The sequence below is a fragment of the Manis javanica genome, chromosome 4 (assembly GCF_040802235.1).
Source record: "Manis javanica isolate MJ-LG chromosome 4, MJ_LKY, whole genome shotgun sequence".
Taxonomy (NCBI): domain Eukaryota; kingdom Metazoa; phylum Chordata; class Mammalia; order Pholidota; family Manidae; genus Manis; species Manis javanica.
Window position 1 is genome coordinate 124721649 of NC_133159.1, and position 144179 is coordinate 124865827.

Sequence of the window (144179 nt, forward strand, 5' to 3'; positions counted from 1 at the left end):
GCAGCTTGGAGCAGAGAAGTGGCCCTAGTATCTCCAGCCCAGGGACGCCCTACCCATCACACAAGTCACACTCTGAATCTGGAGCTGGGGACAGCCCACAAAGGCACATCCAGCCACCCTGGGGAGCACCCTGTCTCTCCCACTTCTCCTGCAGCACCTCCGCCTGTGCCGCTTGGCTCAGGCTCAGCCCACACGGGCCCACCTCACAGCAGTGGCTTTCCGATCCTTCTCCTTTGAGGGCTCTGAGTGGTTAACATCTACTGAACCAATTGGACCCCACTGAATCTCTTCTTCATAGGCCAGATGTGTCTGTTAATGGTCAGCTGCCATCTCTGCCAGCTCCCTCCGTTCTGCACAAAGGCTGAAGAGAGGGCCTCGCATCTCCCTAGGCTCTCAGCAACCACCAGGCAAGCCAACAAGTAACTTGTCCAAAGGCTTAAACAAACTTCCTGGAAGGGGTCGTCTGCCAGCACAGATGGGATATCAGGAGCCCTGCTTTGGGGGCTTGGGTTCAAGGTGTGGACTTACATATGAGTTAGCAATGCTAGTGGTCCCTAATACCCACTTCCCAGGGCTACAACCTGGCACCATTCTGTTGTGTGTGTACTGTGACCCCTGCCTTAAACACTCAAATGGGGGACATTAGATAAAGCTCCACCACATGCCTCCTCCATCAGCGCTGTGTCCCCAGTGCCTGACACAGAGCTGACACAGGGGAGATGCCCAGGAAACATCTGCTACATGAACAATGACTTTACCTGGCACCACTGAGAAATGAGGGCTTCCTTATGTGCAAATGCCACAGAACTGAGGCTTATGCCTTGGAAACACCAAGCCCTGCCCCCTAACCATCATCAAACATTTCCCTGTCTTCAAACATCACTGCTTCCTGCTCTGACCTCAGTATCACTGATACCTTGAGAGGTCCCCTGCCATGAAGCTGTGTCAGGGCCAGTCAGTCGCTTCCCCAGGGCTGTCAGTCAAACAGCTGTCAATCAAGGTTTCTCTTTTGTATCTCTGTAACACTTTCAACATCAATTCACAAGCTGAAAATATACAGACATCAGAGAACATATCACTCTCACAAATAAAGGATGCAGGAAACCGTACCCAAGGTGTCACCTTACCCAAAGTTGCTTCCTTATCCATGTTTTACTCTGTAACATTAAAAAACACTTTTAATGTTTCCCTACTCATGATGGCAAAGCAGTCAAAGTGAGACTTCCCTCATTGCTGGGTGGCCTGTAGTTGGGGCAGGGATGTGAACGAATGACCTAACCAGAAGTCCCTGGGGTCACCCTAGGGCCCCAGGGAAAATAAGGGTCACCACAGGGCCAGCATGAGCCATGAGGGATGGAAGGGCCGGATCAGAAAACCTTTCATGCCTAGAAGATTCCATCCAGGACTGAGAGCATTTCAAGGATTCTTATACCTTGAAACCAAGGTAACATTTTTAAAAAACCAGGTTTTTTAAATCACCAAAATGTGTAGAAAGTTATCAACTGCAACTTCCCTGGGAAGGAAGCACAGTGTTTAGAACCAGCCTTGCCTCTTACCGTTGTATGACCGTGACGCTGAGAACCCATCAGCATTGTCATTGGCAGATGGGAAGTGATTCCTACCGCATGGGTTTTTTGCGGACCCAATGGGATGGCGCCCCAAGACCGTGCATGCGAGCAGGGCCTGGCATGTCAAAGGTGCCAACAGCACTACAGCAACTCCCCGGCAGGAACAGGAAGAATCGGGGCAAGGAGGCAGGTAGAACTGTGAAATGACAGTTCCTAAGCAGATTTCACATCCTGGAGTCAGGAGAGACTCAGTCTGAGAGTGAAGAAAATGGAAAACAGAAGGAAGCACAGGTCACTCTTCCGTGGAAATGCTTAGCCCTGAGCTCTGCAAAGGCAGCTTCTCTGCAAGGTTCTGCTCCAGCTGATGGGGCACGAAATTTAGCAGGAGCACGCGCGTTCCTGGAGGATGAAAGGTCTGCCCCAGCGGTGCCTGATGATGAAAGGCTTAGAACTGAGCCCTTTGGGGCCTTGAGAAGAGAAAGGGAAGGACACTATACATTCCTTCTAGAAAGCTTATAAATGCAGTTGAGGCAGTTAGAAATTGGCATTAAGCAAACAGAAGAGTAAATAACCTAGCTAAGTATACACGACTATACATATTAAACATGAAACTATTTACATGTGTGTGTGTGTGTGTGTGTGTGTGTGTGTGTGTAAACCAACTGTGAATACCAAGGAGGTTAGGGTCTCTCAGAGAGAAAGCAAAAAACAATAGAAATAAGTTAGAGTATTTGAATGCAGTACCTGAATGCAGGTAGCTTTGGAAATAAGATTGTTTTTCCTACTGTAAAAGTGTAGAAAGTCAGGTTTTATGATTTCTCAATGAAGAAATAAGAAACATTCAAGTTAGCTTAAGACTATCCCTTTGATACATAGTCCTCCTCCCACACATCTTTGCTTTGTTTTAGGAAGTTGTGAACAATTGCGTGTGCTGATTTCCTTTCCGCATTTTAAAAGCTAAGCTTTTCCCCTGCATTACTAATCTTTAGAACCAACATAGTTTTTAGATTTTACATGCCATAAAATTTATCTGTTAAACTGTGCAACTTATAATTTTTAGTACATTCACAACACTATGTAACCATGGCCACTATCTAAATCCAGAATATTTCATCACCCCCCAAAAAAACCTATTCCATGAGCAATCACTCCCCATTTCCCCAGCTTCCAGCCCCTTGGCAACCACCAAGATATTATCTGCCTCTATATATTTGCATATCCTAAATCTTTTGTATACTGTGACATGCAGACTTTTTTATTTGGCTTCTTTCCCTCAGCACAGTGTTCTCAACATTAATCCACATTGTAGCACATGTCAGGACTTCATTCCTTTTCATGGCTGAATAATATTTCACTGTATGGACAGAACATGTTTTGTTTATCTGTTTATCAAGAGCCAGCATTTTAGACTGCTGTGTAGCATCCCCTGTTTTATGGGTGGTTTTCAAGTGGGGTTCACTGGCTGGACCTGCTGCCCATCCGTGTTTTCTTGTCTTTCATTGTCTGTATCTTCTTTTCCATCCCTCCCATATGTGTCCCTCATACACAGTGTGAGGACAGAGCCAGGGTCACCAGAAGGCCCTGCTTTTAATACTGAAGGCTAGTCATCCACAGAACTTTGTGCTTCATAAAAAATAACTTGTATTGCCCTTTTTTTCTAAAGAGATTTGTATACCTGGTAGATGATACAAAAAAGAAAGGAGAGGAAAGCAAAGAAAAATCAGTCACTACAACCCTGCCACCCAGGGACACATGCTGTTTGCATTTTGATTAACTTTTCTAGCAGTTTTTAATTCAAACATATTTTGACATAAGCAGGGCCACACTGTTGATGCTGCTTTATATCCTGCTTTTTGTTTTTTTTGTTTTTTAAATTTTTTATTAAGGTATTATTAATATACATTCTTATGAAGGTTTCACATGAAAAAACAATGTGGTTGCTACATTTACCCATATTATCAATTCCCCACCCATACCCCAATGCAGTCACTGTCCATCAGTGTAGTAAGATGCCACAGATTCACTATTTGCCTTCTCTGTGCTACACCATTTTCCCCTTGAATGCCCCCCACACCATGTGCACTAAACAATACCCCTCAATCCCCTTCTCCGTCCCACCCGCCCTCCCAGACCCCTCCCCTTTGGTAACCACTAGTCCCTTCTTGGAGTCTCTGAGTCTGCTGCTGTTTTGTTCCTTCAGTTTTGCTTTGGTGTTATAATCCACAAATGAGGGAAATCATTTGGCACTTGTCTTTCTCCACCTAGTTGATTTCACTGAGCATAATATCCTCCAGCTCCATCCATGTTCATGCAAATAATAGGATTTCTTTCTTTCTTATGGCTGAGTAGTATTCCATTGTGTACACATACCTCATCTTCTTTATCCATTCATCTACTGATGGACACTTAGGTTGCTTCCATATCTTGGCTGTTGTAAATAGTGCTGCTATAAACATAGGGGTACATATGTCTTTTTTAATCTGAGAACTTGTATTCTTTGGGTAAATTCAAAGGAGTGGGATTCTGGGTCAAATGGTATTTCTATTTTTAGTTTTTTGAGGAACCTCCATATTGCTTTCCACAATGGTTGAATTAGCTTACATTCCACCAGCAGTGTAGGAGGGTTCCCCTTTCTCTGCATTCTAGCCAGCATTTGTTGTTAGTCGTTTCAATGCTGGCCATCCTTACTGGTGTGAGGTGATATCTCACTGTGGTTTTAATTTGCATTTCCCTGATGATTAGTGATGTGGAGCATCTTTTCATCTGCCTGTTGGCCATCTGATTTCTTCTTTGAAGAAGTGTCTCTTCATATCCTCCGCCCATTTTTTAATCGGGTTATTTGCTTTTTGGGTGTTGAGGTGCGTGAGTTCTTTATATATTTTGGATGTTAACCCCTTGTTGGATATGTCATTTACAAATATATTCTCCCATTCCATAGGATGCCTTTTTGTTCTGTTGATGGTGTTCTTTGCTGTACACAGCTTTTCAATTTGATGTAGTCCCACGTTTTCATTTTTGCTTTTGTTTCCCTTGCCTGAGGAGATGCGTTCAGGAAGAAGTTGCTAATGTTTATATTCACCAATGACCACCAATGAGCAGAAGTAATATGTGCAACTACCAGCTTACCTGCTTAAAAAGAATTCACTTGTCCTGGACTTTCTCCCTTCCCACACTCACATAGGCTGCATTGTGAAAGTGGTGACCAGCTGCAACTATGCACATGAGGACCACACCCTGGGAGAATACAAAACCACAAGATAGAAGGAAGGTGGGTCTCAAAGAAGGAAGGTGATCTCAAAGGAACAGAATCATCTACTCACCTAAGACATCTACTTACCTTCAAGCTGTTACATGAGAAAAAAATTTCTATCTAGCATGACCCATTGTATTTTGGGTCTCTGTATGCTCACTGTTCCATCCAGTGGCATCCATAATTATTCTTGACTGAGGCATATAATTTATGCTTGTGATACAATGCACCCATCTGGAGTGTCCAGTTTGGTGAGTTTTTAGTAGTGTTTATGCCCTGTAACCACCACCTTCCCCCCAAGATTCAGAGCATTTCCATCATCCCAAACACTCCCTGGTGCCCCCTGTATGGTCCACATTCTCCTTCCCGTCCCGAGACACCCCCTGATCTGTTTTCTGTCACTGTAGCTCAAACTCACCTCTTCTGTAATTATATATAAATGGACTCATGCAGTGTCCAACTGCTTTCACTCAATGTAATGCTGTGGAGATCCACCCATGCTGGTGAGTTTATCAGCATCTGTTCTTTTTTTATTATATTCTGTTGTATGCATGCATCACAGTTGTCTCAGGCATGTGTTGATAGATATTCAACTTTTTGCTGGTGTTTGGCTATTACAAATAAAGCTGCTATGAATGGTCACATAAAAGCCTTTGTGTGGACTTGTGTTTTCATTTTTCCTGGGTAAATACCCAAGAGTGGAATTGCTGGGTCATTGGGTGAGTGTACATTTAACTCCATAAGAAGCTGCCAGGCTGGGCATGTCACACTCCAGCCTCGCCAGCCCTTGATACCTTCTTTCTGATGATACCCATTCTATTGGGGCGTGGTGATGTCTCCCTGGTGTTTTCATTTGCCTTTCCCTGATGGTAATGATGTCATACAATGTACAGGGATGAGTGAGTGCTAAAGAAATAAAAGGCTGCCCAGAGAAGAAATAGCCAAGAGTCAGGATGTAGACAGGCAACATGGCACTACAGCAGCTCAGAGAGCATAAGGGTGTGACTGCATGTCTTTGGGGAATAGATGCTGAATAGGAATTGACATTCCTTATATAGAGTCGGACCCCTTATCTAGGACCACACCCTGGGGAATGGATATCAGGGAAACTTTGTCTACCAGCCCAGGAAGGTCACAGGGAAGCTTGTCTTGTTTCTGTACATTAAAAAAAAATTTCTTTTATAATATCCTGTGTGGGCTAGGATGTAGGCATATACATTGTTGTAATCTGTTGGAAGGGCAAAGTTGTATTAATCATGTTTGTATTCATATTATGAAAATATTTTGAAATCTAAATATGCATGCTTATGTTTATTTGAAAAGTTTTTGGAAATGTGGAGCAGGAACTAAAAGTAATCTGAGCAAAATGATGATGATGATAAATGGGAAATAATGCAAAATAATGCAAGATCAAGCATCAAATGAGTCTCTCACAGAACCCAGGGTCAGTCTTCACGAAGCCGTCAGAGCCCCATAGATCCTTACTGGCTACGCACTGACTTCATCCTTCTACCTCTGCATCCATCCATTTACTCATGTTCACATGATCACTAAGCATCTACCACGTGATGGCAGAGTGCATAGCGCCAGGCTTGGCTATGTGAGACCTGGCTCTGCTTCTTGCTGACTGCATGCTCTTGGGCAAGGTATTTAATCCCTCTGAGTCTCTCCATTTTCTCATCTGTAAAATGGGAAAAATCAGGGACCTTGAATACAGGGTCGGTGTGAGGAAACGAGATAATACACATGTAGTGCCTGGCACACAGTAAGCATGCAATAAGTGTTATTTATTATTGTTCTTATAACCACTCCCATATTCATTGCAGCGTTATTCACAATAGTCACAATACGGAAACCGTCCAAGCGTCCATCGGTAGATGAATGGACCGAAAAAAATGTGAAGGCAAATAAGTGGCCAGAAACTTAGTTACAGTAGCACTGAGCTGTAAATTTGTCCTGGAAACTTTAAAAAAAACGATCCCCTGTAATGTCATTTTTGGAGGCTGCAAAATCAATGGATGGGTATTACTCTGGAAATCCAGGTAAATGGGGAGTAGGCATGTGACGTAAAACAGACTCGGAAGCCATGAGTATAGAAGTGACGGTGCAAAGGGCTGGATGAGCTCCCTCAGGGAGCATGGAGAGAAAGAGAAGAGGCAGGACAGGCAAATGGGGACGGACGGGATAGAGAAGCAACCGAGGACAGCCACAGGCCTAGCGCGACAGAGCAGAATCGCCAAAGCCACGGACCAGAGGAGTTCCGCGGTGGCAGCACCTCCAAGGCCACATGGTAAAGACGGTCAAGGAAATTAAGGCTGAAAACTAGCCATGGGCTTGAGCAAACCTGAGGTCACTAGTGGCCTTGGCAGGAACAATTTGAGAGGCAATTTGAGTGGTGGGGTTTCCAGGCAAGCAGCAAGGGATTCAGAGTGAACGAAGAGATACCGGAAGTGGAACTGCAAAGTGCAGACACCTCTCACCACAGTTGGCTGGAAAAATGGAATAATTGTGCCTGATTCCTGCAGGGTTGTTATGACAATGAAAATGCTCTTTTTCTAAAGGACTTTTTTAAAATTGAGGCATCATTTATCTCCAGTCGAATTCACCCTTTATTATGTGCCATTCTACAAGGTTTGAGAAATGCACACAATCATGGGACTGTCACAAAACCAAAAACCCAACAGCTCCATTTCCCCAAGCAGTGTCCTCCTGACCCTTTGTAATGAACCCCTTCCCAAACCTTCAGCCCAAGGCCGTCATGATCTATTTCCTGTCCCTGTTCTCATCAGTTACAAAATATACAGAGTAATAAAAGTACCCATTGTGGTAGACAGATAACTGGTTTTTTTTATTATCATTTCAGTTTGGTTTTTTTTTTGTATCATTAATATACACTTACATGAGCAACATTGTGGTTACTAGATTCCCCCCATTATCAAGTCCCCACCACATACCCCATTACAGTCACTGTCCATCAGCATAGTAAGATGCTAGAGTCACTGCTTGTCTTTAGATAGATACTGTTTTTAACTGTGCAACACTCATGACCCTCTTTCTTTCTGGTAACAACAGCCTGATTTTCCTTTGGAAAACCACCCACCCCACTTACATTGCTCATTCCATGTAGCTAAACAAGGCTGATCACATCTGTAGCTCCTGGACAAGCTCACCCCTCAGGAGGGCCCCATCCCCTAGCTTCTGAGATTGGTTCAAGGGTAGGAACCTGACCCAAGCTGAGCCAATCTGATAATGCCAGGATTTGGGCTGGAGCCAGGAGAAAAGAGATGAGCATTTTCCATCAGTATAGTTAAACTTAAAAAAAAAAAAAAAGGCAGCCCGGAATGATCAGGGTCCATGATGCCCTCCATGAGCAGTTAGCCTGCCTGAGAATGAAATTTCAGTGGCAAGAGAGAGATGGTATTCTGACAACATACATCAAGCACCTGAATCCAACTGTGCCTGAAGCTAAACTACTCCCTGAACTTTTCAGAAATACAAGCCTATTAATCCCATGGTCATTGCTGCTGTTGTTGAAGGTGAAATGATTGATTCTCTGACTTCGGCAGCTCACCCATCCATCTTCCAAGGCCAACCACTGTTAACATTTGGCATTTTTCTCTTTTTCTAGCTTGCACCAGTATTTGAGCTTTTATATATTTGCACCCACACTATATCCCTATCTATGCCGAGCTATAGGTTGTATTCGTTGGTTTTTGCAGCAATAATGCCGCCTAACACACAGCCTCAAAATTCTTTTCCTTGTTTACAGGTCTGGAAGAGAGCAAGCAGGTCTTGTGACAGATTCAGATTTTCTCTTAGTACTACCATGCAAGGAAGTCTGGGAAATGTAGTCCTTGGCTGGGGAGCCAGATGATTAGGAAAAGGAAGGATGAATTTTGTAGGACCCCCTTCCAACTTCAGTCAACAATATAAATTTTATCAGGAAAGAAAATGGAAGTGAAGAGAAATGATTCCAATTCCAGCTAATACAACTCAGCCAGCAATACTGTTTCAGTTATGCCATAGCTGGCTTCCGGCTTCCCTGTCCATGCAGATATGTTTGGTCATGTCAAGATGTGCACAATTTTTCATTTTTTAGGACCCAAGTTTCTTATTTTCCTTTATTGTTTAATACTTTCGTCCTAAGGTCATATGACTGTTTTCTTTAAGATTCCCTCCTTCCTCCCTCTGCCCAGGGTCCTAAGAAACTACATTTCCCAATGTCCCTTGTCCAAGAAGGTTGGCCAATGGGAAGCAGAGGTAGAAGACTGGGGGGCGGGACAAGAAAGAAGATGGGGTACATCTCTTCTTTCCCTCTGGTCTCGTGGCTTCTGCAAAGCAGCAGTGGTGTCTCCTCCATGCTTCCAGATCATCCCCCTGCTTTGTCCGAGCTCCAGCTGGGTGATCCACGTGGCTCTAGCTCAGAACAGCCTTGTTTCTGGGTTCAGGTAACGCAGATAAGCATGTTTCCAGCTGAGGCTGAAACAAGGTGATGTTCTGCCTTTTTGCTTCAGCTCTCATACAGAGATGCCCAGAGCATGGAGACTAAAGTGGACAGTGCCACATGCAAGAAGCTCTGGCTCTGGGCTCCGTTGGATGGAGTTGGACTGGAATGGCCTCAGGGAGGTCAAACTTAACACTTGTGAGCCTCATTTTCTCTTTTTTAAAATAAACAAAATCGAATCTACCAGGATGAGTTGATTTTAGAATTTAAGATTATAATCTATGGGATAAATAGGTGGATGGATGGATGATGGATGGATGAATGGGTGAATGGATGGATGGAAATGCCCTATGAGCAATGATTCAAAATCCACTAAGTGAGTGAATTCCTAGATCATAACTACCATATATAACAAAATCATTTATACTTCACAGTATTATGATGACTGAGTTAATGTACATAACTTCTTAGAAGTAAATGCAGCATAGTCATTGTTGTAAGCATTAAGTGAGGCATATTAAGTTGTATCTCCTAGAAGCAGAAACCTGCATTGATCACATGGGATTGGCCAGATGTGTAGGGGAATTAACATCCCCTTGAGCAACCTTCATCCAGTGATAAGGACGGGAAATGCCCACGTGCCCTCACCTCTTGGTGCAATAACTCTGACTGTTCTACACTGTTTCCCAAAGTTTCCAGTGGAATCAGCCCTCAGTGGCAAGTTGCTCATTTGCACACCTGTATGGGTCTCCTTTCTTTCCTTACTAATGCATCCCAGGTCCACTTCTCAAATAAACTACTTTCCCTTGAAACCAGGTCTCAGGCTCTGATTCTAGAATATTTATTTAATTATTTATTATCGTGCTAAAGCCTAAAGTTTTGAGTTTTGAGCATCCTAATTTGTTATTCCACCCAGAAGTCTGGCTGCCAAAAAAAGTGGCTCAGGTGAGAAACTTGACTTATTTTTCCTCATAAAGACTCCAAAAGAAGAAATAGTGTTGAATTTCAGCAGCAATAGCAAATATAATAAAATTCCTCCTGGGGTTTACTTTTGCCAACATAGAATCTCAATGATAAAAGGTGACTTTAAACTGGCACGTGTAGGTTAAATATTTCCAGAGTATGGTCTTGAGGGGCTGTAAAAGTGCAAATTCCTTCTTTGGTTCTTAAGGGAGATGGTAACACACTGGCTTCAGGCTTGGCTGGATCCAGGTGTTCAAACTGTTTTAGGAATATGACTCCATTCTCAGCCCTGCTTTCCTCTGTGTTGTCTTCTTTAGCTGTCAGGCTTTCCCTGCAGAAGGCTTATCAATGAAGACAAAACTCCTGGGATTAAGTTTCATTGGCTTGTCATGAGATATGTGCTCATCACTGAACTATGGACAAAGAGATAAAATATACTGATTGACCAGTCTTGGTCATATGCTCAATTCCAAAGTTGGCCCTTCTCAAATCACATGGATGAGAATGGCACAATGATTCCCCAGAGGAAAGCTAGAAGATGTTGACAGAATCTTCTAAATGGGTCTTGGAGAGCAAATACCCACCCAACAGATATCCACTATGGCTACACTAAGAAGTCATGAAGGCTTACTAAAACATAGTGTTTATAAATTAAAAATAGAAATTTACTATAATTTGCTGAGCACCCTAATTTGCTATTCCACCGTGGCTGCCAAGGATCATACACATACATGTCCACCTATAGTAGGAATTTCCATAATTTCCTGAAGGAATATTTTGTCTCAGTGTCACCTTGAGAAGACCATGGTTTTCAAATCTTTTTTTTTTTTTTTTTGCTTAGCCAGTGATAAATTACTCTGGGTTTCACTCATTACTATCAATTTAGTTTGTTGTGGGTTGTTTTGCAAATCCTACAGTATTTAATAACACTCATTTGCATCAGCAGTATTTTTGGCCTATAATTTTTCAATAAGCATGTATGCATTGAGGGGAAACAGGAATCACCTATATTTGTATTGCTAAAGAGATATATCTCCAATTCCACTTTTAGGATGCTTTTAGGGGATGACATTCCATTTTTATTACTCAATTGTTTTCCACTGAAAAGTGGAACTCATGAGGTCTTGATTCCCTCCTAATTGTATTGGGAACACACAAAAAAACTTAGAGCTGATGGCTCAGAAGACTTTTTTATACCAGTTTTAATACACCAGAAAGTTTATGTAGTAGAGTATATATTTGAAAAACTGTCTTAAATTATACAGCTTGATCTAGAAAAGGGCTGGCAAACTCCTGTAAAGGACCAGATAATGAATCATTTGGTTTTTCAGGATAGCTAGTCTGTGTCCCAACTCTGGCCTTGTAGCACAAAAACAGCCCTAGATGGTATGTACATGAATTGGTGCGGCTGTGTGCCAATAAAACTTTAACTACAAAAGCAGGCAGCCAGCAAATCTTGCTAGTGGGCTATAGTTTGCCAATCCCTGGTCTAGGAATTTGGGCTTCTTTCTGTTGAACCCTTGAGGGTGTTGCAGGTGCGAATGTCATCCCAGTTTAGATACCTAAGAGATGTAACTATTTTTGTAACAATTATATTGCTAGTTCCAAACCCCCATTTGTGAGGTGGTGGAAACTTCATGTCAGCCTATTTGGGGTGTTCTTCTCCATGGTGGGGTGCTTTCCTTGGGGCCCTACTGCTACATCTTAAAGTTTCCTGAGGTTTGGATGGTGCCTAGGATAGGTGGGGGGAGAAAGGAGGATCAGACAAGCTGCCAAGTCATTGTCTCTCCACGATGGTCCAGCTGAGGGATTCCTCCTCATCGTGGTTTTTTATTTCTGGCTGCTGTAGGTTGAACTGTATCCTCCAAAAAAGATACATTTAAGTCCTCACCTCAGGACCTCATAATATGACAGTACTGTCATTGCAGATATGATGAATCAAGAAGAGGCCATACTGGAGTAGGATGGGCTCTACTTTCACAGCTGCAAGTCAAGGAGCAAAGGAGCACGTAGATTAAGAACCATCCTTTCCCAAATCCATTAGAGATATCCTTTAATGCCCAGATGGTAAGAGAGGGTTTTATTGAACATTTGAAAAAGATACTCAGCAGAAAGACCCAGGAAAACAATGGCTCAAGTAAGAAATAAGTTTAATTATTTCTCACCTCAGAATCCAGAAGTGGGAGGTGGTCCGACACAGCCAAATGGTTCCACTGTACATGATAATCAAATGATAATCAAGGGGCACAGTCCCTCTGACTCACTGTCCCACCATCTTGGTAGTATGTGTTCATCTACATGCCCAGCCAGGCTTCTCACCGTGTCTTTATTCCAGCCATCATGAAGGGGGAAAGAGAGAAAGCAGAGTAAGCATTTCCTCTTAAGAAAGCAGCATATATATATTTTTGTTGTTGCTGTTGATTCCTTCAAAAACCTTATTCTTCCCTTTGATCCGGTTTCTGAGGAGCCATTCAAAAGGTCATAATATCACACTCTGAAGAAACAGCTAAGTGATCGAGAAAATGCCACCTCTTGAAACGGACGTAGCAGTAGGAACAGATGAGAGACTAAGGATTGAGTATCATATGACAGAGATTAAAGGGCTGTGCTCAGCGATAAAGAGAATAATATCAGAACATGTGAAAAATAGCAGGCATTTGAGAGAGATAACAGAAATGTGCCAGCCTGATGGGGCACAAAATCGAGTGGCTGAAGTAAATGAGAAACAAGGGAAATCCTCACAGCAAGCCAAAGAAATGGAAAAGAAATAAAGATAGAAGAGAGACCTAGTGAGTGGTCCAGTAGATACAATCTATGCCTGATAAGAATATCTGAAACAGGCAAAACAAATGTAGCTGAAATGGTAAAGAACTAATTAAAGAAAATTGTCCAGAGTTGAAAAGCAAACTAGATCTGCAAGTAGAAAAAGCTCAAAGATACTTTTTTTTAAGTTCAATGAAAAGAAAGCAACACCTAGACATTCCTGGTGACATATTTTAATTGGAAGAATGAAAAAAAATTCTGCAAGTATCCAGATAAAGCAAGTTTATCTATAAAGGGGCAAAAGTCAGGCTGACTTCAGATTTCTCTCCTGCAACTCTAAATGCCAGAAGACAGTGTAATAAGATCTTCAGTTTTAAGGGAAAATAATTTTGAACCAATATTTATATATCTTGCCAAGTTATGTCTGTATGAAGGCAACTGGAAGACATTCACAGATATGCCCATCCTTGAAAGCTTTACTAAATATTTACTGCAGCCAAGAAAGAATGTGAATTAAAGTAACTAAATAGTAGGGAAGTGAGTGTATGAAAAAATTAGTGGTAAGCATTAAAACTAGTTAAACAGTATTCAGATTAAATTGTTATAGGTAGTTGCAAAACTAAATGCAAAAACAGATTTTTAAGATGGGTCTACAATTTCGTTTGTTCTAAACTGAAAAGACATGCAAAATGTTCAATATATAGAGCAATGAATACTGGGGTTTTTTGGGCATGTAATGTAGATATGCATGTTCTTAGCTAAACATAAATAAAAGGGCTTTGTCACTCAACATGACACATTCCAAATGTTAATCTGACAAAATGGGAAACCAGCTGGTACAGTTTTATTACTCCTCTTTTTAATTGTAAAGGAGAAAAAAGTTACTGGTTCGTAATGTAATACTAGCACCGTAAAAAGAAAATTTCCAAATCACTGGTTGGGGAAACAGTAGATTAAAACCTTGTTTTATGTATACATCTTGCCTAAGGAAAATCAATAGTTACTGCTGGTGTAATAGTTCATTATAAGTAAATTTGATATTTAGGTTACAGATGAAAACAGAATAAATATTCCAATTGGATTGTAGCTGAAGTGGTAAAAAACCAATAAAAACAGCAAGGAGGTATTAAAACTAGCACAGGATAAATTGACAGAGGTTGAGATTAGTTACCACACTTATAAACAGGTTAAATAGTACTATTAAAAATAATTCAGATTGGATCAAAAATCGCTCTGTAACCATGGATACTCTCATTTGTATTACACAAGTATAAGAGTTTAAAGATAATGGAAACTCTTTTATCTTTTAAGAGTTTAAAGATAAGTCATAGAAACAGAAGGCAGAAACATTTTTATTAGAACTCAGGCTACAACAAATTATAAAACACACAGTACAGGATGTTTAAGAGGTTTTATGTGGTGAATAACATGGCATTCAGAATGTAAAATGCTTGATAATCTTGATGTGAGTGGTGGTTTTACTGATGTATGCATATGTTTAAAAAATTGGAATTTAAAATTAGTCTGTTTTATATACTTAAAATGAATAGAGTAGTTCTTCAATTAAAAAGAATACATATTTCAAATACTGTGCTAGATTCTGAATTAAATACTTGGTCTTTAGTAAATCAAGTAAGTGAAAAGTTGAAATAAAGATAGCTAAATAGTTAATGAAAAAAAAAGAAAGCAGCATATGTTTCATGTATTGTTTCCACTTGTATTCTATTGCCCTAGACCTTGGTCACATGGCCTTATGTAGCTGCAAGGGAAGCTGGGTAGTGACCTGTCCTGCCAAAACTCAAGGAAGTTCTATTACCAAAAGTAGGAAAGGGAGAGAGACTCCTGGGACAGATGACAATGTCTGCCACAGAGGGCAGGGGATAACAAAGAGCATGCTGCAATTTACTCACACTTGTTTTTACTAAGAGTAAAATAATACTAGCTAATATTTACAGATGACAAGCCAGGCACTATGCTAAGTACTTTACTTGTATGAACTCATTTAGTCCTCAACTCTGTGAGGTAGTTACTATCATTAATCTCATTTATAAATGGAAAAATAAAGACACAAGTGACAAAACAATGTGATCAGTGACACACAAGTACTAAGCAGTCCAGCTGGAGTTTTAAAACTATTTAAGTTTTATTGGAATATAGTTAATATGCAATATTATACTGGTTTCAGATGTACTAGTTGATATGCAATATTACACTGGTTTCAGATGTACAGCATAGTGGTTCAACAATTACAAACATGACTAAATGCTCACCATGGTAAGTGTAGTCAACCCTTATTACCATACAGATATATTGTAATATTAGTGGTTATATTATATGCTTACTTCCATTTCTGTGATTAATTTTTTGTATAATTTGAAGTTTGTATCTCTTTATCCCCTTCACCTATTTCACCCACACCCCTATGGTAAACAGACAAAAGTCTTAAGGAAATCCATTTCCAAAAGGTGACTTCACATTACTTAGGGGAATGCTAAGGACATTCCTAGGACTGTGAACAAGAAAGCTGGCAAGACAACTGATTTCCAATTTAGCACAAAGAAGGAAAACTGCTACTGAATATTGAACAAAAACCTCTCTGTTTCATCTCTAAAGGCAAACACTTTGAGAGAACATAATCCATTCACCCTGGGATAGTTATAGCAATTTCAATCTATGGGTTTAATCTTTCTGCCAGATATGGGCTCTGTTGCTAACCCCTTTGGCTAAAAATCTTCAGGATCCAGAGAAGATTCCTTTCTGGTCCCTAACATACAGATGCTGAGAGCTAATATTTGTCCCCTGGGAGCTTTGGCAGGGAATAATCTGGGAATGGCTCTTTTTGCCACCAAACTAATCTGGGAAATAAGATCATTAAAGGCTAATAGCAGCTGTTAGGTACTTAGCAAATGTAGCCAATCAGCCTCCCACACATGAGGAAGTCTTCTAAATAAACCACTACTGCTAAGTCCCATGGTGACTACAGTACTAACCTTTCTCTCCTGACCAGGTCATTAGAAGATCCTGGGTAATAGCCTTGGCCGAGCAGGGGCAGTGATATATCCCAGCCTGTGGTATGTTCACAAGCTGTGTGGCAGGACCAAAAGTTGAAGGAGCTTCTGGTCTGAGAAATATCACAGTAAAAATGAAGCAAAACTCATATTTTCAAAGTTGGCACAGCTAATATGCTATTAGAGGTCAGTGTTAAGCCAAGATAGTGGTTACTCTCAGGAGTGTAGTGGTCAGAAGGGGCTTCTGGATACTGGTATGTTCTGTTTCTTGATCTGAGTACTGGTTATGCATACTAAATACACACTGTGCTGTAATTCACATTCTGAATTCTCACTGAGCCTTATTCCTGTGATTTGTACACTGTTCTGTATGTTGTACTTTCACCAAAATTTTATGTTCTGCAGAAGTCAATACTAGCCTTCCTCATCTGCCCCCTCAGACCATAAAAAAAAGTGTGGTACTCCACTGTGGTACTGACACATTATTAGATAGACTGACCAATGAAACAGAACAGAGGTCTATAAACAGACCCCAATACACATGTAGCAGTTTACACAATGTCAAGGTGGCTTTTCAAGTTAATGGAAAATACATTGATTATTTAATAGATGGTGTTGGGATAACTGGGTAGCCAGTGGAACAAAAATGAGTTCAGCTCTACTTTGTATCTTACACCAGAACACATTCCAAATAGGTGAAGATTTAAATTTTTAACACAAAATGACAATTAGTAAAAGAAACCCTGAAAGGACTTCTCATAATTAAAGTGGAGAAAGGTCTTTTTAAGCACAATATAAAAATAATCCCCAAAAACATAAAAGACCGATCGATGAAACCACATGGACTTAAAAAATATATGGTACAATCCAACATATATAAAGTAACAGAAATCACAGGAAAATATTTCTATTTCATAATACATACAGATGGCTGGTATACACACACACACACACACACACACACACACACTGGTATAAAGCTACTTTTTCATAAGGTACAAACTGCCACTTTTAACATGAGTGAGTCGAGGATGTAATCTACAGCATGGTGACTATAGTTGACAATATTGTACATTTGGAAGTTGCTTAGAGAGTGGATCTTAAAAGTTGTCACCACAAGGGAAAAGTTTGTAACTATTTGTGGTGATGGATGTTAACTAAACTTATTGTGGCTATCATTTTGCAATATATGCATACATCAAGTCTTTATGTGGTATACCTAAAATTAATGCAATGTTGTACGTCAATTAGATCTCAATTTTTTAATAAAGCTCCTTCAGATCAGTAAAAATACCAATGTCATGGAAATCTAGACATAAATGTATACTAATAGTTCACTGAAAAGGAATAAAAGCAACTCAAACAGATGAAAAGATTCTCAACCTTACTCATCATGGGTGAAATAAAAGTAATGCTACAAAGGTATTATTCCTATAGTATCGACAGACATAAAAATGTCTTAAAATACACTGTGCTGTCAAGAGCATGGGGAAGCAGGTACTCTTCAAATTGCTAGAGAGAAACTCTTAAACTTGGTGAAATCATACAGATAAGTGTACTTGACAGGCACTATCAGCATTAGAGACGTACATACCATTTGCTCCAGTTACTTTACCTATACAGATATATCTTACAAGTATATTAGAACATCAGTAAAATTATACATACACGGTTATAAATTTCAATCTTATTTGAAATAAAAAATGAAAAAAACCCCAAACATTTATTAATAGAAATTTTGTCAATAAAATTCAGCCATAAAAAAAATGAGAAAAAAATTTTTTTTACAGATATGGAACAAGTTTAAGTGAAAAAAGCAAGGTATGTATTGTATATAGTATCATTATTTGTACTTTTAAGGTTAAAAAGTAATATAGATTTATATTTATAGAATCAGGAATAAATAAAATTTAAAAGTAGGATTCTAAATCTAACTCTTAAAATGTGAGTAAAAATGGGCTAACTCAGCAGGTGAAGGATATTTAAATCTTGTATATGCAAAGCAGTCTCCTGGGAGGTAACCTGTCAGCGTTTAGACTATTCTGCCAGGTACGAGTGTGTGTACACCTGGGCCCTTGGGCTGTGCCAAGAAGGTTAGGCTAATAACGTGAGGTACGGTGAACACCTGCTTCTACTCATTTGGGAACCTCAGTTTGACCTCAAGGAGGGACTGGAGACTGAAGTAACATTCTGACATCCTTCACTTAAGACCTCAACCTCCAGTCCCTCCAGCCTATGTCCTCAACATGCCAATTCTTCAACCCTGTCAGGATCTACTCCTTGACCATCTGCAACCCCTGTCTTCATGTCCTCCCCCTGTGGTAGACTTTGAGGCTCAGCACTAAACTGACACCCTGAACACCTCCACCGTATGCCCCTTTCATCATTCCCACTCGGCCAAACCACAGCTCGGCCTCTTCCAGACCTGCCCGCTAGACACGCTTCGGCCTTATTTGATAAAATCACACACATGACGATGCCCGTGCCACCATAAACTCACGGACACAAGACACCGAGAAGCTCGTCCCCTCGCTCAGACCCCGCACAGCCCGAGCGCACCGACTGCCGACCACGCGCTGGGCCCTCGTGAGCCCCACAGCGCGCCTCCCGCCCCTGAGCTGCCCGCACGGGCTCCCCGACCAGCCGCCCCTCCAGCCTGCCCACGGCGCCTTCAGAGTTCTCCGCGTTCCCCACACCTTGGCTGCCTCGCAGACGCGCCGGGGCCCCCACTTCACGGAGGAGCCCGAAGCCACCAGCCGGGAGCTTCAACTCTACAGCTCTGGGCGGGGACGTGCGCCCCGCGCCTCCCTCCCTCCCCCACCTCGGGCCGCGCCGGGCCGGGGCCTCCGGCCGCGTTTCTGTCTTTTCGGAGCGCGTCCTGCCGGCGGCTCACTGCCCGGGCCCCCGGCCCGCCCCCAGGGCCGCTCCCACAGGTCGCGCCGCCGGCGCCGAGCTCATCCTCCCGCGCGTCCGGAGGCGAGCGCGCCTGGCCTCCCTCAGCGCCGCCAGAGGGCCTGTGCCCTCGGCCAGGAGTGCGCACGCGCAAGGCCGCCGGCGTCCCGCGGGGCTCGACGGCGGGGCCGCCTTCCCCCGCAGTGCGCGGGGACTCCGGCTGCCGCCTCAGACGGGGCGAGAGCCTCCCGCCCCCCAGAGGCGCGGACCCGCCGGCCGTGGCCGCCTTGTGCTGCAGCTCTGCGGACAAAGCAGCAACGTAGCAGCCGTGCTGCCTGCTGTGCACTGAGACCCCGGTGGGACCTGCCGGCGGCGCTGGGTGAGCGGCGGCCTGAGTCCGCGAGGCCGCGCGTACCTCTGAGTTGTTGTGAGGCCCGCGGTGGAAGGCGCCGCAAGCGGCCCCGAGCTGAGCGGCCTGTGGCCGCCGCGGCCTCGGCAGACAACCCCTCTGGCCTGGAGAGGAGGCCCCGGGCGGCCCGCAGGCCGAGGCGGGGCGCTGGGTGTGCGCGGCCCCCTGGGCCTCGCTTCCAGAGGAGCGCCTGGCGCGCGCTCCCTGCGGAGGCACAGGGCGGAGGTCGGGCACTGGTGCCCCTCCGAGGGGCTCCCACTCCCCGCGCTGAGTGTGCACTTTCTCTGTCAATAAAACTTTTACTCTTCACCACTGTGTCTCTGCCCTTCAGTTCTTTGCTGCGGCGGGGACAGGAACCGAGGGGAATACACACGCCCTCCTGACCGGAGTCCCAGGCCAGGGAGGGATGGGGGACGGAGACGGCTGGGAGGGCAGGGAGAGAGGGGGTGCGCGCATGGGGACAGAGAGCTTGGGGAGGGCAGAAGGGAAGCCTGGAGGAGGAGCTAGGAGAGAATGGCAGCTGGGGAGGGAAGCCATGGAGCCTCTGTGCTAGTGAGGCAGGGACCGTGGGTGCAGACCCAGCAGGGTGAGGGCCTCCGGAATAAAACCCCTCCTGAAACTCCGTATTAAACAATTAAGCAAAGTCAGTCACATTAATTCTCTAAAGTAATATAAGCATTCTTGTGTCAGATTAATTAAAACTAAAAAGCCAAGAGTAACTTGGCCTGAAATGTTTGAATATCCCCCACATAAGAAAAGACCGCAGCATAGCCCATGTCTTCATTGTGTCAATTACAAGAGGCAATTGTAAAATGTACCGTAGCCTGCTAAAAGGCCCGGCTTATTTTCTTTAACTTTACCCAAATGCTGCTTTTCTTCCTCTAGCCCTAATCTAACGATTTGCATCCTAGGCAAGTAATAATGGCAAGCAAACCCAGTCACAAACAACATACTAAAAACAGGAAAGATTCCATCTTAAAAGATAGGATTGCATTTTTAAACCCAAGAAGTCAAAAAATAGGTTTCTTAACACAGCAGACAATAAGTCAGCTCATCTTGGGAACAGGACAGGAGGTCCTGACTGATACGCTCCCAAACCAAGAAGCTGTTATTCTGGAAAAGAATCAGACCAGTAAATTTCTTGTGTTAACTCTACAAAATAATCTGGAAGACTGATAAGAAATTGTGTCTCTTCAAAGATAAGCATTTGGGGACTATTTAGCAGGTCTGCATCCCTGGCCCTTCATCTCTCACCTGCCTATAAATCCCCTAGACAGTGCATCACCCCGGGGCTATCTTGTCCCCTCTGGGCAGGTACAAGCCAGGAGCTCTGTCCTCTGCTTTTTCTCTAAATAAAAGCCTCGCACATGCTCTCCTACCTTGAGTGTTTGCAAAGTTCATTCTCTGAGCCTGTGAACAAGAACACCAGCATCAGCTTCTCTGAGGAGCCCAAAGACGGGGAGCCCCCAGAGCCCATGCCTGGGCACAGAGTAGCACACCCAGGGCCAGAGGGCCCTACACCTCCCCAGCACATGCCGGGTGGGGAAGGTGCACTGCAGCCACAGTCAGGGTGGCCATGCAGCCATGTGAGCCTGGTGTCCCAGTACCAGTGGTCCAGGCCGCGGTGCGCTTGGGGCACCTGCACACACCAGGACAGGACGGACCGCTGGCCCAGTGACCACCCAGAAGGTTGAGGCTGGTGGACCGTGCAGGATGACAGGTCTGACCTGGGCCACCGCCCTGCCAGAGGCCTGCCTGTCCTCCTTCTGCCCAAACCTCCCTCCCTATGTGGCCGGGGAACCTGAGGTCATCCCTGGGATCACCATGCAGGCAGATGGCTCTGAGGGTGCTGTGGGCAGGGCGAGGGGAAGGAGGGTGGCCTGGATGTCCCAATTTTACCTCCTGTCACCTGGTCACCTGAGGCTGTCAGGAGGGCCCACGTCTACTTCCCCAGTCCCAATCTGGGGCCCCACCTGCAGTATAAGCCCTGGAGACTTGTCTCCAGCCTGGAGCCCCCAAAGGGGGTATTTGTGCTGATCCTGGAACTCCCCTCCAGGCCAGGCCTCCCCTCCTGGGAGGGTGAACACATCCTGAGAGCCTTGGCAGAGCGTTATGAGGAGAATCAGAGCCAAGCGCCTCCACTCAGGTCACAGACGTCAGGCCGCTCAGCCAGGACCCAGGAGTGGGACACCAGTGGCCTCACACCAGCCTGGCCTGGGGCTGGATGGCTGAGATGCACCATGGAGGAGGACTGGGGACCTGGGAGCTTTGGTGGATGCTCTTGAGTTGTGAAGCGTAGAGAAATTGGGCTCAGAGAAAGGCCCCCAACAGAAGGCGTGCACCTCTTGGAGGTGTTTTGGGAGACCAAGTTCAACATTTTTTGAAAAGGAATTTCTTGGAATGGTTGGGGCACTGTATGTCATTAAATGGGACAGTGCTAGACTGGTGCCCTGCAGCCCTGGGATCTACTTGGGTTAGGACATCTGCAGTGGCATTCAAGGTGTGAAGAGTCACCCCGGGGCATCTATTCAGTAGATTTTGGTGTCTGATCATCACCTATAGGTGTCAGGAAGAAAGACCCAGTTTCTGTTTGAACAGCCCTCCCCAGTGTTGCCAAGGTGTGCCAGTCTTCCTGAGTGCCTTATGGGGGGAGGACAGAGGATGAAGGACAACCTGGCATAGGTCAGGGCCCCCCTGCGTCAGAGTTGGAGGGCTGGGGGTGGGGTGGGCTGGGGTACACGATGTCTGCAGGAGGGGCAGAGCTTTGAGAAGAAAGAGCAGTGTGGTGGCAATCGTTCATCATTTATTACATTCTGCACAGGGATGACCCCAACCCCCAGGAACCATAAACCTCTGACACAACACCAAGACCACACTGTGCCTGGGGAGGCTATTTCTCAGGGATGAGGGGAGGGAGTTGCACAGGGGCTCTGCTAGGAGCATGTCCTGGGACCCTGCGACAGCCGGCTACCCCTGCAGCCTTGGATGCCTCCACTGGGTACCCAGGGGGCGCTGGTCCCATGCAGCACTGTGCCATCTCTGTGTCCATCCTGGGAAAGGCTGGCCATGGTGAGGACAGGCCCCAGCTCTTCCTGGACCATTGTGGCTATGACTCGGTGGCTGATGGCACCGAGGCAGCAGATAGCGTCATGGCGGGAGGCCACCTACTCGAAGGGGAAAACCCTCCACACGGTGGGGTGGCTCGCCTTTGTCCAGTGGGCCACGAACAGAGGGTAGGACACAGCACGAAGGTGGCCAGGTTGGCAGTGGCTACGTACAGGCCCTTGAGGATGCAGCGGCAGCATGGGAAGATGCCGAAGTCTGTGGACGGAGGAGGTGCCAGAGCACCTGCCCAGCAGAGGTTCAGGATGAGCAGCGGGAGGAAGAGGAGCAGCAAGCAGTCTGGGGACCTGGGGCAGCAGGTGCCTCATGCCCTAAGGGGAAGAAGCTTTCTCCACATGCAGCCAGGACACCAGCAGGGCCGAGGGCCCGATGACAGCAGCTACAGGGCCACGTGGGTGAGAAGAGGCAGGTTATCCCGGGTTCCCCCATTACCCTGCTTCCACCCCGTCCCCACTGCCCTCTGGGCTCTGGGCCCTGTGCCTAGAGTCCTGTCAATCACCAGCACCTGGGGGGGGGTCCCCTGTCACAGGAAGGCTCCTGAGTGCCACTTACTTAAAGAGGAGGTGGCTGTGTCCCAGAGGGGGAGGGGAACCACCCTTCAGTCTGACAGGCCTGGTCGGCCATGGAGCTGGGACCCCAGCCCCACCGGTCTTTAGGATGCCCCCACACCCAACATGGCCTGAAGCTTCCCTGAGGCTGAGGAGCAGCCCACCCCCTGCCAATCGCCCCAGCCCAGAAACTCACCTGGCCCTGGCCAGTAAGTTTAAATCTTGTGGGACCTGAAGGACTGTCCCTTTCTGCTGGCCCTCTGGCATGGGGGCTCCAGCTGGCAGGACAGGCTGTAGCTACAGGACAGAGGGACACCTGTGAGCCCCTGGAGCCACATGTCAGGGGGCCCTTCTCCCAGAGCCTGCTGGCAGCTGCAGTCCACACCTGACTCTGGCCAGCCTCACCTCTCCTCCTCATCCAGGGGCTCCATGGCCTTGGCAAAGGACAGGAAGCACTCATTGGGCTCCAGGTCATACACCTTGGCCAGCTTCCTCTGCATGGTGATCTCACTTTGGATGACAGCGAACTGGGGCAGAGCAAGAACAGGGTACAGAGAAGGAGGTGTGTGAGGAGTGGGGCGCTATGATGGTCCCGGATCTTTGCTCATGGGAACCCGCCTTCCCTCCAATGCCATCCAGCCCTGCCTGTTCTGACAGTTGGGTCTCCAGCTCTTCCTCCAGGAAGGTGGCCTTCATGCCACACCCCATCCCCCACCTGACAAAGCCTTGAGTGTCCTGAGATCTGGGTGTCTTAACTTTGTCAAGACACATTAGGCCCAGGGGATGGGCTGGACAGGGTCCTGCCCAGGGGGTCTTGACGGCAGTAAAGAAATCAAAGTGCATCAGAAACAGCCCCCTGAGCCCAAAGCAAGGCCCGAACGTCCCCACCCTTTCTCGAGTTGGAGGCCTGCCAGGGCCTCCAAGGCTGACCTGCCCAGAAACAGCACCTGGACCTGGCCCAGGCTCGGGGCTACCGAGAAGTGGGGACTGCACCCGGGGAGATGAGTCTGGGGAGCTGAGGCCTCTGGCAGGAAGGCACTGCCAGCCCCCTGATGTGCTTCCTGCCCTGAAGGAGCAATATCCCTCCCTGGGCAGAGCCTGAGGGGGAGGCCAGTCCTGCCCAGATGCTGACCCCTGGAGTCCTCAGCCCCACCTGCCCTGGGGCCAGGCCCGGGGCTTAAGCCGGTCCTTCTGGCAGTCCTCTCCAAGAAGCCCAGCTCCTGGGGTAGAGGGGGGAATCAGGAGGGTGGGGGGAGCCTGGTGCTGAGAGGTCTGGGCTCACTGGGGGCTCTCTCCTCTCTAAAGCTCACCATCCTGCCCCCCTGTGCCCCTCGGGGCTCACTCACATCCTCATATTCCAGGTGTTTGTCTATGGAATCATCCAGGATCAGTCCAAGGTAGGGGATCAAGTCCTGTGCCACCGGGGTGGGGAGGTGATGAGTCCCCGCCTGCCTCAGGGGCACCCACAGAACCTCCCCTCAACCCTACACCCACAGCCCCCAGCTCCCTTGGACCACCCTGTGCTGCCTCCCCCATCCCTTCGCCCTGCTCTCCCCTCCCGGTCCCTCCCAGGGCTGGCTTTTGGCCAATCCCAGGACCTGTGGCCCCTGCACCTGTCCTCCAACTTCCCCCTGTACCCAGCTGCTCTCGCCCTCCTCCCGGTCACCCCAGTGCTGGCAGCTCAGGTCTGGTGGCACCAGGAGCAGGTACAGGATCGCCCCCACTGCCCCGAACCTGGCCACGCCTCTCTCACCTTTGTCATCCTCTCCTCGGGTCCCATGCGGCCCCACTGCCTTGCCCTCAATATGGACTCCATCTCCTGCAAGGTTCAGGACACTCAGGTGCTCATGCACCCCTCCCACGTGGCCTCCCACAACCAGACCGTGGTTGATGGATGCCAGGCCCCCAGTCAAGTGGAGCCAGGGAGGGAGATAGATGAGGCCCTTGGGGGCCTGGGGGACCCTACTTCCATCAGCTCCCCCCTCTCACCCCGCACACATCGAGTCTTCCCCAAAGCTGTGCCACAGCACGGCAGAGGACTTGCCCCGAGGACCCTTCCCTTCCAGACCTTCAGCCCCCATTTACCTTGAACAGCCGCTTCCTGTGAACCCAGTTGTCCTGCGTTTTCAGGTCTTCATACACCATCAGGCAGATGCTAAGGGGAGGGGCGAGGAGGAGGGAGACATGAGGCCAGCAGGTGGAGAGTCTCGGGGCAAACCCCATTTCCTGGAGATCCTAGAAGGTCCACTAGCCTGTAGGAGGCTTTCCACCATGGCCCTGAGCCCTGGGGAATCTGTGGCCTGTGGAGGGGGCTCCATGTTTCCACCCAGGGGCGAATTTGCTTTGGGCCAGGTCTCTGTCCTTGGGGCAGAGACCTCCTGCTGCAGAACACAAGCTCAAGATCTCCAATGGGCTTCAACCCACACCTGACATTGGAGGAAACTGATTCCTGCAGGGGTACCCCTGGCCTAACCCACAGGGGGCCCCAAGAGCCCACCATCCCTGTCATTAAGCTTCACTGCCTCCCAGGAAGTCCCAGCCAACTGAGGGGACACTACCAGATGTAGGTGTGTCCCTGTCCACTCAGGTGCCCTGGTTCCAGGGACAGGAGTACCCACCAGGAAACATGTCCCCAGGTGCTTTCCAAACGACGAATAGCAGGGCTCTGCAGGGCAGAGACAATGGCATGGAGGGCAGTGTAGTTCCTGAGGTTCAGACTCCCCTGGGAGGGAAGACAGAGCTGAGAGCATGGCCTGCTTCTCTGCTCTGTCCCCCCATGAACTCCTGTCCTTAAGGAGACAGACACCCAGGGAGCCCAGCACACCTGGTACCTGCTGAGCAGCCCTCCTGGGTGGAGGACTGTAGCTCAACCCAAGGAAGGGCCCAGGGATGGCTGTCCCACCCCCGGGACCTGTGAATACAGGTCCACACACCCCTGGCAGGAGGGGCCCAGGGACTGTGCAGGGCAGACCACAGGCACCCATCCTGAGAGCTGGCCAAGGAGGGGACTCCGGGGGTGTCCCATGACATACCATGGCCACCCAGATCCAGAACCTAACCACTTCGGCCCTGTCGCAGGCCATCATGCTCGGGGTCCCAAGGCAGGTGGTGGTGACCAACTTAACCAAGGCATCATCAAATTCCTTGAGGACCCTATATGTGTCTCCCATCTGTGGCTGGTTCTGTAAGTAATTGTTACATTCTGCAAAGTCCATCCTGTTGTACAGCCCCTGGGGATCACAAGGGAGGGTCATCCAGCTGTGCCCCTGGTGCCCCTGTTCCCAGGCAGGGTCACTGGTCAGAGCTGGAGCCCAGGCAGCTGAGGACATGCTGTGAGCCTTGTGGTCATCCAGGCTTCAGACCCTGTCCACTGAGGCACCCAGTGGTGGGGAACAGAGGGAACAGTGGTGGCAGTACCTCCCTGAGCACCCTCCCCTGCCCTGCCCCTCCCAGCATGGCCAGGCCCTGCCCACTTTCCCTCCGCTCCTCCTCATTGGTCTGCAAGTATCTCTAAGGGCCAGCCCTACTGTCCCATGTGTGGTTAGGGAGGGCTTGGGGGTGAGGAGAGTCTCTCAGGGCACATGGTGAGTCCGTGGGGAAGCTGGAACATGGGCCCAGATCACAGGAGTCCATGTCAGGGGACGCCAGGTCTGGGGCAGCCGGTGACAAAGGGCAGGTGCACCCCTGACCCTGAGAGCCCGCTCCGCTCACCGCACAGATCAGGGTTAGCTGCTCAGCCACCAGGCCATGGGGAAATGCCAGAATGGTCCACTCCTCCTTCCTCCACACGTCCCGGGTGATTGCGACACAGGCACTGGTGGGCTCTGGGTCCGCCTCTGGCTCTGCCAGGCCCGGTGCCATTCCTGCAGATGTCATGGGACCCAGGCCCAAGGGCTCATGGGGCTTCAGCTTGGGGCCTGGCACCAGGGCTGAGACCACTCCTGGGATGTCCCAGGGGCTCACGGGGTCTGGACATGGCTCTGGCTCTGTAAGGCCTGGTACCATTACGGCAGTTGCTCCAGGCCCCATGCCTGAGGACTCATGGGGCTCCAGCTTGGGGCCTTGCCTCAGAGCTGAGGCCTCTGCTGGGATGTCCTCCAGCTCTTCAGGGGCTGAAGCAGGTGACACCAGCCGTAGCTTCAGCACAGGGGTCTGAAAGAGCTCCTGGACTCGCTGTAGCCATGAAGCCAGCCCTCCCTTTGTCTCTGGGGCCAGCTGCATCTGCTGTGGGTCTGGAGCAGGACACAGAGAAAGAATCACTGCGGGGCTGATTCCCCATGTCTTACCAATGACAGAAGAGCCCTCACTGCCTTGAAGGGAACCCCAGTCCAGGAAGCCCACCCTAGACGGTCCCCTGGCTGTAGCCCCTCACCTTCCAGCTCTGCCACCGTGGGCCCCAGGTGCTCCTCCTGGACCAAGTGGTGGAGGACTTGGCCCTCCAGGGTAGATGAAGGCTGGCCATGGAGGTCACTAGGCACATGCTCGGGCTCCCAGGCAAGGCGACTAGCCTGTCCCATCCTGGGGCTGGGGGAAGGCGGGGGGGGGGGGTGGCAGAGTGAGAAGCCTGGTCTTTCCAGCCACACTGGCCTCCTGGTCCACCCTTGTGTGGGCCTTGCTGCTGTGCACTCCCCTGCCTGTCCAGGCACCTGCCCCTCCCCCTTCCTGACCCTGCGTGTCTGTCGTGGGACCCCATCCTTTCCCATTCTCCCAAATAGGAAGTCCCCAGTCATCAGCCCACCCATGGGAATCCGAAGATGAGTGACCTACTGGGTTCTGCTGTGCTCCCCCTGCCCCAAGCCCCAAACTCCTCCTCCCCCCATTCTGTGAGACAGGCAGTGCTCCCTCTGGACCCAGTGAATGCTCACATTTTCAGTTCCTTCTCTGGCCCCTTGTAATGCCCCCTGTAACTTGAGGAGGCCGTGAGGGCATTGCCCGTGAAGCTCCCCGGCCATGACCTGTGGATGACGCCTGAAGTGACTACCTGACTCCACCTGGGACAGGGTCCCAGTATTGTGTCTGCTTCCTTCACTCAGTTATGCTAAGTGTCCCCAAAGGGTCTGCATGAAGTGGGAGCTGCATACCTATTGTTGCTAAAGGAAGTCCTGCCAAAACCTTCCCAGGTATCCCTCTGCTGCCCCCAGAGGTCTCTCATGTGGCCACGGTGAGGTTAAGGACCAGGCCCAGCCACAGGGAATCGTGAGCCTCTGTTCCAAAGGCTGCTTTCCGTGTGCTTTTCCAAATGAGCCAGGCTCCAGGCCACTGATGGGTGAGACCAAAGGCTTTCATCGGGTACAGAGACGTAAGCCCTGAAGTGGCCCAGCTTGGCTGCCAGTCCTTTCTGCGCTGCCGGACACCAGAGGAGCCCCTCTAAGGCTCCTCCCGTGTTCCCCATGGGCACCCTAACAGGCTGATCGCCAGCCACCCTGTCTGTCAGAGGAGCACACTGCGGCTCAGACACATGTGGAGACATGCAAGACACACAGCAGGCTGTGGGCAGAGGCCTGAGTGTGCCGAGGAGGGGGTGGGTGCTCACCGGGGGAGCTGCTGGCTCATGGTTGGCTGGTCAGCATCCTCAGGAGGGAGTGTGGACTCGGGAGTGCTCCGGCTGGTGTTTGGAGCTGGTTCCACTCGTGTTGTGCGCTTTCTCTGCTTCCCCCTCACGCCTGTCCGGGGAGCCCTGTGCCTGGGGACCTCAGTCCCATGGACAGATGGCTCAGGTGTAGGCTGAGGGGGACAGCAGTGATAGAATCAGTGGGAAACCCAGGAACCACCAGGAAGAGGGAGGTTTGTAGCTCACCCGAGAGTCCCCAGCCCCCTGGGATGCAAGCAAGGAGAGGCACGGGGTGCCCCTGGGAATGAGGTTCCAGGCCCTCTGGAGTGGTCCTGTCAGCCACTCTCATGGGGAAGCCCTGGGAAGGCCCTGGCAAGTTGCCAGGTTTGGAATGGGGTCCTGGGATGTAGACAACCTGCCCCAGGTCCAGGGAGATGGAGTAGGTGAATCCATCCACCAACTCCTCCACGCTCCCCAGGGTGGAGCTCTGCAAAGCCGGCACCTGGTAGCTGGACGGGAGGCACCCATGGTTGCATGGACCTCCCCGCAGGGGGCAATGTGGGTCCCAAACTGTGCCCCCGAGATCAGGCCCACAGGGCCATCTGTGTAGACATCCAGTCCCTCAGGGAAGGAGAGGACATACCTGGGCTCAGGACTAACATGTGGGTGGAAGTACCTGGTCCCAACACTCACCTCCAAATTCTGAATGATGAGACCAGAGCTGTGACACTGACTGCCCCTTGCTCCCTAGCCTTCAGTCCCACCCATGCCCCACACCCACCACACACACACAAGGGGCCTGGGGAAAGGTCAGCCAGTATGGGTCACACTTGTGGCCTGGCCCTGGAGTGGCCCACTTCGGGCTGCCCTGTGTTACCTCGGGGCTCCTCGGGAGACATGGACAGAGGCGTTGGAGGAGGTTACTGAGCCAATGCCCACAGCGAGCAGGAAGACTCTCCCTCTCAGCTTCCCTGACTCCCACGCCTTCAGCAGGCTCTGCACAACAAGACCGCATGTTGCTCTATTGAGCGCCACTGGTCAAGTGAGCAGGACTGGGTTCTGCGACCAGGAGCTGGGTTCCGTCCGTCCGGGTCACAATTGAGGTTCTACTTGGCATGTCATCAGTGACATCACTTCTTCAAGGGCCCCTCCCTGCATTCAGACACACCCACATGCCCCTCTGGGATGCTGACTGCCCACCCTCCTGGCCCTTGCCATGCATGACTACACAGATCTCCACCAGAGCTCTCCCCTCACTCTTGGCAATGTCACCGGGGTCCCAGCTCTGAGGAGACAAGAGCTGAACTCAGGCTGCTTTTTCTCACCAGTTCCCTGTCCTGCTGAGGCCACAGCACCTCCCAGGACCTGCCCAACATCCCGACCTGAACAGGGAGGGTCATGCCAGACATTCCTCCCTAGGGACATCCCCAGGGATATATGGATGACACCTCCAGTTCCTGGGGGCTGGTGTCACGTGTGTCTGACACACAGACTCAGAGATGGAAGAATGCCAACCAGGCTTGGCATGGAGAGTGGAACACCACGCAGGTCAGGCCGGGGTCCGGGCCTTGTGATCTTGGGCAAGTCCATCTCAAGCTAGGCCATTTTCAGGTGTGCACCTCGAAGGGGCAGCAATGAGAGGAGATCCAGGTGTTGCCATCTACTGCCTTCCATCTTCCAAAGGTCCAGGCTGCTCTCAAACTAGGTGCTTTTCAGATCAATCAGTAAATGGGTCAGAGTGGCACACCAGAAATGAAGCCTATGGTGCCTCCGAAATCTGAGGTGGTCCACCAGGCTGCTGTGCTCTTTTGTGTGTGTGTTGGGGTGGTGGGTGCAGATACAGCATCTTATTCTTCACCATAGAAGGGATAGCTTGGCATGCCTACAAGATAGGCTTCTAGTAGCTTCTCTCTAAGATGAAAGGTCCCTGAATTTTTGTCGGATTTATTTCCCACCTTCTGACACGTGACTGTGCTATCAATATGCCTAGATGAGCTGTACTTCCTGATCACTGGGTCCAATCAGCCTAGTACCATCAATGGGATGGGCCAGTGTGATGGCTTCTGGAAGGAAAAGGAGATGAAGCTTCCTTCTGTCTAAATGACAACCTAAGTGTGGAGGTCTGATATACCTCTGAGATAGTTTTCTCTCCTTGTCGGCTGAAAGCTAACTGCCCTGCTGGTCTTTACTCACAGGAAGAGAACAAAGAGCATTTTTCTGACCAATAGTTACACACTGGGTGCTTGGGGATCAAGTAATGAAGCCCCATGTGCAGCAAGAACTGCAATTTGAGACATTCTGATTACATTGACAATCATGCGCTGTCATCTCCAAGATTCATCCATTTTCTAAGTAGGCTAAATGAGTGACTTCAATAAGGGTATGTGGAAATCACCACCCCTACTTCTTTCAAATCCTTGGTGTCACCAGGCATTACTGCTTTCAATGTATACTTTAGAGGGATTTCTACAGGCTTGTACTTGACCTGCCACACAGTATGAATTCCTTGCTAGGCACAGAGGACTGTGGAAGCTGGGAGCTCTGCGTCCCTGACAACTCAGCCCTGTGGGCTCTGACACTGAAGGAGCGGCACTGCGGGCACTTGGTCAGCGTGGGGGTTGCTGCTCCTGATACCAAGACCCAGTCCTTGTCCCTGAGGTCAAACCACAAAACACAATGACAAGGTTTTGAGGAAAGGAAAGAATCATTTATTGACTTGCTAGCAAATGAGGGAGTGGTAGGCTCCTGCCTTGAAGAACCACCATCCTCCTGACACACAAGTGGTCAGAGCTTTTCAAGGGAAATGGTAGGAGAGAGGCTGGGGTGCCAACACATGAAGTAGCAGCTTGCAAGGGTCCAGGCAGACATTCCTGCACCAGTTCACTAGCTTTTTGTTTTTCCTTTCTGCTCCTCCTCAGTCCCCTGGGACAGGATGCTTGGGGTTGAACAAAATCAGCTTTCAGCTTTAACTCTGACCCTCAGACTAAGAAAATCTGGAGAACAAGAAGAAATTGCCACCCCATCCACCTCTGCCCATTAGTGGACAAAGTTTCTGGGGCTGCTTGAGTTCACTTTCCAGTGAATGTTAGTGTTCTGTTTTAAACAAAGATTTCATTCCTCTTTTCCTCTACTACACATTCATTTATTACTGTTACATTCCCTCCTCCACGGTCTTAACAGGTGTCACAAAACAGATCATGAAATGCCTTGAGGGAGGGTTTCTGACTTTATTTCCCAAAGATAGCCACAAGTTGAAAAACACAGCTCTAAGCATTTCTTGGAATATCAGTGCTGGCTGACAAGGCAGGAACTGCCATCTGCGGTTCAGATTTCCAGTGGACTTGGCTTATGTGTTCAAATTCTGCAAATGTTGCTGTTGGAATCAGCAAGGGAGTGTCTCCTTGCAACTGCCTGGAGCTGATAGCCTTGCATTTAATACTCTCATGCAGAATTTTCTCAAGAGCCCCTCCCCCACTTCTAGCACATGAACAAGTTGGGGAAATGAAAAGAGGGGACCCACAGAGGCCTTTATGTCCAGAACTACTGCCCCACTCCCTCCACAGAGGCCTCAGGAGCCGAGGGTGCAGTGCTTGCAAGCCCAGGGCCTCCACTTTGCCTTCCAGGCTGCTCCCCTGCTGCTGCTACCCTTGTTACCACTTTTGGAAACCTACAAGAACACAAGCGCAACTTGGGCCTCACTAAGGTTTCGGTTCAGTGAACAGGTGAGGCTACAGCTCCTAGGAGTCAGCCTCATTCTCGACCCCTTCTTCCCTCCACCCTCCACTGCCGGTCTGGCCTGCGCCTGCACCTCATTGCGAGCCGGGGTGGGGCTGCGGGCGAACGGTGGGCTCCCCAGGTCAGGTTGGAGCATAGGGGCCGCATCTCCCACTGGCTCCCAGCCCACGCGGGTGCTGCGCATCCTCCCCACTTGCGCCACGATCTCCTGCTGGCCTCCTTCCTCCCTTCAGTGGGTTAGTCTGGTAGGGCTGCCATAATGAAGGATGACAAACAGCACGGTGAGGGCGCCCTAATCAACAGAAATGGAAGGTCTCCCAGTCCTGGAGGCTAGAAGCTCAGAATAAGGTGTCAGCAGGATTAGTTCTGAGGGCCAAAGGGGTATCTGTGCCAGTCGCTTTGACTTGTAGAATCCTGGGGTTTTTAATGCGGGTCTGCACGTCATTTCACCAGTCACGTTGCATTAGAGGCCAACCCTAAACCAGTGTGACTTCATCTTAATCACATCAGCAAGGACCTTATTTCCCAATAAGGTCCTGGTGGTTAAAACTCCAATATATCTTTTCAGGGTGACATAATTCAATCCATAACAATCAGCAAGCCTAGGCTGGGGGGGAGAGCATGGAGAGCAGATCTGTTCCTTGTCTCTGCAGTTGTTGCCAAGCCGTGATCCTAGCCAGGGGAGCTTCTCACCTGGGCAGTGATTGGAAATGGTAAAATGCTATTTGTATAGATACATACACGTTACTAGGGGCTAGGCACTGTTTTAGGTAACAAGTAATACATATAGAGCAATTTGAATAGGACTAGATAAGTGTTCTCTGTTAACACATTTAAACTGCAAAACAACCCTAGAAGTAGGTACAAGTATTTTCTCTGGTGCACAGACAGGGCAGGTTATTTACCTCAGGTCCCACAGCTAATAAGTGGTAGAACTGGAATTAGAACCCAGGCAGCATGGCTCCGGAGCCTGACTCATAACCACCACATTCCAATGATGTGAGAGGTGCTGCCGTGGGCAATCATGTCAAAGGCTGGTGGAGTTACAGAGTCTGAAGAGGGCCCATTGGATTTATCAACAGGAGGTCATGGGTGTTGGAAAGAAACTAGCTTCAGTGACATGCATGGCTGTTAAACACCTGCAAAGTGGTCAGTGTGCATAGCAAATGTGCCATAACTAAAATACAAGGAATAATACCTTAATAAATAAATAAACTACATGGGATTTCAAAGAATTTGTACAAAAAAAATGTAAAATGTTCCATCAATTATTTTGTATATTCACGCTGAATTGACATTTTGAATATATTGGGTAAATGAAATACATTATGAAAATTAAGTGCAATTGTATAGTCACTCTTTTAAACCGTAGCTACTAGAATAGTTTAAATTACATATGCAGCTTGCAATATATTTCTGTTTCTAGTGCTGGCCTAGAAGGTCACATTGGAGGAAAAGGGAATAGTGGATAAAACTAGAGAGAGGTCTAGGTGACATCAAAGAACAAAGAGGGAGCAAGGGAGAAAGCATGCTGGTGGAGAGTAGTTGTAATGAGAATCGGACTCTAAGGCCATAGAATTTCAGGAGGGGGGCAGTTCTTGGCAATGACAAAGTCCACGTGTGGCCTAGGAATCAGTCCTGGAAGTAGGGGGCAGAGATAATGCAATGAGAGGTGAGGGGGCACCTGAGAGATCATTAGGTGTCATTAACAGGGTCAGAGGAGACACTAATCTAGTTCAGGGCCTCTCAACCTCAGCCCTGTTGACAGTTAAACGGGCTGGGGAATGCCTTGTGATGGGGGCAGGGCTTGTCAGGGGCTTTGTAGGTTGTTTAGCATCTCTGGGCTCTGAGCACTAGATGCCGGCAGTACACCCCTGCCCCCAATTGTAACTAAAACTGTCTCCAGACTTAAATGTCCTGGGGGGGTGGGGCCTGGGTGAGGGTACTGGCAGTGGGGAAAGGTGGGAGCTGTACAAAATTGCCCCTGGTTGAGAACCACCAGTAGCTGGATGCTCTGAGCTTCAAAATAAGGTAGAAAAAGAATAGTCCTTAGGTGAGGGTAACAGGGTAGGAATTGCAGACATCACTGCTCAGTGTGGCCTATGTGGTGTGCAGTGAGCAGGTAGGAACTGAGCCAGGTTTCTGTCTTGGGGAGCCATGTAGAGACAATAAGTATTTCAAAATATTAAACTAATATGACGCCAGTGACCTTTGAATCTTGAGGTTAATTTTCCTAAATTGCCAATGAGATAATAGTTTCCATTATTTCAATAGTTTTAATTCTAGGACTTGATAGAGAAAAAGGATTGTCTTGATTTTCTAAGTTCTTCCTTATGTATCAAGTGAGTTAGGTCTTAACGTAGTTTGACTAGAAGCTGTGTATACAGAAATGAAGGACTTTATTTGGGCAGGTTCACCCAGGCGCAAAACCGCTCTGCTTCTGAAACATTGATGAAAAGGCCAAGTGAGTCAGGCCTGAGAGTCTGTTCCACTCAGCGTCAGCTGGGGACACCCGAAGCCTGGGCGCCAGGATCCCCCAGGGGGGCTCTCTCCTGAGTATCTGGCACTTGTGCTGGGAAGACACAACAGTTGGAGCTGGAACTGGTGGGGCTCTGCAGGCAGCCATCTCAATGTGGGTGACTGCTTTGAAAACCCCATCCTACTCCCCACTTCCCTACAGTGGTTGGAGCTACTCTATTTTTATACTTTTAGTGGGTAACATTGTTTTTAAAGGTATGTAGTTTTGAGATATGTATTAATAAAATTCACCCATTTTTAAGTGTACTCTTCAAACTTCAATGAGTTTTGGCAAATTTATAGCTGTTTAACAATGATTAAAATATAGAATATTTCCATTACTCCAAAGAATTCCCTCATGTCCTTTTCAGTCAGGTGACCACCAATGTGCTTTGTCACTATAGTTTTATCTTTTCTAGAATTTCACATAAATGGAATTATACAGTATGTCATTTGTTGTGTCTGGTTTCTTTCACTTAGTATGGTTTTGAAATTCTGTATCATGTTTATCAATAGTTGGTTCCTTTTTCTTAATTTCCATGTCCTTTTGCTCAATCTCCATATCCATAGTTTGCTTCCGTATGAATATCACATACAATGTTTTCCCATTCACCAGCTGATGGAGCTTTGGGTTTCCAGTTTTTGACTAACATGACTAAGACCATAATGAGTGTCTTTGTATATAATCTGTGGGGCAGATTTTCTCTTCTCCTGGATACTTAGGAATGGCACTGCTGGGTCTTACCTTGGCATTTTGTATTTTTTAACACGTAAACCCCTAGTACTTACTAGACAATGAGAGTGAGCCCAAATTTCTGTTTCCTGCTCCCACACACAAGCTCACCAGCAAGAGAATTAGCTGTAACTCTCCACATAAGCCTTGGTGCCTCTCCTGCTGAAATCGTTGGAGTGTTTTCATTTAGCAAAATTCACATTGTAACGTACAATTACACAGATTTCCCTGTTTTTTTTATTTTGAATTGGCAGACCTGACAATTCTTTTAGTCTTAAATTCACTTTCTATTTCACTGGAATAAAACCTTTAGGAACTCTTTTAGATAAATTTATAAGTGTTAATCTGAATCTTTGCAAGCTTGAAAACATAATTTTGCCCTTAAACTTGAATATCTTGGGGTGTAGAAATCTAGCTTTACAATCCATTTTCTCACAGAATTGTGAAGATCTCTGGTGTGGCAGCTGGTCTGGCTCCTGGATGTCTCCTGCTTGTACCCACTGGGGTGGCACAGCCCTGCTGCTCCGTGCCTGAGTGCCCTACCACCCCCTGCAGTGTTAAACATTCCTTTACAAAAGTTACCTTATCATAAAAACCTTAAGAAAGCCCTCCCTCTTCTAAGGAAAAATCTATTTACATTTCCTTCTAATATACTTCAGTTTAACTATTTATTCTACCTGGAATTTGTTTTTGCAAATGGTGTAGATGGAAATTTGTTCTCCGAATGGGTGGCTGACTCACAGCCATTCTTTACTATTTTTTTTTTTTTTTTTTTTAATTCTTTACTATTTTGAAATGTAAAGTTGATCATTTACTAAGCTCCCATGTAGTCTTAATGTTACATTGATCTGTGTCAATGAAAAGCTTATTACTTAGTAAATTAGAAACACAAGTTACAGAACCATACTGAAGTATGGCACCATTTTATCCAATGAAGCAAAAAGAAATCTACAAAGTACAGATATGTGTGTTTGTGTGTGTGTATTTTTGTTAAATATACAGAAAGGAATTTGGAAGGTTACCATACTAATAAATTACATTTAAGAAGGGTAATGGGATTTTTCTCAAGATGGTGGTGTGAGTAGGGTGTCAGAAATCTCCTCCCAAAACCATATACATTTCGGAAAATACAGCAAATATAACCATCCCTAAAAGAGAGACCAGAAGATACAGTGCATGAGCCAGACTACATCTACATCTGTGAGAACTCAGCATCTCATGGAAAGGGTAAGATACAAAGCTGTGACCTGGTGGGACCTGAGCACACCCCCCACCCCAGCTCACTGGCAGGAGGAAAAGAATCACAGTGGGGAGGGAGTGGAAGCACAGGACTGCTAAATAACCAGCCCTAGTAACCTGCGCTGGGAGCACGGACACACATTGCATGATGTACTGGATATTAGAAACGGAAAAGTAAAATCTGAGACTGCAAACAGGTTCCCACAGCCCGCTGCCCTGGGACAAAAGAAAAGTGGGCACTTTAAAAGTCTTAAAGGGACAAGGGTTTAACAGGTGGACAAAATTGTCCTGGAACACTCAGCCCAGCAGGCTGGGAATTTTAAGGAACTTCCGGCACCCTAACCCCATGGTGGCAATGCAGCACAGCTCTGAAGCCCCTCATGGTGATAAGCAGCCTGCCATTCACTCCTTCCCCCTACCCCCACTGGCACTGCAAGCAAACCAGCTGACCTGCCATTGCTGCAGACCACCCGGGGAGCAGCCCTGCCCACAGCAACCATACAGAGTCTTCTCCCAGCATGCAGCTAACTGGGCTGGCCCAGAGGCTGTCCCCAGTGTTCAGCCACCCGGCACAGCCAGAGGAAGCTGGCACAAAGTCTGGAAGGCACAAAGAGGTGCTGTTCTCACAGGAGAACACACACCGCACACCTGTGACCCACATAGTACCCTCGGCTATCCTGAGGGCCGCCCTGCCCATGGCAGCTCAGGGCATCAACCCAGAGACTGCTCCCTGTGTCCGGGTAACTGGCACAGGCAGTGGAGAGGGCAAGGAGATCAGCAAGCAGGAAGGGACTTTGTTCTCCCAGCTGACACACATGCCACTCGCCCGCAATAACTTCTACCGCCATGAAAAGGCAGAAGAACCTGGTCCAGTCCAAAATCACTCAAACAATGCCAGAAAGAGGGCCTGGCGAGATAGATATAACCAATCTTCCCGGGAAAGAATTCAAAATAAAAGTCATAATCCAAAGGGGAACCCTCCTACACTGCTGGTGGGAATGGAAATTAGTTCAACCATTGTGGAAAGCAGTATGGAGGTTCCTCAGAATGCTCAAAATAGAAATACCATTTGACCCAGAAATTTCACTCCTAGGAATTTACCCTAAGAATGCAGTTTGAAAAAGACAGATGCACTCCTATGTTTATTGCAGCACTACTTAACAATAGCCAAGAAATGGAAGCAACCTAAGTATCCACCAGTAGATGAATGGATAAAGATGTGGTGCATATAAGACACAATGGAATATTATTCAGCTATAAGAAGAAAAGACAAATTCTACCATTTCCAACAACATGGATGGAGCTAGAGGGTATTATGCTCAGTGAAATAAGCCAGGCGGAGAAAGACAAGTATCAAATGATTTTATTCATCTAAGAACAAAGAAAAAACTGAAGGAACAAAACAGCATCAGACTCACAGAACCCAAGGATGGACTAACAGTTACCAAAGAGAAAGGGACTGGGGAGGGTGGGTGGGAAGGGAGGGTGAAGGGGGGAAAAGGGGCATTACGAGATTAGCACACATAATGTAGTGGGGGGACACAGGAAAGGCAGTACAACACAGAAAAGACAAGCAGTGATTCAATAGCATCTCAGCACGCTGATGGACAGTGACTATAATGGGGTGTGTGAGGTGGACTTGATGATGGGGGGAGTCTAGTAACCATAATGTTGCTCATGTACTTGTACCTTAATGATACAAAAATTTTTTAAAAAAAGATGCTTGAATGTGAGCAGAGCTAGCCTCAGAAGGGAGGGAGGAGCACTCTAGGAAGGACTGGTGAGCAGGACCCAGCCAGGGGGAGCAGGCATGATTCCGAGACCTTGGCACATGTCCCTCTCTGCTGGTATACCCACGGGATGCGTTTCAGACAACAACATGCCTCCACCTGGGGACGGCCACCCCTGGCGCTCCTGTAGGAGGCCGTGGTCAGGTCCTGGCCCAGGCCGCCACACCAACCACAGGCTCTCCGACCCCCCAGAACCCAAGCGTGCGCCATCACCCGCCCGCTCATCCTATAGACATTCACAGAGCCTTGGTTGCTGAAGGAGGATGCAGAGCTGAAGAGAAAGCCCAAGCCTCCTTGCGCAGCGGGAGAACAGTGTATGCGGGGGTGGCACCTGCAGCTGGGTTTTGAAGGGTGAAGGTGTGGGAAGGGGGGCAGTGTCCCCAGGGAAATGGAGAGTAGGAGGTACTCCAGGCAGAGAAGAGCCCATGAGCAGGGCAGAGGGCCAGGGAGCTGAGGCTGGAAGGCTCGATGGGTCTCCATGACACTTGGGGGGCAGCAGCGACTCAGGGTCAGGAGGCCCCATATTACCCCTGCACTCTGTCCCACTCAGACGCACAAAAGTACCCAATCAGATACAGAGGCAGCAAAAAGAACAGGGAGGGGGTTGGGAGTGGGGAAGCCAGAGGCTGAAGGCCTGAGGGGCTGCTGGGGAGGGGCTGGGAGGCCTGGTGGGGTGCAGCCTTGGGGCTGGAGTCGCCTCCGGGGTAAGAGTGCATGGTGGCCTAGAAAATCATAAATGAGGTGGGAAAGGGTTAGAGCTGCCTGAGACCAGCTGCCTGCAAGACACAGGGGGTCCAGGAGGGGGAGCTGTGGGAGAGGGAGACACAGAGAGACAGCTCCCGGCGCCGCCTCCTGACTCCTGTGGGCGCCACGCCCCCAGCCCCCCAACCACATTGTTGCCAGGTAAAGGCATGCTGCAGTCAGCCCCAGGCGCTCAGGGTCTCCAGAGGGCCAGGGCCTGCCACCAGGAGTGTGGCCCCAGGGGCAAGGTTCTGCAGGATGCCATCTGTGGGGATAGGGGGACAGGCCCAGCTCTGGCCACACACGTGTCAGTGGAGCTGCTAAAAACGGACGTCAGGGTATACTTTCTACAAAAGCCACTCTTCCCCACGGGGTAGGGAAGTCAGGCAAGAGAAACTCCTGAGGCCACCCCTGGGAAAAGAGAGGGAGCACAGGTAGCAAAAACCGTGTGACTGGAGACGTGGTTGGGCGAGAGACATGCTAAGATGCAGCCCAACCCCAAGGTTCCACATGCAAGACCCACCCAGGCGAGGCCTCCCTGCTCCAGAGGAGACCACTAGAGAGCACAGGGCGGACACAGTGGGCACTGTGTAAATCTGCCTGTAAAATCCTAAACTGGTTCTGGGAGGAGACACACAACTGGTTGTGGTGCTGGCTTCTGGGAGTGGTACTGGGAGGGTCAGGGAACAGAGGCTGGAGGAGACAGACTTTTCACTCCAGCTATCCTTTTGTAGTTTTTGGAAGTTTCTTTACCAAGTGTATGAATTACCTATGCAAACATAAGATGAACCAACTCTACAAAATAAAGGATTAAAAGACCTTTTTAAATTGCAAAGCGAACGGAGTTTTAAACACACATCCTCAGTCACTCTTGCAGGGATGGAATACACAATGAAATGTAAATGTTCATTAACACCTCACAAAAATATCCACATATTATACATCACATACACAAAAAAAAGGCACCCCCATCTTTACCACAGCATTCTGAGTCCTCTGCCTTGGCTCTGGCCTTGCTTTGATGACAAACTCACATTCAGTAATAATAATAATAACAACAACAACAACAACAACAATGCTACTTGGTAAGTTTTCACCTTGTGCTATACCATGCTTTGCTTCCATCGTTGCCTCGAAGCCTTCTGACTTCCTCATTTTCCAGATGAGGAAAACAGTTAACTCCGAGACCATGTTTGCTGGGCCCCCAAGCTCGGTCGAGGTGAGTAGGCCTGGCCCGGCAGGGAAGGCTGCTATGGATTCGTGGCGTCCCCTGGAGGTCCTGCGGGAGGTGTGGCAAAGAACCTAATGAGCCTTTGGATTTCTTTTGAGGATAGGCAACGAGGGAGGCAATCCAGGATCTGTGGACTCCCATTTTGCTCCCCACTATTCTCGGAGAGCCCTGGCAGGGGACAGGACCCTGGCTTAGGAGGTGGCGGTGGGGGTAACACAGACCTAACCCGAAAGGTCAGAGGGGAACACAGACCTGCCCGGAGGATCTACGAGGAGAGGCACCGTCCGACAAGCGCATTCCTGAGGCTTTCTCTGGGAGCTAAGGCCCTATAGTTAAGCAAACAAGCAAATAGGCAAAAACACGCTGACGGGCACAGAAAAACCAACGCCAAAACGTCTCGGAGGCCAGGAGGGGGCGGAGCCTGGAGGGCGAGACCGCCAGCCACAGAGCGACAGTTACTGGTCACATTCCCTTAGGTGCCCGCCCCAGAACCTCCCAGCCATGGGTGGGCCACTCCTCCAGACGTAGCACGCTCATCGGCTGAACGAGGGCAGGAGAGCTCTCATTGGCTGAATTCCCTCACCAGCTCTTTGGGGCGGTACTCAGGAGGACAAGACCTGCGGAGGGGGGTGGGCTTCTTGCGGAGGGGGGTGGGCTTCTTGCTGTGCGTTTGCGTTGCTGAGTGGTTGCGCCGGGCCCTTCAGGCCAAGCGTGAAAACTGTGGTCTGGCCGGGTAGTGTTGGGGCGGAGGTGGGGGCACACTGGGCCCGGCCCCAACACCCTCGCTCTTGCATGCCCCGCTTTCCAACATCGAATCCAAGCGGGGCGGGCGGCGTCGCGAGCGTCTGGAGGGAGCTCTGACCTCTCGGCGTGGGAAGCTGCGCGGAGATGCTGCAGCTAGTTCGGGCAGGGGCGCGGGGCTGGCTGCGGCCGCCTGGCTGCCGGGTGAGGCCGGGGTTCGGGGCGGGGTCGGAGGACAAAGGCCGGAGGGACCGGGGATTGTCTCTTACTCCCGCCCACCGTTTACAGAGCCTGAACGCACTGGCGGAAGAGGCCATGCAGCCGGCGGAGAAGCCAGAGCCGGTGGCGAGCGCGGGTGAGGTTGCCAGGGTCGCCCAGGAGGGCCAGCGACAGGGAATTCTGACCCTTGGCCCTGCCCCTTGACCTCCCAATCGCCTGAGTGCCCCCAGGAGCCTGTGCTGGGCAGGTGCGAGCTCCCGGTATCCCCGCACCGGCGTCAGGTAAAGTCCTGGATAGAGTCCCTGCGGGGCTACGAGCAAGAGCGCGTGGGTCTAGCCGAGCTGCACCCCGAAGTTTTCTCTACAGCGCCCAGGTGAGAGGAAGCTGAAAAGAGGAACTGGGTGGCCGAGGAACGGAGGGGTGGGTGGTAGGAATCAGGATGATCTGGGCTCCAGCCTCAGTTTCTCCACCTGTCAAAAGAGGATGATGGTCTTTGCGGAGTTCTGTGAGGTTGAGAGCTGAGAGGTAACATCCTGTAGGTGTTAAGCAAGCAGAACTGTGGAGCCAGAGTAGCTGGATTCAAATCCTGCCGTCCTCCGTTTGCCCTACGGTGTCTCCATTCTTGTCAAAACTTAAGAGATTAAATCAGTTAATTCTGGCACATAGGAAGTTCTATAGAAATGTTGATTATCGTTACTGTTAATGGTTTTTGCAAAAATGACCACTAACGATGAAGTCCTTACTATATGCCTGGCACAGCCTATTTTATTTGCCTTTGAGTTAACTAGATCCTCGTAGCAACCCTAGGAAGGGGTTCTGCTATCCTTACTTTGTGTATAAGGAAACTGAGCACAGACAGCTTAAGAAATTTGCCCAAGGTCACACAGCTTGCATGGTTTAGAGCCAGGATCTCAAACTTCTGTGGGCTAACTCCCAGGACCGGGTTATCACTTGCCAACCATGTATAGCACTTTGATACTTAGTTTAGCACTATTACTATTATTTGTATGGTTTTCCCCCTGCCTTTGCAGAGTCCCAGTCTAGTAGAGGGTGCCAAAAAAGTTCCAAACACAGTGTATTTTGTTTATTCTGTAAATACTTACAAGGCACCTGTCATGTGCCAGGTTCCATTCGAGGTGTTGGGCATACAGCATTGAGGTCACTGATGTTGCTTACAGTCTAGAGCAGGAGTCAGCAAACTCTATAAAGGGCTAGAAAGAAAGTATTTTAGGTTTTGCAGGCTACATCTCCATGGCAATTACTCACGTCTGCCCGTGTAGTGCAAAAGCAGCCACAGACAATTTGTAAGTGAATGAGCATGGCTGTGTTCCAGTAAAATATGTTTACAAAAACAGGCAGCTGGCCAGATTTGGCCTGCTAGACCGCTTGCCAACGCCTGGCAGCCGTGTCCAGTGTAGCCACATAATGTGAGCCACATGTGTTCATTTACATTTTTCTCTAAGCCACGTGTTTTTTTTTTTAAGTAGAAAGAAACAAATGAGATTGATTTCAGTAGTATATTTTGTTTAACCTGATGTATCTGAAATGCTGTAACTTTAACATGTGGCCAGTGTCTGCTGTAGGGGACAGCACAGGGATAGGGAGGTAAAACCAGGAGGAAGTTTGCAACCAGCGAGTTGTAATGCTAGGGAAGAAGTAAGGTACTGTGGAAAGGAGGAAGGGGCCTCTCTCTGAGATATTTGGCCTGAGACCTGCAGGCTGAGAAGGAACAAGCGAGGGGAACAGTGTTTCAGGCAGAGGGAATAGTGAGCACATATGTATGGAGGCTGGAGCCCGTTTCACAGAATGGAAATGGAGTGGGGCTGGAGGTGGTATGAGATGGGGTCAGAGAGGGGCAGGGGCAGGGCACACAGGGCCCTGGAAGTGGATGGAAGGAGCACGAGTTTAGATCTTTTGGAGTGTGGAGAGCTTAAGTGGATGTGGGCCTCATGTTGCCTTCTTCCTCCACAGGCTGGATATCCTGCACCAGGTTGCTGTCTGGCAGTAGAACTTCAAGAGAATTGTTAGTGCCCTAGGGGGGTGAGGTGGGAGTACAGAGGCCAAGCAAGCCCCTCAGTGTGTCTTCTCCAGATGACTGGGTGCATTCTCCTGAACCGTTGGCTAACGAGTCACTTGCCAGGCATTTCCTGAACAACCCTCCTGCACTGGGCATTGTGCTAGCAGACAAGATTCCTGCCCTTACCAAGTTCACCATCTAGTTGGAGTGGTGAAGGTGAATCAAGTAGTCACTCGTGGAGATGTATAATCAGGGAAGCTTCCCAGAGAAAGGGGCATTTAACCACAGGTGTGCAATAGGAACTAATTAGGTAAAGGGGGCAGAGGGCCTGGGGTGGAGGTAGTGAGAACAGCACATGCAGAGGACTGGGGCAGGGACCAGGAGGAGCCCAGTGTGGCCATAGAGGTCAGCAGTGGTGAGGAGTTTGGATTTTAGGCCAAGAGCATGGAAGAGGCCATTACTGATCAGGGCTTCTCTGCCTTCCCTCTGCCCCCTTCAGAAGTCCATCCAGTTATTTGTATGGTTTGCCCCCTGGCTTTGCGGAGTCCCAGTCTAGTAGAGGGTGCCAAAAAAAGTTACAAACACAATGTATTTTGTTTATTCTGTAAATACTTACAAGGCACCTATCATGTGCCAGGTTCCATTCGAGGTGTTGGGCATACAGCACTGAGGTCACTATCCCTGCTTACATACTCCCTGGCTCCCCATCACCCGAGGAATGAAGTAGGAGTGAAACCAACCTGCCATCAGAAGCCCCCAGCCCCACACCTCTTCCTGATTCTAGCCACAACTCTCCCCACAACTCCCCTTCCTCTCAGATGCAGCCACACTCAAATCATTTGAAAAATAGCCCTCACTGCATGCCAGGTACACAGCCCCTGCCTTTAAGGCCAGCTTTGGGAGGGGAGGAAGAAATACTTGATTTATTTCTCCTTCCCTCTCTCCCCCCCAGAACCCTCTGGCTTGTCCAGCAGAGCCCCCATCTCTGTGCCCCTCATCGGGCCCCGTAGCGGCAGGCCCAGTCTGCCCAGCTCACTGCTGTATTCCTGAGCCTGGCACCTTTGGGCCACAGTGCCATCGGCCTTATGCACCTGACCCTCTCCTCACTTTGTGTCCACAGAGCTATGCCAAGACCAAGACTAGGGCCGAGGTGCAGGGTGGTGGCTGGAAGCCCTGGCTACAGAAAGATAGTGGGCGTGCGAGACATGGCAGCATCCGCTCCCCGATCTGGCGAGGAGGTAAGTGAGGCAGTGCAGGCAGGGGGCTCTGCGTTAATGGAGGTCTTGGTGTCTGTTCACACACACCCAGTGAGAAGTCTCATGAGCCCCATTCCCTCCACCTTGGCAGGGGTGGTAGGACTCAGGCCCACACACCTCCCCACCCATGTGGGTCGGATCTGGGAGCCTCCACTTCCCCACCCCCGCTCTAGTCTTGGCCTCTGCCATCAGACTGTGGACACAGCCCCTGTGGCCCTCCCTCCCATCTCACCTCTCCTGGCCCCCACTTCCTATAGCACCTGGAGGGATTTTCCTAAACTTCTCCATTCCTGTCATCTTTGCATGAAGTCTGAGCTATTTACTTGGCATTCCAGGCTGCAGATCCTCTCTCCTTTGTCCCCTCCACACCCTCTCTGACCAGACAGAGCTTGCCCAGTCATCTGCCATTTGCCTGACCAACTCCCATTGCCTCTCTGATGTGTTTGGGCCATGCCTCCTCCTCGACCTCCCTTGGGTCCCCCTGCCCCTGTACCCCCTTGTGCTGCCCCACATAGCCGTGATTACCTCAGCAGTCAAGCCTCTGAATACGAATGGTTTGAGGGCCGGGATCCTGTCCATCTTGTTCCCTGCTGTACTCCCAGGGCCCCACAGAGAGTGGACACATGGGTAGATGGCCCTCACACAGGGTTCAATGGCTGAAGAAACAGGCCCAGTGAGTGAAGTCACCTGTCCCAGGTGATGTCTGATCCAGCCTTCCCTCTCCATCCGTACCAAGGCCCTGCCCTCTTTGCTGGAATTTAGTCTGTCTGCTGGCAGCCTGTGCACACAATCACTGGAGCAAATTTCTGACCTCCCAGCCCAGCCCCTCACCTGTACACACCTCTGTCCCCTCAGGAGGCATTGCCCACAGCCCCCGGGGCCCCACGAGCTACTACTACATGCTGCCCATGAAAGTGCGGGTGCAGGAGCTCAAGGTGGCACTGACCGTCAAGCTGGCCCAGGTACAGCCCCCATCATGCCTGGCGCTGCTGGAGTCCTTGGGGAGGAGGCTGGGGAGCAATCGGGCTCACACCGTCCTCCTCCCCGCCCCCCAGGACGACCTGCACATCGTGGACTCCCTGGAGCTGCCGACCGCAGACCCCCAGTACCTGACAGAACTGGCCCACTACCACCGTTGGGGGAACTCCATGCTCCTCGTGGACCTGTGAGGGTGCAGGGTAGAGCTGGGTGGGGGCCGAGCTCCATCCGCCACAGGACTCACCTCCTGGCCTCCTTTTCAGAGCACATGAGGACATGCCTCAGAATGTTGTGGCCACCACCTCCAAACTCAAGACCTTCACCCTGGTCCCAGCTGTGGGTGAGCAGAGGGCCCCCAGGTCCCCAGAGAGCACACAGGCCTGTTCACATCCTTTGCCATGCCAGCTCCTGCTCAGGGTGCTCTTTCTTCCTCACTGCATGTCTCTAGACACACGGGGGTCACACAGGCACGAGATTGCCGGCCTTGCAGTGGCTCAGGCCCCAGACGCCCTCCGCTCTGTTAACTCACCCTTCTTTAGGTCCAGTGTTTAAACACATCCAGAACCGGCCATTTCTCACCACCTGGCCCCATAGTCTCCTACCAGGGCTAGCACAGTGGCTGTTGTCCTGGGTGCTGCACCTGCTCTTACGCAGGGTGCTCACCACCACCACCACTAGTGGCAGGTCCCATCCTTGCCCTCCAGTCTGTCCTCCCCTCAGCAGCCACCAGGGGGCGCCTGTGAGCGCCTGCATCTCGGCCCAGTCTGCCCACAGGCCCTGCAGGACCTGCCCCTGGCTCACTGACCAGACACATAGCCGCCTCAGCACATTGTGCTCATTCACCTGCTCTGCTGATGCTCTGTAGGTGGGAGGTGGCAGTGACTGTGGGAGGCTTTGGGTGGCGAGTTGGGAGCTGTGGTCTCTCTCATCCAGGGTCTTGCTGGCAGGGAGTGGCTGAGCTGGCATTTGAACCCAGTCTGCAGGGCTCATGACCCACCCCCGACCACAGTCTCTGTGTAAGGGGGGAGTGCTTCCCAAGGAGGGACAGGGGCTCCAGACACAGGACCGCCTTACCCTCCCTGACTGCACCCGAATGCCCACCTGCAAGGCCTGAATGTGCACAGCATGCTGAAACACCAGACGCTGGTCCTGACCCTGCAGACCGTGGCCTTCCTGGAGGAGAAGCTGCTCTGGCAACACTCGCATTACACCCCCCTCTACCCCTTCCACCTGCCCTACCGCGACCTCCCCTGAGCCCTCACCCTCGCACCCCAGGGCCCATTGGCCGCCCGCCTTCCTGCACTGTTCATGCCAGTTGCCTGCTGCAAGCCAGGCCAAGCCCCTGGCAGGCTCGGGCCTCAGTGGTTTTTAGAAGAGTCCCAGACTCACCTTTTGTGGGCAAGTCAGACCCCGGGTACGTGCAGAGGAATGCCTGTGTACACCACTGTCTCTGGGGCCTCACTCCTGGGCCTCCCCACTCCTGGGCATTCACCCCCTGGGCAGGATTTGTGGTCCTGTTGGTTGTGGTCCTTCGGTCCAGGAGTGCGGGCTTGATTCCACAAGTAGGTATGAGGTGCAAAACTGAGCTCGTCACGGTAATCACCCCTAAGTAGAGAGTCAGGATCCACGTGGCCAATAAGTGAGCAAATAAACACATTCTTAAAAACACCCAACCACTATCCTGATTCTTGCGTCAGCCAATGTCATTTTCCCCCCCACGTTAATGTTTGTTAACAGTTGTCACACAGACTATGCAACAGTGTGGTCAGTTTCCTTCATCAGCCAGAGCCATTGCCCCACTGACCCCCCATCAGCAGGGCTGTCCCTCACTGGAAACATGTGGAATGCCTCTCTGGGGAGTGCCTTCACAGCTTGCAACATATTCTTCAGAAATCCTCGGTGAACAAAAACTTCAATCCTTAAGGCAGCAGATTTGACTAAAAAAAGCTCGGCCACTTGGAGCCAGTAAGGAGGGGTGAAGTGGCAGGTGGGAAAATGCTGCTTGGGCTGAAGCCAAGCCATTCTCTGCCTCTCCCTGCACCTCTTACCAGCCCCTTGGGGACACCAAGGCCTAGAGGACCACCCCCCTGGTGTCCTGACAGCACCCAAACTAGTCTACACAGTTGTAACTAGGAGGAACAGGGCTCAGCGGTCCACATCAGAGCAGTCAGGAAACGGTGGGGCTGACCCCTGCTCTTGCAGATTTTCAAAAGAAATGCACCCAGAAAAGTCTGATGTCCAGAGTATGCTTTCAAATAATCAGGGTTGGGTGGGGGTAGCATGTGTGCCGTCTGCTCAAGATGCCTTGACTGCCACAGGCTGGGTGGTTTAGCTCCAGAAACGCTTGGTTCTAGAAGCCAGAAATCGAAGGTCAAGGTGGCAGGGCTGGCCCTCCTGAGGCTGAGGAAGGTCTGTCCCAGGCCTCTCCCTGGACTCCTGGTGGTTTGCTGGCAGCCCTCAGCCCTCCTGGGCTTACACCCAGATCACCCTCATCTCTGCCTCCACCTTCATGGGGTATCTGTGTATCCAAATTCCCTCTTTTTATAAAGATGCCAGTCATGTTGGGTCAGGGCCACCTTAATGACCTCACCCTAACTTGACCCTATTTCCAAATTGGGTCACATTTGCAGGTACCAGGGGTTAGGTTTTTAGGGGTGTGTGTGTGTGTTGGGGGAGGAGAAGAAACAGGTGTGTGTGGGGGGGGCGGCGAGGAGGAGGAGAAAGGTGGGGGGGGGGAGGAGAAGAAACGTGTGTGTGTGTGTGTGTGTGTTGGGGGAGGAGGAGGAGAAACAGGTGAACCCAACACAGGGTGTAAGGAGAGGGAGAAGATCAGTGCTGAGAACTGGAAGCCACACCTGTGCAGATCCACCCTCTGCTGTTGTCCTGGTTAAATTCTCTCAAAAAGTCTTTTTCAAAAAAGAGATGAGTGAAGACATTTCTTCAGCGGAGCCATTGCTACTTGTAAGTCCCCATCCAGCCTCTTGGAACATGGGAGCCCAGAAAGGGAGGGGACTTCACAGCCTTTCAGAAGTGTCCCTGAAGGCAGGCCATCCAGGACTCAAGCTGGCTCTGGTTTAAGAGAGCTAGTGTGAGCCGAGAGGGCTCAGATCTGACTCCCAGGACACCCAGAGGGTGAGAGGCAGGCAGCTGGGATGGTGCATCCAGGGTGTGTGCTTCTTGATAGTTGGCTTGGAGGCCCACCGGGTGGGTGGGTCTCCCCTCAGCCGCAGCCCAGATCAAAGACACCCCCATCCCAACAAAGGGGTCTCTAGGAAAGAGCTTCCAAGCCCCAGAACACACACCAGATTCACAGGGGTGCCACTTTAACACACTAGGTCATCAAAGAGGGTAAAGCCACCAGCCAAGGAGGACCTGCCCTGGGCCCTCCTACCTGCACCTGTGCAGGACAAACCCAACGGGCTGATGAGAGGGGGTGGGTGGGAGCAGCCAGGAGGAAGGTCAGCAGCAGAGCCACCAGACCCCTTCCCACGGAAGCCTCCAGCCTGGGGAGGCTCCCATCCAACAGCAGTTCAGGTTCAGAGAGATCCCTGGTATCTCATTTTGCAAGGGGAGAGAGATTGTCAGTATTTCTTGACTCTGAAGCTAATGGTCTTATAGATGTATAACCAGACTCTGCCTTGGCCTCATCTGAGATTGTGTCCAAGGCCTCTCAGTATTTATTTAGTGCCTAGAAAACAGGCCAAAGTGACCCACTTTCCACAGAAAAGTTCAGGATTTAAAAATATATAACACGTGAAGCATGTTGAGGGTTCTTAATGATGAGAGCCAAAGGCACTATCACCATGGCACTATTCTACTAGATGCACATTTTCAGATTCTCTGCACCCTGGGAGTTACCATGCTGATAATACAGATTAATATCAAGTGTGATGAAGAAAAATCCCACCCGCCCAAGCGATTCCACTCAGATGGAATCCCACACATTCAAACAGCATTTATTAAGCTACCCCTGTAAACAGTAGCTTGAGGATTATCTGTCCTATTACACATTGAGAATGAGTTATCTTTCTGTATACGTTCCAAGGGGTAGAGAAACCATGTGGCCTTCCTATGTCTTTGATAACCTTGTCCCCATGGAACAGATGACTGCTGTCACTTGAAAGTATATTTAGCTTCTCCTTTCAGCACTCCTCTCTTTCAACCTGTTTTTCCGTTTCCCTACACCTTTTATTCCATCCCTCAAGTACTTAATTTTCCTTCTTTTGCTCTTCCAACACAGCTTCACCTTAAATTCTAGACCATCTAGAATTTTTTTTAAGGCATTCAAGATCATATGAGATAATGAAGTACTCCTTTCAGGCATTAATCCCATTCATTTACTGTTCACGCTACTGTTTCTCAGTCCCCTCCCTATCTCCCTCTCTCTTTAGCCCTCCCTTTCTATATTCATGTTGCCGCCACCTTCAGCTCTCCCCAAGTCACTGCCCCACATTTTCCTCAGGCTCTCTAATCAATCTCCATCCCCACAGCAGGTTTTTCCAAAGAATCTCCACCTCCCCCAACTCTCCATCATCCCTACCCTCGGTGACGCCCTCTCATTTTGCTGTGGTCCCTCACTCTCCCCAACCTCGGATTCCACCCCTACCCCCATCACGGCCCTACACAGTTTAGGGAACGCAGCTCACACTCTCCCTCGATTCCCCAAACTTGTCTCTTCCCCTTAAGACAACCTCCAGTACCCACCTCCCCTATTCCCGGACCCCGCTAGGTCTCCCTGCACCTTCAGAGACTCTTGCCTTCTCCCTTCAGAGTTTTGGATACTCTCACCGCTCGGCGTGCTGCTTGCCCTCGTCCACCCACTGGGCACCCCGTGCCCTCCCCGGGGCCCACAGCGCCCCTCCAGGAGCGGCCCTCCGACCTGCCTCCGCGCCTCCCGCAGCCCCTGCAGCCTCTGGCCCAGCTCCCGCCTGTAACTGCGCCGCCCCCACGTTCTCGCGAGCCTCCTGCAGCAACACCTCGGGCTCCAGCTCCATCGCCCTCTCCGGCCACTCGGCCGGCGGCTGCGGGCGCGGTTCCCGACTGACCTGGGCGCCGCCGAGTGGCCACGCGCGGCCACGCGTACGCGGAAGCGCCGCCCTGCCCCTCTGCAGCCTTGATTGACAGTCGCGCGCCGGCGCCACGCGCAACCGTCGTCCGGGTCTCAGCGCCGCCCGCCTCACAGGCACACCTGGCCTCCGCTGGGCTCCCACGCAACCCCTGGGCCGCGATGCTCACTCAGGGAAGGATTAATAACTACACCTACATCTTACGTCATTCAATACCAGTCCTCCTTGGATCTCCATTTCACAGAGCAGGGAACGGAGGGACAGAGAGGGGAATCAACTCCCAAACAGTCGGCATTCGAACCCATATGATTCTTAAACTGTCATTGTCCTACCTCCGTAGCAAAGGAGCAACTGTTTTAGGAGGTTGTTGTAAAGCACCAGCTCAGTGGGATCCCATAAGGGCCCCGCCTCCCAGAAGCTCCTAGTCTACTGAGGCAGCCAAGACAGCCTAAGCAATGACCAGCTGTATGTACAGCAATCCTGGCAGAGACGAGTGTTAGCAAAGTTTTTCTCTGTATTCTTTCCTGTTACCTTTGGTTGCTATTTGCCCCTCCAGGTCTGGCACCTGCCTTTTGCTGTCCACCAGGGTGACTGTATCCTTGGGCAACCTTCTATTCTGGCTCCTCACTGGGTTCATCCAATGGGAGGCACCAGCTGGAGTCTGGGAGTGGAGGAGAGAGACCTGCAGGCATTTACTCCCCACTCCTTCTCTGCCGGCCTCAAGTGGCTCCCTACCTGAGGGTAAGGCAGTAGCTGCCCACAGGTGCTCATCCCTGGCTGCTTCACCATGCCTTATCGGTCCTCCCAGCTCCACCCAAGCCTCTGTAGCCAATGCTTTCAGTCAACTTTCTCAGCAAACCCTTGGAGTGGGCCATTCATTCCCTGCCAGGACCATGATGGATCCAGCATCCCGAGGATGCCTGCAGTGACAAAATCTCTACCAGCTGGAGATGATAGAAAACCTACATGTTGTCAGCAGTGAGGACCTTGGATATCATTAGGTCTAACTTCATCATTTTGCAGGTGAGGGAACCGAAGCCCACATAGCAGCTGAGCTGTGGCTAGATGAGAACAGACTCTCAAACCCTAGTATTTTCTACAACGTTACACCAATTTTTTACCTTAAGTCAAACTACCTTTTTTCCATATACAGTTACCTCTTGCAAAACAAACAAAGAAAACCGGTTTCATGATAGCAGCACTGGCTTACATGACACAGAGATTCAATAAGATGTATTAAGCATAACATGCACTGCAGATAACAGTAATTTACATTATACATATCACCTTGTTTATGCTGACACAGAATAAAACATTCCCTTTCTATATCCCACATCTGTGGAGTCAACCCTTCTTGTCAGTGAAATTTAAAAGAGCATCTAGTATTATGAATTGTAACCATCTGCTGGGGACACAAAATGGTGAGATCTTGACCAGACCCGGCACCTGCCAGCCATCAGCAGCCTGGTTCTTGCAGTGAAGTCTAGAGATTTCTTTCTCATCTTTATCAAAATGAACATCTGTGATGAACTAGGTCTGCCTGGTTCCTCAGAGCCCCCTAAACTGTCCTCTCACCCCAGGGATGGTTTCCAGGAAGGTATAAGGTGATCGTGTGTCTTTGGCCACCAATGATTAGATCAAGAGATAGGAGGTACCTGCCTCAAGTCGATCAACCAGATTCTCTTTCCCCGGGATTTGGACATAGGAGAGAAAGACTGCAAAGGGTACAAAACCATGGGGCCAGAAAACTCCAGAGCCGTGGGTGGCTCTTTTACATCAGGTGTTCTGGAGAACGGATAAATCAGACCCACAAGACCAGAGTGGTAACCTGGTCACTGTTAGAAAGGACTTGATCTCCTTTCTGCCTGGGGATCATGGTCCACATCCTGTAGCAGAATACTTTCTACTTTCATTTTGCTTGAAGCATAAATTAGTTCCTGCTATATAAAAAAAAATGCCTCTTTTTCACACACCACAAAGAATTTCTAATCAACTATGACAAGAAAGCTTCCTTGGGAGACAAACTCACTTTAGGGCTGAAATCAGAGTCAGAATGTCATGTGGGTTGGAGCACCACTGATGTGCCGGGTTCCTTAGGCCTGACCTTCATAAGTTGGCTCAGAAAAATCCCATGTCACCCAGATAAAGGGAGAGTTTCCTTCAAAAAAATTTCACTTCAAAAAAAAATTTTATCATAAGGATGGACATGCAGATTGCTTAAGGAGGCCTACTACATGCCAGCTACTTCTGGCAAGATGCATCATTCAATTCCCAGAAAATTTAGGAGGTTGGTGTCTTTGCTTCCTACCACCCCTTGCAGATGAGAAAATGAGAGTGAGAGGTTAAGAAGTCTGAAGCAGGATAAAATACACGTGTGTGCTAGAGGCTAGACTTGGAGGCAGAACGCTCTACACACAGGGTGCTGATCCATTGACAGGCCTCCTCCCTTGAGGAACTGCCCTGATCATTCCCTTATTTTCAGCCTCACCCACTTCTCTGGGGCTGACATCAGACCTACCAGAATTTCTGCTAGATGCAGAGAGTCCTTAGCACTCAGCCAGCCCAGTGGTTCTCCAGTCTTACTGTGGTCAGAACCTCCTGAAGAGCTTATCAAAGCCCAGATTGTTGGACTCTACTTTCAAGGCATCTGATTCACTAGGCCTGGGGTGGGGCCTGATATTAGCATTTCTAATAAGTTCTGTGTGATGTTGATGCTACTGGGGACAACAGTTTTAGAAACTGGTCCAACTCTTTCATTTGACAGGTGAAGACGCTGGGGCTCAAGAGGGGCAAGCCACCTTCCCAAGGCCACACGGCAAGTAATGGAATCTTACAGCTCCTGTACCATCTTTAATTCTTCATCCTGCTCATGTACCTTTCAGGGTGACCATAAAGGTAAAGCTAAGTATAGCAGGTGATTTTTTCAGTTCCTCTAGGAAAGAAGGATTCAGGATGCAGTTTAGAGGTAAAGGCTAGAAGTTTGGTTTCCTAACTCTTGGGACTATGTTTACTTTCTTGGTGTCATGATGAGAATCCTGAGCTGTGTCAGGGACTCTTGTATCTCTGAATAGTAGGACAGGCATCTCCTTCCATAAGACCATTCTTCATCTAAATTAGGAAGTTCTGCCAGTTACCAGCCATGAGTGATGAGGCCAACTTATTCATCTTCACGACCTTCTCCGTTTTTCTGTGAGAAAGGAGGACTCAAAACTCCTTCCGACTGGTAGTGAGCACAAATGATGCTACACAGAGTAGCCACTAGAGCCCTTGAGAGGTCCTCCAGGCTGTTAGTCCCCCTTACCTTTCCTTCAATAACAGAATAAAAATAGCTGCAAACTCCTGTAAGAACCATAGATGAGAGTAATAATAGATGTAAGACCTTAGAGACCATGTAGTTTAAAGTAGAACTTGGTAAACAGAGAGACCAAACTGTGAATAGCACAAGTAGGGTAAACAGAGAAATTCAAGGATCAGGTTGCACAATCTCCTCTACAGTTTTCTTTTTTCTTTCTAGTGTACCGTGTATTTACATATGCCATGGCCCTGCCTAAAAGCTGAAAATTAGATCAAATGAATCCTAGGTGTCATTAGACAATATTTTTAAAAAACCTTATAAACTGAAAAATTAAAGAAGATAACTTACATTTCTGAGCACCCTTTATGCGTCAAGGGCTATATTCCCTTCACTTGTTTTATCCTAATAACAACCCTGTGGTAAGGATATTACTTCTCTGGTTTGCAACTATGGGAGGAAAATGAGGCCCAGGGGATAGAGTTCTGGGCCTAAGGGCATAAAAGATAAGTGGTAGCAGCAGGATATGAACCAGATCTGTCTGGTTCCATTGTTCTTAATCTTGTATGTTGACCACTCTATCTCACCTTCTCAGATGAGTATAAAATCTTCTTACTTGCCATGATATAAAAGCACTGTCTTTGTGTGTATACATTGATTGCCCCAGATATACCAAGGACCACTTGACTATCTGGCACCTAAACAAGGGTGCCATTTGCATGCAAACTTCACATTCAGTGAATCTTAGGATCATTGGGTATCAAAGCCATGTATCCTTTAAGGCCCTGAGAATGGGGTATTTCGTTACAAGTGAGATGGAGATTTTCAGGAGCCATGGCTTTCATCCACAGCCATTACCTGTATCCTAGGTGTTGCACTCCATTTGGCTGTGTACACAGAGGGGATCTCAGATCAGCAGATCAACAGTGGCTTGTCTGCACTGAGCACTGAGCAGAAAAGTCAATTACAGAGAAACAGCCAACACTTGGGAGTATCTCCTTCCTGCAGGTTATCAGACCTTGACATAACTAGAGGGAATTGCAGTCAAGTTGAAAAGTTGATACACTAAAAAGAAACAGACTTGTTAAATTCATTGCATGTTGGCCCTGAGGGTTAGAAATAAGGCCATAAGACTGAAATTGTTGGGGATCAGACTTGGCGTGACACACAAAGGAACTGTTTATTCATCAGAAGTGTGCAAAGATGGAAAGAGTGGCTTTGTAATGTAAAGGGGTCCCTGTCATTGAAAGTGTATAAACACAGCCTGCAGGAATGTTTTCAGGAGATGTTGATGACAACATTCAAGCAATAGATAAATGGTTGTAATAATAGAAATTCTTTCCTTAAAGTGGGACAAGGTTCTGATAGCATTATAGCCAAGAGAGCTGGGGATACCCAAATAATAGCCTCTTCCCAGTGACCCCTTGTGTATTTCTTGAGGAAAATGGACTTACAAGGAACAATGGCAAGTGAAAAACAAAATGACTTATTGGATCAGTGTGTTTTATCCCAAAGGAAAAAATATGGTGTCTCTATGGTAGCAAAATCCTCACCTATATGCCTATTTGGATTTCCATCTTTCTTTAAGCTCCAGCAAATCTTCAAATCACAAGTTCTCTGACTTGCTGTGCTCATCTTGGAAATAAAATGATGGAATGCTTGTCATAGAGTCAGATATACATGCAAGGAAAAAAGGAGAGGAGATCACAATAGCTGGACTTTATGTGGGCTGTAGCTCAGCTTGCAATCCAGCTGAATGGTGGAGGCATGTAGGGAAGACCCATGTGCATTTATGTAATGTTTTTATGTTCAGTGATACTGGACATTAGCATTTGTGGTATGATGTGTGCTCTGGATTTTGACCCATCTGATTGGTAACTCCTCTGTCCTTCTGAAGGACTGGCAGGGTCAAGGGAGAGGAAATTTCTTTGTCTACCTAAACCTTCTCCATCTGCCACTTAATGAATATATTAGGCTATGAAAAGGCCAATCAGTAGAAGCTGCAGTGAGTTATATTTCTGAATCAATTTTAGGAAGGAGTTTCTAATGGTGCCACTCCAAATGAATAGGCAATTAAAGCACAATCTTCTTAGAGCACAGACACTTTCTTTCTTTTCTCTATTTCCTCCAGAATATCTAGCACAGGGATTGTTGTGGAGAAACAAAAAAAAATATGTTGTTGGGAAATTGTTCATTGAATTTGAGCTGAGTACAACACCGCAAAGGCCAGAAGGCTCAGGGGAGCTTTGCACATGAAATTGTTCAATAGAATAAAACAGAATAAAATAAACCAATTAAGAAATGGGCAAGAGGCTTGAACAGACATCTCTCCAAAGAAGACATACAAAAGGCCAACAGGTATATGAAAATATATTCAACATCCTAATGATCAAGGAAATGCAATCAAAACCACAATGAGTTATCATCTTCCATCTGTTAGGGTAGTTACTATAAAAAAACAATAAAAGAAAATAGGTGTTGGTGAGCATGTGGGGAAATTGCAACACAGGTTCTAAATCACCCATATTGAAAAGTTATTGGCTCAAACTTTGGGGTTTATTTGTGCATTTCAAACAAGGTCAGGAATATTGTGAGCCCTGGGAAGAGTTAAGTAATAAAATTGATATTTTTTAAGGCACAGATACAACTTTTATTGGTGGGAGATGTTGAAGTTATCTGGAGTGGTAGAAAGAGTTTGGATTGGGAGTCCAAGAGACCTTGGTTGTGGTAATGATTAGATGAGATAATGCAAGGTGATAGATTGTAATGGAAACTTGCACAGGTTGGTGTGTTACCCAGGCATGGGTCTGAAGACTAGCCACAGGAGAAGTAGATTCCAGAGTCACAACTTGGGAATTCCCAAGTGCTAACTTCCTTCTCTTTAATGGATGAGCAGCCATAGAGGTAGCTTTTAAAAATTATATCCAGACTGCTTTGGGCAGTGTGAACATTTAATACTAGTAAGTCTTCTGATCCGTAAACATGGGATGTCTTTCCATTTACTTGTATATCTTTTCATTTCTTTCCTCAATGTTTAGTAGTTTTCAGTGTTCAAATCTTTCACCTCCTTAGTTATATTTATTCCTAAGTAATTTATTATTTTTAATGCTTTTATAAAATGAGACTGTTTTCTTTATTTCCTTTTCAGATGATTTGTTGTTACTATATAGAAATGCAGCTGATTTATTATGTTGATTTTGCATCCTGCTACTTCACTGAATTTGTTTTTAGTTATATCAGTGGTGTGTGTGTGTGTGCGTGTGTAGTCTTTAGGGTTTTCTATACATATGATCATGTCATCTGCAAACAGAGAAATTTTTACTTCTTTTTTGATTTGGGTGCCTTTTATTTCTTTTTCTTGTCTAATTGCTCTGGCTAGGACTTCTAGTACTATGTTGAATATAAGTGAGGAGAGTGGGCATCCATTTTGCTCCTCATCTTAGAAGAATACCTTTTAATTTTTCACTATTAATCATGATGTTAGCTGTGGCCTTGTTACTTATGGTCTTTGATATGGTGACGTACATTCCTTCTTTACCTACTTAGTTGAGGGTTTTGTCGTTAAAGAGTGCTGAAGTTTGTCAAATGCTTTTTTTGTATCTATTTAAGTAACCATGTTGTATTTATCCTTCATTCTGTTAATGTGATGGATTTATTGATTCATGTATATTTAACCATCCTTGCATTCCATGGAAAAATCCCATTTGATCACGGTGTATGATCCTTTTAATGTGATGTTGAATTTGGTGAGCCTAGTATTTTTTTTTAGGGCTCTTGCACCTGTGTTGATCAGGGATATTGGCATGTAATTTTCTACTCTGGTAGTATCTTTGCCTGGCTGTGGTATCAGGGTACTGCTGGCCTCATAAAATGAGTCCCAGTGACTTTTTTTAAGGAATTAGAAAATAATCCTAAAATTCAAAAAAAGGGTCAGAATAGGAAAAGTGATCTTGAGAAACAAGAACAAAGATGGCATCAAACTTCCTGATTTCAAAATGTATTTCAAAGCTACAGTAACTAAAACAATATGGTACTGGTATAAGAACAGACATATAGACCAATGTAACAGAATGCAGAGCCCAGAAATAAATCCCACATATAAGGTCACCTGATCTTTGAGAAAGAGTCCAGGAATACACAATGGGGAATGGATAGTATCTTCAACCAATGGTGTTGTGAAAACTGGAAATCAGTGTGTCTAAAAAAAAGAGAGAAATTGGACCCCTATTTTACATATACACAAAAATCAACTCAAAGTGATTACAGACCTAAGTGTAAGACCTGAAACTGTAAAACTCCTAGAAGAAAACATAAGAGAAAACCTTGACATTTGGTCTTGGCAATGATTTCTTGGCTATGACACCAAAAGCACAGGCAACAAAAGCAAAAATAGACAAGTAGACATCAAACTGAAAAGCTTCTGCACAGAAAAAGAAACAATCAACAGAATGAAAAGATGACACATAGAATGGGAGGAAATATTTGTAAACAATATACCTGGTAAAGAATTAGTGTCCAAAATTTATAAGAAACTCCTGAAACTGAATAGCAGTAGAATAAATAACCCAGTTAAGAAATGGTTTGAACAGACATCTCTCCAAAGAAGATATACAAAAGGCCAACAGGTATATGAAAAGATGTTCAACATCCTAGTGATCAAGGAAATGCAATTAAAACCACAATGAGTTATCATCTTGCATCTGTTAGGGTAGTTACTATAAAAAACAATAAAAGAAAATAGGTGTTGGTGAGCATGTGGAGAAATTGCAACACTTGTACATTGTTGATGGAGATGTGATGGGGATGTCAAATAGTGCAGCAGCAAGAGAAAAGAGTATGGAAGTGCCTCAGAAAACTAAAAATAGCACTACCATATGATCCAGTAATCCCAGTTCTGGGTATATATCCAAAAGAATTGAAATCAGGATCTCAAAGAGGTATCTGCACTCTAGGATTCCTTGAAGCATTTTTCAAAGTAGTCAAGATAAGGGAACAACCCAAGTGTACATTGACAGAAGAATGGATAAAGAAAATGAAATATATATACTATCTGTAATAAGATATTATTCAACTTATAAAAAGAATGAATTCCTGCCATTTGTGACTACATGAATGAACCTAGAGGACATTATGCCAGTGAAGTGATCCAGTCACAGAAGGATAAATACTACATGATTCCACTATATGAAGTACCCCAAATAGTCAAACTCATGGACATAGAGAATACAGGAGTTGTTAGCAGAGGCAAGGATCTGGGGGAAATGGGGAGTTATCATTCAATGATGTAAAATTTCAATTATGCTAGATGAATAAATTCTAAAGATGTGCTGCACAACATAGAGCTTACAGTTAACAAGATGAAATAGTGTACTTTAAAATCTGTTAAAAGGGTGGAAGTCAATTTAAGTTTTCTTGCCACAAAACAAAAATAAAGGGACACAAGGGAACTTTCAGAGGTGTTGGATACCTCTATTACCTTGATTGTGGTGATGGTATCACAGGCATTTGCATATGTCTAACTCATCAAACTATATGCATTAAGTATGTGCAGTTCCTTGTACATCAATTACACCTTGACAAAACTGTTACTGTATGTTTCCTTTTTTTCCCCACACTTCTCTGTATTTTCCATTCTTTCCACACTGAGCATGACTCCCAAATTTATATCACCAGTCCAAACTTCTTCTTTGAACTTCAGACTCACATATCCAACTGCATCCTTGACATGTGCACTTGAACGTTTAATGAGTAATGTTACTCTTCCCCTCAAAACTTTCCAAAGGCTTCTCTTCTCATGCAAAGGTTCACATTCTTATGCAATTGCTCACAAGGCCCTACAGGGCTTTGTAAGGCCCCTTTCTTCCACTTCCGTGCCTAGCACCACTATCTTTTGACCTCATGACATACTCCTATTCCCTCATCCACTACAGTCACACCTGTGGTGCTGGCTGCTGTTCCCCAAAAATGCTAAGTACAATCATGTCTCTTGATCTTTGCACTTGCTGCTCCACTGCCTATTGCTGTTCCCTCAGAATCCCCAGGTCTCTATCACTTCCTTCTGGTTAGTGCAGTTACTATGGCCCATGATTTACCTTCAACACTCCATTTCTTGCTACTATCCTTTATTTTTCCCTAAATGTATATTATCATCTCATACACCATACATTGATACTCACTGTCCATCTCTCTCATCTAAAATGAAAACTTCAACAGGGCAGGAACTTTGTTTTGTTACAAGCTATATTCCCCAGTGCCTTGACTTGTGCCCAGCATGGGAATCAAGAAATGCTTCCTGAGTGAATAAACTATTTTATAACCAAAAAGAGTAAATAAAAACAAAAAAATGGTAGAGAAGAAAGTATTCCTTTGAAAAAGCAGCTTAGCAGTTGTGGAGACAGAATCTCGCATACAGGCATGTCACAAATTTCAGGACTATTTTAATGAATGCTGTGATTTGAGTGGCATCTCTGGTCTCTTGGGCTTCTCACTGTGAATTCAATGGGAACCCTCTGTAGTTGCAACAGATTTACTGGTTTCTCACTTAAAAGTAAAATTTAAAAAACTGTCCCTGTTTTGCTGATAACAGCAATAAAAAATCAACTAAGAAAAAGCTGAAGTACAAAATTAACATATTTTATATTTTGGTACAACTTTATGGTTTTCAAAGATTGTTTACATTCTTTGATCTTAGCAATCATATCAGGGGGCCTTGTTCTTCCCCATTTTATAGATAGGGAAACAAAGGCTCATAACAGTGAAGTGACTTCCCCAAAGTCACAGCAGAATAGAAGTGGCCATGCCAAGGCCCCCTGATGCCAGGGCTGGTGATTGTTTTCTGACTCTCCAAGTTACCTCATTCTATATCAGGTACCATGTAAAATGAAATCACATGAATGAAAATCTTTTGCAAATAGCAAAGCATCTGACATATGTTTTTATTATTTTATTACTAGTACTACACCATTCACATAACTTATCCAATTTCTTTGTAGCAGACAACACTATAGGGCATTAAAGTAGTGCATTTCTGTATCTGCTTCACTAGAATATAAGGACCCCAAAAGCACACCTTTAATTGTTTTGTTTTGTATTACAGAATTAGAAAGTTAACTTCGGTAGCCATCTTGAGACTCCCAGAGCTAATGAAACCTTCAATATTTAGGCCCTAGACATTTTTGGGTGGTTCCTAGTGAGGTGGCCAGCTTTTTTTTTTTAGTTCACAGTACTTAAGGTAATGATACCACATAATGTAATGCAGTGTAATTTTTAAAAAGAAACATTCATCCCTGTCTCCTAAGGCAGTACCTGGCATGAGCTATTTATTCATGAAATCTTTTTAAAATAATTACACTGTTTACATTTCCTTTCAAAAACATCAAGCTGGTAAAAAAATGGCACATAGGAAATCCTAATAGTTAGTGATGAGAACATTCTGATGCTTTGGATAAGTAGCCATTCCATACCATGAGCTACCAACTGCCAAGCCAGCACAAAGCACCTGACATACTGAGCAGACATTGAATCCAAGCAACCAGGACAAGAATTGCTCATAATGCCCTAAAAGCTCTACTGAGTTGGATTGTAAGACCCAAAAATGTGCTTTACTGGCAACCTAAAAAAAAAAACTAAAAATGGACAGTATCATTTTTAAATAATTGTTTTTCTTGATAATATAAATACTTCTTGCCATGTGCACAAAATTTAAAAAAATATAATAATGTATTAAGAAAATAACAACAAAACATACAACCCCACATTCCCCAAAATAGCCATTGTGATGTATTTTATTCTAGTCTTTTTCCTAGTAGTGTTTTAGAAATTAGTGAAAAAAGTCCATGAAAGTGTGTGTTATTCTATTCTTTTCACTTAATATATTTTGATCTATTTTCCATGCTGTTAGGTGTTATTTGAAAACATGATTTTTATGGCAGAATACCATTCACTGACATTTATTGAGCTGTTGTTCTCCTTGTTGCACATTAAGATCATTCCTTTGTTATTTTGCTTCTCTAAGCAATGCTGTGATGTGCACCCTGGAACATAAAGTTTTCTTCAGTACTAGCTTGCATGAGTAGCCTGATAATGTTTTAAGGTTATTATTCTCATGTTCAGAGACCCTGTGGGTATAAACATATAGACCATGCTTACTTTCCAGACCTGCTTGGAAGAGTGTGGACCTGGGAACAACGATGAGACTGGTCACCCACCATTTCCTGACCTGGGTGAAAAACCCAGGCCCACAGGGGATGAGGTTGTATGAGTGAATATATATGTGTGTGGGGGGTGATCCTGAAAGGAGGAGCTCTGGTCCTAGAAGAATATCACATAGTGTCCTCAAGGGGAAAATGCCACGTGGTCACACAGACATTTTAACCTCCTTCTGGACGAGTGGAGCCCCAGTGACTGTGCCCACTCAGGAGAACGGAGAATGCAGGGGCTAAACCTTTTCCCTGCTGGACAAGGAACAGGGGAATCCCTCCAAGGCAGTTTAGCTTAAGACTCCATAGCCACGAGGAGTGCCAACTCAAGCCCAAAGAAAGATGGAGTTCACATCCCAAAGGGCAGCCCCAAGGAAGGCGAGTGCCATAAGCAGGGTACCTCTGGCTTTGAATTCTCCTACGCATCCAGGTTCTCATCTTGGCTTTGTGTCTTGCTAGCTCTTTGATCTTGGGTGGGCAAATAAAGGACTCAAAGGCTCAGTCTCCTTGTTTTAAGACAGTAATACCTGCCTTGAGTTATAGCTGTAAGGCCCATATGTAAGACACAGTGCATAGGCTGCAATAGCAATGAGAGGAGGGAGGAAAGGGAGAAAGAGGAAGCCGTGATGTAGCAACAGGGGACTTGCACCCAAGGGGATGCCAAAGCTGAGATGGCCCTTTAGAGTGTCTTGGATGTGGCAAAGGAGCCAGGCCCTGCTCTGGAGCGATGACTAGTCATCAAAGGCAGCCTGGCCCCTGAGAGATGAGACCTTGGGTGAGGCTGCCCCCCTCAGTCAACGTGCCCACCCTCTGGGGGAATGAATGTGCCTGCCCAAGGATGGAGAGGGGATCTAGATGGTAAGCCACTGCATCCATTGCAAGGAGAAAATGTGTCAATCACTGAATGCTTCCACTGTGTTCTAGACACCTATTCACAATGAAATCAAATACTTGCAGTATTTACTCTGTCCCAGGCACAGTTCCAACTTATAAATATTAACTCATTTATTCCTTGAAATAATCTGATAGGAAGTTTTATTGATGAGGACACTCAGAATGATTAAAAGATTGACCCACCCAGGGGAACACATCAGAGGCAGGATTTGAACCCAGGAGGTCCAACTTTGGAATCTGTGCCCTTAGCTTCATGGATAATAAAATATAACTGTCTGTTCTAGAGGAAATCACTGTCTCATCAGATGTGAGACAAATTCTTGTTAAAGGCAGGGATTAGTTTTCTATTGCTGCCCTAACAAATTAGCAGGTTTAGCAGTTGAAAACAACACCCACTTATCATCTCACAGTTCTACAGGTCAAAGCGCTGGTGCCACATGGCTCCATTGGGTGTTCTGCTTAGTCTCATGAGGATGAAATCACAGTGTCAGCAAGGCTGGCTCCTTTCTGGAGGCTCTGAGGATCCATCTGCCTCCCAGCTCGCCCAGGTTGCTGGCCAAACTCAGTTCCTTCTGTGGAAGTCTGAGGTCCTATTTCCCAGCTGACTGTCATCCGGGCCAAACCTTGGACTAGAGGCTGTCCCCGGCTGTCACCAGGCTTTCCCATTGTCCTTCCTCCAGTAACAGCAGGTTGAGCCCCTCCTACTTCAAATTTCCCGAATTCTTCTGTCACCAGTGTCCTGCTCCAGCTCTTTCTCTGCTTTTAAGGGCTCATGTGATTAGGTAGGGTCCACCCAATATCTGGGATAATTTCCCTTTGTAAGGACCATAAACTTAATTACAACTGCCAAGTCCCTTTTGTCAAGTAACATCCTTATTTGGAGGCTCCAAGGATTAGCACATGGATCTCTTTGGGGAGCCATTCTGCCTTCCACAGGAAGTTTAGGGGAACAGAACCTGCAGCCCATCATCACACTATTGACCATGACCTTTACCTCTCTATCAGGCAGACGTGCTGCTTATCCATGCAACCAGACCCAATGAAGATGAGGGTGGGGCTCCACAACTCAACCACTGCTGTGATTTTAGATCTTTCCCCTTTAATATTTGCTCCCCACTTCATTCTTGAATTTGCCTAGATTTTGGTCTTCTTGCCTTTATCTTCCTCTTCTAATTCCATCCTTGTGTCTGGTTTTCACCATGTCACCTGCCAGAATGAGGCTCCTTTCTGTGCTTGGGCAGGCCAGCAAGCCTCTCCACCTGCCAGATGCCTCCTTGTCCTTCTCCAAGACCTGCACTGCCCAGCCTCTGCCTCCTTGCATTTCCCTCTGCCCCTAATCCCCCTGGAGGGAGGGACAGTGTCTTGCTCATATCTGTAGTCACAGCTTCTAGAAGAGTGGCTGTCATCAGGTAAGCAATCAATATAAGCTTGTTAAATTTTGAATGGAAGGCAAGTGGGTGAATGAATTAAATGAATAAAAGAACTCAATTAATTATGGGACAAGAAGCATTGTCTTTTCCTAAGTGTGATGATGCATGAGTTAGTCCAGCAGGGTGAAGTCCAAATGTATTTTCCTTTATAGTTTATTTATTAAACAAATATTTACCGAGTGCCTACTATAAATTGGATTCTATAATAGGTTTGGTTGGTGATGAATGCAACATGCTCCTTGACCTGAGAGTTTACTTTCCATCAGGGAGTGTGGCTGTGTTCACGTTTGTTTCTGCTTCTCTCCCTTGGTTGTCTTACCCATTTCTTCCTCATCGGTGACTCTGCCATTCTGCCTCTCCCCCCTAAATCACTCCTAACCCCCTGACCTGTGCCAGACGTTCTTTAAAGAAATTCCTCATCCTAGGTTAAGCTTGCAAACTTAAGTACAAGTAAGCCTTCAGGAGCTGGTAAATGTCTTTAGCAGCAAGAAAGAGAATAAAAAGGAATTTCAAAGAATTTTGTTATCTGTGTTGTTTCATAGTCACTCTTGAAGTGATTTTCATTTGATTTCCATTCCTACTGGTGCAGAGAGACTCATTTCGGTGCCGGTCCCGTGATGAGGGCCCACAGAGGGAAGCACCACGGCCACGGCAGCACGGGTGGGCTGCCGGCTCTGTGACCAGGCTGGCTGGGGTCTTCTTCTTCTCTTTGCATCTTATTGAGGTGAAATTCACATGACATAAGATTACCCATTTTAAAGTGAACGGTTCAGTGATATTTAGTATATTCACAATATCGTGCAACCACCAACTCTCTCTAGTGCCCAGACATTTTCATCCTCTACAAGGAAACCCCATACCCATCAAACACGTCCTCCCCCCTCTCCTTCCCCATGGCCCCCAGTCTGCTCAGCCTCTGTTTCTATGGATCTCACTTCTCTGAATATTTCACATAAATGGAACCATGTAATCTGGGACAGTGTTTCTGAGGTTCATACACACACATACTGTAGCATGTATCAGTACTTCATTGTTTTTTATGGTTAAATAATATTTATTTGTATGTTATACCATAATTTGTGTATGCATTCACCCACTGAGGGGTGTTTGGCTTGTCCCCACCTTTTGGGCATTGTGAATTATGCCGCTATGACCAGGCATGTACTTGTTTGAGTATCTGTTATTCATTCTCTTGGGTACATTACTGGACCATAAGACAACTCTGCGTTTAGTTTTTTGAGGAACTGCCGAACAGCTCTCCACAATGGCTGTACCATTTCATGTTCACGCCAACAAGGTGCCGGATGTATGTGTGTGGCAGGAGGTGGGGGTTCCAGTTTCTGCACATCCCTGCCAACACTAATTCTCTTTATGTTTTAATATTAGCACTATCCTTGTGGGTGTGAAGAGTATCTCCCCGCCTTCCCCACTGTTCTCCTACACCTTCCTTCTCAGCTTCCCTCCAGCTGGAAAGGGTTAACTCCTCAGAGTAGTTGCCTCTTTCCTGCCCAGGTGGGCCTTGTCATCCCTAGGAGGCCCTGCAGCCCCCACACACTGCAGACGAAGCCCTTTTATTTTCCAGGGGTATCTTGTGGGTTCGTGTGAGGCATGAGCAGATCCGCGGTCCAGCCTCTGCCCACAGCGTACACCCTGGGTGATCTGGAAGCTGCGGCTCACCTGGCAGAGCCTTGGTTCCTCATGTGTTTAATACATGATGATTAACCAACCGTGACAGGGTTGATGTGGGACTCTAGTAGGCCTGTGAGTTGCATGTGTTTGGTTGTGTTGCTGTTATTGATCAGAAGGACTGCGTCTATTTTGACTGTGCTTCCCCTGCACCGTATCTGGCCAACAATAGAGGATCCGTGATGAATGCATGGATGCCCATATTCACCATTATGATTTCCCCGGGGGAATGATACGGAGATGGAGAAGCTGTTCCAGTGTTTCATGCAACAGACAGGCCTAGTAGAGTGAGGAGAGTGCAGGCTGGAAAGGGCATAAATCAGGTCTTGCAAGAGGATGCCTCCTTCCTGTATCGTAAAATCCTGGGTGCCGTTGAAAAACAAGGTCCAGGCTTGAAGGGGGACACACTTTCCATCAGCTACATCTTGCTGGCATGATCCTGGCCACGGTGCAGGGAGCAGAGCTATGCTCCGCTCCATTCAGGAGGTGTACTTGATCCCCATCCCCATTTGGGGAAGGGGTTCCCAACCCCAGCAACCTGTACCTGATCCAAACTCCCACCGTTGATGATAGGTTAGCTTCAGGCTTATGACTCTGTTTCTCCATTACCTGTTTTTTTCTCCTATGCTTTGGAACATAGCCATGTTTTTCTTATTATTATATAAAATGTGTTATTTATAATTTCTATGCAGTTGGATCAGAGAGAAGTTTCACGATAGCCTTCCCTCTCCATGTTGTCTTGATCTTCACACCTCTTACCCAGTTTCATTAATCAGGCCTGTCTGGTTCACACCACACTTCCTCCACTTACAAATGAATAAATAACTATCAGAAAGTAAGTTATATAAGGCTTAGCATGTTTGGTATTCCTACCAACCCCACGTGGCATCTTCATTTTACAGTGGAGGCACTGCACTGATTTGATGTATTCAGGACACCCCCATGAAATCACATCTTGTTCTACTCTGACTTTCACTTCTGCTAAATGTGGTGTCTATGGACTGCATCAGTGTGAGGAAGAGAAAATGCACACAACCATGCACACACATGTTCACTACATGGCAACACCAAATGTAGGTTCATACATACACAGGTACATGTGTGAGTATACATACATGTTATAGATACATTTTTTGGTCCATGCTGTTAATCAAATGTTGAAAGGACCTTTGCTTAGAGCTTGTCAACACTATCATTTACTTTTCAGTTATTTAAATAGCAACAGAATTGTTCACTTGGATTGATAGGAGAAATCAAGGCCTCATTAGTGCACCCAGCCTATTAGCAGGCTACGGAAGTGGGTGTCCTTTGTCCCTTTCCACCCCTTTCTCCAGAAGCCCAGGGATATGAAGAGACAGGAGCCCTGGATCTGACAGTAATGGACTATAATTGAGTTATCAGTTTATTTTAACTGCTTGGGTGTGATTGCCTGTGAAAATGGTTTGATTTTATGCTCTTTGTGAAGCTGCGTCAAGCCCCATTTGAAATAACAAGGGCCTTCCTTTCTCTTGCTTCTGCTCAGGGTGAGGAAGAGGAGTGGGGAGGAGAAGGGAGGGCAGGCCTCCGGGAGACCTCGTGGGGAAGAACACTGTGTGGTCACGTGCAGAAGTGAATGGGCAGACCCAGGAAGCAGGACTATAAACGTGCCCTCAGGCAACCTGCAGCTGTGGCAGATAGCAGGGAGAATACTACCTGGTACCTTCTCAACTTCCCCTCCCATCAGCAGCTGTTCCGTGAGGCCTGGCCAGGCAGGCACTTGATGAGATGTGCTCCATTTCCACATACAATCAAGGAGAAGTTGAGGTCAGAGGCCAGACATATAACCAGGGCCCAGAGAACCCCTGGGGAAGTTCACACTGCCTTGTGCTGGCTATTCCTCACAGAGCCGGAGCTGTGCTGTCCAGTGTTCAGACACTATCCACCTGTAGCTACTGAGCACTTGGAACATAGCTGAACCGGTAAGTGCTGTAAATGTAAAATACACACTTAATGTGATAAAAGAATGTAAAATACCTCATTAATGATACTTTATGCTGATTCCCTGTTGAAATGATAATATTTTGGATATATTGGGTGAAATGATATATGTTATTAAAATGAATGTTTCCTGTTTGTGTTTTAATAATGGGGCTGTGGGAAAATGAAAAATGTATGGGTCACATAATATTTCTATAGGAAAGTGCTGGTCCAAAGACTTTTCCAAATCCAGCATCCCCCCTTAGGCTGCAGTACAGACGGAACAGCTGGAGATTAGCACCGTGTCACCAACTGGCACCACCCCGCCCGAGGAAGCATCTTGGAATGTGAAGGTAGTGAGCCCTACATTATCATAGACGTTACACTGAAATGAACCTAATGTGTTTCAGAAAAGTGACTCATTCGACACTGTCATATTTGTGTTGTTTTAATTAAGAGCAATTTCCTTATGTGACACAGGGATCAGCGAGGCCTCCCCCTAGCTGTTGAGACTTAATTTTATCTTCATGACTTCCAGCCCCATGGTCCTCAGAAGTGCCCGATTCCTGCTAACAGGGCAGGTGGTCCAGGAATGGGCTTTGTTCTCTGGGTCCCTGTGCCTGCTGGGCCCTGGTGTCCTCATCTCTTTAACACCAACCAGCATGTGGAATGGCCCCATTGGGATTTCCTCCACAAGGCACACCCATGCCATGCGCTCACAACTTTAGCCTGTTGTGGAGGTCGGGGCAGAGGGGCTTCCTGGGGAAAAGTCGCATGAAGCTGTGCAGAGCCTTCTACCATTTGGCTGGTGTGCTGATCAGGATTTGCTAGGCCATCTTGGGACCCCTAAGGTCTTGGAGGCCTGTGAGAGTGAAGGTTTCTCTCACTAGCACTGCAGGGCTCTGGGATAGGTTGCAGGTAGACTGTGGGTCTGCTTTCATTCTAGTTCAGACTAAAGGAGCAGCCCCTAAGTGGGACATGCCATTATCCTTGCAGAGGGAAGAGACAGAGGGCCGGACAACATAAAGGCTTCCTGCTTGAATGTGCCATGTTGATCTCTTCTGCTCACATTCTGTTGGCCGAGGCTTCTCTGGGGTGCAGAAAGGAACTTCTCTAGATGGAAGTACTGCAAGTCACACAGCAGGTCCCATAGACTAGAGAGTCACATTTGTTCACAGTCCATCAGCCACCACTAGTCACATATAGGGGAGCACGTGGCCTTTGGTGAAAGCTGTCTCTGCCTTAGTCTTCAGCTTATTCTCTCTCTGGTGGCGTCCCACAGCAGAACCCTGTGACCAGGGCCGACTCAGATGGTCATTCCAAGACCTGAGCAGAGGTTTCCAAAATATCGCATGGTGGTCTGGCTTACATTTCTGGATAAAAAATCACATTATTAAGCTTTAAGAGTTGCTTAGAAAGGAGGCTGAATTCCCAGGACTTCTAACATATGCTCTCCATCCTCAGGCTATCTGCTGTAACTCATAAATGTGTCCTGACAGCAGCTGGGACTGTTGCCTTAGAGATTACCCTATTTCATCTCCCACCCATGAAGAACCTACAATGGATGGTTGACTGGGGTCAACCTGTCTATGTACCGAGAGTGGGTGGCCACAGGGACAATAGCAGGTGTGAACATGCCTGGAGGGTATACCTGCTCTGCCACTTAGATCCTGAGTAATCCAAGAGAAGTCCCTTCTCCTCGCTGTGCCTCAGTTTCCTTGTCTGTAATATGGTGACATCAGGCTTTGCCAGGTCAGCCTCCTCAGGGTGTTGGGAGGTGTGTGTAAGGATTATAGATGCTGTACAAGCCATACAAACCTAAGGTGGTAGCACAGGATTGGCTGGAGAGAGAAGGGTTATGTTTCTAAGCTGTGATGGGAGCTCTCAAGTGCCCAGAATATGCCAGAAATGCATTAGAAACTGTGATGAGATACCAATTTGCAAGGTACCTACCTTGCACTTGAGAAGCCTGAAAACTAACGGGGAAATGGTATTTCATTACCACCGAATGGCCATTAGGCATAACCAGGCTACAGAGGGAAAGCTGTCTTGGGAGCATCAGATCTGGGCTGTCGAGTTAGAAGGCTCACAGTCTTCTAACAAGGTCTAGAATTTTTAGATGAGGAAATGAGGAAGAGAAGGAGGTGGAGGGAGAGACAGAGGCTGGAACTGTGCAAGCTCGCAGCTCATGACTAGCAGTATGTAAACTTAAACCTTGTGACTCTCCAAAATATGTTGGGCATAAACTGGCATATTGTAGGTGCTTTAATTAGTCAGGATATTTTACACTAGTTGCTGTAACGACAAACCCCAAAATAAATCTCAGTGGCTCCACACAACAGAAGTCTATTTCTCACTCCTCCACAGTCCCATAAATGTCAAGCAGATCAAGTGGGTAGCTCTTCAGGAATTCACTTGGGAATCAAGCCTCCTTGCACTGCATGGCTCTGCTATCTCAGAATGCTTCCCTAGCACCACGTGGACACGGGAGAGGACCATGCATCGGCTTCCCACTTCCTGTCTTTCTTTTCCTTTGTCCCTTCTTTGTCCCTCCCTCCTTCCTTTCTCCCCTACTTCTGTCCTCCCTCCCACCCTCCTATCTAGCAAACAGGTCCTGAATATCCCAGCAGAAATAATGCTTTATGAGTACATGATAAGAGGGAAGGACAATAACCTCAGTGAGGGATGAACGTGGCCCTAGCCCAGCACAAGAGTCTCCTTGGGGTGCTGGTATCAGAATAGGGTGGGGAGAAGTCAGCATGCTCCCACCCCACCTCCACAGATGGCCGTTACAAAGGGGAGTGGAGGGGTCCCTAGGCTTTGGTTGACTCTATAGACAAGGTCACACAATGTTAGAATAGAAATGAATGTTTTATGTGAGAAGATGTTGTGATTCAGAGAAATCTGATGAGGCCAGAACCAGGCCTCCCAGCACAGTGTGGAGCTCCACGCCAGCCCCCACTTGCCAGTATCCCTTCTGGGTCCACAGTGCCCCCAGCCCAGTTGGAGAGAGTTATGGCCACAGCACATTCCTCACATCTGCTGCCTTCAATGTCCCCTTTCCAGTGGTCACACTGAGTTCCCCACATGGCCATCTCACTTTGGCAACCCCAAATGTAGCTCAATTTATTATACACTTGTATGTATGGCTTCATGAGCCCTAAATTGCTGCAGTCCAGGCTAAAAATGTTTAGTATTCTAATTCTGAGCATAGTCAGAGCTGCAGGAAATCATGTGGGCAGGAAGGGAGAAAACAGTTATGACAACAAACACAGAGGCACCATCCCCAGGAAGGCATTTGCCACCTTTTGCCATCTGCACTGTCCCCTTTTTCTTCCCACCCTTTATATATCACACCCTTTCTTGCTTTGCTTTTCCTTGTTTTCCTCAATGCTGGAGGATCAGAGCTCATATTGACTGAGTAGCTACCATGCACTAGGTACATGCTATGATCGCCACAGTCCTGTGATGTGGGTACTGTTGCCTCCACTTGCAAAATGAGGAAACTAAGGCTCAGAGCTGAGGGCATTGGTCTGAGGTCACTTAGTCAGCAAGCAGCAAAACTGGACCCAAAGTCCAGACAGGTCTGACTCCAGTGCCAGTGCTAATACTATTGCTCAACTGCCACTCTAGCTCCCATTTTGCTAAACCCAATCTCTGGCTGTTAATTTTAATTCCCTCACCCCCACTTAGTCCAAGAAGCCCTGGGCTTCATGCTTCACATAAAGCAGAAGTACAGGACCAGGAGGGAGGCAGGTTTATCCTACCTTCTGTAACAGATATACTGTTTTGACTTCTTTTTTTCATTAGTTGGTTTTCCACCTTCCTACTAAGGATCTTGGCTACTGTGCAGAACAATCTGTGAAAAATATAAGCAGGAGCAAGGGGCTCCTGCACCCTGGATGCCCACCTCCAACCTCAGTGGCTTGCTCACCCTTCATCCTGTGCATTGCATTTTGGGACACTTTCTGTCCCAAAGCCTGGAAATCCCAGTGCCACCTCACTTCATCTCTGAGACCCAATTTAAATGTACCACCCTGCTGTTGGAAGTGCTCCCTGATCCTGCTTACCCAGACGTGATCTCCCCCTGTACCTATCCTCTGTTGTCCAGTTGGCCCTTTCCAACCTTGTTTTACAGTGATAAGGCATGCTGCTCGTTTCTCCCACAAGGTTTTGAGGGAGAAATGGGCTTTGTGGTAATTACATGGACTGGGGAGGCAGAGAGCCTTGGGTTCATATGTTGGTTCTGCCACTTCCTAGCTCTGTGACCTTAGGCAAGTTATGTAAATTCTCCACATCTCAGCTTCTCCATGTCCGACATAGGTACTAACATCCACATCACAGATGTTGTGGGCACTAAAATAAGGTATGGAAAAACTTTAGGGCAGTGTCTGGCACACTACAGGCTAGTAAACACCAAGTACAATTACCTTTGTTATTAAATAAGCATGGATTTGAATTCTGCCGCCACCTCTTACTAGTCACTGGATTTTAGAGATCTCCTGGAGCCTCAGTTTCTTTATCTGGAGAATAGAGATAATAATGCTTCTTTGATAGGGTTTGGGATTAAAAGATATCATTTGTAAAATGTACAGTACAGTAAAATAGGACCCATAGTAGGTATTCATGAAATGTTTATGAATGAATGAATGAACAAATAAATGGGCATAATGGTGCAAAGGCCAGGGATACACTACAGATGGAATTAGAGTTAATTTTGGCTTATTGAAAGGCTACATGACCACTTACTGAAGATCTAACATAAACGTTAAAGGATAATAATAACCATTAAGAATCTCCTATTTAACAGCGGCATCTGATAACTTTATGAGACAATAATTATTACCTTAACAAAATTCTGATTCAGAATTCAAGCTCCTAACTGCTATGTGAGATGCCCCTCATCAGATGGGGGAATCCAGGTTTTTTTTTTTTTTTTTTTGAGAGTCAAGACACCATTAGCCCAAGTGATAGGAAGGCAGCTCCAAATACCTGAAGCCAAAGGGGGACGGATGGTTCACATAGCTGGGAAGAGCACAGGCTCTCTCTGAGAACTGAGATAACTCACAGAACCCTGGGTTCTCCAAGAGCCGAACTCTACCAACCTAATTTCCACCTGTTAATATTTGCATATTATCAAGTGCCATTTGTCTTCATGATTTTCCCTCTTCTCTTCCTCATGAAACACTACTGCTCCATTCTCAAATTCCCCTGAATACTTGGTTCACATGAAAGTACTTGCCATGTTTGGCCTTATATTGCAGTGGCCCTTATTGTTGTATTCAGATACAGACCAATTCAGTATCTTGTACATATTGGGTGCTCCAAATATTTTTGAATAGATTGATGGATGCATCAGGAGATAGACTGATAGGTACATGGATAAATGGGCACAAGTTAGGTAAAAATATAGATGAATGGATAGGTGGGTGAATAAATGGGTGGATGGAAAAATTTATGGACAGATGGAAATCGTGGTTGGATGAACGGACTGAAGGATAGATGGATACAAATAAATGAATGGAGGACAAAAATTGTATGGATGATAGACTGATGGATGGGTGGTTTACTGAACTGGTGGACATATAGGTGAATGAGTTAATGGGCAATGAGAGAGATAGATGTACGACTCAATCTATGCTTTTGAGGGGCACCATTCCCTTCCAGCTATGTATAGAATTTTAGTTCCACCTTGTATAAATAAAATAGGCAGCTAGGACAATTTTCCTTAGTTTTATTTTTCCTCTTTTTTTTATGGCAATCCTCTTAGAAGATATCAGGAGAAAGTTGGTGCCTACTTTAGATGGAGTCTGGAGAAATGCAAGTAAAAGGTTTTTATATTATACATCATAACGTGTCTGAGTATCTCACTGAACTGGAAAAGAAAAAACTGACTTTATATAAATAGGTGACAGTCCATTAATCTTGACTGTCTTCCTCTTGGATTTTGATGCCACCCACACTGACTAGGGAGGGAAAAAAGAGGTTGGAGATGAATGGAGCAGGAAGATGAACTAGTTAATCACTTATCACTCATGGGTTAAAGCACACTCAGAGGAGCAAATCCTGCTTGCTCCCTTTAACCCCCCACCCCCACCCCACCTCTTGCTCTCCTGCCACCAGGCTCAGCTGCTTTCTCTGCTTTGGAATGAACAGCAACAAAGTTGTATTCTGGTACTAAGTCATGAAGAAAAGCCATCTAAGTTCTTAGAATTAAATGTAGCACTGATGTTACAATTTTGTTTGATGTCCAACAAGACTGGAATAGAGTGGAACCTAACTCCCCTGGTATTAGATGGAATAGGGTTCAGAAGCTACACAATGGAATTATTAAGGGTCCTTGGAGACAGGCAGGTTTGGGTTTTGTTCAAATCCTTTCTCTTAAGGAGTGAGAGTTTCCTATTTCTAGCACTGTGGTAAACCAGATGTCTCTTACCAACAAATTCCCAACCTTCCTGCTGAAAACCACTGTGAATGTTGGATAAAATATTTTTATAACTTTTTGAATGCTCCTTTGAACTGGCAAGAAGTTAAGTGATGTTCATGATAAGGGCCTAGGTATACAAGGATAGCACTGAGGCCACCTTGGGCCTGGAGGGCATTTTCTGATCTTAGTGAAATTTACATTTAAGTTGTTGCAGCCTTACAGGGCTTAGAGGTCGATAACAAATCCCAGGGTTCACTCAAGACAAGGGGATGCCTAACATAGCACCTCCCCAATAAAGCCAGGCTCTACAGAGCTTTAGTACACTTTAGTGCACAGAACAATTAGAAATATGCATCCTAGAGGAAGGCAAAATAAACTTGTGATAAAAGTTTGCCCAAGAAACCTTGGCAATGAATGGAGAGGAAACACCTTCCATGAGAATTTATAAACACAATTCAGTCAGCATCCAGGTTGCAGTCAGGATTCACTCTATCTGCTGAATTTCTGGCTAAGAATTTAGTTTAAAATGGTCCTATCTCAGAGACCTAGTCCCCTGGCAGTTGACAGAAACCTAGACAACCCTTCTCTGCAATAACCCATCTCAACTTATCTCCAGAAGTAAAGTTTCAAGGAAAATGTACATATATCAGTAAAATAAAACACTAATTTTGTATAGCTTTTTATAAGCTAGATCAACCCTATAGTTGTCATCTTTCAAAATGGCAAGCTCTTGTTTGAGTCTTGGATAATAGAGCTTTCTTTAAAAGAAGAAAATGGACTGGAGGATAAAATAAGTGTAAAGAGGAGAAGGAAGAGGAGGAGAAAGATGAAAATGTACAGGAAGAAACACAATTCACATGACTGTATTGCCGGACAGACAGACTGGGATCAATTTTAATTCATAAAAAAATGCTGAAAGAAGAAAAAAAAGCAGTTCCTGTGTGCTGACCTCCAATGAATTCTACACAGTGGTATAGAGGGCATGTCAAAGTGTGGGCAAAGGGTCTGTTTGTTTCTATGCAGAAGATCAAGGCCTAGCTTGGCTACCCAGAAAATGAACTAAGATATGATATGAGGAGAAGCTTTCGGCATCAGCACTCTCTGGAGGACTTGTGCCAGGGGGATGATCATCAAAAAGCCTCCACAGGGATCCGGACGATGCTGCGGTTGTGGCTGCATCCACCCCACCATTTCCTGGACTTGCCATTGGAATGAGGAGGGAGATGTCTAGGCTGGCATGTGCATACAGTGAGACAACGAATTTGACCGGATCTGTACTGGTGGAACTCAACCAGGAGTTGGGAGAGGTGCAAGTTGTAGTGCTCCAAAATCTTACGACTATAGACTATCTACGGTTAAAAGAACATATGGGATGTGAACAGATCCCAGAAATGGGTTGCTTTAATTTGTCTGATTTCTCTCAGACTGTTCAAGTACAGCTGGACAATATCCATCATATCATAGACAGATTTTCACAAATGCCTAGGGTGCCTAAATGGTTTTCTTGGCTTCACTGGAGATGGATGGTAATTATAGATTTGCTTTGTTTATGTCACCGTATTCCTATTATGTTAATATGTGAGCGCAAGTTAGTTAGTAGTTTAAAACCTATACATGCTTAAGGTACTCTACAAGAAGATATGTCAAAGAAATAATCAATCCTCCCATGTTTTCTTCCATATGCTACCTCTATAGCTTTTCTTCTTCCTTCCTAATTACAACCCTTAAATAGAATTCGTGCCTCATATCGAATTTACCGAGTATCATAATTCCTCCAGGTGGTAAAGATATCTCGAGACAAGTGCTGGGCATAGAAGCCACAGGGCATAAATCTGCAAAGAAGTAAAAAGCTAACCTTTTCAAACAATATGGCTTCTCTCTCACTTATCAACTTTACATTTCCCTGTATGGCCCCGGAAGATGACTGGTTAGCCAGAGACGGGTAAGATTCCTCAAGGGAGGAACAACCTAAGACAGGCACAGTCGCATGGGGGCCATCAGGTGAGAAATTGGGGATCAACAGAGGTGACGCTCAGAACCTCACCCCCCCTGTTTTGAGAGAAATCTTCTGCATCTGTGGATGTTTTGCTGCCCTTGTTTAGCTTGGATTAATACTTAGTCCATAGGCACACACCTGATCATCTACATTTGCCCTCTTACAGCACTAAACTATGTTTTCTACCTTTATCTTGCATCTACCTACCACTTCAGCATTTTATTAAAAATAAAGATAATAATAATAATAAAGGGAGAAATGTGGGATCCACATATAAATCAAGTATAAAAGTCAAACAAATATTCATATTTGACCTGATTGTTTATAGTTTATAATGCGTGATCAAAACCGAAAGTTTCTGTGATGAATGCCCTTGTACTGTTCACCATGTAAGAATTTATTCACTATGTAAGAATTCGTTCACCATGTAAGAACTTGTTCGTTATGCTTCAGAAGATTGGAGACTGACAAGAATTAGGCTTGAGATGGATTAATGATTGTGCATTGAGCATTGACCGCTCTATACAGAATTTTATTGTTGTTAACAACCATTTGATCAATAAATATGAGAGATGCCCTCTCAAAAAAAAAATGCTGAAAGAGTATCTTGGCGCTCAAATACTTGACTAGATTCTTTTTATTTACTTGGAATAATTTCTTGAAAGTACAATTACTAAATTGAAGCAAATGAACCTTTTTAAGTCTTCTTATTCCCAATAGGGTAATTTATCCAATTTATTTTAGAATAATAAAATGTAATCTTTAAACTGTTTTTATACAATTTATTTTTTACCTCATTTGTGAACCTCAGGGAGGTAAAAAAATAAGGGACTCAACACTATTTTTATGAAAAAGTAGGGATGAATGAAGAGTAAAAAGACATCTCATTTAATGTGCGTAATTCACCAAATATCTCTTAAGCTCATGCTTTTTGTAAAGGAAATCCTATGTGCTGGGGATACAACCACGCCCCCCCAGAAACTAAGTAAATAAAAGGAGATGGATAATAAATTGTACATCCATACTTGGAATCGTGCCATCACATAACAGATGTTTAATAAACATTTGCTGAATTAAATAAACGGGTAGTTAGAGTGTAATGGTGCCAAAATAAGGATGTAGGAGGCATTTTTCAGTTGAGCCTAAGCAGCCACAGAATGTGGGTTTGATAGAGAATTTAATCAACTTTAATAATAAAGCAGTGCCCTGAAACAAGTTGTCAAAGATGAAATTCTAACTTCTACTGGGAGCCTTCTTGCAGAGAGGTGAAGAGTGAATGCCAGCAGGCTGGAGAGGTGGCGGAAAGCGGACGCTCATGGCACCTTGAGTTTGAGTCCCAAAGAAAAATCCTCAAGATGCAAGCCCAAGTTCTGAGTTACTAAACACTGCTTGTTTCAGGAACTTGGAATTTGGTGCTTTCCATGCCTGGCCCACTCTTCTCCAAAATAGTCTTATGGCTCACTCCCCTCCTTCATGTGGATCAAATGTCACCTTCTCAGAGAGAATTTTCATGACCTTCTTTGTACTCCATACCACCCTTTTCCTGCCTTAATGATCTCTATTTCACTACCAGCTGACTACTAGTCTGATTTGTTAGATGTCAACTCCCTACACTAAAGGGTCAAAGAGAAGTGTCTGTCTTTTGTTCATACTGTAACCACAGCCTTCAGAACAGGTGCATGGCAGAAGTTCTGCATAGTGTCTGTGGTTAATGATACTCACGTTAAATGTTTAGTGTTCTGACCACACACACCCACAAAAGGGACTCAAGGTCTCTTTGGAAGTAATGAATATGTCTAACACCTTGACTGTGGTGATGGTTGCATGAATGTATATACATGTCCATATCATCAAATTATATACCTTAACTATGCACAGTTTTTGCATATTGATTATACCTCTATCAAGCTGATAAAAAAGAAGCTCAATTAAGATTTCTTGAGTGAACAAGCAAATAAAAGCTATTTTGCTTGGAAAATCATCTTCATTACCTACTTAAGTTCTTGTAATAACTGTCATTCACTGAGTGCTTATGATTTTCAGGTACCATGTTGACTTTTCTTTGTATTATCTCACTTAACCACCCAAGAAACTTATGCAATGGGTCCTACTTATGTTATAGATGCAGAGATTTTATAAGATGGAGAGGTTATAAAATGGCATAGTGGCTTTCATTTATTGTTTTTTCATGGGTTTTTTTTGCTTTTGCTTTATTTGACATTAAAAGGGCTTTGTGTGTCATCTTACTTATATCATGTAACAACATAGCAATAGCAGAGTGAGGTCATGGAAAGAATGTGGGATTTGGAATCAGGTGACCTGGATTCTAGCCTGTGCTCCACTTCTGTGAACTATGTGACTTAGGTGGGGCCCTGCTTTCCCCATCCATAAAAGGGAAGCGCCTCCCTGTTTCCCCTACTTCCCAGTGTTCCTGTGAGCATAATGCAAATAAATAAATGTGAAGGTTCTTAGCAAACTATAATTTGTTATACAAATCTGGCTATATTTTTACAGTCAAATCCTCATGGAACTAAGTCTGAAAGACCTGATGTTTCTAAGCTTCCAAGTTTATCTTCCTTTGCATATTTCATTTGCCTGACTTTGGTGGATGGGATCATTAATATTAATGTTCAGGCTTCATGAATTATGTACCTGAACCAAGAAATTTTCTTCTACCTTTCTCATCTTATACTTCATCTCATGGGCCCACGTGCGCTTTAGCCGGTAACAAAGACCCCACAGAAAATGAAGACAAGACGTGTCCTTGAGACAGGAGAACATGAGGCCATCCCCAAACCAGGCACCATCGGCTGCCAGCAGAAAGTCGAGGCTCATGCGTATGCCAGCATGTGCTTAAATTTCCAAGTTTTGACCTCAGTCTTCATAAAAGCCCCATTGATCCATTTGCCACCTATTGACTCAGAATATGAGGCTGCAAACACCTGCAGTGGAAGCCTGCTAACACAGGCAGGGAATGTGTGACTTTCAAGGGAGAGAGGGAAGAGCATAGATATTTGGTAAATAATGTTACCACAACATTTCCACATCAACAAGGTGCCAAGAGAGGTAGAGGCAAGGGGCCTATGGTAGGCAGAATGATGCCCTCCACCCCAAACACATCCACATCCTAATACCCTGCAAACGCATTGCCATACGGGGCAAAGAACTAAAGCTGCAGGTAGAATTAAGGTTGCTGATCAGCTGATTTTGAGATTATCCTGGATTATCCAGGGGAACTTAATGTCATCACATGAATTTTTAAATGGAGAAGAGGTACGTAGAAGAAAGAGCATGTCAGAGTGGTGCAGTGTGAGAAAGACTCAGCTCCCTGTGTTGGCTTTTGATGGAAGGGTGCCAAGAGCCAAGGAATGTGGGCAGCCTTTAGAAGCTGGAGAAAGAGGAAATAAAATTTCCCCTAGAGCCTACAGAAATGAATTAAGCTCTGCTAACACCTTGATTTTTTTAGGCCAGTGTGATTTATTTCAGGCTTCTGACAAGTAATAAATTTGTGCTGTTTTAAACCACTAAGTTGGTGGTTATTTGTTACAGGATCAATAGGAAAATAATATGGTGCCAACACTCTGAATATCACCCAGAGGTTTCTGATCAGAGATTCTGGCTCATTGCCCTGGAGGCTAGATTTGAATAATGCTCAGATGCTGAATCAGTCTGGGAGTTACAAGACCAAAGATATTATCCCTACAATAAAACCAGTGAGCTAAAGGATTTACTTCTTCTTCTCTCCACTTACTCATCTCTGAGAGGGCTGGACATTGGTCTCAAGGGTTCTGCTAGATCTGTAACCAAAGGCTTGAGGAATGTTTTGTTTCTGTGGGTGGTGACTACTGTCCTGATAGAAATGGACCCAGTCACGTGGCTGCAGAAGGCTGACATACAAATGCCAAGACTCTTTTTAGAGACAATTCACAAACATGAGACATTGCATAATGTTGCTGTACTAGGTATTTACGGATGCACAAAAATTTGCCCTAACACTTGCAGCTTAGGACAAGAAACATTTGTTATCTCACATTTGCTGTGGGTGAGGTCAGTGGACACACCTTAGCCAGGTGCCTCTGCCTTGGGGGTCAGAGAGCCACAGTCCAGGTGTTAGCCAGGACCACACTCAAGAGTTCGCTGGAGGAGGATCTGCTTCCAAGCTCACTCGTGTGCTCCTGTGGCTGCTGGTGGATTTGGCTGGAGGCATTTGTTCCATGCCACATGCTCTTTCCATGGAACAGCTCAAACAGGGCAGCCAGCTTCCCTCAGAGCGAGCAAGCCACATCTTTATGGGATCTAGTATCTGAAGTGACACACAATCTTTCTCCTGTATTCTGTTCATTAGAAGAGAATCAAAAGGTCTGGCTCACACCTAATTGTGGTGAGGGGATGACACAACGGCATGAATCCCAAAAGGCAAGGCTCACTGGGGCCATCTTAGACACCACACCGTCTATTATACCGTCTATTATATGTGGAATAATGAATTGGTGAATACCCCCAACTAATACAAAGGATAATGAATTTGATTCTTGCATGAGGGAAAAAATCATATTTTACTATGGCTGGTTTGACCAAAAGTTGGAAGATCGATCTAATGAGACCAAGCCACGTCTTCAGACCTCTTTTGGGCCTGCCACCTTCAGCGTGCTCTGAGCCTGCTGAGGATGAAGGATGGGAACATTTCTGCTGCACCCTCAGTACAAGCTGTCATCATTTCATACATAGATGATTGCAATAGGCCCTTCATGGCCTCCTGCCTTTTGATCTTGCTGCTCTTCAATGCATTTTCTACAAAGTAGCAAGAATATCTTTAAAAAAGATAATGCTACTCCTCTGCTTAAGATCTTTCCATGGTTCTCATTTGTTTAGGATAAAGCCTGAAATTCTTCCCAGCCTACAAGACCAGCCTGACCTGGCAGCTGCCTCTCCCTCCAGTCTTGCTTCATGCCTCTCTTCCCCCTTGCTCCCTGCTTTCTAACCACCATACCCTTCTTTTAGCCCACGAGCCTACCAAGTTGTTTCTTGCTCCAGAGCCTTCACACATGCCGTTGCTTCTGTGTGGTACATGCTTCTTTGAACTCTACCCAGCTAATTTCTATTTGGTTTAAATGTCTTATCTTCAAGTGATGGAATTTGTCATTATACACATGGTTTTCTTATTTAAGGCCCATCTCCTTCCTTTGACTCTAAGTTTCAGAGGAGAAAACCATACCTTATATGTTCACTGCTATATATCAGCATCTTTAAAAATTGCCTAGCACATAGGAGCTGGATAAATAGTTACTGAGTGAATGAAGGGAGCCCAGGAATATTCAAAGCCTAGCTTGGACCAGTAGATGTCCTTCCTATAGATGTGAACTATTATTGGAATAAAACGGTTCCTGTGTATGTGAAAAATAGAGGCAGTTGATTTTTTCCTTTTAGGCAGCACTTTATAAAGTCTGAAAAGTGATTTTACATTTATGATCTTAGTTGATCCCTTAGCCCTTCTCCAACATTGGTTGGAATACAGGACTTTAATCCTATTTGAAAGATGAAGCAACAGACTTAGGTCAATTTTACACATGTGAAAACATTGCTTGCATGAAAATATCTTGAGGTAGCTCTTTTTAACGTCTGTGATTTTCTTGGAAATGATGCTTATCAAAGTACTAGAGGATCTAGCATTTTTATTAATTTATGTACGATGTATTTGTGAAAACACTGTTTGGCTGTTAAAAATAATTTTTTTTCCTGAAATATTTCTCCTTCTTCTTCCCCTCTTCTTCCTCCCCCCCCCCCACTTTGCTTCCTCTTTCTTTGCTGAATAATTCAGTGCTTAGTCTATTAGGTGGGACAGAAGAGGGTGGGCATCTTCACTCACAGGGGAGGGAGCCACAGTGCCTCAAAAGGTTGGGGGGAGGCAAACCCAGGGAGTATGGGGGGCCACAGGTGAGAGCTGTCCTGAGCAGAGTGCCTTGGGCCTGCATGCAAAGGGGCAGCCTGAGCATCTGGGGAGGTTGTCCAGGCCAGAGGTGAGTCTTCCCAAGTGTGTAAGGAGGTCATCCACAAAGAGGGGCAGCCTTCAGGGCCCAACTAAGGTGAGCCGTGTCTATTCAGGTGGGAGGAGCACTTGCCCAGCCTGTGAAGACAGAACCTGAGCAGGACAAAAAGCATGTCCCCAGGAAGGGCAGTCTGTAGGTGGTGACATGTGGGGTGGGTTGGGGGGGATTGGCTTAGAGTGGAGAGTCTGAGCATGGCTAAGGTGAGGAGGGATGCCTAGCAGGAGGTACCAAACCCCAAGCACGACCCTCAACAGTACACCTATGTGGAGGGCAGCCCAGGGCAAGGGTATCCAAGACCCAGCAGGGTTAAGAGGATCTCCACATTGTGTGGTGGTCCCCACGGGATGTTGGAATTCAAATAGAGTGAGGGGCCACCTGCTCTGGACAGTTAGTGAAAGCAGAGATGGGAGATTAGTGGCTTATTGGAGATTGACCATATAAGTAAATAAACCAGGAGAGTGGAAACCATCTGGAGAAGGGAGATATAAATATGGACAGGCAGAAAATTGGAATGAAAACTGCAGTGTTGCATTAAAATTGGAGCCAATTCCTGTTTTTTAATAAAGATAGGCAGAAATAAGTGTAAACATGTGCATGTATCTACATGCCATGGTTCTATCCACTGAGAAGATCTGGGAACAGCAGCACACTACCCCCTAACAATGCACACCCCTAGAACTCATATCTTGGTTTCTAAATACCATTCTCCCTAAAAGACAGAACTCCTTGGAAAATAGCTAACGTGGGAGGTAGGAGAAATATAAGATGAGACTGGAACATCTTGTGAGAGAGAAATAATAGGAACATGGTAAAAGGTCACAAAACCCAGCTTGAATGGAACCCCACTGGCCAAATTGGGGACAACATGAGTAACCAAATAAGTAATGACAGCAATAAATTATAACTCACTGAGCAAAAAAAGGAAAACACAAATTCATACTGAGAAACATAACTTAAAAGTTTGATGACCATGGCATATTTATACAGTATTGAATTACTTTGTCATAAAATACTTACTACAAAAGGAAGGGGAATGTCTTTACAGTGGGGAAGCCTGACAAACACCACTTTAACCAAGGGATCAAAGTAAACAAATGGGATCATCCACCACTCGCTGGGATGCAATGAGAAGAACACGGCATTGCTTCTGTGATATTTCTGCCAAGGATATGTAACTGAATCTGATCATAAGGAAACAATATAAAACCAAATCAAGAGACATTCTACGAAATAAGTGAAATGTATACTTTAAAAGTGTCAAGGTCAAAAAGTCAAAGAAGGATTGAGAAATGACTGAAGGAGACAAAAATTACACAAAATTAAGTGCAATGTGTGATTAATAACTGGGTCCTCTAGCTACAAGGGACATTTGGGGAACAACTGGGGAAACTTGAATGGGTCTGTGGATGGAGATGATGTACTAATGCTGATTTCCTGATTTGATGTGTTGTGGTATGTAGGAGAATACCACTGTATGTAGGAAATAAAAACTAAAGCATTCTGGGATAAGTGGACGTCAGATTGCCACCTTACTCCCAAACAGTTTAGGAAAAATAGTTTCTGTACTGTTTCTGTAAATGTTTTGTAAGCTTAAGGTCATTTCAAAAATTTCAAAAAAGCAACTGGAGACATAATGCTTCACTGGTTCACAAAAATGCCACAAGTCTTTGCTTTGACAGAAATTAGTCTAATAACACCACTGGGGTATTCCCCATCTTCTAACCAGAAATCCTAATTTGCAGTCATGAATGTCTTTGACCCATTTTAATGAAAGGTGGGAAAGGGAAGAAATTAGCATTCCTTACATGATTTGAATAGATCACATTTTCTAATCTATGGAATTCCTGGGGAGAAAGCCTCCAGAGAGGGCCTTGGTAACAATAGTAACAGCTAACAATTCTTGAGTCTTCAAGTTTTAGGTGTCATTTCCATGTTTTACATTTATTAACTCAGGTTAAAAGTTTCTACAACTCTGGGACAGGCTTTATTAATGCCACATTTTATGGACAAGGCTACATAGCAGGTAAGTAAGTAGCAGACTTAGGGTTCACACGCAAGTAGTTTGACTCTTGGGCCCACAGTTACTGGGTTGGTAATAACAGCTACTTTGGTGATAACAGTTAACATATATTAAGCATTTAATATGACCAAGGCACAGCTCTGATAACTTACCTTGTTTAATGTTCACATAAACCCTAAAACCAGATGAGGAAAATTTGACCAATGACACCCAGTTAGTAAGCAGGCAGCAAAATTCAAACTGGGGTTTGTTTGACCCCAAAACTGGGGTCCTTAACAATAATACTACATTGCCTATCTGCTGGTAGAAAAGCCAGGAATCCTAAAACTTTACTGTGCCCTTCACTGTTCCTCATGAGGCCTGATTCTTTCTGCAATATCACTACAAAAAAAATAGTTGTGAGGTTTGATCTTTGTCAAACTCTAAGCAGCTGCCATGTTTTAAGGATCTGGTCCTGTGAGTGGTCAGTCAGTTAGTTAATATGTTTTTAAGTAACCTTTCTTATCAGAAAACTGACTTTGAAGGTCTCCCACTCAGCAGTGATCACACACTGCTTGTATAATTGATCTTTTTCAAAGGCCAAGCTGATCAAAACCTAACAGGCAGACTAGTTGTTCCCTGAGTCTTCATCTAATGGACTCAGAAACAGCTGTACTTTATACACATGCCTGGGCTGTGCTGTCATTTCTGAGATACAATGACTGGGAAGGCAGGACTTGATCGACAACTGGATGCAAACATCACAGGTCACTCTCCCTGTCACCTCATGGTTTCACCAGAGGTTGAAGCTTAAAAACAAAGCTAAAAGAGCCTAAGAAAGCAAAGCCTAAATGGGGATGAAAGCCTAGAATGGATAATAGGTGATGGGTGCCCCTATATCCTAAAATGAGATGCCAGATATCTGATAGGGTACATGGAAAGGACATGATAAAACTGGTTCTGTCAGCAAGATCACTTACCTCCAGCCTGTAAGAATGTTGGGTTGGAGATACTTGGAGACTAGAGCCCTTTGGAGAGGGCTGGTGGGGGCTGTAAGGGCCTCTCTTTCCCCACCATGGTGGAGGGAAGGGGCTGTACCTCTTGGTTAATGGGACTATACGGAGAACCTGGCCTGTGTCCCTCAAGATTGAGCGAGTATTAGGGTTGGCAAGAAAGTCTGTGGGTGGACTATGAGTGAGTTGTACTGAGTGGAAGCCATTCTTTTTCTATTGGTGGGGCAGAGGTGTTCATTATCTTGGACCAGATATCAGTCACAACTAACGGAGCTTGCCTTGAGCATCTTGGGATTCTAACCATGAGGATGCCTGAAGGCACCTGTCAGAGGATGGACTACCAGCAGACCAAGGGCTGATGGGAAACACAAGACTGTCCCTGAGAGATTGCATTGATTTCAGCAAAGGAATCGCCCTCCTGGAAGATCCCAAGGAAAATTTCTAAAAGTGGTCCAAGAAAGGAAAGTCAGTTTTCTGTTAACAGTCAGTTAACTGTCCACCAAGCCTAGACTCCCAACACCAGCTTCCTACGGTGTCAGCCACATAAAACTATTCCCCTTCCTCCTAAACCCCTGACCCTACAGGTGACAGAAGCAGTCAGCTGCCAGTGGAGTAGAGGTAATCAAGAGAGAGACAAGAAGTCAATCACACCCTTGTCCCCACTGGGGGGTCAGTTTCCAAGCAGAGGAAGGGGATGTGTTAAAATTTGAATTATGTTTGGCTTTTCACCTGGTAGTTTGAACCATGTGACATTGTGTCATTTACATAAATCAAAATGATCAAATACTGATAATTTCTCATGGTTCAACCTAAAACACTAGTTGGATTAGATAGATTAATTGCCAAAATAATTACTCTCAAGAATGAAAGGAACTCGAAGAGCTATGGAACCTGTATGAGATTCCCTCCAGGGATAGGGTGAGAACAAACCCACAGGGTAGGCTTGGAGACCAGTGGGAAAAAGAATTAAGCTGTATTGCTGTTGCCCCCATCAAGTCCTGTTCATCTCATATAATGGGAACAGGTGTGATATACTTTTGGGTTGGAAAGAAAGTAACTGTTAGGTTCATGAGTTAATGTGCTTGGCAAAGGGTAATTCTTTAATAAATTGATTTATTAAGTAAATGTTTATTGAGATATTAGCACTGTTAAGGTTCTAAGAATACATAATGATGTGAGCAAGAGGTGGGATCCTTGCCCTAAAGGAGTGTATGCTCTTTGGGAGGTTTAGAGGGCTGGTTACTATTGTGAAGCAAAAAAATAAACACGCATCTTTCCAAAGCTGTCCAGTAAGTGTAACAAAGCAAACAGCATGTGACCAAGATTATCTGCAGATCAGGGAAGGTCTGTCTAGCAGATGACCTGTGAAGTGAGGTTTGAAGGAAAAGGGAGTCAGCCACTCAAAGAGCAAAATGATTATCCCAAGCAGACGGAAGAGCAAGTGCAAAGGCACCAGAAGAGAAGGACAGAAAGGAGGCCAACATCAAGGTGATAATCATGCTCTTCCCTGGGCTGACGTGATGGCTGAACCATGTCCCCTTCATGTCAATTTCTCCTGTGCCCTGCATGGCACAGAACTGGTGCACAATTCAAATTTCCTGTATGAAACTTACTTGTTCTGTTTGAGGGGAACCTGCCTGGGCTTCAAGTTTAAACCAACTTCTAAGTAAATTTGCAGTTGGACGTGAGTTTGTCTAGAAAGAAGGTACAAGCCCAGCTCCTTACTCAAAGCCCTGGTTCTTCTGGCTGTAAGTGGGTGACCTTTGGGCAGAAAGGAAAGTGGCACACAGAGGGTGTGGAGAAAAATGAAGGGACATTTTCAGTAGGAAACACATGCCATTTGGCTTTTCACTTTCGTATGGCCCTTCTGATTTCATCACTCAGAACTGCTACTGAAAGTAGATGCTGTACACTCTTTATCATAAAGGAACTGAGGTTCAAAGAAGGCAGCTCCTTGCACAGCATTCTACGGCTAAAAATTGGCAAAGCCAGAATTTGAAACTAAAGCCAGAGGACTTCAAATCTGGTGCCCCTTTTACTAAATGTATTCCTCTAAGGTACATGAAAAAGTGAGCTCTAGATAAAATAGACTGGCATATGTTGTCCACCCACTAGACACCTGCTGTTTTGTATCATTTAACTCCCTTTCAAAACTCACAGAGTTGGCATTATGATACTTTGTCAGTTAGATTTCCCTGGGAAGCAGTAGCCAAGATGGAATTAGAAATGCAAGACATTCGCTGGGGTAAGTCCCTATGGAGGTAAAAAGGAGAGAGCAGAGAAGATGAGAATTTCAGATCCAGAGGCTGGTCTAACACCAGTGTAGAGAGGGAAGACAGAGGCAGGACTGGAAGAGCATCAGGCTGAGATGCAGCTACGATGGCCTGGCAGAGGGGTGCCAGCTATGTGCCTCCATGCATAGGGACAGTGACCTCAACATAAATTCTGCTGTGAGTCCTGAAGGTGTGACAGTGGGGGACTGCCAACTCTACCCCATAGCAGGTTCTTCCTGAAGGGAGAGCTGGGTTGGACCATCCCAGTGCCCAGCGCTGTACAGAAACCTCTTTTACACATGGGGTAGTTGAGGTCTGGGAAAACTGAGGACCCTGCCCGAAGTCACTCAGTCACTGAGGGCTTTGATAATCTAACCCAAGGCCAGCCAAAGCCAAGATGTTTTCCACCACAACAGAAAGACACACAGAAAGCAATGTGAATTGAATGAAAGAAAGGGGGCCTCTGAGGTTTGCTGCTTCCCTCAAAGTTTTCACCCCCTGATCTTTACCTTCACGGCCCACCTGGCCTTCCCTTCCTACCTGTTCTTTCTGTAATGCAGAGCCCCAGCCATACAAAATCCCAGACATGAGCATCCCAAGCTGTGTCCTGTCTCCATGGCTTCACACATGCTATCCCCCCATCTGAAAAATACCCTCTGCTCTTGTCTTCAACTGGCATTTGTGGCTGTTTATTTTCATTATCCATTGATGTGTCCGCCTTCTGCACTTGACTGACATTCTGAAGTTCCATAGCCCATGTCTAACTCAACTCTGTTTCTTCGTTCCCTGTCCAGGGTCAGCCTCACAGCAAGGGCTCAGACAGTATTTTTAGAATGAATGAATGAATACATGAATGAGTGGCTATTCCCTCTCCCAAGAATCACTCCTGGGCCTTTGGCTTCCCTTCTTATCCACCTTCTGTGCAACCAGGTGAAGATGAAGACACCCTACAAGCAGCCCCACTAGGTTATGGCACTAGGCATTTCTACTGCTTACTAATACTTGATTCATCACTACTTTTGTGACACAGGGGGATGATTGGCTTTTTTGTCCTCTATATGTTAGGACCGGCGGGTAGGGCTTACTTTAAATAGTGTGATATAAGCAGGATGGTGTCACTCTGGGGTGGAAGCAGTCCATTGCCAGGGCCCTCGTTCCCGGCCAGGGAGCACCACAGAAGCACATGGCGCCATGATGGTGCCACAGGTCAATGCAGCCTGAGCTCAGGGCCACCATACAGAGGACAGCTGCTCTGGGGAGGCACCCACACTGACAACAGACATTACAGGAGTGGGAAGTCCTGTAAAGTCATGCAACAAAATTTGGGATTTGTTTGTGACTGCTCTTATCTGCCACACCTGACTACCATGGGCAAGGCCTCATAAAATGTAAGAGCTGCAGAACCAGCAGTCTGCACATTCTCCAGTGTGTCACACGTGAGTGTGCTCAACTCCAGATACCCAGATCCCTCCACAGAGACCTGAGATGCTCTGGGCTTGGATTAAGGTTTAGGAATCTGTTCTCATCAAGTTTCTGGTGGTGAGTCAGATTTGTGGAAATGTTTGGGAATAACTACATCACAGAATATTAAATATAAAGTTCTTTTTCATATAAAAGGTTCTGCTATTTGGTAGACAGAATTTGCTCAAGGATATGCCATCAGTTTGGACAGAGTTCTGGGCTAAAATCACGGTGTCCTACCTCTTCCCACACTGCCACACTGCTTTGAGCCCAGGCTGCATCGTACATCACCTGTGCGACCTTGGACAAATCACTTCACCTCTCTTGCCTGCTCCTGTGCACAGGAAATGGATAATAAAACTTTCTCTGTTGGATTGTTAGATGAATTAGGATGGGCCTGAATTAAATGCATGAAATACGTCCGATAAATGGTGCTTATTATCGTGATCTAGAGAATCACACGAACTCGACCAGGATCACACAGCGAGTTTATGGCAGAGAAACGAAGAGACTGCAGGATTACTTCTGCCTCCCCAACTACCCCTCTGTGTAACTGAGCCAGGGGGACAACCTTCAGGTAGGAAAAGGACCTGTGCAGGGTTAGGGTGAACAGCAGGCCAGCTCTACTCTGTGGGGCACAGGGACACGCTGGCTGCCTGCCTGGCACGTCAGTTCCCAGGTACCTGGTACTAAGTGAGAGCCTGCAGCCAGGCAGCGGGAGCGCAATCTCTCTGCAATTAAAAAGTGAACGGCTTTTAAATGGAGCTGCTTCTTAAACTGGGGGAGCCAAGTTGCCTCCAGGTTGTAGTAGAAGATGGAGAGAGAAGGTGGAGCTTTTATAAGCCCAATCCAAGAGCATTCATTTTAAACTACCCTAACTCTTCCTTTCTTCCAGCACACAGACAATGTGTCCCTTGAAGGGCGGGTTAGCAGTGCTGTGGGTGGGGAACATAGACCACAGGCCACGAGGATTTGGATCAGTTTAGCTATTGTCCTCCCAGACCCAGCCAGCTCTTCTGGAGCCTCTGGCTGGATTCAGAAGTCAGTCCGTTTCTTGACAAACACATAGGGAGCTGTCAGTCAAGGGCTGGGCTGGGATCTGTGGGAAGACCAAGAAGGGGCCGGATGTTGCCAACAAAGCACTGGCTGGGACACATGTACTGGTCCCAGCTCTACGACTAGCTAGCTGTGCCACCTTAGAAAGGCCACTTCCCCTCTCTGTGCCTCTTCAGCTATCAAACTGTAGAGACTTCATGCTTAGCACTTCTCAGGCACTGTTCTAAAGGCCTTCCACTTGTGAACTTCTTTAGTCCTGGCAACAAGCCTATTTCATCATCCCCATTTTCCAGATGAGTAACCTGAAGCCAGGAAATTTACCCAACTTGCTGAAAGTTATGCCCTGGGAAGCACAGAAGTCCCCGCCATCTCAGTGCTTGCGGTCTGGCTTTGGGAATGTGCTCTTCAGCGCTGCACTGGTCTGGCTCTCTAGACTGCCCCAACCTGACCAGGTTACGGCTCCAAAGAGAAAAACTGGACCTCCAGCTCTCAGAGTTTCCTTCCTTAGAGAAATAAAACCATCACCAGAAAAAGCCACATTGGGCCTCATGGTCTGGAACAGACTGAGGGGTTTAGGGAGGAGAGAGGGTGGGTCCTAGTGGCCTGGGAAGGCTTCACAGCAAAGCTAAGATTAGATATGGTCCCTGCAGGGTAGGTAGGACTTGGGGGGATGTGGAAGGGAAGAGGAGGCAGACATTTCTAGCACTAGAAATGCATCAGCAAAGGCCTGGAGGTTAGAACATGGGTGACGTCTAAGCCAGCGGTCATGGCTGAGGACCCCATCCTTTCTGTCACCACATCCTTCTGGGACTGCGCCTGCAACTCATCTCCAAGGCTGAGATCCAGGAGCCTCTTTCCTCAACCCTTTCATGACCACCTTCACCCAAAGAGGTCTGGCTGCTGTCATGGATACCACACCCTGCCTCCCCACCGGGCGGTGAGCTTCTTGAGGCCAGAGACGGAGCTCCGTATCTCTTTCCCACCTCTGTTTCCCAGTTTGCAGAGCCTGGCACAGTGTGGTACGCACTAGATGATTAACTCATATTGGGAATAATCACATTCCCTCCAGGCACAAATGAGGCTGCACTGAGCCCTGACTGGCTGTCAGGAGGCTCAGCTTTGATCTCAGTTTACTCTGGGAGTTGAATGATGCTGGGCAGAGGAGAGCCCCATAAAATCTGCATTCTGTGAAACCCACATTGGATGGGCCAAGCCTTAGGGTGGGCCAGTCATCTGTTCTCTTTCTATATGGATTTAAGATCTGAAGGAGAGACCAGTGGCCCACATTCTGTGAACTTCATGGGTCAGGTCAGGAGGAGGCTGACGGCCATGGCGATGCTGATGGTGGTAGCAGCCCAGGTGTGTCCTCTGGGTGCTGCCCTTTCAAGGATATTTTTTATTCATTTTTCCTGAATTTCTCTCCACCACCTCTCCTTCCACTTTCAGGTTCTCAGACAATGTCTTTCAAATGGTGGGTTAAAAAGTTGAGGACAGGGAAGATGCCTTTTACAGTGCCTGGCACTTCAGGAAATGTAGATTTCCAGGAAAAAGGGTTTTTTTCTTCAAATTCCTCATGTAGCCTATTCCAGCATCATACAACCCTTGAAACTCAGTGGTTCTTTGTCATTAATCAGTGGCCCTCCAGCTGCTTCAGAGACCCAGAAGGAAAAAGGAAAATGGCTCCCAAACCTAGAAGCTCAGAAATGCCCCCAGCACTTTTTATCTGAAAATGGGAAATAGGTGGAACTCAAGAGCAATGGGATGGAGGCTTTGAGGTCATTCAGACAAGGAGGAAGGGGCCCCAAGCGGCCTGATGTCAAGAGCTCAGCGAGCGAATTGGCAGACACTTAGCAAAACTGGAAAAGACAAGCAAGAGACTAATTCCTCAGAAGTAACTGGAAGAAAGCTGAGTCTCTCTGGCTGAGGAACAAGGGACTGAGCTTGCAGGGACATTGAAGCCTTCACAGTATGATTGGTCCAATCTTAGTGTCTCTAGGACCCAAAAACTAGAGCCCTGTCTCTTTGAAAGAACACATGCATGTGCACACACATGCACTCACGTGCACACACATGCATGCACACACACATGTGCACATGCACACACACACACATACACGCACATGCACAGTCAAAGCCACAGCACACGATTCCTGCAAACAAATGGAGCCACCTGGACTTCAGGCTGTCACGTTTTATGGCCATGTCTTACAGGTATCCAAGAAGACCTGCTTCTCATCTGAGGAACCATTTAGGACGAGAGAATTCTACTTTCCGTTAACCCTGCCTGTGTCTTACCGGGCAGCTGTGGTCCTGAGACCCAGCTGTCGAGACAGGCCTCCTCACTAGGAAGACACAATACAGCTTCAGGTGCCTGGAACCTGGGGGAGTCGGCGCTGGACAAGATCCACTCCGGTGAGTCAACGTAGATCACACTGATATCCACTCCAACCTAAATACATCCTCCCCTCCACCCACCTCCCTCCACATCACAACCAACCATGTGCCCTTCAAATGCCTCACCACACACTCACGCGCACACAACACAATCACACATAAAGTCCGCCATCTCCACCCAAGCTCATGTCACGTCTTCACTAATTCTCAGATAAGGAGCTCCCTAATTTTATCCCCACTACCACATCGCCATCACTGACCATCACCATCTTCCCCACGCCGGAATGCACAGACACCCCACACACATGTCAGCCCCCATGCCCATGTGTTCTTTCATACGCCATGAGCTCTTCTAAAAACGTGATGTTTCATCAGAAAATATGATAGGCATGGGCTCTGCTCTCATGGAGCTTACATCCCAGGGGACAGATAAACAAATAATGTAAATAAAATAGATTTAGACAGCCCCAAGCGCAGAGAGGAAATTTAAACAAGGTCATGTCATAGAGACAGAGAATCAGAGTGTCAGACCAGGATCCATGAGCTCACACCCCTGCCACTCCCATGCATCACACTCAGACCCCTCTATTGCAAATAGTCCCACAAATACAGCCTACACACTAGCTCACGGATACATTTCTTCTGCTACCCCTTGTCACCACCTTCTCACTCCCACACCCCTCACTCCTGCAGACAAATACCCACACACATGGCCCTTCACTACCATGAGCTACCACACAGCAGCCTTGCACACACTTACCGGCTCATATACAGACATACAAGTCACAGGCTCACACACACCTCTCCCTCCTTCACCACACGCCACAGACTCTTACACAGGGATACGCCCATGTGTAACTCCCCACAACCAGAATTTAACTTCAACGACGTGAAACATGACTCCATCGGTACCACACATCACACCACTCCGGTACCCACAGATCGAACATCCTGTCTCCACACAGACACATGCTTCATTTATACACACAACAGGTCTTGGGTATAGCCTCACTCTGCTTCACAGGGGAGTGAATGTGGTCTTGTTTCCAACAACTTACTTTAAGAAATGCCACAGTTTCTATTATTCCTCCCACCAGCCCCAAGGATCATGCCATCTGTTGTTCTGTTAGAATGGGCAGAGCCTACTCTGATCTCAGACTAGGCGATATCTGTAAACAACACACCCAATTAGTTAGACACAAAAGAGCTTCAGGTCCCTGGAGCCCAGGGGTGTCAGCACCTGACAAGATAGGGAACCATGATCAGAGAAAAGAAGCAACAACTTCATTTGTTTGAGACCCAGCCAGGCACCTGTTTGCCATTTCCCTTGAAGCCAAAGCGACATGGACCCTGCCTCTTCTTTCTGTCAGCCTCTGCTTCTGCAGCAGAGCTGACACTGGCTGCATTTTGTTGGAAACAAAGGTTGCTCCAAACAGAGATTCTATGAGAGCCAACAGCATGGGAACGTGACTGATGCCACAATGAGTGAAATATTCACTGGCACCTCTGCCCACCAAGCTGGAGGGGTGCAGGGCTGAGGGGCGCTGTTGGCACCTATTGGCTTTCTATTGTTTAGTGGTTTCAAACAGCGTCCATTTAGCATCTCACAGACCTGCAGGTCAGAGGCCTTGGCGTGGTTCTGTGATTAGGGTCTTGAAGGCTGAAATCAGTGTACCGGCCAAGCGGAGCTCACATCTGGAGGCTCTGTGGAAGAATCTTTTTCCCAGCTTATCAGGGCTTGGAATCCAGTTCCTTGCAGTTATGGGACAGAGGCTGCCATCTCTTTGTTGGCTGTCAGCCAGGAGCTGCTCCTGGAAGCCCCACACTCCATGCCACTTGGGCTCCTCTATCCATCCCTCTCATGTCTCTCTCTCTCTCACACATGGTATCTCTGACATCCATCTATAACCTCTAGACCCAGATATTAAAGGTTCAGGTGATGAGGTCTGGCCCACCAGGGTACTCTCTCTATCCCAAGGTCATCTGATCTGGGACCTTAACTACGTCTGCAGAATCTCTCCCTGGAAGTACCTAGTGCCTGAATAGCTGGGAGATGGTGTGTGTGCCCATGGGCTGGGAATCTTGGGGCTGCCATGGAGGTCTGCCTGCTACACTAGGCAGCTGGTATCTGGCCTGTACAAACAGCTCCCTTCTCTGGGGTTTCCCTTGGCCCTTACTTAGCCAAGCATCTCCATTTTTCCTTTGATGTTAGCTCTTGGCTTTATTCCATTCTTAGCCAATCATTGTGCTGAGCCCCAAAAGTGCATTCGCCTTTACACGTCCAGCCTTCAGACAGTGGCCAACAATCAGGCACCCCTCTCAGTCATCATTTTGTGTCAGTGCACAAAACTAGGGCCTTTCATTTTTCCCCATAAGACACTCTTAACAGCCTTCCTTCTCCCACCCCTGGCCCACATGCTCTAAGAATCGTGAAATGTCATCCTTGAAATGGCTTTTAAAAGTCACAAAATCCAAGTCTCTCATCTGCTGTTAGGGGAGCTCAGGTTCTCTGAGAGATGGCCCAAAGTCACACATCAAGGAGGCTCTGGAACATGGAACCCTTAGCTACTTCTGACCCATGTGCCCCGGTGGGGAGACATCAACCTTCCTGCCCACCAGGCCAGAGCAATTCTGGTGCCAGTGACAGGAAGGGAGAAGGAAACCAATACTTGCCACTCTATGTGCCAGATACCAGTCTGGGCATTTAACATACCACCTCGTAACTTCTCAAAATAACCCTTTGAGGTAGTGCTTCTCAATGGGGACAGCTGTGGCCCCTGAGGACAGCTGGCAGTATCTGGAGAGATTTCTGGTAGTCACAACTAGGGGAGCAGGGTGGGGTGTGTAGGTAGGTGCTACTAGCACCTAGTAGGTAGAGGCCCGGGGTGCTTTGAAATCCTACAGTGTACATGATACCCCCCATGACAAATAATTATCTGGCTCCAAATGCCAACAGAGTCAAGGTGGAGAAACCCTGCCTTGAATGAAAGGTGACTAGCCCATTTGTACGTCCCCACAATACTCAGATGGCACCAGACTGTCAGGCCAGCCGATTAGAATAGTAACCATCTCTGTTGTGCTCGCTGTCACCCTCCCTTTCCCCAGGCTGAAGAGACTCAGAACTGCCCTCCACATTATCTCCTGTGCTCTCATGAAGTTTTCTCTGCACGTCAAGTCACCTGCCAAGCTCTCCTTCTACTTCAGATCTCCCAGGAATGTCTCCTGGCCAGGACAGCAAATTCCTTGTGTTGCTCTTTGCAGGTGCCTCATCCCTGCCTCTGATGCTCACTGCCAAGCTCCTTTCTGCTGGGCGATGCTCCACGACCCTTCCAGTTCCAAAACGGTGCTGCTTCTCAGGAACTCACCCAGGGCCGCACTGGGAGGTGCTCTCTACAGGAAAGCGTCCCTCTCCTCTCCCCAGGCTGGCCCCTCATGTGGTCCTCCCAGTCCCCAACAGGGTTGCCTTAGCACCACTGTCTCCAGGAGATTGTTAAATGACAACGGCAGAAACAATGTCTTCAGTTTCTGCCTGCCTCATTTCTTTTACTAGGATCTGGATGCCGGGTTGGGCATCTGTATCAAAAGAAGAAATCTGTGAGCTAAACAGCTTACTTCTCCAAACTCTCTCCTCCCCTCTGCTTGGGCCCTAATTGTGTTCCCTCCACCAAACCCCTCAAGCAAGTTGACCTGTGAAAATTGCATCCTGGATATCTATCCTGTAGTCCTTGATAACGGTCCACACTAGACACACTCAAGACAAATTCTGGGACATCTGCTATGTACCAAAGAAGATACTGAGACTCAAAAAGATTAAGAAACATGCCTAAAAGTATACGACAGTTAAATGTTGGAGCCAAGAGTCTTTTGGGCTCCAAAACCTGTCTTGAGGTGCCTACATTTTTCTGCAGAGATGGAATCAACTGGCGGCCTTCTCCCTGAATGTGAGAGAATAGCATACCTGTATCTCCCTGATCAGCCCCCGACTCAGCCCCCTCAGGCCGTATTGTGTCAAACACCTAAGACAATTCTCGCTTCTCCTTCTCTATGTCTTTTAATTAACATTTCTTCCTATCACTTATCCTAAAGTGCGACTCACCTAAAAAGGTCATTTGGCTTCAGTGTGATCAGTGACAGGGCAAGCCCATTTCTGCATGTGTATTAGCGCGGAATGTTCCAGCCGACTTTTCTCAAGTTCATTCATGTTTGTTCCCAGAATTTGGGGTCATTTTCCTCCCTCAGAAGAGCTGTGTTTCTCATGTAGCTGGAGCCCACGGAGCCCCTCCTTCTCCGGAGGTTCAAACTGCCGCTGCATTGTCTCCCTGGCCTCCTGGTTGAGACAAGCCTGAGTACTCCTTCCTCCCAAGGATCTCTGGGCTTCCACTCTCAGTTCCCATGGGAACAGAGGTTCATCCTGGCCCAGTTCCCATGGGAACAGAGGTTCGCCCTGCTGAGGCCTCACGTGGTCAAGAGCATCAAGGTTCCTCTGTGAGAACACAGTAGGCTTGGTCCCAGCGCGCTGGCCTCCTCCGTCTTGTTCTACCCCTGTGCCTGCTGAGCCTGGCTGTGCCCTGGAAGCACCTAAAGGGAATCAGATTCAGTGGGTCTGGAGTGGGACCCTGGAACTGGCATTCCTAGTGATTTTAATTATCCAGGTGAGCCTGATGTTCAGTTATGTTCGGGAACAACTATTCTAACCAATTAGCAAGCCTGCCAAGATATCTCTGGACCCAAGAGGTTCCTGATTTCATTTTGCAACCAAGGCCTCTGAATAATGAAGACTGGGGCCGAGCAGAACGGGGCCACTGGCAAATCCAATGTCTTGCTCTTTTCTATCATTTATCCAATCACAGGTGATTATTAAGGACCTGTCACAAGCCAGACGCTCCTCTCAAGTTGACACGGTCCTCATTAAGGAAGCCCCTACGAGAGCTCACTGCACCTGCGCCCGCTCACTCCAGGAGGTACAGCCCTGCCACCCTGGCTCTCGTGCTCAGACTAGGTCTGCCCACCAAGGTATCAAAAGGCAAAAGCACAGAGGGGGTTTGAATTTTCAATGCTGTGTGTGTGTGTGTGGTGTGTGTGTGTGGTGAGGAGAGGGTACAGTCAGTCAGGACACAAGAGCAGCCCGTGTGTAGATGAAAATTAGAGCCTCAAATATAGTGTTCAAGTGGAGGCTCAGGCGTAGTTACACTGTGGAAAAGGTAGACCCTGAGCCACGCACAGACCAGTGATGTTGCTGCATCACGCCCAAAAGATGACAATTCCTCTGATTCTGGTCAACTACGGTATCAAGGAGAAACAATCGTAATTCTTCTGACAATTACAAAGGGTCTGTTGGGAATCACTGGATTCACACTTTAGGATGAGAACAAAATGCAATTTATCCTATAACCTTGTATATTATAAACCACAAAGGTCAGGTAGTGGTGTGTCTAAAGTACTCTTCTTAAGAGTTCTTAAATTTTTTATTAGTACCACATATTTTTAGTAGATGGTGAGTTAAGTAACATGTCCCACAAATGATTGTATAAAATATAGAAAATGCAGGAGGCACAAAGAGGAATATTAAAATGTGCTTTGATGCTGCTATCTAGCTATAATCTTGTCAAAATTTGGTATATTTTCATCTCTCTCTCCATCTCTTTCTCTCTCTCTCTGTCCAGAAAGAAAAATAGATTGAAAGAGTTATATGTAAATATACCTGTATCTGTATATGTATGTATGTGTATGTGTGAAGATTTTATGGATTCTGTTTTCTCACTTAACATTCTATTGTGAGTTGTTTCTCCAATAATTAAACATTTTTGAAATCACCTGCATAAGTATTTTATTTTTGAGTGCCAGTTTTGTGCCAGGCTTGGTTTTTAAATCTGGTTTTAGGTGACAAACACAGATGGCTCTTGTTCTTCTGGAACTTACAATCCAGTAGGAAATAATCACACAATCACATGGATAAATGTAAAGCGGCAACTCTCATAAAAGCTATGAAGAGTTGTCAAAACACATGGTGCCAGCAGAGCACATCTCAAGAGGGTAAGATCGATGGGTGTATTTGGAGGAATGGTGGGTGGGGCTGGAAGGTGGGGCATCATGGACAGTGTAGTGGGCTGAACTGAGTCCCCCCCACTGAAAGATGTGTCCAAGTCCTAACCCCAGTACCTGTGAATATGACTTTATGGGGAAATAAGGTCTTTGCAGATATAATTAAGTCAAGGACCTTGAGGTGAGATCATCCTGGATTTAGGGTGAGCCCTACATCTAATGACTGGTGCTCTTATAAAAGAAAGGAGATGGAATTTGGTGGGAGGAGAGCTTATGGGAGAACATTCCAGGGAGCAAAAAGAACATGTGTATAAAAAGGAGAGATATGGCATAGTCATGCCACGATGAGGCCAGTTTGCCTGGAGCAGAGACCAGTAGCCAGTCATATCACTAAAAAAAAGTTAGTTGCAAAGTGTCTCTCTGGGAGACTTCACTAGGCTTTACACTCTGTCTGATCCCATGGAACATTTGAGGCCAGTGCAGGATGCAAAGAGAAGGAGAATGAGAGTGAACTGAGATGCAGAAGAGGAAGACAGGGCGATGGTTACACCCTCCTCTTCTCCCATGCAAGCTCTCTCTTCTCCATTTCTTTCTTTCTCTATTCTGTGTCATTTAAGAAAAGAGCCAGGAGATTTATGCAGCAGCAGAGGTGGAGTCAGGAAAGCCCTTTTACCCAGCAGTAGCCCTTTAACTCCCAGTAAATCACAAAGCTCCAGTTGGTCCGCTGGAAGTCTTCCACCAGGGTCTGCCCAGGGCATGTTTGTGCTCATGTGTCCGCCACTTTCCAAGATTTATTCAGAGCCTCATCCCTTGAAAGTCTTCCCCTTGTGATCCTGGGACAGCTTGATTCAGTGGGTGCTTCAGACAGGGAGAGGAGGGTGGGGAATGGAAGCACTGATCAGGCTCCAGGATGTGCAACTGAAGGGTCTCTGGAAGGGCAACTCTTAGAGCCAAAGGGCTGGAAGAGACTCCCAGGTCCTGTGCTCCCAACCCTCTGTTTACAGATGTGGGAGCTGAGGCTTAGTGGAAAGAGATTTTCCTATGGCCTTTCCATGGATGGAAGGAGTGATTTGCTCAAGGTCACCTAGCAAGACAGCGTGAGAGCAAAGGCTAATCTTGACCAGATTCGTTTGAGTTCTACTAGAGAGTATGTATACGTGAAGCTGTGATGTTTACCTATGTTGTACGATTATAAATTATATGACTTCCTGTTAATATGAGAATATCTGGAGGTCAGAGGCTTCCTTTCAATTCCCATATTTTAATACCTGGCATGGAATGGGGACTAAGTGAGCAACAAATGAGTGGATGGATGGATGGACGGATGGATGGATGGATGGATGGATGGATGGATGGATGGATGGATGGATGCGTGGACTCAGGCAGAAGCTTTCCCCTTCTTAGCTCTTTCTTGAAATTGACTTCCTTTTGGGATTACTCTAGTGTTTCCAGAGGTGCTCAGTGGTACCTAGGGCTGAACTAAAGAAACTTGTAAAATTGAATGAATTTCTTTTGACAGCTTTTTCCCTGGTGAGCTGGTGTCTCTCAGAACTTACATCCCTCCTACCTGTAGAGATGTTAAGAAACTTCTCACAAGGCTGCATCCCCTGGGCCTCTTCTCCTCATCTGTTGCCTATGTTCTGCGTCTTTGAACACCTGCTTTTCATCAAAACTTACCTGTCCTGTCTCCCACTCCCTCATCTCTTTATTAATTCCACCTCCACAAAAAGAGACTTGATAATCATCAATACCTTTCTCCTCTCCACTGTCTAGATGCAAAATCTTAGGATCACCTTTGACTCTTAAATTCAACAGCTGTATTGTCATTAAATCCACCAGCTCCTCCCTCCATGGCATCTCTATTCATTTGCTGTCTCCTGTCCCTGATATACTGAGCCCAGTTCAGATCCTCGCCCCCTTTCTCCTCGCCCACTACAACCACAGCCCACTGCCACTGCCCCCTTGCACTGGTTTGTGTAGTCGAGCACTGAGGTGGATGTTTTCTGGCCCTACAACTCATGCTGCCACAACTTACACACACACCCTCTCACATACTCACATTCACGCTCACACATGCTCTCAAATATGTTCACACACACACTCACACAAGTTCTCATGCACAAATTTCTTCCCCTACCCTCTGTTTCACCATTTGGGAAACAGGCACCATGCTAAGTGTTTCTCATGATTTGAGCACCATGGAAATAAGAACACAGTAACAGTACTGCCATCGATCAGGGACCTGATGTGAGTGAGGCTCTGCACTATGCTATTGGCAGTATTAGCCCATCGATTTCTCATGACAGTCATAGATGACAGGTATGATTCACCTTCACTTCATAAATGAGGACCCAGAGCCTTACAGCTCTGAATCAAAATCCAAGCAGCCTCTCTTGAGAGCCATTGCACTCAACCACTGAAGAATGCCCACTCGTATTTCATATAAAGCACCTAGCAAACTGCTTGGCCACATTAGGTGCTCATTTAATGCTTTCACTTCTATTCCCCACAGGAACACTGATAGCACTGATGTGGACACTTACTATGTTGGATTAATGCAATTGAAGCTGGAACTCCCTATTTTATCTAAGTTGGTGCAGCTTGTGTCAGACTAATCCTCTTGCTAAGAACAACTATAGTAGCTGAATCAACAATGACAACAACAACTAGAGAAACAACTGTTTTGAGGGCACTGGAGAGACCGAGGCGGACTGGCACAAGAGAAGGAACTTGTGATTTGTTTGCCACAGTGTGTGTGTGCATGTGTGTGTGTGTGTGTGTGTGTGTGTGTGTGTGTGCCCAACACATTGGGGTGGGAGCAGCAATAGCCTAAGCTTTGAGCAGTCTGAACAGACTGGGAAGACAGACATTGGTGTTCACGACTGCTAAATCAGCCAGGACTTGAGAGGCCGATATTCTCTGACCATTCTTATATCAAGGAGTTTGTTGAATTTGGACCCAAGGGCTTCAGCACTGCCCACTTTGCTCCAGTTCAGGGCTGACTTGTCACTGATAAAAGCAACTTGGGGAGAGTTTTTCCTCCCATCCCCTCCCACCTGCCATCACTGAGTCCTGCAGCTTCTGCCCCTTCAGCATCTGTCTAACCCTCCCTTCTCTTCCACCCCCAAAGCCAAGGTCATGCTGCTGGACTTGCTCAGTCTTCATCAGCCCCTCTCCTGAATTCTTAAACCAGCTCCCTGCCCCCAGCCCTCCCTGCTCTCATCTGTTCTTGGCACAGATGCTAAGCCCATCGTCCTAAAGCACATACCCGATCAACCAACTGCTTGATTGAAAATGCCGCAGCTCCCCGCTGCTGTCAGAAAAGAAAAAAAAATCCCAATCTTCTTAGCATGATCCAGAAGTCTATTTATGCCCTCGCCCCTGCAAACCTCTCTGGCTTCCTTCTCGTTTCCTCCCCTCACCTTCTGATCTGTCACTGCAACTTACTGCAGTGCTCCAAACCCAGCCCCACATTTTCATAGATTAACCCCAATTCAAGAAATGGTCTCACCCTTTGCCTTATGCCTTCACCTGGCTAGTGGCTATTAACATCAGATGTGGCACACAGAGTTCCAGTAGGAGACCTTCCCTAGGTGGCCCCTCCCTCCCACCCTTGGGGCCGGAGCTCATGACAGTTCCTGTTCTGTCACAGCACTTCGTGTATCCCTGTCCCACAGTGTTTACTGTGCCAGAGAGAACTGGCCAGCTGATCACTTCTTGCCACCCTTCATTGTGAATTCACCAAAGGTGGCACCCACATGGTTTGTCTTTACATCTGAAATGCACAGGGCAGCTCTTGCCCACCACAGCTGATATGTTTTGAATGAATAAAAAGAAAAGGGGAATGGAAAGAAATGTATATGATGATAACTTCATTCAAAGTAAGCCAGACTGGGATTAGACCAGAAGCAACTCAACAGGTAAGACCTTTCCCAGGTCTCACGGCTCAGGAGAGATGGCTTACCATGGAATAAGGTTTCACTCAGGACCATTTGGTTGCAAGTGACAGAGGCCCACCTCAAAATAGTTCAGGCAAATACAGGGCATTACTGACTCACACACCTGGTCCACAGCAAGGTCAGGGGAGGCTGGCAGCAAGGACTCTAAGCTCACCCACAGGGTCACCATCTTGTGAGTCAGCTTCTGTCTTCTGCCTTCATTCTCCTAGATCAGCCTCCCCACTTGACAAGGGAGTTAGGCAGAGATGTCAGTCTGACACCTTTGCAGTCCTTTTTCTAGTTTGGAAAGAAGCTTCTCTTGCTCAGCTTCAGTTCTCCAGTTGGGAAGTTCCATGCAGCACTCGGATTGCCCTGTTTGGTTCACATGCCCTGCCCACACTGGGCTCATTACTGTTGTTGGGAGTAAGGCATTCTGATTGTGTCTCAATACGGCCATTTGCTCTTCTCTGGCCCAGGAAGAAGGTGGGGTCACTAAGAGGATGGTAGCTCTCCCTTTGGACCATGTGGCTCAAGAAAGAATAGGAGGAGAAGCAGGTCCCCTGACCGCCATAGGCATGGTTGCTGGGGGCATCCCTGGAGCTAGAAAGGCAGGCCACTTTGTGGTGGTGAAAGATGGTTCTAGAGAAGGACTGGGAGGTATATCAATTTAGCTATTGCTACAGAAAAACACCTCCCAAACTTAGTCAGCTCACAATTCTAAAGGTTGACACCTGGTCTTGGCTCAGCTGTATGGTTATCCTGGTTGGGGCACATTCCTGAATCGACAGTCAGCTGCTAGTCAATGAGTGGCTTGCTTTTGCAGGTTGACTGGCTCAGCTAGGGTGCCAGAGGTGGTAGGACTAGGCACCCCTCCGCATCCAGATGGAAAGCCCGGGGTTGCTGACATAGTGGCTCGGCATGGCTGCAGGAGGATGGACAGACATGCACAAGGCTTCCCCAGTCCTTGGCTTGGAATAGCACAAGGTCACTTTTGCTATATTCTATTCATCAGAGAAAGTCACAGGACAGCCCAGAATCAAGGGGAGGGGAAACAGTCTTCTTTTCAGTAGGAGGAGTTGGAAAGTACCGGGAGAAGTGAGGAGTTGCAGCCATTTTTGCCAACAATCTGTCGTAGGAGGAGAGAAGTGGGAGAGCGAGAGAAAGCAGAAGTGAGTGAGGGCTCGGCAGCAGGGAACAAACAGGGAGCAGCGCGATGAGCAGGGACCTGGGACGCCGGGGAGCCCAGCCTGCAGGGATCAGAGGGCCACACAGTCAGGCTCAGGGTGGTCATCATCGAGGGAACTTGATGGGAGAGGCGGGAGGACAGATGCGCCGTGGTCGCAGCTTCGGGGGACCAGCTCCAGCACTGCATCTGTGACTTTCCAGCAAGTCTGCATTTTAATTGGCTATCTACAGTAAAACAGCGAGTCTCTGCCTTGGCCAGGAATTGCCAGGGACAAGAACAAGCAGCGAGGACTGCAAGGCATTTCTAAGGCAGATCTAAGTTTGGTTTTCCCCTGTTGTTGATGCCTTTTGCTTTATGAAAATTAAAAAGATAAAAGGGAGGCAGTCCCTGTGTTCCACTAAACTGGCAGTTAGGGAACTCCAGAGGCGAGTTAACAATTGTGTGTTATGATGATAGCATCTAGTTAAGCTGGCAAAATGGCTCCTCTGACTCCATCAGAGGAACTGGTGGGTGGGAACTCACAATATCTGAGAAAGCCAAGCCTTTGTTCCTACCAGGCAAGTTAGAAGCTGCAGCAGAGAGAAGCTCCTTACTCAGGAGTTTCTGCCTGGGGTGGATGTTCTTCTAGGAACTGCCAAAGGAGGTGGGTGGGCAGGGGGAAGACCGAGGAGAGAGCCCTGGAAAGAGCTCATGGTTTGGCAACAGAAAAGCTGCATTTGTGAAAAAGCCCTTTCAAGCTGGGTGATCTTGGGCAGGTCCATCTCTGAACCACTGTCTCCACATCTGCCTGCTAAAATAATAATAACACCTGCCTCAATGGAAAATGTTAATGAGTCAATGATATAAGCTGTCGTAATGCAAAGGGTCAAACACCGCATACAGTTCTTGCTATTCTGAGGAAGCTGAGTTCTGCTAGTCAGAGGCAAGATGCAGAATGAATGATCACATTTCTTCCCTGAGCTGGAAAAATCCCCCTTCCCCTTCCAGAGTTCCAGATACATGGAACCTCTCTAACCCAGAACTTAAAGGAAAAGAGCTCACCTATAAATGTTACCCTGGATCAGTAATTCCAGAGCCATTTCCCTCCCCACCCCCACCCCATAATTATTCAACATGTGTGGCAACATGGATTGGGCTTGGGTTGAACTGGGACCACTGGACCCTCGATGAGTAGAGACCACTACCCAGACTCAGGTCTTCAGAGCTCCCTCCCCATCTCTGAGTCCCTGGAAAAGATGCCTTGGCTGGAGGGATCATGTATTAAGGGTGGGCATACACATCTGCATGAAAACTGCTATGATAAATATAAAAATAAATATCATCCACATTTGAAATATGCATCTTTTAAAAATATGACATCAGGAAATACAACCAGTACAGCTGTACCAAAGACCTGCTTACTGTTTCTTTGTCAGCAAAGTCAGGGTGTTTGCATGACTAAAACATGTCAGTAAGCATGGCATTGCACACATTGCACCATTTGACTACAATACACATGCATTCTTGAGCAAATTTCATGTGCATTGAAGCTTACAAATGCTGGACAGAGAGAGGTTTGAGGAACTGGAGGGGAAGGCAGTGAAACAGTACCAAATAGCTTGGCACAGAGGTGGGTGAGAGAGAGAAAAGCTGCAAGGAGGCCAACGAGCCTATGAGGTGGGGAGGAGGAAACGGTACCTTCCAGGGAGGACTGGGTATTTTCCTTTGTTTCTTTTTTTCCTTCTCATCATTTCCTGAGGTCCTTACCAAACGTAGGCACATATTATGTTCTCAATAAATATTTTCAGAAGGAATGAATTAAAAGTAAATGAAGAGCAGACTGCAAATCAAGTGGCGTCCCAACCATGGCAGAATATAAATTAAAACAATACTCTTTGAAAAGCTGGGTTTTTTTTCTCCTAGGCCTAATGTACAAACCCTCTAGATGCAAAGAGACAACCTTTCCTCCAAGAAGGAAGGCTTTCTCCTCTCTTCCTGGGGACGTGTAGCTCTCACACTCATCTGGGATTGTATCATACGCCATGTGTCTGAAATTCCACGTGCCGCTTGCCGTGTCTGTGACTGCAGGAGCAGCAGCCTCCTGGGTCTGAGTTCAGAAGCAGCACAAGGGCTGGTTGGGCTGCCCAGCCTGCTGAACGGGTTCGGTGCGGGGTGGCATCCGTGTGAGTGAGCAACATGCGTAAGCTGTTCAGGAGGTCTATCTATTTCTGTCATTTTCTTTTGCACTTAAACTGAGACACATGAAAAAGGAGGTGAGCCACATTTATTTAACAAGTATTTATCAAGGATCAGTTCTAGGCTGAGGATATAGAATAACATTACCAAAACAGAGAAAAGAAAATCATATACTGATGCAGAGGCCCAAGGGAGAATGAAAAATTAGAAATAAATATATAAAAAGTTATATAATGAGTGCTCTGGAGAAAAATCAAGCCAGATCAGGGAGTGGGGACATGCTCTGTGAAGAGGGTGTCCAGGAAAAGGTTGCTATGCTGAGGACTCCAGCTAGGGGGGAACAGAGAACACACACACCCGAGATGGCCATCTCCTTTCAAAAGGAGAAAGGGGAAAGGACTGAGCTAATCGTGCACAGTTTCTCCTTCCCACATCACCAAAGGGAAAAATGCAACTTCCACAGAAACAAAAAGGAGAGGTGAGGGGTCACACTGACCTCTGTTCCTCCATGGGGAAGGGAACAGCAGAGCAGAAAGGACATGTTCTGTCCTCACAAATAATCGAGAGGTCCCACGGAAGACGCACAGCAGGTTTGACCCACGGCAGACACTCAGAAATAGTAACAGCAAAATTAATAGCAATGATCATCATGACCATGAGTGGGTGGCACGTGCTGGACATGAAGCTAGGCATTCCCTGTGTGCATTCCCACTTCCTCCTGTCATCAGCTCCAGGAGGCAGGCAAGATTATTAGGTTGAGCCAAATTAAATTGCCAATATTTTACTGTTCAATGTACTATGGAAGATAGCAGATTGGAAGATAGCAGATTGGAAGATCATTTTTGGTTCTTGTTACCACTGTGGTTGCTATTAACGTATGCTGTCAATGTTTGAACTCATGGAAACCCATTGAAAACAGAATGCAGTGTAGGACAGGCACAGTGGTTTTCCTTTAACCGGGCTGAATTTGCAATAAGCTATAAGGTAATTATGACACCAGTAATAATTATCAACTGTGGCAAGTCCTCTGACATAGGATGAACTAGAGCAGAGGTAGGTGGAAAGGGGCTCATGAGAGGTTTGTGGTTTGTGGTTGGTGAAGGATGTGCACCATGAAGAGGCAGTCATGAGAAACTGTGGGAGTGGACAGAGCATTCCTGGCCAAGGCAATACCTTGAACCAGATTCCTGAGCTCAGAAGGGCCTTGGTGAGTTGTAGGAATTAGAAGCCAGAGGGACTGGAGTGGAAGGAGGGAGAAGAGGAGAGTGGCAGGATGTAAGATGTAAGCGGGGTCCAGATTGCACAGGACCTCGGTAAGGAAGTGGGCTTTATTTCTTGTGATTAAATACTAATCCTCTCAGGCTTAAAAATTACCTGCTCCAATACAGGGAGGGAGTGAGGGGGAACTGGGAGAGTCTGTGAACTGGCTTAGGGACTTAATGACCCTATTGTGCCACGAGGCGGCACAGCAACAGCAGGATGTGCATCTGGAGAGCTGAGGCAGACCGGCACTGTATTCACAGAGCGGAGGTGCTCCTCACAAAGGAGGCGAGCAGCCTGATCCCTCGGGGGTACTCAGTACAGCTTTGGCCCCATCTGCAGACCTGAGCACAGCACTTTCCAGACAGTATCAACACATGAAGCACATCTAGAAGATGGAAAACAAACTCCTGCAGGGCCTGCAAATCACATCATATGCACAGCCACTGAGGAAAACATGGCTTCCTAGATGGAAGAAAAGGAGGTTTGGGATGACCCAGGAACCATGTACTTTAAAGTCATTATCTTACTGAATCGGTCCAATGACCCCAGGAAAGCATGCAGCTTTGTCCCTACTTTTACTTTCCACATGAGGAAACTGGAACACAGGAAGATCCCTTACCTAGGATTCCTAGTTAGTGATGAGGGAGGACTTGAACTCAGGACCAAAGCTGGTGTTCTTTCTATTACATCCCAGGGCCCTCAAGAGAGAGATTCATTTAGTCTTCACGAGCCCAAAGAAGAGAGAAAGGGAGAAGTTACACAGAGGCAGAACTGGTCTCCAGAGGAGGAGGAACTTCCTAGGATCATGTGTGCTGCGTAACAGTGGAGTCATACAGCAGCATCACGGGAGGCATTTGACCCCAGGCTGGGGAACTTTATCTAGGAAGCTGTGGTGGGAACCCACACGTGTGGGGAGAATGAACTTGAGTCTGAAGGCCCAGCATTCACACGAGTCTCTGGTTATGTCTCTGGGACAGTTTCCATCTATGCAGAACTAGTATGCTCAAAATCCTAAGGGAGGCATATAGACCAACAAAATAGAATTGAGAATCCAGAAATAAACCTATACATCTATGGTCTACTGGTTTTTGACAAGGGTGCCAAAGAAAGAGGATGTATGATAAGCTCCCTCCCTTCTCCCTGCCAGCTCATCGGGATGAGCCTCCTGCTGCCTTATCCCTTATTGTTCTGCTCGAGGCCATCTAAGGCTAAGTAGAACAAGTCCCTGAGCTCTGATTTGACTCCTGGCTCTGTTCCCATCTTGGATAAAGAGTCCTAGCTCAGGAAGCTGGCTCAGGGATACTGCATAAACCTGTCTTCAGACAAGACTCAACTCCATTTCATGGATCCATGTAGCCCAGACGAAAGGCTGAACTCACTCTAGACCTAAGTTCCTCAAAAAGAAGGAGGCCAAGAGAGTGGAATCTTCCTTTTTTCTTGAAGAAGGAATTATCTGAAACTAGAAAGTAAATCCCTATGCTTAGATTGATAAAAGCGTGACCACACTTCATGCAAACACTGTCTATCATTCTTGTTAAATGAGGAAGAACAACTGACACCCCCCACACAAGGACACACAGACACAAAACCAAAGCATGTGACAGTCATCTCATATACATGGCTACACACCTTCCTACACACCTGAAAGCCCCCATCTCCTGCACAGTCACATATATTTGATGCATGTGCACTTTCAAATTCCTTCCCACAGAAATGCATAAAAGTGCATGCACACCCATGGTACAGTTGTAGTCATAAATGTGCACACACACCTGAAAACTATCCTTAGCCTGCCTGACTTTTCTTCAGATTCCAAGTCAGACCTTGTCCCTCTTCCCTAGCATCTTATACTTAGGAGCAGATGGGAAAAATGCCTGTGTCTGTCTGAGGAAACATACTCCCTGTGTTCACACAGCCCCATCTATAAATAAATGTAACACTGGACCCCTGGGGCTGGGGATTAGTTAGGAGCAAGGGTTGGTAATCTCTAGATAAACAAGTACTCACATCTCCCAAATTGGAAAGTGGGTGATCTCAGCCAACTGAAAAAGCATGAAAAGGCCTCCCCCTTTGTCTTGAACAAAATGAAGTCTCTTCAAATACCCTTTAGCAGAAAAGCAGGAGATAAGAAGCAAATAAAAGCCTACTAATCTCTCTTTTCTTTCATAAGAACAGTGTCTTTTTTGTTAGTTTTAGTGTTTTCATTCCACAGAAAGTGCCGATGGAATTGTAAACCAGTCTAAAACTTCATGGAAGTGAGGAGAAATCAAACTGTAGGCAGAGAGATGCCAGCCTTACAGCACAGTCTCCTCTTCCCCCATCTCAGTTTCCCCATCAATGGAAGGAACGGACTCATATGAGAAGTCTCTTGGCTGTCTTCCATGTCTAGTGTCCTATGTAAGCTAGTTTCATTTCAGAATGAATGTCAGGCTGACCTGGATTCAAATTCAAGCTATGCTGCTCACTGAGACTTCAAATAAACCAGTCAGTTTCATTAAACTTCAGACACCTCTTCTGCAAAACAGGGAACTAATGCCCACCTTCAGCATTATTGGAGAATTCAATGAAATACTGATTGTGAAAATGCTGTGTCAAACATAATGAATGTAGGAGCATTGGTTATTCATTGACTTGGGGAAGTTATCTCAGTAACTCATTTCCCACATTTGTAAAACTTGAAAATCGTAGAGAATAAACGTATGCAAAGGGCAGTATGTGGCGCAGAAGATAAAAAGGACCAAATTGTGTGAATTTCTTCTATTACAGTAAGATTAGGGTATTATTATAGAGCTAATATCACACACAGAGGATTTTTATGGCCTCATCATTTTTTGTAGGGCTCTCATCCTACATCTGCATGTATGTTATAAGCTCTCTAAGGGCCTTGGGCAGCAAATGCTACACACTGTCTTGAACGTTAGTGCAATATGCCGAACCCAGGGATCATGAGGTTAGAGATGTAGTCTTATATTGGCACCTACATGCTACATAGTTCCCAGGAATCATCATTAGGGCTGCCAGGTTCTCATTTTTCTCATTTATACAGTAAGGGTGCTATTCATCTATTACTGCTCGACATCATATGGCTTTTATAAGAATCAAAAGGGTGACCAATGTGAAAGAACTCCAAAAAGTATTTGGTTATTAATCAGGTCCTTGTCAGCATCAGCAGATACTGCCTAAGTAGCTTCTCAACCAAAGGGCTTGGCTAGTTTTTGAAATCTCTCAGCCGTGACCTCTTGGTCAGTGGACCATCCAGACCCAGTTTGGCAGGATTTCCATACAGGGCCAGATAACAAATATTTTATGTTCACTCACCTCAGTCTCTCTCCATGAAAAGGTGGAAGATGTCACGATTACTCAGCTCTGCTGTGGTGGCCCAAAGGGAGCCATAGACAATATATCTAATGAATGGAAGTGGCTATGTTTCAATGTAACATTATTTACAAAAACAGAAGGTAGAAGTTTGGGTTCAGATGAGATGACATTGGCCTGATTTTCCTGACTCCTCCCATTAAATACAAGTGTAAACAACTAGACAATGAGAAGCAAAGGAGAACCCTGGCATGCAGTGAGAAAAACACAGCAGGTTTGGGACCCCAGGACTGGAGGAAGAGGACAGTGGCTGGGCATCTTGTACCTCCTCTCACCCAGAGTTAATGTGCTTTGCTCTGTGACCTAATAACAGAAGGCATCTCACGTAGATTCATTCCTCTGCAGTATCAAACAGGAGACCCTCTGACAACATCAGGCAAGACCTGTTTCACCAGGGGTGAAATACACTCCCTTCTCACTGGGCCGGAGACTCCTGTGTTCTGCAGAGTGAGAGCAGGGTGGACAGGCAGAACTGGCAGGGGAGACTTAGCTACAGCAGGGGCCTGGTCCAGAAAGCCTCTTGGTACCCATGAGCTTGCAGCTCTGCTCCCTGCCCAGAGACACCAGAGCAACTGAGGGGCATCCGTAGGAGGTGTCTCCTCAGCTCTCCCCACAAAGAGAGCCCAGCATCACCCTTCCCCATCCTGTGTAAATCCCTCTTGGCCCCTCAGGCAGCCCAGCAGGGACTCAGTGGGAACCCTGACAGCACCAGATAAACCAAATGGTCCAAAAATAACACTGCAAAGCCTCTGAGAATCAAACTGCCTTCAGAGCCATAATCCACAAAAGAAGGCCAAGACCTCCATGCAAAACCAAAGTGAGGTGACTGTCTGCTAAAATCAAAGATGAAAGAAAAACCATTGTCTCTCAACATAATAGATACAAGTGATATAATTTTTAAAAATCACCCATCTTACCAAGAACCAAGAAAGTCACAACTTGAAGAGAAGGCAATTAACTGATGCCAACACTGATTTGAATCTAAAAGTGGCCTCAGCTGACATGGATTTTTAAAGGAGTGGTTTAAAAATATTTCAATAATCAGTTACAAATTATCCTGAAACAAATTTTTTAAAATTACAGCACAGAAAGAGAAGTTATTAAAAAAAGAACAACATGGAGATTATATAACTGAAAAAATTCAATAATAGAAATTTAAAAAAATCTTCACAGGATGAGCTCAGTAATAGAGTGGAGATGACAGAGGATAGAATCAGTGAACTGAAGGACAGAACAATAGAATTCACCCAATCTGAACAACATATACACTCAAAAACACTGTAAATAAATTAAGATGTAATCCTAAAACATGTCAAATAACCCTCAAGAAGACAAGAAAAGAGAAACTGAGGAAATGAATAAAAAACAAATAATTAAAATGACAGACTTAAGCACCAAGATATCACTGACTACCAAAAGTGTAAATATACCAGTTAAAACACAAATTGTCAATGTGGATAAAAAAATAACACCCAGCTATATATTGTTTACAAGAAACACTTCAAATTCAATAACATAGGTAGGCTGAAAATAAAAGAACAGAAAACATGCACCATACAAATATCAATAAAAGAAATCAAGAGTAGACATATTAGGATCTGTTAAAGTAGGTTTCATAGAAAAGAAAATTACTAGAGAGCAAGAGGGATATTATATCATAGTGATAAAAGTATAAGTTTTCTGGAAAGACATAATGGTCCTAACTATGTATACACCAAGCATCAGAGCCCCAAAATACATGAAGCAAAAATTGATAGAGAGCTGAAAAGAGAAACAGTCAAATCCAGTTGAAACTGGAGACCCCAGCATCCCTTTCTCAGCAACTAAAAGAACTACTAGATTGGAAATCACTAAGTATATAGGAGATTTGAACAATGTAATCAAACTTCAGGATCTAACTGACATATACAGAACACTTCACCCAACCATAGCAGGATACATATTTTTTTCAAGTAGCCATGGAACATTCATGAAGATGTCAGGACTAAATCATAAGACAAATCATAACAAGTTTAGAAGAATTTAAGCCATACAAAGTGTATTCTCTGGCCATGATGCAACCTGCCTAGAAATCAATAGCATAAGTCAATGGAAAATTGTCTAAATGTGGAAATTAAACAACATACATCTAAATAATTTTGGGGCAAGTGAGGAAGTCTCAAAATCAATCTTAAAAATATATAGAATTGCATTCAAATGAAAATGTAGCATATCTGTATATGTGGGATGCAGCTAAAGTGTTCTGAGTGGGAAATTAATAACACTAAATGCTTATGTTAGAAATTACATTAGAAATTAGAAATCAATGCAATAACCTAACTTCCTAACTCAAAAAACTACAAAAAAGAAGAGTAAAATAAGCCCAAAGCAAGCAAAAGGAAAGAAATAATAAAGATGAAAGTAGAATTCAATAAAATTCAAAAATAAGAAAATAATAGAAATCAATGACATGAAAAAGTCATTTATTTGAAAAAGAAATCAACAGAATTCATAAACCTCTAGGAAAACTGACAAAAACAAAAAGAGAGAAGACACAAATCAGCAATATCAGGAATAAAGTGGAACATTACTGCAGGTCCTGAAGCTATTACAAGGATAATAAAAGAATATCACAAATAACTTTATGCTCATGAATTTGACAACTTAGAATAAAGGGGCCAATTCCTCAGAAACCACAAACTACTACACACATAAAAGATGAAATTGACAATCTGAGTAGTCTTAAAACCATTAAAGAAATTGAATTTGTAATTAAAAGCTTCCAAAAAACAAATGCATAGGACCAGATGGTTCATCAGAGAATCCTACCGAACTTTTAAATGAGTTAATGCTAATTTTATGCAATATCTTCCCCAAAAATAGAAGAAAAAGGAACACTTCCAAACTCATTTTATGAGGCCAATATTACCCTGATACCAAAACCACACAAAAACACTTCAGGAAAAGTACAATCACTATCTCTCATGAATGTGAACACAAACATCTTCAATATTATATCAGTAAACTGAATGCAACAACGTATAAAAGAATTTTATTTGCCATAAAGAAGGGATATCTATTCCAGCAGGGCTGGTCTGAAAATTAATCCAACGGAACCTACCATATCAATAAACAAAAGAAGAAAAATCACGTGATCATATCAATTTTTGCAGAAAAAAACATTTGAAAAAATCCAACAGCTTTTTGTGATAAAAAAAACCCTCATCAAATTAAGAATTCAGGCAAATAACTTCAACTCAATAAAGAGTACCTACAAAAGTTCTACAGCTAATATCATATTTAATGGTGAAAGACTGAATGTTCTCCATCAAAGATCAGCAACAAGGCAAGAAAGCTCTCATATCATCTTCCTGCAGGTCCATCCCAAACCCCATTATACAGGGTTTATATAACAGGTAGCTAATGAGTGTCTGGCAGAGGGCTTAGAATGTGAAATATAGAGCATAAATTTTTTAATTTGTTGAATGAAATATAGAACATAGAACATTAAATTTAAAATGTTTTAAAGGCGTCAAGGTACCTGTTAGAACCCTAATCCTGCTACTCACCCTTGAGTCTTTGTTTAAAGATTGCCTTCAGGACGCCTTTTCTGAGGTGCATGGCTGAGGTATGATGACCTCAGCTATTCACCCAATAGCACCATGCTTTTTCTACTATAGTACTTACCACATTTTCTGTTCAACTATTTAACTGTATGTTTTTCCTACAGGCTATAAACTCCATGAGATAGAGGTCTGGATCTTTGTAGCTCATTGCTTTAGATCTAGTGCCTAGAATGGAGTAGATGCTCAATAAACAGTGGTTTCATGAATGAATGGATGATCTTTGTCTAGTGATCTCTCTTAGTACATGAATAATCTCTCTTCTTTGCTTCTTGTAGAACTACAGCTTCACTGCCTCAACAACATTTCTTAGCAATGGGATGTACTATCTCCAAGCCAAACTGATGAGACATCTGTACTCCCCTGACTTGGGAATGTCTTTGCTGCCCAAGTGGTGCAGAGGTGACGATACATGACCAATCTGCTTTGTCAGTTCTCGGATGTGACATCACTCTGCCTGCTGAGCCTACAATAGTCAACAATTCCAATGGGCTTTAGGACCTGTTTACACTAATTACAGAACATCCTTTTGTATAGGGAACAGTAAGATTTGAACTGAATGTGAGGATCCCAGGAGGGCAGGCAGCTTTGAAAAATGTGATGTTATCATCTGTGCTATGCAATTTGAGTTTGGGTTGAAATATGAGTTCTGTTTGCCTAACTCAAAAGCACCTGGCAATAACATTAGTGTTACTGTAAAATATGGTGACATGCTGGAGCTCACACATTAAGCCAAAAGGCCTCTGATAAGATGATTCAGCACAAGCAGTTCTCCTTTATTCTTTTATTCAGTGTTTGAGGGAGTTGCCAATCTAATAATAAGTTCTTTTTCTTGAGATGAGGGCACCAGATGAGTACAAAACAGCATTTTTTATTTAAAAGAAAAGCATGCATGTTGCGGGAGGAAATCACTTTGCATTTTTCAGCTTCTTCTATAGAAGAAGGAGGTGGTGCTGGAAAAACACACACTCATTTATTGTCCCAGCAGCAGAACAGCAGGGATTCCACCCTGTCAGTTTTTCTAAGGAAGGAAAATGGAGCCACAGGAGAGTTTCTGAGAACTAATAGCAAGATGGAACAGGGACTGGAATGTAAAAATGGGTCTTTTTGGGAACAGTAAGGTTCTACGAGACAACATCATCTGAAAAGACAGGAGTGTCCAGTCTGATGGCTAAGACATATGCTGGGTTTGTATAGTATGGGATGAACTTCATCGTGATACACAGAAAGCCTACATGAATGTCTTCTAAATTTTTTTAATTACTCCATAAGTTAAAAAAAGTTGATGAGCATGCATCACCAATATATTTGTTCTTGTCTCTCCCTCAGTTTCCACATGGAAAATATAAGCTCCATGAGGACAAAGACTTTGTCTTATTCAACACTGCATCTGAAGCCTAGAGCAGTGCCTGGGGCATCGTGAGTGTTCAATACTTGTTGAATGAAATAAACACATGAATAAATGCATGTATATTTATGTATGAATTATATTCACATACTGACACAAACTAATATATATTCATGTAGTGAAATATTTGGCAAATTTTAATGCACACCAGAGAAGGGAAAAATGTAAAGAAAAGAGACATAAATAAATATGCATATAGTAGTTCTAGTGATTTTTTTTACCCATCTTCCCCCAGATCTATCTACTCCACTTTGGATTGGATATAAAATTATTGTTAAACTTCAGGGTGAATATGAATCACCCAGGAAACTTTTCAAAAAGGAACATTTTTATCCAACCCTCCCCTTTGTCATCTCCCCCAAACTTTGCCTTAGATTCTTATTTAATAGGTCTGGTTAGGCAAGACTTGGAAATTGCACTTTTACAAGTCCTGGGAAATTATGTTGTAGATATGCTTGGAACTCCACTTTGTGAAGCCTGTTGTGAAGAAAGTGTTGACTACATGGGGCTTAAGTCACTCCAGGTCCAAGCCTCTGGTGTGAGTTGGCTCTACCCTCCACAATGAAGAAGTTCTTTGGAGCTGGCTTTACAAATAGGAACACACACACACACACATGTACTCCGCACAGTGCTTGGTACCTTAAGGGTCATATCCAATTTATAACCAACATGGGGTGGAATCTAAGATGACCTACAGAAATGGCCAGGTTGCTCACGAGAGACATCTCAGAACCACGGACAGCTCCTGGGACCCTACCAGCTGCCCAACTTGTAGGAGCCTCCTATACGTCATTCTTAGTTGTCTGCTGCCCCCTACCGGGAGAGTGCAGAGCAGTACACATGCCTGTAAGAAGCTGGAGCTGGGCCTCTGCTCCCTAAGCTCCCGCCAGTAACTGCAGTGGCCTCTCAATCCCCATACACACCTGTTTGTTCTCTCGTGCTTCCTCTTCCAGATGCTCATGGCACTGACCAGGAGTTCACATCAACATCAAATAATTCATGACCACATACGACATTATAAAATAAACCAGGAAGTGTGGGGATGAGAGAACAGCACCCCATGTGGGGGAAACTGATTGATCAAGGATATGGTGGCAAAACAATTCTACAAGCATATATTAAATTTCTGCTGTCTGCCAGGCACTATAAAGGAAGCAACCAGATTAAGAATCTCTATTCCCTCTTCTTTTAAACTTTATATTTTTTAAAAATAATTTTAGACTTAACAGAAAAGGTACAAAATAACACAGGGTGCTTACATTTTTAATGTTAAAAACTTACATAACCACACTTCAATTATCAAAATTGGGAAGTTAATATCATAGACTATTCAAGTCTGACCACCTTTTCTCTAATGCCCTTCTCCTGTTCCAGAGCCTAACCTAAAATCCCACACTGCACATATAAATTACTAGCCATCTTTCCTTAGTATCATCAATCTGTGACAATTCCTCATTCTTTCCTTGTTTTTCATGACTGATATTTTTTATGGGTACTGATCAGTTATTTTATAGAATGCCTCTCAATATGGGTTTGTCTGATGCCTTTTCATGATTAGTTTGAGGTCAAGGACATTGCTTATGTTATCTCAGGGGACAGAGCTAGAAGATATATGCATATATACATATATATCTTATTTACTTCTCTATGCATCTATCTGTGTGCACTTCAGAGCCATAAGTTCTTACTGATAACTCCAATTCAAATCCAACGCCACTAAGTTGATTCTAGCTTTTCTCCCTTCCTTATTTGGAATTTCTTTCTCTGACAAACTACCTGGCTCTCATTATCTCTAATTTATTCACTTGGTTGTGCAACAAATATTCACATGCAATAACAGAACTGTAGTGCATACCCTCTGAGAAGACAGTATTTGTGCACAGTTCCTTAGGTTTTAACCTTATAGCTTCCTGTAAAAAAGAAACAAACCTCCTTTCCATATGTAGAATATCTTTGATATCAATTCATGGTGTGCATTTGTACATTTGTGAGCATATATATTTTATTCAGTACCTTCCATGATTTAAATACTTCTACTAGCCACATGTCTCAAATGTAAACTGAAATTAGGCCAGTAGAGACAGCTGCTAATATACCAATGACTACAGTAGATGAGGGAACAATGTAAGTCTTCCAGAAGGTGTTCTGGCTCAGATATTAGCTCCTCCCTGCTCTAACTGCCTTGATGTGTATCCAGACCTGCTCCACAAGGCTTAGGATTAATCACTGGGCAGAGTTCTACACAAGCAGGAGCCAAACCTTCCCTGACCACCATTTTCCAAAGTCTGTGCTTCCACAGACATCTACGCTTGCTTCTGCCATAGCATTTATTGTCCTCCATTATAAACTACCTTTTTATTATTCTTCCCCCATACCTCCCCTACCCCTGACTCCAAGTCTTCGAGAATATTGGTTTTGCCTTACTTACATCTCTGCCTTCGTTGCCTTCTCTTGGTGCCCAGAGTGGAACTGGCTCTCTATCAATGTTTCTTGAATGACTGAATGAAGATGAGTCTGGTTGTAGTCTTTGTTTAAACTGTGTCCTTAGGCTGCTGTAGAAGATCACCTAAAAATGTCAACTCAGAGCCCTACCCAGAAGTCCTAAGTTTCAGTAGATGGGGGGCACTTCCCAAGAATGTGCATTTTTGCAAGATGCCTGGGAAGTCTTATTCACTTGTAGTTTGACAACACATACATGCTGGCTAATGCAATATTGACAAGAAGAGTCTAGTGGAATGGAGTTATCAGGGGCAGCTTCTGAAAGAGGGCTTATTGTCTAATGTTTTAAAGATTTAAAGATGCATCTGACCGTGCTGAAGAAAGGCCAACATGTCCAGATAATGAGGGCTGACAGAAACGATTTCATTTCCCCTTCAGTGGTCCAGGAGAGTGAAGAAGCCTTTAGAAATTTTTCCCATAAACCCCAATCCTACCCTACAGAATGGCTACATTTTAAAAGAAAATGCAGAAGACATGCTCTGAGACCAGCTCTGCCACTAAGTCTCTGAATGACTTTGAGAAATATAATAATAATAATTACTACTATAGTAATATTATTATCTTTATTACTTATCAAACATGGAATATTTGAAATATTCCATATTCTGTGCTAAGCATTCCCCTGTATATTGTGCATTATCTCAGTATATGGACATTAGACCTAATTACTATTATAATTTGTATATTTCATGAGGAAGTATAGATTCAGAAAGGTTCATCAACCTTCCCAAATTTTCACACTGACCACTTTGCTCATCTGTAAAATGTGAATAACATCACCTTCCGCACAGAGCTGTGATGAGTTTAGATTATAAGAGTGGCTGGGAAATTTTCTGGATGAAATGAGAAAAACTGTCAACAGTGCCAACTCTGAGGAAAAAGACTGGGAGTTGTGATGAGAGAGAGATTATCATTCCTTGAGAATTATTCAGTACTTTGTGAAATCTGTGTGAGCTTTCATTATGATAAATACATTAAGTAAAAAATTAATAAAAATAGGAGATAATAAGACAAAGTAGAAATCAGAAAAAAGCAGAAAGCTGCTACCAGCTCTAGGCTGGAGGGACAAACAGAAGGAAAAGAAGGGGCAGCATTACAGGGCCCGAGGGTCAGAGACATCAGCAGAAGCTGGAACCCAAACATGCTTGTCTGGGGAAGCTGGAGTCATTAAGGAGATACAGCCACATGCAGAGACAAGGCAGAGAGTGAAGGAACAAACACTCCAGTGTGACAGATTACTTAATAACCAAAGATACTCCCTGCCCCTACCACCATGTGATAAAGTAAACTTTTCCACTCTACTGACATTGGTGTTGACCACGTAACTTGATCTGGCCAAGAGATATTGGCAGACATGACATAAGCAGAGGCTTAAAATGCGCATGCCTCGTCAGATTTGCTCACTGGCACTTTTGTTACTGCCAAACAACATGCCCTGGGTAGCCAACCAGTCCTTGCAGAATAAGAGACACGTGGAGTAGAGGTGCCCCAAATAATGTGTAGAGTTAAAGCATGAAGCACATGCCTTTCAACCACTACAACTCAAAGCAGAGCTACCTTAACCGATCCACTGGCACAGGACCCAAAGTAAATGCTTACCCGAATGTGCCACTGAATTTTGCTATTACATAGCAATAGCTGATGGAGGCACCCAGCTTCTGCCTTCCTCCTGCTCTCCAGGTTCGCATCCATGCCTCTCATTGGCTACACCCAGCCAGAAGCCAGTTGATGCAGGATCTTGGGAAATACAACCTCCTTGTGAGGGATTTTGAGCAAGGGATGAGCAAAGGATGGATTAGGGGGTTGGGGGTAGGGGAGCAGAAGCAGACACAGATCTGTTACAGTGCCTGACATAAAATAGGTTGCTCAGTAAATGAAAATCATTGCTATGTGGGGGTGGGGGGAACTCCCTGGGAAGGGTAAGGCCCACCCTTGGGCTCATGCTCACCTCCCAGGACATGTGGCCCAGGCTTCTAGCTGAAGAAGTACTCCTGAGAAGCAGACATACTCAGAAACAAGGTGTAATAATGTGATGACAGTGATGATATGGATGTGATAAAATAGTGGACATTTATTGAGCATTTAATATGCTATGGGCACATGTTTTCAAGTTCTTTACATGTGGTAATTCGATCCTGAGAATAACCCTATGGGATTGGTACTAACATACAGATGGTCCCAAAAAAATGATGGTTTAACTTCTGATTTTTCAACCTGACAATAGTGCAAAAGTGATACACATTCAGTGGAAACCGCACTTCAAATTTTGAATTTGGATCATTTCCTGGGGTAGTGAAATTCAGTAGGACATTCTCCCACTGTGCTGGACAGGGCAGCGAGCTGCAGCTTCCAGCCAGCCCCGCCAGCACGAGGGTCAACAACTGATTCACTGACAACCATCTGTACCCAGACAACCATTTTGATCCCCACTTTCAGTACAGTATCCAAGAACTTACATGAGATATTCAGCATGTAATTATAAAATAGGCTTTGTGTTTGGTGTTCTGCCATACTGTAAGCTAATGTGAGTGTTCTAAGCATACCGAAGGTAGGCTAGGTTAGCTGTGTTAAATGCATTTTAAACTTCTGGTATTTTCAAATTATGATGGATTTATGGGGATGTAACCCCACTGTAAGAGAAGGAAGTTCTCTGTATATATTTTGCCAGTAAGAAAAATTAAAGCATAGAAAGGGGACCCAAGATCACATTGCTAGTAAACTTTAGGGACAGTATTTGATCCCAGACCGTCTAGCTACTGACTCCATAGCTTTGACCACTACAGTATGGTGAGAAAAAACGTGTGTTTTACATAGCTGTCATTAGGAAATATGAGTATGGGTGCTTGCGAGAGTGTGTGCATGTGTGTGTGTGTGTGTGTGTGTGAGAGAGAGAGAGAGAGAAATGGGGAAGGGACTGGCTCCTGAAGCTTAATATTAAGCAGTGTGAATTTACAAGTTTTACAAACTTTGTTCACCTTGACGAAGATGAATGGGGAAGACATGGTTACACAGAGCACTGCATCTTGGAGCTGGCTTGATGAAGCTGAAGCTGTAAATCCTTCTTCTGGGAATGAACCCTCCTTCTTGGGAGATTGCAGCTGAGAGCAGGAGAGAGCGACTGTCACCTGGACTGTGGACATGACTGACGTGCCTTCTCTGGGAGCCCGGGCAGCTCAGGGACACAGCAATGTCTGTGTGACAAGAGGGGCCCAGGTGGAAGAGGAACCACCCAGGTATGGCTCTCAGAATCTCCCTGGGTAATGGGCCTTGGAATTAGGGAAACCTTGGTCTCAGTCTGGCTTCTTCCTCTTCTCAGCTACATGACCCTGAGGAGGTCATTTAATGCCTTTCAGCCTACCCACTGACATGGGCTATTCCCCACGTGAAAACTGGATGATAATTTCTCCCTCAGAAGGTTGTCAAGGATATTCAGTAAAATAATGTTTAATAAAATACTAGCTTGATGCCTGGCATCTGGTAGCATCCAATGCTTGTTGGAGACAATGCCTTTCTCTTCTTAACTGATGGTAACAAGTCTACAAATGGTAGCAAATGACTAACCTACATTGGGCCCCAAGTGTCATGGCAGCACTCTGCAAGAAACAAAAGGAAAGGCCTCCCCTGGGGTTGGGATGCTTTAGCCACGGGGCTCTGTGCATGGGCTTTGGCATAAGTTACCTGGGTTCTGAGTCAACCAACCATTGACTTGCATAGGGCTTTGCAGCAAGTTAGTTAATGTCCTGAAGGCTTAGTTTCCTCATTTGTGAAACAGGTGATAATAAATGTCTCTACCGTTGGGGGGTTTTGAGAGCTCCCTGAGCTAATGCACTTCACACACTTGACTGAGTCCCTGGTACACAGTAAACTCCTGATGCATGCCACTTGTAATTACAGTGCGTGTAGATAAGATGCACTGATCAAGGGTATGGGGTCTAGAACCAAAGTTAATTAACTCAAAACCGGTTACTATGGTATTGTAAGCAACCTTGGGCAATAGCTCAGTTTTCCTGTGTCCCAACTTGCCCACCTCAGATATGGTGATAACAATCAATCTTCTTCATGGAGGTTGCTGTGAAGATTAATTGAGTGAGTACATGCAAAACATTCAAGGTAATATCTGACCTCAATAAGGATCCAGTAACTATTACATTGTCTTTATTTCTGAAAGTATCTACTTTTTTGTGCAAAGGGCATTTTATCAGGTCATCAGATCACTGCATATATCAAAACTCATTCCACTGGGGGCATAACAGAGATGAGCAAATTGATGCCAGTGAATTTCCTAGGTAAAAGGGGTCAGAAACAGGCAAGGGTTATTGATTGGGCAGGAAATGAAGTTAGCCCGTGGTTTAAGCTCTGTTAATTGGAGAAATCACACAATTGTGTCTATAATACAGAAGAGGTCCTTAAAATGTTTATAGGTATATAATTTACATTTTTTATATTTATATATTTTACATATGTGTGTGTGTAAACACACATATAATGGAATATATAAATATAAAAATGTGGCAAGAAGATAAAGGATTCCCTCTGCATACGATCTGGGAAAGTTAACCTGGGCTATAGTTATGGGAAGCAGGGTGTTCTATAACAGATATTCAGTAATGTTGCACTGAATGAATGAATGAGTATGGGGGATATACTCCAAATTATTAATTGATCATATGCATGATCAGAAGAGCATGGAGACTACTGGTCTGCAGGTTATTTTCCAATCCTGGCTCAGGAATCCTCACTCCTCCCATCCCAACCCCTCCTCGTCCTTTCTCTTGGTCCTCCATCCATACCCCATCTTCTTGCAATTGCTTCTCATCCCCCAAACGTGAGCTGCCTTGCTCTCCTCTTCCTTCTGCTTGAGATGTTCCTCCTTTTCTCTTGATTAATCTTTAGCTCATCCTTTCAAACCCTGTTAATATGCCGCATCCCACGTGAAATCTGTCCTAACTCCCCTACTGCCTCTTTTCTCCTTGCTTCCATATCATCTCGTATGAATGCCTATTACAGCTCTAATCACAATGTGTTGTGATAATCCATTTTTGAGTCCATTTTCCCCTTGCCCTGCCAGGCACAGAGTGGATGCTTAATTTTTATTTGTGAACAGACGGATGGATGGATGAATGAGTGAATGGGTGAATATTTTTAATTCTTGGATAGACTCTTCTCCTCCCCTTTCTTGCTGTTCCTGCAGAGACGTCCCTCTCCTGACTGTCCCTGGAGGACTGAGTGTGTCATTCTCGTTCCCTTCTTAATCATCTGTCCTTGCACACCTTGTCTCCTCTTAACCTAATTTCTTACATCTCTCTGGTTACCCCAGCCCTTCCCCCACTGCCCTCCATCCCTAATCTTCTGACCTTCGTGTTGTTCCTCAAATGCCTTTTTTGCGTCCAGTCTCTGACTGGTCCTTATGATCTCAAAAGTCTTCTAAACCATCTTCTTGGCTCCTTCCTACTCAATATTCAGAATTCTAGTCTGGCATCACCACTGCCTCCAGCAAGTCTTCTCATATAAGCAACCCAGACTCTTTAAAAGAGCTACTCAGGATTCAAGTCGAGCCATACTAGGACTCCCAAACTGGGAGGGACCACCCTCGTGCTACCCATCCTTGCTGAACATCCACTTCCACTTGATGCACTTGCAATGTGTCTAGAAATCTGCCCGCTGTTCTGGCTCAGCTTCCAGCCTGCCTGCTGCAACACAGGGAGTGCTGTGTCAAACTTGCAATTAACTAACTACTGTACTTAAGCTAATCTCAGCCTAATTAATGGCTGCTGGGGCCTTCGGTGCTGATAAAGCAGGACTGTTCCTGCTCAGCGAGCTTTGCTTCTTCTAGACTCAACCGTGTCAGAACAAGAATGTGGCACCCACCCAGCCTCCTTCAAAGCCAGGGATTTCTTAGCTCAACCACAGGGGGACTGAGCCTGGAGATGAATTTGCATTTTCCAGCTTTCTAGGATGCTTGGGAGGTGCTGAGCAGCAGTCACAGTGATCTATTTGCCAGACAGATTTGCTTACACTTAGTCAAACAAACACTTTGCTGGAAAAAACTTTTTCAAATTTTCTATTCATTTCCTTTAAGGATTCAGGTGATACAATCACACAATTTTTTTAAGTATGCAAAATTAAAATTTCACCACTAATAAAATATTACATGCCTATCACAGAAGATTTAGCAAATACAGAAGGGTGAAAAGAAATCCTTGCTTCTAAAGGTGACCTCTTAAGTAATTTTGATAGATTTCCCTTTAGTTTTTTTCTATTTTCATTCTCAATGTTTGCATAGTTTCGATCATTCCAAGGATGCAATTTTAAATCTTGATTTTTTAAATTAATATTTCCTAAGACCCTCCTTTGCCTGCTGCAGATGTCTATATGCATCTTGAATATAATAAAATAGTAAGAGCTCAGATGGAACATTTATTTACTATAGTCTGTGTCCATATTCCTATGTCATATGTATTTTTCAAACTTGAATTTGTACACCAATCCTGTGAGGTAGACACAACTATACCCATTTACCCATTCATACACTGAGGCTCAGAGAAATGAAATAACTCCCCAAGTTCACAGGGCTTGGAAACAGCACAGGTGCAGTTTAAATTCTGATCTTCTTAGATCCTGAAGCCTGCTCTCTTAACCACTAGGCCTACTGCAGCCTAAAAGCACTTTGACCAGTTCTCTCTACACAAGAGGATTTTTCACATATTCAGGCACATGTGAGAGAAAAATTAATAGATTTTAATAGATAAATATCTACTTAGAGTTCATGCATTTTGGGGGATTCATTTTTAACTTCTCAGTAGGTGGTTTTCAGTCCATTTCTTTATGGGATTGATAACGCAGAAGCAAAATAAAATGGGAGAGAAGGGATGACTGTCATCAGTTTAAACCCTCACCTTCACATTCACATTATCCTTTCTCTGATTTTATAATGATGATAATATAATCCTTAATGGCTATCGATAGAACAAGGGCTTGGGGAACACAGAGTTAATTTGAGTCTTTACTGCCACTGGCTTTTACCTCAGTCTTGACCAAGTTCCATACACTCTTAGTCTCCTCATCCACAAAATAGGAATTATCATGCCCATCCTACAGAGGTAATTACTTTAAGTCTTAAATGAGTTTAAATGGGTCAATAGATGTAAAGTGTTTCAGACTGTCATAATTAGCAGAGTGCTATAAATGGTAGGTATTTCTTTATGTAAGACTCTGCACATTTGGGGTCTTAGCTTTTCTACCATTCACTCAGTTAAAACCATTTTTACTAAGTACCTATTCTGAGCCTGTCTTTGAGCTAAGCTACAGAGTTGTGAAGATGAGAAGTTTTGAGTCGACTTTGTAGTTCTCTCTCTTCTGAGAGGTCCAGATATTGTGAGAGAAAATAAGCCCCAGGCCACGTCAAGCGCTCCTGTCCCAAGTAACTTCATGAACACTGAGAAGGAGTTCCTCCAGCCCAAAGTCCCTGTACGCAGCCGTGGTGCTGGGTGAAGCATTTGGGGCTTGAGAACTCCCCAAACATTTATTTCCTTATTTGCATTAATTACAACTATAGCCAGCGGTTTACCCAAGAAGAGTCTGAAACTATTGGCCCAGTGTAACTCCCTTTACACTTAGCTCAATTTCTCCTCAGCCCCTCTCTGTGCATAAATCCTTGCTGAAAACCTCCCTGGACCCGCTTCCAAAACAGAACTGGGCAGAACATTGGCTGCTTGTATTTGGTACTGATTTGTTTCATTAATGTGTGGATGGGCTCCTTATTTCAATATTGTTATCATAGGGTGGTTCCAACACCAGGAGACAGCTGCATTATACCTACCTTCTGATTCCTCCAGACTAATGCTGCGCACATGTATGGCTGATTTCACTTTGTGATCACAAGGGCATAAACATACAGCAGTTCCCCTTCCTTATTTTCTCATGTTCTGTCTGTCTATATACTGTTTTTCTACATTCATTCATGTATTTTATTCTACTTCCATTAGCCAATATGGATCATTTTTCCTCATTGATATAAAGCATTTCCATGGTGATCAATAACTGCCTATTCAGCAGAGTTCACCATGTAATAGGGCAGACAGGCATAAAATCAAATACAGAAAACATCAGTAGGTAAAACAGTCTTATATATGACCAGTATGCCCTCAGTAGAATGGTGACATGGAGACTAGTAGTTAATTCTGCTTGGAGCAATTAGGAAAGGCTTTTTGGGGTGGTACAATTTGAATTGTTCTTTATGATACAGTGTGAGACTTCCCATCACCCCCCACAAACAATGGAAAACAAAACAAAATAAAACAGGACAGCGAGAAGGTTAGCCCAAGGCCAAAACATGTGCAAAGACGTGGAGAGCTGAACCATCATGGTGGACCAAGTGACTACTAGGCTCTTCGGTATGGTTAGAACAGGAGGGGTGGGGCTGCTGGACGGAAGATGGGAGGGAAACACAGGTTTGAAGCCAGATGACAAAAGACTGTGGGACTCTAAAGCCTCAAACTATAGGTGATCAGGGCCCTTAAATAATAAAGTAGCAAAACAGAAATCTGTAATTAAGACAGCAATCACTTAGTGAACCCAAAATAATATGCCAGGCTCTGTGCCATGCGCTCTACCTACATTTCATGTAATTTCACTGTTGGAGATTAAAGGGAATTGTTGGGGGATATTGTATGGGATTACAATAAGGGACCCAGGAATGCCTGGAGCATCCCAAGGAAATCTCCCCACCATACTGAGACCTTCTAATATATATGATGCACACTCCAAATTCTCTGCTCTCCTCCACATTTTAGAAGGATTGCTGGTGACTGGGTGTGAACAAGCTTGGAGGAGGTAGAAAGGGAAGCAGAATACTTTTGCATGAATCAGGGTAAGAAGCACCTGGATGAGAGAAGTGGCCATGGAAGGAAAGGAAGGAAACAGACTGGTCAGATATTTAGGAGACGTCATGCAAGACATTTATGAATCCAAAGTGAAAGGTGGGCAAGAGGGAAAAGAAGCCTGGGCTGCTTGCTGACTGAGCTCCCAGGGCAACCGGGACCATTTTGGGAACTCTGAAGCTCTCTTTCAGAGAACCTCCAGAAGCCCAGCTTATCTCATCTTGCCACTATTAGAAAGCTTCCTCCAAATGTCAGGACCCACACTGTGCCCTTCGCCCTCCCCAGTAACTCCCGCAAACCCCGAGGTGATATAACTGCTCTCTCAAGCTTCTCATCACCTTTGATTTGCCAACCAACTCCTTGTCCTCCACTAATCATTCTTCTAGACGCAGCTCAAGCTCTGCCATTTGTAGCCTAGCCAGCAGCAGCCCAATCCAGAGCCAATGCCTCCTGAACTCCTGTGGCACCATTCGTAGAATGATGGTGGATTGATTTTTACTTTACTTTCAAATCTCTGGTGCCTGGTACAGTATGTGATGCATAGAAGGCAAATGAATGAATGAACTTTGTATTTAAGTTTTCCTGCACTTAAGTTTCCTTGCATGTGAACAGATGATGGGAAGTCCTATCTTGGTGCCTGGTTTTGATGATATGATGTGATTTTTTAAAAAAAAGTTAAAGTGAATTGCAGGTCACATTGTGCAATGAGCACAGAAAGGAGTATTACCGGCCTCATCACCATGCACATGCACATGGTTAATTTTATGTGTCAGCTCAGTTGGGTCATGGGGTGTCCAGACACTTAGTCAAACATTACTCTGGGTGTGTCTGTGAGGGTGTTTCTGGATGAGGTTCACATTTGAATCAGCAGGCTGAATAAAGCAGATGGGCCTCTGCAGTTCAGGTGGGCCCCATTGCATCAACTGAAGGCCTGAAGAGAACAGAGGGCTGACCCTCCCCTGGATAAGAGGGAAGTCCTGCCTGAGTGCCTGTGAGCTGGGACTTTGGTTCTTTTCTTGCCTTCAAACGACCTGATAAACCAGCCCTTCTTGGGTCTGTAACCTGCAGCTTTCAGATTGGAACTTTGACCTCAGAATGGAACTATGCTGCTGGGTCTCCTGGGTCCCCCTTGCCAAATGCAGATCTTGGGACTTCTCAGTCTCCATAATCATATGACCCAATTCCTTATCATCTCTCTCATATATGTATACACACACATACACACATACATACATCCCTATTTCTTTGGAGAACCCTGGACCAATACATGGCTATTCCTAAAGCAAACATTCAGCAATTCTTCCCCACTAGGAAGCTCATACTGAGAACCAAGCCATGGTGAACAAAATAAACACTATTCTGGGGAACTTGGCCTAATACAGTGAACAGAGATTGCCATGGACTGGGCATGGCAGGGCTGGGTCGCGAGAACACCAAGACCAGAAACACAACCCGAATTTCTACCAAGGGAAAAAACTCAGAACTGTCCTCCAATCCAAGCCAGCAGCAACCACTGGAACCGCAACCACGGAAATGAGATATTGGCAACTGTGCAAAGACAAACCACAGGGCCACAGCTGAGGGCTCTAGCTTGTCACTCTGTGGTGCATTTTATCAGGATGCTCTCAGATTCTTACATCATAGCATGAGAAGTGGACACTAAAAAAGCTGGCAAGTAGCACAGTGATGGGCATCTGTCAGATACCAGGGAAATCAGGAAAAGGTTCCAAGATGTAGGGCGAGTTTTGGCAAGTGGCTCAACACAAAAGCAGTAAGAACAGTCAGGGTGTCTGGAGCCAGTTTTTAAATGCTAGCTCCTGCCTGGTATAGCAGCAGGAGGGACATAATGTCTTACAGAAGTCAGAGAAACTAAGGACTCTGAAGGAAAGTCTGATTTTTTTCTTCATTTAAAAAAATATTTGAGCCTATACACCCACTTTCCAAAATAGTTTTTCTCTAGAAACCTGTGCAAGAATAGCCCTGGACTTGATATGGAAGTGGGTGCTCCCGACACAGCTTCAGACGTATTTGTCAGCCTACAGCCTGCCCTGAAACAAAATACCTGTGAAGCCGTGAAACCACCCATCCCTTGGCCTACAAGGGCCCGGGGAGTCATGTCCACAGATGGCAGAGGTGGGGGGGAAATGGGAGCAGACTGCCTGACCTGAGGGGAGGCTCTGAGCAATGGGCCCTTGCACACGCAGGAAGGACCACATATACACAGTATCAGCCTTGCTGTGAAAGAGTGTGCAGAGCTGACAGAACAGCTGCCTGACCTTGAACCAATCATAAAAGGCACGGATATGACCAAGGTCAGGCTAGGGACCAATGTTGGGTTTGGGCCAAACCACCTGGTGGAGCCAGATGAGAATTACTCAGTTTCAAGGTCACCTGTCTATCAAGAAAGGTTACACATAAATCATCAGGCAAAGTGCACAGTTCAGTGCTCTGCGTTGACCTGCATGAATATATCTTCTTGCTGAGGTGCCTGTGCTTTAGCAGAAGGAGATACTATCTTTGAAAAGAAGAATTTTTTGCAGCATCATGTATACCACTGTCAGCTATGAAATCTTTGCAGATTTATATAACCTCTCTGATTTATCTTTTAAGTAGAAATAAAAGTACTTTGGGAATTGGTGAGAAAAATCCCAACTTAATAAAGATTAAGGAAAAAGGAATGTGTTGATTCATTAATTTATATCATTAAAAAGGCCAGAAAAATACAAAAGTCAGGCAAGGCCAGATCCTAGGGTTCAGTCAAAATAGGTAAGATTCTGTTGTTCTCTTCAGTTCTAAGGTAGCGTTTTTCCATGTGAAGAAAAGACCCCACATCCATAGTTTATTTCCAATAGAAATAAGTCTTTCCAAAAATTCCTGCAGAAGCTTCCGGGAAAACAGACTGGTCCGGTGTAGACTGTATTTCTATGTCCCTGAACAAATCACGTTGGCAAGGAGAGCAGGATATTCTATGAAAAGAGAGATAGATGAGGAGGAGGGCAGTGCGAAATGGGTGCCATGCAGAGAAAAGGGACAGATGAAATAATAACTTGAAAATTGGGTTACTAAGCAAAAATTCTTTAAAAAATTCAGAGAGAACTAGCACTTCACTTAGTGTAGTAAATGTTAATGTTTTATTTGCCAGTGTCCACAAATAGCTAAGAGATGAATGTGGGATCTCTTCTTGAATTTTCTCTCCATGTTGAATAATAGAAAGATATAGCTTCTGGAATAATGAGGTCTGAGTTCAAACAGGAGCTTCCCTCTGTTAGCAGATACACCATCTAGGGCATGATATACTAGTTCACAGGACTATAAGGAGGGTTTAAAAAAACATAGTATGCGGAAGTACTTTGTAGCCAGAGAGCTATATGCAAACACAAGAGGAAATAATAAGAGTTATGAAGGCAGGCTGCTGGAGAAATGGGCAAAGAGCAAACATCTAGCATCTGAAAGTTTCCCCCAAAACCTGCAAGGCAGCTTCAAGGCCTGAGGCGGAAAGATCAGTGGGTCAGTGAGACAGAACTCTCCAGAGTGGTCAGTCACAGAGGCAGGGGCAACCAGGGCAGTCTTGGGTGCCAGAGTCTGCAGTAGAGACTCTTGAAGCAGAGAGAAGACCAGGCTTGAGAATTCTCAGCCTTGCCAGCTTCTCTCCATCCTCCTCCACCACTCTGGCCCTACAGCCTCCACATGGCTTCCTTTGGGGAAAGTTCAGGAATGAAAGGACTCCAACAAAATAAGGGCTTTCTGGAAAGCAGAGCATATTGCTAGCACCTCATTACCCAAGAGCCAAGGAATTCTGGATAGTCCTGCTCCATCCAGACCTGCCTTTAGGGCAGCTGGGAAGGCCAAAGGAGAGAGATTCATGGGGCAGGGGTGGAGCTGAATGATCAGGCTACATCAAACTTGGATTTATCTTACCTGCTGGATAGAAAGAAAGAGAAGCCCTATTTCTGGCCACACGTCACTTAATTCACTGATTCAGTTGAAATACTGCATTCTTACACTCTAAACATTCCATCCTGTTGCTCAGTGCTGTCCTGTTAAAATATATTGAGTCCCTACTCTGTGCCAGGTCCTGTGCAAGGATCTGGGGCATGAGGAGGAGTAACTCATGGCCTCAGCCATCCAAGGAGCCAAGGGGCTGGGCCCAGTGCCACAGGATGAGTCCTGTGATAGTCCTGAAGCACAGGTGGGTCTGAGGGCCAGAAGGCTGGCACCACAGCCTGTCCGGCAGCACATTCCAGATGCCTCCTGAAGGAGGTGGTCGCTATGCAGAGTTGCATTATCCAAAGGATGTGGGAAGGCCATCCTGTGGTAAAGAAATATGACCAGTAGAGCACCATGTGTACAGATAGAAAAGATTTGTTTTGCTAGAGGGTAAAGTGAGGTGGAAATAAGGTTCAGGGTGTTCTAACCCAGCTAAAACATAGCTTAGCAGTTAAAAGCATGGAGCCAGATTGCTTAGGTGTGAATCCTGGGTTCTCCACTGACTAGTTGTGGGACCTAAAATGTGGGTGTGTTTTATGCCTCAGTTTCCTCTTCTATAAAATGGGGGATAATATAATTGCCTACCTTAAAGTGTTGTTGAATTAAAGGAATATACTATGTATCCTTATATAAAGGAATATACTGTATTGATACTATGTATCAATAAAGATTATATATCTTTATTTTAGCAATTAGATTATAGCCTTAAAAGTACTGCCCTATATCCAAGGGATTTCTCAAGCGCTGGAGGATTTTGTCTAGTGTTAATCAAGGAGATCCAAATGTATAGATTCAAATCCTAGTTCCAGCCCTCAGCGTCCATTTCATCTTCAGCAAACAGCAATACTCTATTAGCCTCAATCTTCTCATTTATATTATAAGGGTGCTAACATTCACCTCTGAGGGTCCTTGTGAGGGTTTAACGCAATAATGCCTGGAAATGGTCCATCACACAAAAGAGATGCAATAATTTCCTTTTCCTTCCATGAGGAATCAGCCAACACTGATTCTTCCCTATGTCCTGAATAAGGATGTGAATCCAAAGAAAGAGCCAGAGAGTATTTGTCAAATAAGTTTTTGAGATAAAACCTGAAATAAGAACTGATGTTGAATGTCATGAAAGCCCAGTGAATAGATTTATCATGATTTATCCAGACACTGATTTGCTTGGGCTGATCTGAAAATGGTGAAAACCATCTTCTTCCACGTTCACCGTACACTCAAGTCATGGGCACAACCAATACAGGTCCCTTTTGTGTAGATACGTGGTGCTGAAGTTGCACCAACTGTGGTCACTCACCTCGAGCACAGCCTTGGGATCCCTGTACCAGCTGCAAGAAGTCCCAAGGTATGTATCTCTCTGCCCAAAGAGGTGTCAGTTTGAAGATGACCTTGAATGAGTCTAGCTTCTCTGCTGAGATACTCAAACATCCCCCCAGTTGTAGACTCACCTGAAACGAACATCCATTTACAAACAATTTACCCAATTGGGCAGCCAATTTCTCACTTGTAAAATGCGGGGTTTAGACTATCAGAGATTCTTAATGAAAATATACATGGGATGGAAGGAGGATTTGGGAGCTGTCAGTATTTTCAGGGAGGGCAAGCCTCCTGGGGATTCTGATAGCTGCTTTCCTACAGGAAGGAAAGAAGAGGAACATGGTGTGACTCTCCCTGCCTCGATCCAGTCACGGAGAAGCACATGTAATAGGAGCTGTTTTTTTATAGGACTATGAATAGCACGGGGGAGGAGGAAATGTTGAGAACTATTGGATTACAGTATTTCTAAGAGCTTTGGCAAGCTCCCGGAAAGTGAGGCAATTGAAAGGATGTGAATTCAGATGCTGGAGAGCTGACACTCAAATATTCATTATATCCTTTATAGTAAGAGTGAAAGGTTGGTCAAGTTGGCATGGCCTCGATTTCTCCATCTGTAAAATGGGAATTATGATAACTATCTCAAAGAAGAGAGAGATAACTATCTCACAATTTACAGAGTTGTGTCTATAAATCACAAACTGTATTAATAAAGAGTAAGTGCTCACAAATGTTAGATTCCTTTTCCCTAACATCCCAAATTTGTGATTCAGTGAGTGAGGTTATAGACATGCATATTTTCCCTCCATATTAGGAAGGACTTTCTAGTATTCAGGGTCTCCCAGCAATGGACTAGACTGCTTCACAGGAGGCTGAGACCCCCCAAGCCCTGTTGTCTCCTGCCATTGCTGGAAATATTCAGACATGACTCATACTCTGCTTTTATGGCTGTTTTAAAAGATGATGAGATACAAAATTGGATTACATGCCATTTAAACTCAAAGACTCTAAGAGTCTTTGAAAGTCTCCTAATTTTCAAAATTTCCTAACAGATAAACTAGTTGCCTCTGAAACTTTCACAGGAGTTCCTAGTGAGACACCCCTGTGACCCAAAGAAGAAGATCCTCAAATATGAGCATGATCATAGAAAGGAGGTTCTACTGACATTATTTAACCTCAAGGGCATCCATCCCCTGGAGGCACTATTGAATTAATTTCTTTAGTATGTAAAAATGGAGATTACACAGTGTCATGACTGTCAGCTGAAAAAAATTAACAGAAAAAAGTATTCAGTGAAACGGTTGCTCATTTACATGATCTCAAAACAACCAGTTTGACCTCTTGTTCTCTGTGAATTGACTAAAACACACGTCAGTATTCATTAGAGTGAGGGAAAATAATCCAAGGAGTCTTTGAGGTCGATGTTGCCTCTTTTACTCTGAAGGAAAGAAGGCCTCATAATGAAGTCCCAGCCTTCAGCCCCATCCTCGCCCCCTCACACCTGTATGTCCTTTGGCTAGTCATGCCCTAGAATTTCAATTTCCTCATCTCTAAAACAAAGACAGACTTTCAAACACCTTGTAGAGCTGTTGCATTCCTTGCAAGATGGTACAGCCACTTGGAAGGAGAGTTTGCAAGTTTCTGACAAAACTAAACATTCTTATCAGATAATCCAGCAATCGTATGGGCCTGGTATTAACCCAAAGTTGTAGAAAACTTATGTCCACATAAAAATCTGCACAGGGATGTTTATAGCAGGATGTTTATTCATAATTGCCAAAACTTGGAAGCAACCAAGGTGGTGAATGGAAAAATAAACGGTGGTAAATCCATCTAATGGAGTATTACCGGTGCTAAAGAGAAATGAGCTATCAAACCTTGAAGACATAGAAGCACATTAGTAAGTAAAAGAGGCCACACTAAAGATGCTACATACTATATGATTCCAACTATATGACATTCTAGAAGAGGTAAAACTACAGACAGTAAAAAGATCAGTGATTGCGAGGCATTGGTTGTAGGGGGAGAGGGAATGAATTGATGAAGCACGGGGGATTTTCAAGGCCCTGAAATTACTCTGTATTATTACAATGATGGATCCATATCATTATGCATTTGTCCAAGCCCACAGAATGTACAACACTAAGAGTGAAGTCCAAGGACTCTGGGGGGTTTGATGTGTCAATGTAGGTTCAACGATCATAACAAATGTCCCACTCTGGTGAGAGATTATGATAACGGAAGGCTGTGCCTGTGTAGGGGCAGTAGCATGGGAATCTTTGCACCTTCCTCTCATTTTGCTGTGAACCTAAAACTGCTCTAAAAAATAAGTGTCTCTTAAGTCTCTACAGTTCTGCCAAGGAAGGAAGCTCAAAGAAGCCGAGCAGACATCTGGGACTTCTCACTCTGCGATGTCCAAAGCAGCTCCACATTGGTTTGGGATTCCTTTTCAAGAAAGGACCCCAAGATTTCAAAAGCTGAAAACCTTTAAACTCTTTTATTTATCTATTCCAGGTATTCACAAAGTTTATTCTATCTTACTAAATGACAGGCACTGATTTAGGCCCTGAGGATATACCAGTGATCAAGACAGACAAAGTCCTGGCCTTCATGGGGTGACGTTCTAATGGATAATGCTCACAGGACTGTGGAGGAATAGAAGGGACAGTGCTCATTATGTTATTAGAGGATTAGCTCCAAGAAACCAGTAAGTGGAGTTGCCATTGGGAGAACATGCGAAATCTGAGGAGAAGCCAAATCTCTTTGTCAGGTTTCTCAGGAACGTGTGCTCATCTGGCCAAAAATGCTTTTGCTTTGGGAAAGAGAGTCACCACATGGCCAGGTGGGCTCCAGTAGGCCAGTCCAGGCATCCCTGCCCAGGCTGGGACAAGAGTCCCCCTGCCCAGTTACTTGTCAAACATCGTCTGTAATATGCAAAATTCACTTTTGATTCTCTCAGTGTTTAATCTGCAAACAAAGCCTGTCCAAGAATTGCCTTGAGGCAGTTTTTCCTATGTTTGGGGCATTTCTATTCCATGCCCAAGATAATTTTTTCTCCTTTTTGCCATACCCGTATGCTTTTGTCATTATTTACTCACTATCTAGATTTAAATCTACTCACATTTTACTCAAATAAATTTACTTGGATGGGAATCTCTAGTAAATACAAAACCAGAACCACTTTCCACAAACCAGAAGGCAGGCATAGGGAATAAATACTACACAGAGAGAATAATGGTATTAAACTCTCAAGTGCTGCCTGCTAAAGATTCTGAGCCCAAAGCAAGCTTGCTGTTTGTTAAAATGTGTGAATGCAAGGGTTCAAATGCTGCTAAAGCTATGCAGACACTAACCCAGGGCCTTCTGCTTACCTTAGTCAGAAATGCAGAAATTGAAAAAGGATGGTCTGTCCCCGGATGTTGCTTGATGGCATCTAATTCCATGGCTGCATCCACCTAAACTCATCTCCAGTCCCACCAGTGCTGGGTGCCCCCCTTCTGGACAGCCATTTCTAGGGAGCTTGCCTTTCGTAGACTTTAACATGAGGCTCTGTGAATGTTAGATCCTTAGATCCAGGAGACAAGCCCTGTTTAGGCTCCCACACATCATCCAGCCGGGAGCCAGGGATGAAGTCCCCGTGTCTCAGCTCCAACCCAGCTTCTGCGCTCTGCTTCTGATGTTGAGGCCTGGGCTCTGCAAACCACACTGCTCCCTTAGCAGAAGGGTTCTGCTTGGATCCTGCTTGGAAGGAGGAGGGAGAAGGGACCACTCCTCCCTGCTCACCTGCAGTTTTCGTCGGTTGTGCCCAGCAAAGGCCTCTTCCCTGCAGGGCCTTAGTTCTCCTCTCCAGCTTTTTTATGCATGTCCGGGATCAGCCTCATCACCCACCTCAGGGATGCCCTGGGCAGCCAGTCCATGCCCTCCCCTTGGGCCATATGCATATCTGCACCCCACCTTTCCGGGAATCTTCAACTTCTGATGGGCCATCATCGACTGGGCAGCACTCTCTCCTCTGAGGGCTGAGTCCCTGCTGCTCACAGGCCCTCCTCCAATTTCTTAGGTTCTGATGACCCAACCTGTCCCGCTGTCCTTGCAGCCCCAGCATCAGCAGCTGCTTCCTACAGTTACTATCTCTGTAACTAAATGACAGTTACTTGGTGCTCCTTTCGGGCTTCGTCAGTTCTCCAACATCTGTGTAACCAATTCCTTTGACCAAATTCTCCTGGTTGAAATACCTAGTCATTTCTGTTTCCTGACTGGACCCTGACAGACAGGCTTTTGTTTATGTCCTTTTCACCAGCAGGAGCGCAGTAAGGACAGAGACCATTATTAGGCACTCAACTGACGCCTTCTGAGCGTTTCCTTTGTAGAGGGAAACAATTCTGCCCATTTATTACCAGTGCTGATCACCCCTTCCTAACTCCACCCCCCTGAAGGCAGAGAGCTGTCAACCTGATTGACAGACACCCCAGACATTGCCTCTGCATCCTTCTCTAGTGGTCAGGGTACCAGGAGCCATGCCCTCTTCTGCATCTCCACCTCCACCAGTGTTGAATCAGGATCTAGCCATCGTTCTTCCTCCCCCACAGACAACTGCAAACATGTGGCTCCTACAATTTTGATTCAGAGGAAAAAAGGAGCCTCACTTGGACCTCCAGGGCTAAGCCTGAGAGCTTAATACAACGTTTATCACGAATCCACACATTGGGGTTCACCAGGGGCTCTATCTGCTGATGATCGAGTGGAGCTGTGACATATCCTCCTATTGGTTTTTACATGTTTTGCTTCCTTAGGAACTTGGTGAAAATTGGAATTGTGCTATTTGCCATTACTGCATGACAAACCACCCCAAAACCTAGTAGCTTGAAACAACCACTTATTTGCTCACTGTTTTGTGGGCTGTCAATTTGGACAGGGCTCGGCTGGGATGGCTCATTTCTATGCCACATGGTGTCAGCTGGGCTCATTCATGTGTTTGTGTTCAGTTGGCTGGGGTGATGGGGGCCTCCAGCTAGTTAGTCTGAACATCTTCATATGGTGGCCCAGTCCCAGAAGCACCAAGGAAAGAGAGCAACCCTAATATGAAAGCCATTTTCATGCCTTGGCTACCATTCTATTGGCCCAAGCAAACCAAGTCACATGGCCCAGCCCAGAGTCAGTGTGCAAAAGGACATAGGTGGTAAGGCCTTGTGTGATTTGGGCCATGCTCCTCTCCCTGGTTTTATCACTAACTAGCCTCCCTAACCCCAACCAAATCTCCTCCCTCCTGCCTCTTACTTGCCACACTCCAATCCTATCTTAAAATCTAGACTTGTGGAACTCACTGCTTTCCCTGGCTTCTCCATGTTTATTTATACCTCCAGGTCTTTTCCCCAGCTTCAGGGTCCCATTTTTCACTACCCCGGCCTCTCCTGTTTCCTGTGACTTACTGCTGGTCATCTTTCAGCATTAAATGAAACTTCCTGCTGGAATCTTTCTGCCAATCCCACGAGACCATGCAAACTGTTCCTAAAATGTGTTCTGATGGCACCAGCTCCTGTCCCATATGCAATGTGGAACTTGTTGGTCTGCTTATCTGTATGTCCCCCAGAAATCATGCACATTGGATAAGGAGAGGGCTCCTTTTCTGTGAACAAAGCCCACCAAATTTTTTTTGAGAGGGCATCTCTCATATTTATTGATCAAATGGTTGTGAACAACAATAAAATTCTGCATAGGGGACACAATGCACAGTCATTAATCAACCCCAAGCCTATTTCTCAACAGTCTTCAATCTTCTGAAGCATAATGAACAAGTTCTTACATGGTAAACAAGTTCTTACATAGTGAATAAGTTCTTACATGGTGAACAGTGCAAGGGCAGTCATATCACAGACACTTTCGGTTTTGATCAGGCTGTTAGGGTGCAGGCTTCCGAGGCTTCCCCAGAGAACAAACTACACAGGCATAGAGATGTAAATTCAAGCAAAGTCTTTATTCAGCCAACTAGTTGGGGTCCAAGTCAGCCCGATGCAGCGGGTCTCAACAAGGACCCCGAGCACTCAGAGCCAAGGGTTTATATAGCAATTTCAAAGCACTTAACTCATAGCAATTTTCTATAACTATACATTATTCTTGAAAGACATATATCCTGGGGTTAAGCAAGGGCAGGGTAAGACTACTCCTCAATGGTTAGGGAGGTTCTGCACGATAAGCTTGGTATGTAAGATTTACTGACCAAGGTTAGCTGACCAAGGGTCACAGCTGCCCACCACCCGGTGCTCATGATTAAGTTGTTTTTCAAGGCCTTACCCAGTTCCAGTTTTTCTTTCTAAGTCACATACTCAGAAAATGGCTTCTAGGCCTTTAAGATGGCTATGCTTATGCTAACCTATTTCTATTCTTACAAGGCATCAGGAACTATAAACAATCAAGTCAGATATGATTATTTGTTTGATTTTTATACTTGATTTGTATGTGAATCCCACATTTCTCCCTTATTATTATTATTGTTATTTTAATAAAATGTTGAAGCGGTAGGTAGATGCAAGCTAAACGTAGAAAACATAATTTAGTGCTGTAAGAGGGCAAATGTAGATGGTCAGGTGTGTGCCTATAGACTAAGTATTAATCCAAGCTAGACAAGGGCAACAAAACATCCACGGATGCAGAAGATTTCTCTCAAAACAGGGGGGGTGAGGTTCTAAGCCTCACCTCTGTTGATCCCCAATTTCTCACCTGATGGCCCCCCTGCGACTGTGCCTGTCTTAGGTTGTTCCTCCCTTGAGGAATCTTACCCGTCTCTGGCTAACCAGTCATCTTCCAGGGCCATACAGGGAAATGTAAAGTTGGTAAGTGAGAGAGAAGCAATATTGTTTGAAAAGGTTAGCTTTTTACTTCTTTGCAGATTTATGCCCTGTGGCAAAGCCCACCAAATTTATTCTCCCTAAACTTCCTGAGTAAAGAGTCCCCTAGAATAAAAGAAACTAGTCTGTTTCTCCCTTGCATTAAAATGGTGTGCGAGATGGGCAAGCCCAAGAAATTTAGACGTGGCACTTTTCCATCCTCTCTGAGCTCATGTTTGGTTAGTGAATGCGCCCTGCAACTTGTTTCCTGAATTTCAGCTGTTCTCTTTAGAAAGCAGTTGACCTGTCATAAACAATTACTCTAATATGCTCCCTGAAGGTGTAACTAGCATGGAGAAAAGAACATTTAGCTGCTAAGATATTAATATTTTTTCCCACCTTGCAATTATCTTATATTTATAGACATAAATGGGGAAAAATTGGTTCAAGTGGCACAGTAATAGAAAGATAACTCAGACATGAAGACTAGAATTTAACAGTTCAAGAGTCATACTCAACAGAATCCTCAGTATTTCCACTTACAGGACACATGCTGTGGGGCAAATCCAGGAGTACTTTAGTGGATAACAGTTGTCTGCCCTTCAAGAGTTGGGAGAACATGGTGCTTTTGATCATCAGGAACCCCTCACACACTGTCCCACCACCCCAAATACAGAGTGGAAACAAAAGAAAAACTGATAATAATTAGGTAATCTAAAATAAGATTAAAGATAAGTAATCTAAAAATCTATCCCCTCCACACCAAGTGCCCATTAAATTTGGGTGCCATATCTTGCTTACAATGTACACACGTGACCTTGTGCATAAAAGATACTTAATGTATACATGATAAATAAACCGCTGATGTTGGCCAACAGTAACACGGAGTCCATATTCAAGCCTGTGTCTAGTGTGTAAAATTACAGACATGAGGCATATCTTGTGGAAGGTGCTTACCAAATATTTGTTGAATGAATGAAAGCAGCTTAGGCCCTAGGGAAGGCCATAACTTCCAATAAAGTCAGATAGCCCAGGAGTCAGCCTCTTCCTCTTGACATTTTCTCCAAAGTCAAAGTCAATTATCCTTGAAACCTGACCCAACACTGTGCTTCTGATGATCCCCAAATATATTAACAAGGGGAAAAAATGAGAAGGTCACCCAGGGAAATAAATCTTATGATGGTATGCTTTGAGACAGGGATTTGATTCAATCTGGCACATCCAAGATAGAAACTTAATACGCAGCAATGGAAAACCAGTGGAAATGCCTCTGGGCAGTGACATGAGTCCTGCCTACTGCTTCTCACCCCAACCCCCCAACCTGGGAAGATACAAGGTCATTAGAACATCAAGGCTGGATCTGAATAGAGACCAACTAGGCTTTGCCTCTTCTACTGCATTAAACCACAAATTCAACTCAAGATGGATAGGGTGGGCAGCACATGGCACAAAGCAAAGAAGTTCTGTGCTGCAGGTTGATAAACCTGGGTTCAAATTCAGGCTCTCCAGATTACAAACTCTAGGAACTGCATAAAATTATTTCCTCTTTCCAGGCGTTTGTGTCCACATCTGTAGATAGCTACAATAATGCCTAAGGTTGTGGTAAACAGTGAAAGAGAAACTGGTTTCTAAGGAGCAGTGCCTCAGGGGGCAAGCTGCAATTATCATTACTATGAAGACAGAGCTCTCAACTGTAGGAAGTCAAGATCTAATCAGAGAGACAGACCCATTTTTAAGCTGTAATTCCTGGAAATCTATATTTCTAATCCATCTGTCCCTTGAGTGATTTTCAACTGTTATTTGTTCATTGGACAAATATTTCTTGAGTATCTACCATTAGTCAGAAAATGTGCTAGGCCTTGAGGGGTTGTGGGAGGCAGAAGGGAGACCATCACCCTCCTCGTGGACCTTCTAACTGGCCAGGCACTGACCTGCAGACTCACACAGACTGGATGTCAAGAACTTTCTGAAACAAATCCCATTTGACCACCCCCTATTTCTTTCTGGAGTCTTAGGATCACCCTAGTTATCTTAACTGACTCATCTTTGAAGGCATAGAGTTGGCAAGACCTGGGCAAACTCTTTGGCTTTTCTTGTGCTGCAGAGGTTACATTAACCAAAAGGAAGATGAAAACACACCTGACCGTGGGGTACGGAGAGGCTGGGGTCTGGAAGGACAAAAAGCCTCAATGATATGGAGTGTCCTTAGTCTGAAAGTTTTCAGAGGCATTAAAAATCCAGTTCAGATAAAGGAGCTCCCATCTTTAACCTGGACTGGATCATTAGACTGAGGTTTTAGGAAGAAGACCTTGGTAGAGGAAGGCATGGGTCAATGTGGCCCCCTTCTCTAAAGTCAAGATGAAAAGGAAAGAGACTTGGTGACCTCTTAGCTCAGAAATATAGGCAAAGAGCTGAAATCATCATCTCAGCAAGAAAGTCACAAACAACTCTGGGAAACAGAAATGTGGGAGAGGTGAAATTCTGGTTTTATTTTTCCATTGGCTTTTTCATACAGATCTGCAGTGGAAAAACTTTAAAAACAAACAGAAAAGAAGAGATCACTTCCTTGGGAGAATCTGAGAAAAAAGTATGAGTACATGGTGTTTGACTTCGCAGTCAGAGTAGATTCCAGGCAGAAGCCCATCAGTGCTGCTTTGAGGAGGGGCGGACTCATACCCTGGGGGCTGGCCTGGCCCAGCAGAGATCCTGGGTGGAGCCTCGGGACGACCCCGAGGGCTCTCACACCAAACCAGCAAAATCCGTCGAGGGCTGCACCCTCGCTGCACAGAGGACACTGAAAATCAGCAGTCAGGGCTACCGTCCCCTGCCAACACTGTCTCCTGGACCCAACTTCCAGGCTCCTATGAGCCCCTTTCCTGAATAACTTCAAACATGGTACCCATCCTCTCTTAAAACAGGCCTGCAGAGCCCACTTTTAGCCAGAATCCTAAGTCAGTGTGGCAAGAATCCTCTAACTGTCATTATCTGATCACCTGCCATATCCTATCAAGTTCTTCATCCCTGGCCTTTGACAATCCTTGGCTGCTTCCAGGAAGAATCCTGTAAAGTTGGTTTAGCAAGAATCTCCCTACATTTGATGTCCATCCACGGATCCCCCTACTCTGCTCATTGGCTATAAATCCCCAGTGTCTTCCTTGTACTTGGAATTGAACCAGATCCCTCTGCCCTATTGTGAGAGTCTTGGCATCTATCAGAACAGTTCAGCATAAAAGCTTCCTTAATGTTTTAAAAGTGTCAGAATAAAATTTTTCTTTGACACAAACTCCAGTGACCCTGCAGGATAAGAACCAGAGCCTGGGACTCTTCCACCCAAACACTCAGGTTTACAGGTTGGTTAGACCATTCTGCCCATTGTCTGTCACAGGTCCTGTCTTGTGGCTCACAGATGAGCCTTCTGGCAGGCATCCCTACCTGAATGTTTCCCCATTGCAATCCACCCTCCACAGTGCAGTCCATGCGGTGTTCCTGGAGCATCCATGACAGGGCACACGGAGGTTCCAAGAACAGGCTCTGGAAGAGCATTCTGGAAGGCTGAGCTAACTCAGCTCACATACTGGAGGGCCACATGCAACCAGATGCAGCTCTCAGATGTGCTTGTTTGGTCCACAAAGATTAACTTAACTGGCAACATTAACAGGGAGAATCAACTTGGAGAGGTAGCTAAAAGTCTACATTTCTTCCATGGGGAAAAAAATGGAATATCTGGCAATCGTGGGCCAGCATTTCCAAAAGGTAACAGCCCAGTGTAGCACACAGTAGCTCTCCTAGATGATGCATGTGCTCCCCAGTTTGTCCCAGTCTCTGCCATTCCCTATTGCTTCACACCCACCCCACTCTACTGGGTTACTGTAACTGACTAAATGGTGAAGGCATGTGCGTTGGCAACAGCTGAGAAAATTGGCCCTTTCTGCACTGTGTGGGGTATGCAAGTTAGAGGGATGAGTTGAAATGCACTTAGCAATGGAAGAGAGGTGAAAAGCTTGGGTCAAGAAGAAAGAAGCTGGGAAAAAGTATCAGAAATGGCTAATGGAAAAGTTTGATGAAGCTTTTCATGCCAGGTGCAGCTCATAACACCTTCCCTAAAATCTCTGCTTTTGAAGGCTTTTGCCATTTGACTTGAGAGTTATAGAAAAGCAGTGAGAGTCAGGCTAAAGATGGGCACAGCTCAAGAGCAGAGATGGCCTGTGGGGTTGGCCCAGCAACACATGGCCTGTGGATCTTCCTGGTCACATTACTTTCCTGCATAAAATCTGTGTCCCCCTCCTACTCAACTGTGGGCCTCTCAGCAGCAGGGACCATTCTATTTTCTTTGCCCTCGTATCTTTCAATCACATTCCTGATTAAATCCAAGTTCCTCAAACTAGAACATAGGACCCCAAGATTTTATTTTATTTCTAATTCTTTTTTCTTTCTACTTCACCCAAAGCATTGTAAATTCTATCATTACCAAAATGTTTACAGTTTCTTCAGATACACCTTACTCTTTATACCATGTCACACTTGATGTCTCTGCTGCCTACAATGTCAAATTCACCAAGCAAATGTAAAGGTTCCCTTCAAGCCTGAGCTTAAGTACCTCTTTGTCTCTGAATTAATCCCAAATTCTCTTTTTTCCACAAGCAATATGAGTCATTCCATCTCTTTTGTACATTGTACATGGATGCATTATAACATCCATCATTGTGGGGTATAGTTACCTCTTCACAAGATTAGCATCCCAAAAATATTTGGAGCAAAAGACAATAATGTATTATTCCCT

At 45.7% G+C, this 144179-nt stretch overlaps 1 protein-coding gene, 3 long non-coding RNA genes and 1 pseudogene across 6 annotated transcripts; 2 read left to right on the plus strand and 3 right to left on the minus strand.

Annotated features, from left to right (window-relative positions):
• Nucleotides 1–3718: 3718 nt before the first annotated feature.
• Nucleotides 3719–13013, minus strand: LOC140849019 (uncharacterized). Its single transcript, XR_012130472.1, has 3 exons — nt 12391–13013; nt 4695–4802; nt 3719–4602 (listed from the first exon to the last, which is right to left on the minus strand). It is a non-coding gene; the product is annotated as an uncharacterized lncRNA (long non-coding RNA).
• Nucleotides 13014–22090: 9077 nt separating this feature from the next.
• LOC140848743 (uncharacterized) lies at nt 22091–29602 on the minus strand. The gene is made up of 13 exons (XM_073232942.1): nt 29397–29602; nt 28502–28692; nt 27834–27923; nt 27341–27492; nt 26680–27200; nt 26001–26198; nt 25587–25690; nt 25054–25123; nt 24722–24787; nt 24315–24380; nt 23374–23495; nt 23165–23265; nt 22091–22799 (listed from the first exon to the last, which is right to left on the minus strand). The coding sequence occupies exons 1-12, from the start codon at nt 29532–29534 to the stop codon at nt 23184–23186; spliced, it is 1800 nt and encodes a 599-aa protein (XP_073089043.1). The 5' UTR covers nt 29535–29602; the 3' UTR covers nt 22091–22799; nt 23165–23183.
• An 830-nt stretch (nt 29603–30432) lies between these two features.
• Nucleotides 30433–41008, minus strand: LOC108384878 (uncharacterized). Of its 3 annotated transcripts, none has more exons than XR_012130474.1 (3): nt 40758–41008; nt 40372–40553; nt 30433–32947 (listed from the first exon to the last, which is right to left on the minus strand). It is a non-coding gene; the product is annotated as an uncharacterized lncRNA (long non-coding RNA). The 3 variants fall into 3 exon arrangements; XR_012130475.1 differs by lacking the exon at nt 30433–32947 and adding an exon at nt 37395–39255; XR_012130473.1 differs by lacking the exon at nt 30433–32947 and having other exon boundaries at nt 40080–40553.
• A 170-nt stretch (nt 41009–41178) lies between these two features.
• On the plus strand, nt 41179–47382 carry LOC140849020 (large ribosomal subunit protein uL4m-like; annotated as a pseudogene).
• A 50038-nt stretch (nt 47383–97420) lies between these two features.
• Nucleotides 97421–98872, plus strand: LOC140848744 (uncharacterized). The gene is made up of 3 exons (XR_012129858.1): nt 97421–97556; nt 97755–97917; nt 98785–98872. It is a non-coding gene; the product is annotated as an uncharacterized lncRNA (long non-coding RNA).
• The last annotated feature ends 45307 nt before the right edge of the window (nt 98873–144179 follow it).

Bases quoted from the DNA above. Each gene is read 5' to 3' on its own strand.
- LOC140848743 (XM_073232942.1), bottom strand. From the start codon at position 29,534: ATGCGGTCTTGTTGTGCAGAGCCTGCTGAAGGCGTGGGAGTCAGGGAA. The intron at 28,693-29,396 runs GTAACACAGGGC...TGTCCCCCTCAG, and splicing joins GTCTCCCGAGGAGCCCCGAG to CCTACACCTGAGCCATCTGT. The intron at 23,496-24,314 runs GTGAGTGAGCCC...GCTCTGCCCCAG, and splicing joins AACACCTGGAATATGAGGAT to TTCGCTGTCATCCAAAGTGA.